The 136,484-nt window shown below is 46.2% G+C and overlaps 7 protein-coding genes across 8 annotated transcripts; 3 read left to right on the top strand and 4 right to left on the bottom strand.

The window, feature by feature from the left end:
• Nucleotides 1-10,953: 10,953 nt before the first annotated feature.
• LOC119650289 lies at nucleotides 10,954-20,915 on the top strand. Its single transcript, XM_038052919.1, has 4 exons — nucleotides 10,954-11,076; nucleotides 11,132-11,527; nucleotides 20,333-20,571; nucleotides 20,660-20,915. The coding sequence occupies exons 1-4, from the start codon at nucleotides 11,006-11,008 to the stop codon at nucleotides 20,857-20,859; spliced, it is 906 nt and encodes a 301-aa protein (XP_037908847.1). The 5' UTR covers nucleotides 10,954-11,005; the 3' UTR covers nucleotides 20,860-20,915.
• Nucleotides 20,916-30,887: 9,972 nt separating this feature from the next.
• Nucleotides 30,888-40,988, bottom strand: LOC119648825 (digestive cysteine proteinase 1-like). Its single transcript, XM_038050685.1, has 4 exons — nucleotides 40,622-40,988; nucleotides 32,140-32,718; nucleotides 31,666-32,076; nucleotides 30,888-31,585 (listed from the first exon to the last, which is right to left on the bottom strand). Exons 1-4 carry the CDS (start codon nucleotides 40,674-40,676, stop codon nucleotides 30,975-30,977), a joined length of 1,656 nt encoding a protein of 551 aa, XP_037906613.1. The 5' UTR covers nucleotides 40,677-40,988; the 3' UTR covers nucleotides 30,888-30,974.
• Nucleotides 40,989-50,939: 9,951 nt separating this feature from the next.
• On the bottom strand, nucleotides 50,940-59,755 carry LOC119647519 (digestive cysteine proteinase 1-like). The gene is made up of 5 exons (XM_038048487.1): nucleotides 59,655-59,755; nucleotides 59,452-59,535; nucleotides 58,827-59,387; nucleotides 58,334-58,735; nucleotides 50,940-51,547 (listed from the first exon to the last, which is right to left on the bottom strand). The coding sequence occupies exons 1-5, from the start codon at nucleotides 59,719-59,721 to the stop codon at nucleotides 50,940-50,942; spliced, it is 1,722 nt and encodes a 573-aa protein (XP_037904415.1). The 5' UTR covers nucleotides 59,722-59,755.
• A 469-nt stretch (nucleotides 59,756-60,224) lies between these two features.
• On the bottom strand, nucleotides 60,225-71,416 carry LOC119649172 (39S ribosomal protein L39, mitochondrial). The gene is made up of 5 exons (XM_038051200.1): nucleotides 71,238-71,416; nucleotides 70,834-71,155; nucleotides 60,950-61,050; nucleotides 60,444-60,886; nucleotides 60,225-60,375 (listed from the first exon to the last, which is right to left on the bottom strand). Exons 1-5 carry the CDS (start codon nucleotides 71,293-71,295, stop codon nucleotides 60,313-60,315), a joined length of 987 nt encoding a protein of 328 aa, XP_037907128.1. The 5' UTR covers nucleotides 71,296-71,416; the 3' UTR covers nucleotides 60,225-60,312.
• Nucleotides 71,417-71,511: 95 nt separating this feature from the next.
• On the top strand, nucleotides 71,512-72,876 carry LOC119649173 (proteasome subunit beta type-7). The gene is made up of 5 exons (XM_038051201.1): nucleotides 71,512-71,701; nucleotides 71,823-72,002; nucleotides 72,064-72,257; nucleotides 72,345-72,622; nucleotides 72,686-72,876. The coding sequence occupies exons 1-5, from the start codon at nucleotides 71,640-71,642 to the stop codon at nucleotides 72,797-72,799; spliced, it is 828 nt and encodes a 275-aa protein (XP_037907129.1). The 5' UTR covers nucleotides 71,512-71,639; the 3' UTR covers nucleotides 72,800-72,876.
• A 3,923-nt stretch (nucleotides 72,877-76,799) lies between these two features.
• On the bottom strand, nucleotides 76,800-112,884 carry LOC119649144 (protein O-mannosyltransferase 1). The gene is made up of 8 exons (XM_038051155.1): nucleotides 112,486-112,884; nucleotides 91,221-92,000; nucleotides 84,295-84,596; nucleotides 83,977-84,237; nucleotides 83,390-83,898; nucleotides 83,253-83,333; nucleotides 82,997-83,183; nucleotides 76,800-77,628 (listed from the first exon to the last, which is right to left on the bottom strand). The coding sequence occupies exons 2-8, from the start codon at nucleotides 91,688-91,690 to the stop codon at nucleotides 76,919-76,921; spliced, it is 2,520 nt and encodes an 839-aa protein (XP_037907083.1). The 5' UTR covers nucleotides 91,691-92,000; nucleotides 112,486-112,884; the 3' UTR covers nucleotides 76,800-76,918.
• Nucleotides 112,096-132,023, top strand: LOC119649145 (ras-interacting protein RIP3). Of its 2 annotated transcripts, none has more exons than XM_038051156.1 (4): nucleotides 112,096-112,446; nucleotides 128,949-129,073; nucleotides 129,143-129,482; nucleotides 129,557-132,023. In XM_038051156.1, exons 2-4 carry the CDS (start codon nucleotides 128,972-128,974, stop codon nucleotides 130,627-130,629), a joined length of 1,515 nt encoding a protein of 504 aa, XP_037907084.1. In that variant the 5' UTR covers nucleotides 112,096-112,446; nucleotides 128,949-128,971; the 3' UTR covers nucleotides 130,630-132,023. The 2 variants fall into 2 exon arrangements, with proteins under 2 accessions (XP_037907084.1, XP_037907085.1); XM_038051157.1 differs by lacking the exon at nucleotides 112,096-112,446 and adding an exon at nucleotides 121,981-122,255.
• Nucleotides 132,024-136,484: the final 4,461 nt, after the last annotated feature.

The following is a 136,484-nucleotide window of genomic DNA, read 5'->3' as shown; positions in this document are numbered from 1 at the left end:
TTTGAATAAAATAATTTATGAATTAGTGCTCACAATAACGTCATTATAAATTATGAAAAACTGGAAGCACTAGAAAACCTAGACTGTAAAATTCTGGTTGGTTAACCAAAAGCTAAAGTATTCCGACTTAGACCCAGTCACACTGCCAACAGGTTTCGGGGGGCATGAAAAATGACGTTCCATCTAAAATATCCACCACTTCGAAATGTACCCTGGTGAACTTCTAGTTCTTCCTCAAGGAAAAAACGCCAATGCAAGGGCCCTAGATTGGCAGCTTGACCAGAATAGTGTCCACTACAAATAATACAATTTGTTTTACAGCCCCAAAAATCCCTCCCCCCCCCCCCCACACAAATTTTTGGGTCCCGACTTTGGCTGAAGTGATTCAAGCATGTTGACCAGGAGCCGGTGTATATAGAATATTTTATGTCCCCTGCGAATACCAGAGGAGCTACAGCATTATTATTATTCTGTTAAGGGAAAGTCGCACCGCGTCCTTGAAGAACTATTGTGTCCCTTTTATGGGTATAGTGTACCTATTGATCATAGTATCTCAAGCAGGCCTGTAACCCTTAGGAACTTTAGTATGTTCCCTACTTCCAGATCTTTCAGCTTTGCATCTGGTATTTTTTTTTTTTTTTATGGATGGAGGTGGAAATCTTAGAAAGACGTTGCTGCGCCAGGTTGCAGCAGTGTGTGGGATTCACACCCACTAAAACCACCCCCACTCTTCCGCCCCTCCCCGCGGGACCACCGTGAAGTATTACTTCGCGGGGGAGGCTCTGGTTCGCTATACCAGCTCGTCCATGTCACGTCTCCGTCGCGCCGCCTTCCGAGCTCAATCCAACTCCAGGAGTTTTGTCTGCACCACGGCTACTGCCTCATTTACCGCCATCCAGTTTTCCTCCGACTTCAACATCTCTTCCACCAGGTTGGAGGGCTCGATGTCCGCCCCTAAGAAGCTGTTCAGCCTCCTTTTCTGCTGCAGAAATCTGGGACAATGGAACATAACGTGCTCCGGGTCCTCGGGTGTAGCACCGCATTCAGGACAGTTGGGAGACTCGTCCAACTCGAAGCGATGCAAGTACTTCCTATAACCACCGTGTCCCGTAAGGAACTGTGTCAGGTGGTAATTCAATTCTCCGTGCTTTCGGTTGACCCATTTCTCGATACACGGGATCAATGTATGGGTCCACCTGCCCTTGTCGGAGTTATCCCACCGTTGTTGCCACCTGCCACACAGCTCTCTCCTGATGGCTTTTCGGAAATCCGCATTCACCTCGGCTGGATTTGCCTCCCGTTTTTCGTAGAGCCAGTGTGCCTCGCTCGCTAGAAGATCTATAGGGATCATTCCTGCGATAACACACACTGCCTCCGTCGACGCCGTCCTAAATGCGCTACACACCCTTAGCGCAATTGGCCGGTATGCCGAACATATCTTCCTCCGGTTGACAGCTAGGTTCAACGCTCCCGCCCAGACAGGGGCCGCGTATAGCAGGATCGACCTCACCACTCCCGCGATGAGTAGCCTGCGACTATACTTCGGCCCTTCCACGTTAGGCATCATCCTTGCAAGGGATGAGCTGGCATTTGCTGCCTTCTCTCGCGCATAATCCAAGTTTCCCTTGAAGCTCAGCTTGGCATCGATCATCAAACGCAGGTATTTGACAACTGATTTTGAAACGACCTCACGATTACTAACCCGGATAGTAACCGTGTTGTTCTTCCTACGGTTGGTAATGAGGACCGCCTCCGTCTTTTCGTCCGCCAGGTCCAACTTGGCCATTCGTAACCATGACTTGATGGTATGAATGGCTTCATTTGCATAAAGCTCCACGTCCTCGGGATGCTTTGCAATTGCAACTACCGCCAGGTCGTCCGCAAAACCAATCAGCGTTGTCTCCTCCGGCACGCGAAGGCCAAGCACTCCGTCGTACATTATGTTCCACAGCAGTGGTCCCAATACAGAACCTTGAGGCACACCTGCTGTCACAATGTACTCCTCCGGCCCGTCGTCCGTCTCGTACCAGAGAAGTCTGTCCGAAAGGTAACTCTCGATGAGCCGAGCCAAGTAGCTAGGAACACCCAGTTTGGCCAAAGCGCCCTTAATCCAGCCCCAGTTGGCTGAGTTAAAAGCATTTTTGACGTCCAGCGTCACCAGAGCACAGCATTTGTCCATGGCCATTGCATTTCGAGCCAATTCCACGACCTTTGCTAGAGCATCGACCGTAGAACGGGCTCGCCGAAACCCATATTGCCGCTCTGAAAGACCACCCGCAAGCTCGATGAACGGGAGCAGCCGGTTGTATATCACCCTTCCAACATCTTCCCCATGGTGTATAAGAGACAAATAGGGCGATATGAAGAGGGCACGCCGGCTGGTTTTCGGGGCTTCGGTAGCAACACCAGCTTCTGCCTCTTCCACTGGGCGGGAAACACTCCTTCCGCCATACACGATTCGAATGTGCTTGCGAACCACCTTGGTCTGGCCTTGACCGCCACCTTCAGAGCCCTGTTCGGAATTCCGTCCAATCCCGGAGCCTTTCTGTCCCCAATACGTCTGCAGATTTCCCAAAGTTCCTCTTCGGTAACATCAGGGATCGAGAAGATGTCCTGCTGAGCTGCCAGTTGGGGTTCTCTTTCGTCCTGCTCCTGCTGCGGGAAAAGAGTTGTAATTATTTGCAACAAGAGCCGTAGGCATGTTACTTGACGTGATTTTTGCCCGCGGATCTTCTTCATTACAACTTGGTAGGCTGTACCCCACGGATTCGTATTAGCCTCCATGCAGAGCTTCTGGTAGCATTCCCGCGTGCTTCTCCGAATGACCTTCTTAAAGTTGCTTCGCAGATCCCTGTATTCCTCCTCACGCTCCTGGTGCTCCGGCCTTCCCCTTGTCCTGTGAGAAAGTCTCCTCGCTCGGAGACAAGAGGATCTCAAGGCAGCGATCTCCGTGTTCCACCAGTATTTTGGCCTCTTGCCATGGTGCAAACGTCGACGTGGCATCGTAGCGTCGCATGCTTCGGTTACACGCTGAGACAGCTGTGTGACCCTTTCCACCGCTGTTCCATCCGAATCATGGGCTCCCTCCAATGCGGCCAGGAATGTTTCCTCGTCGAAAGCTCCGATAGACCAGCCAACCGCCTTAGCCTTTCCACCTCCAGAGCGTCGTTGACTGCTTCCCCGGATCCCAATGCGGAGGAAGATGGCCTGGTGGTCACTGTGGGTGTAGTGTTCACTCACTTGCCAAGCCATCTCTCTCACCAGTGAAGTGCTAACAAATGTCAGGTCAACAATCGAACCCGACCCTCTTCCTCGAAAGGTGGGCACGCATCCAACGTTGGCCAGCACGATGTCCAGCTCCGCAAATGACTCCAACAGAATTTGACCTCTGGTGTTCGTTGATCGTCTTCCCCACTCCAGGGCCCACGCGTTGAAATCGCCCGCAATGATTTTAGGGCTGCGGTCTCCAGCGTCCAACACCAGACTGTCTAACATCTCCTCATATTGTGCTAAGGTTGCACTAGGAGGAGCGTAGCAGCTGTAAATATGGACACCGTTGACCTTCGTCCTTATAAAACCGGCTGCCGGGGGGGCCATGACTTCCTGAATGGCCTGTCTTCCGTACGCCCAGATTGCGGCGTTGCCAGACGCATCCACCGCCCAAGTCGCACCGCCGTAGTTTCTGTACGGCTCGCAAATAACCGCGACATCGACATTCGACTCTCGAATGGTTTGCGAGAGCAGGTCCTGAGCTGCCTCACAGTGATTGAGATTGATTTGTATCAATCTCATTTGCCTGTGCGGTTCAGCTCCCTCCTATATACCGGACATCTGCTGCTTCCCGCAACATGCCGGTCGTCCACGCCCTCTTTCCCACTACATAGCATACACCGTGGATCTCCGGTGCAATCTTTGATGAAGTGGCCCTCTTCCCCACACTTCCTCGACCTATCATGCTGGCTAGTGCATGCCGCCGCAAAATGGCCGAAGTCGAGGCATCTGAAGCATCTGTTTAGAGATATTTGCTCCCTAAGCCTGCACACGACTCAACCTACTCTTACCTTGCCCGCGGTAATTAACTTAATAGCTGATTCCGCCGGCAAACTAATAATAGCGGTCTGTGTGCCACCATATGTCATCTTCATCCTTTTTATGGCACTCTGGTCTATATCGCCAAGGTTGAACTGCTGCTTTAACGCAGCACAGATGTGCTCCCGTAAGGTGACTTCATCTAGGTCCTTGCATTCAACCACTATCTCATGTTTCCGAGCTCTTACCTCAGCTTGCTCTCCAAGTACGCTTTCCACCTTCCCGCGGAAGTTATCGGCCGACTTATCGGCGGATTTACTTAACTCCAGCATCAGATCCCCTCTCTGTGTTCGCCTGATACGGCTCACACTATCCCCCAAATCCTTCAATTCCGGGTCTGACTTCACCTTTCGGAGGGTGTCGGCAAAGGACATATTTCCCTTCTTGGAAATAATTATTATTTCCGGGCGGAGCTTCTTTTTGTCCTTTTTTCTCTTGTTACTCACCTTAGTCCATTGTTCGGGCCTCCGGGCGTTGGTTTCTTCCACTTTTGTAGGTGTTGTGGCTGCAATCGTGAGATTACCGACTTTCGCGGGTACCCTCGCCGGCTCCGCCTTCTTTGGTGAAGAGGCTTTTTTCTTCTTCGGGACTTTCTGTGGTCCAAGAGGCTCGCTGGTACCGTCTCTAGCCCGTTTTCCTGTCTTGCCGCCTGCTTTATCACGGGGAGGCGTCACCTGCGTTTCCCTTGTGACCTTGCCAACTGACACTTGGGAATTCTTTTCTTCGAGGGCCTTGATATAAGACAATTTAATGCCTCTTATCAAGGCTCGAATATTTTGGTGGATATTCCGCCTCTCCTTGATGAACTCGCACAGTTCATTTATTCGTTCCCCGAGTGTAGCGAACGCCATTCCGGTATGTTCCCGTTTGCTTTCTTGCCTTGCGCCACAAGGAATGATCTCGATTAAGGGACTATTCGTATTTCTTTCAGAGTCCCGCGACGAATCTCGACTACCAAAAAGAACCATTGTTCTCGGTGGTGATCTCCCAAGCTTCGAACTCCTCCTAAAAGGATCCGGTGTGGACCTAATTTCCATTCCACCATTATCTCTTGTAGCATTAGATGCCACAGTAGCCAAGTTTCCCACTACTGAGGCACTGCGGTCGTTGGATATCGACGGCCGGGAGCCCGCTTGCTCACTCCCAAAAACCGCCGGCACTGGGTTTTCGAAGCCCTGCACCGTAAAAAAACTACTTTTCCCGTAGCCGTAGCCAATTTTTATCCACGGGTGGGCGTTTACTTACCACCTACCCGGCCTGCGCATAAGCATGCCCATACACGCACACCTCCGGATGCGTGCATGTGCATGCCCATGACACATTCGCCGACCATTCCCTTATCCGCACGAAGGGACGCGCCTGATGGGAGATTTGGCAACTCCATACTGGCATCTGGTATTAAGTGTTCTCCCAGATGTATCGATCTACTTTGCACAAGTGCCGGACACTGTCCTAGGACGTGCATAGAGGTTTCGTCCTTCTCCTCACAGAACTTGCAGGCAGTGTCCGTAGATATCCCTAGCTTCCCTAGGTGGTAGTTCAGCCGACAATGACCAGTGAGAATTCCCACTATGATTCGGAGGTTCTTTTTGGTGAGGTTTAAGCAATCCTTTGTACGCATGGGTTCGTATCCCCCAATAAGCACCCTGGACTGCTCCATCCCTGGTAGGCCCTCCCAGTATAGTTCCCTCAACCGTTTCTCCTCGTTTCTTAGATTCATAGCCATGAAACCGTTTCCGGTTCTATAGAAGGGTTCTGGCCCGTGTAAAGGCGTCCCTGCTCCCTTGTTGGCTAGTTCGTTCGCTGCCTCGTTGCCTTCCAACCCAGCATGGCCTGGAACCCAAAGTATCCAAACCTTGTTGCACGAGCCGAGTGTATTCAATCTCTTAAAGCATTCCCATACCAGTTTACAGTTCACCTGGTTGGACCTAAGTGCCTTGATCGCTGCTTGGCTATCGGTGAGAATAGCTATGTTTTGCCCCCTGCAGTTCCTTTGCAGATTAAAGGAGGCACATTTGTCTATGGCGTATATTTGCGCCTGGAATATACTAGTGTACCTACCCATTGGCTCATGCGGGCTGATCTCTGCTGCTCCCCGCTTTCTCAGCACCGGTAGAGATGGCTTAGGTCTGTCCTGAGCCTCCTTAAGGGCCTCTTCTGGTTTCAGGCCTTCCTTCAGATAGCGCAGGTACCATTTAACACCGGCGCCACTGAGACCTGGATCCTTCCTGACGTCTGTTATATTTATCTAAGACGTGCTTTTGCTGGTCCTTGCTCTTTGAGCAGTGGTGTTCGTTGGCTGTTGTCCACGCAGTATACCAATGTTAACCTTGGATCCACTGCTTGACGTCCCAACTTCTCCCTTCTTGGGTGTAATCACCTGGCTTTCAGTAATTCGGAGACGTGCCTCCGCCTGATTAACTAGTATAGTGTCCGATATAAATAATACAATTTGTTTTACAGCCCCAAAAGTCCCCTCCCCCCCTCACAAATTTTTGGGTCCCGACTTTGGTTCGAGTGATTCAATCATGTTGACCAGGAGCCAGTGTATCTGGAATATTTTACGTCCCCTGGGAATACCAGAGGAGCCACAGCATTGAAGGCGTACACTTTGATTAGCTCGGAAAACAACACCCGGGGTAAGTTTCATTTTTGTCTTGTCATTATTACAAGGCTATCCGTTAGAAATAGAGGCAATGTGCCTACCATTTACATTCAAAATTTAGGAATTTTTGGTAACTAGAAGGAGGACCTTACTAATAATAATAAATTCTATTAATGGAAGTTGCATTGCGTCCTAGAATAACCTTTCCGGCCCTTTTATTGGCTATAGTGCTCCCACTAGCTATAGTATGTCAAGCAAGACTTTATTCCCCACTTCTCCCAGAGGATTCAATCTATTTTGTACAAGTGCTGGACATTGCCGCAGAACATGACCTGCAGACGGTGTATATAGGTATCCCTAACTTCCTTATGTCATATTTTAGCCAGCAGTGATCAACTATATTCCTACTATGATCCGGAAGCCCTTCTTGATGAAGTTTAACCAGTCTTTCGAACGCTTGAATTTGTACCCCCCACGACCAACCTGAACTCCTCTGTTCCTACTAAGTTCGCCAAGAATATAGAACTCTCAGTCGATCCTGTTAATTTTTCAATGTCGTAGCCACTAACAAGTTTCCGATTCCATGTATGGGCTCTGGTCCCTATAGAGAAGTCCCCGCTCTCTTTCTGACCAGTTTGTTCACTGCCTCATTACCCTCTGACCAAACATGGCCTAAAACACAGAGTATCGAGACCTTATTGTGCGAGCCGGATGTGTTCAGCCACTCAAGGCACCCCCATACCAGTTTGAACCTCATCTGGTTTGATCTAATTATCTTAGTAACCGGTTGACTATCGGTCAAAATAGTAATGTTGTGCCCCTATAGTTCCTTGGGAGGTTGAAGGAGTCACATCTATCTATGGCGTATGTTTCCGCCTGGAATATACTAGTGTGCCCTCCCATTAGTTCAAAGTACGGTTTCTTTGGACAAATGACCGCGGCGTCTGCACCTTCTGCCGTAAGAGATCCCTCAGTGCACTTGGTAATTAGTTGCTGATTGAAGTCGTAGGTCATTGTCACGCTCTCCAAGTTTGCCATGTTACTCCTACTTGTTCCAAACTTCTTATCAAAATGAATCCTTTGGTATCAGTAGTTTAGGATACCGCCCAGAAAAAATGTCAATTTTCCTTCGACTTAAGTAGCTCCCCGCCTCAATGATACTCCCGGTCGTTCTGAAGATCGCCCTCTTTGCCTGCATCTGTATGTGCAAATGGAGAGCAATTAGTACCAGAAGGACCTGTAGAAATGTCGTTGGGCATATCCTTATTATCCCACTGGCTATTGTGATCAGTTCAGGTCTCTCCGCTCAGATTACCGCCCCAAAAGTGATTACTGACCTTAGTTTTCGGACATTTGTTTCCAACACGCGTCTTAAGAGTAATTTTTGGTCTAGTGTAATTTCCAAATAGTTGACCTCTGTTTGTCGTTTCACCTTTATACCATGGAACCTAATGGCTCTCAGATGAGCAAGCTTACGCTTCCTAGTGAATAGTACTATCATGACGTTGGCTTTGTACGATGCGCCATCGAATACTCCTTCGATGTCCAAAAACCCAGACAGTGCTATTCCTTTTGTTTCTACAGAATCGACACAGCGTTGATGGCGCGATGATTGAGGGACTAGAACGTTAGCCTCCCAATCTCGCTGCTCTGGGTTCGTATCCCAGTCGTCATGGGTGTCTATTGTCGTCTTGTGTTTGTCTCGTTGCTGTGAGGTTATCACTTGTACATCGTTAAGTGTGGTGATACTGGCACTGAAGCACAATCTGACTCTGTGGATGACCTGTGCTCCACGAAGGAGTTATAAAGTAATTAAAATTATTACAATATATTTTATTATTTGATTAAAATATTTACAAAATTATGAAGTAATTATTAGGGAGAAGTACCTCTCTCTTTGGGCCCCTTTTAATTTTCGCTTTCAAAAATTGTTCTTCGATATCATGACCACCGCAAGTTGCCCGCTCCAGCACAACACTCCACCACCAGCTGAAACCAAAGGGAGTTTCAACGAGGAACCACACGCACGGTCCCTTCAACTCGGGTACCACAAGTTAAAACAGAGCGTCGCGCTCCCCTCCTTGTGGTTGCGCTTTTTTGCTGGACGAAGGACTTTAATTGAGCGAAGGGTACTTTCCAACACAGCCGGTTAACAAATCGATTTCTGGATTTGCCATAGTCTGCAGGGGACTCATCTGAAGTGGCTTTCTCTCCGAAACCTCATCAGAGGTGATCTGGTACCATGAGAACCGGGATAGTCATCATAATAATGAGTGCAAAAAGTAAAATAATTTGTCTCCTTTCCTGTAAATTTATTTGTTTGCCTTCAAAGTAATCCCCTTCCTCAAGTGGCCTTCCGGGATGGTTTTCGATCCACGTTATATCTCTTCGATCGTCTCAAAATGATTTCCCTGCAGTTGCCTTTAGAGTTTCAGGAAAAGCCCAAAGTCATACGATGCTAAATCAAACGAATATGATGATTCTGGATTATCTATTTGTCTTCAATACTTTCATGAGCTTCTTTGAACTGTTTATACCACTTGTAAAGATTTATTTTCAGCGAAGCCTGGTCCCTAATCTGCATCATCCTGAATATTTCTTCCCCTGAAATTTCATTTTCCAGATGAAAATTTAATGCGACTTCTTTACTGAATATAATTAGATGTTGCAAAAATTGCCGAATGCACTTTTAGTGACTTACAAAGCCAAGCGCAAAATGAAAAGTAACGAATGCTTTGACGGGTGTGTGTCAAAATGCTGCCAACTTAGAAAAAAAATTTAATTATCGGTTAACCCGCGCAATTTAAATTGCAAGTAAATCTTACTTTTTGGACACAGTTGTATGCCTCAAAACAATTCTTGGGGAATGGGTTCTCAGGCCTGATATTTGCGGTTGGCCCCCTGTAGGAGTTTTGTGACTCTCCTGGGCTGAAGCGTATAGTTCCGTCCTACAACTCGGGCAGCGTACTCCTTAGTTGCGGCAGAGACTCTAGTTAGGTCTTGCATTCATCAATATGAATGCTAAGCCTGCACTCAGTATAAACTGATACCATAGCGCCAGTCACAGTGAACCCATGTCCAAACAGGGATCATGGGATAAGGCCGACATACTAAGTTCGCAGATAAAACCACCGGGACTTAACTACCACGATCTCAGAAAAGTAGCTGATCGTTTTGTTCGCTGCCTCTGTCCTGGGAGCAGCGTGGCCGAAATGGCTACAGGTGGTATTTGTTCCTTTATGTATAATCGCAAGCATGACAATTCTCAAACAAAATAAAAAATGAGCAACAAAATCATCGGCAATCATTCTGATACTCATACGGTGCTCGTCACTCAAAAACATCTTTTCTTAATCATGTCGTGAGTGCCATTACTCGTTTTATCAAGTTTTACAAACAAAATTGATGGCCTATCGCTGCTCCAATAAACGCTCTATGATTCTCCAGGACGAGGCGTTTCGGCAGGTGTTCACAGTAGAAACGACCTGCCCTTTTAAACGGCCGACTACTGATTATTTTCAACCTTCCTGACATCCCCCTCCTCCGATAGTGCAGACGCAGATCGCTTCTGATCCGCCGAAGATGTGTTCCACTGTTCCATTTTTGTGATTCACACATTGATGACCCCGTTAAGGTAACGATATGCTTTTAATATGTGAAACAGTGACTGCTATGATACCGGCAAGGGCAAACTCCCGGCTACCTCAGAATAAGACGGGTCTGTAGTTTCCGCGTATCGAGAGTGAATCCCGGAACACCCGAATTACAATTGATGTGGCGCGGTTCGACAAAATTAGACAGCCAAACATGTCGATTCTAAACCATGTGGCAGACATATTAGAGGCCCCCTCACTGAAAGCGAAAATACCAGGCTCTTAAGTAGAGGCTTCTCTGGAGGACCAGACATGTCACAGTTCTTATGGCGCCTCCATTGTATCACCGACAACTTTCCTAATCAAATCATAGTGGCTACAGCATCTCCCACCGAATGTCTCGTTGTTGCTGTTGAAAGGGCAAGGGTGCTGTAATTTTACACCCGTCACTGACCATGTCACTGGTGATACCAGCACTGGTGTCAGCTGACTGTTGAAGAATTTAGACGGCTTCTTAATCGGCTAGTCCCCTCAGTTTCAAACGCCCCCACTGTTGCTAATCGATGGACAAGGTGGTGGCCTGACTTTCGATCGATGCCAGTTCATAAATATCAGTCAAACCATGCTGATAACTAGCAAGCTTTGAAATGTGTGTCTAATAAACCCATGTTTTCAACGTCATAAATGTCAATCAAAACTATCAACAAAAATAAAATAAATGCGGGATACAAAAGTTGCTTGTGGAATTACTCTAGAATGGTTATACGAATCGATTCGCGAGCTTCAGAGGTAATCCTTAATATAAAACAACACCACCTTAAACCACAATTTTTCCCCATTCCAGAATCGCCCATTCTCAAGCCCATAAAAAGTTTTTAGCAGCTCGTCTTATACAGAAGACCTTTCGTGGATATTTGGTTCGAAAATCAATCAAAATCTGTCATGAAACAGCCATTACAATTCAAAAGAATTATCGACGGTATCGGGCACGTCAACAGTTTTTCGAGCTCCTCGAGCAAACTATACGTGACCAATTTTGTCAGCACTTCAACCATGAAGCTACCAACATCCAAAAAATATATCGCGGATTTTATTCCCGAAAATATATCAATGATTTCATGAAATTACGTCAAACTCAGAGACAGGCGGCAAAGGATCTGATACTTTGTGTTGCCCATAAGTTGCATCATTTACTAAGGACAAAACAGATTCCTGGGATATATTCACTCCGGAATAGTAAGTAAGTGAAAGGTTCTCAAGCTTCAATAAGGAGCATGACCCAAATATGTCAGCTATAAATTAAAAAAAATCTTCTTATTCCTGCTCCTTTTGAATGGTCTATTACGAGCTAAATTTAATTTCGGCTCCAACGTCTATGAATTCTTTTCCGGGGATTTATTTTTTCTTAATTTCTTCCTCTGGTCCATGAACGTTAGATAATGGAACGTCAAGTGTCACGTGGCAGACCCTGCCTCAGATGGAGCGATGTCTTAGGCCAGGACGCCAGACAGCTTTTAGGGATATCAAATTGATGGACGTCAGCGCAAAACCGAGATGTCCGGACTTCCTTACTAAGGCAGCCACTATCACTTCCCTAGAAAACTTCGATTTGGGAGAATGGCCTTTTTCCACCCCCTCGTTAGGTCTACCCGTGGTACTTTGTCTGAAAACTGCATTAATATCGAACCTATTTTTTCATTATTGGTTTATTGACTCCAGATTAGGTTAGGGTTTTTGTTATTAATTCCTTGATTGAGGCAATGACAAACGAAAATCATCCCTTAGGGACCGTACAGAGTCTACTGCTTCCAGCTAAGCATCCAATTACTACGCTACCAAATCGACGTTCAAAATATACACAAATCGGGTAAACATGCCGCAGTCATTTACAACCCTCGGAAACTAATGTTTCGTGAAGAATTACAACTACTTCTCGACTGCTACGAGCGCTGCTAGAGAAAGATATATCGCTGGAAGAAGGAAGCTGCTGGAGTCGAGATGGCTATCGGATCAGATATCGACTGTTTCAGGCACCGTTGTCAATCAGCTTTAGGCAGCACAGAAACCACTGGAATAAGGAGAGGAAAAGTACGATGAACTCAACTTCTTCCTTCTCTGATGGATGAATCAGATTCTACCACAAAAATCTGAAGACTCCCTTGCAAACAACACATCACCTCTTCGAAGAATGACAAAACTCTCAGACAAGTTAGACTTTCAGTTTCGTCTAGGTCAAAAGGATCAGACGCTGCCTCACGTTCTGTGGACCACACCCGTAGAAGTATGTTGATTCTCAGTTGCCCTAGTCCACCGTAGTTTTCAGACTTAGGACTCCCTCAATTCTTAAACATTTATTTTCAGGCCACACTTGGTCCTTTGTCTACTGGCTGGCAATAGATGTAAATAATGAACATAGAACCAAGTCATATGTCCAATGTATGTCTAAACCCACTGCTTACCGACGAAGTCCAATGAACACTTATAAGAATACCCTCAATGAACTTGAAGCCATCTATGGACATGCAGGACCTGTGATCCCAAACGACCATCGACCAACCACCAACACTTCTCTTCGCACTCGTGAATATATCTCGTATGGTCGAATAACCTAAGAAGGAAAATTATGAAGAGACAAGAAGGCACTTTCGAAGCAAATTTCGCTCTTTTGAAAACGGGTATTTGCCGGTTATCTGCCTAAAAGCCCACCCATCAAGCGCCTCGCTGATCGCCATTACTTTAGAGATTACGCCGAGAACATCGTCAAAACGCATACCAATCAAATGGGAAATTCCCCGATTAGGTCAATGAAAAAGAACTTCACATTCAGGTTGCAAAAGGTCCATCGTTGCTGAAAGACACTTATCCTTAATACCCAATCAGAAACTACAAAACTTATCAAGCCCCTCCCACCAGCAATGAAAGGCAGAAAATTCTAATCAGGCCACCAGTAGTAGCAGGCCAAAGCAGAATATCGTTATTTATCAGAGGCACTACTGGGAGTCCTATGGACCAGTTGAAACGGACAGTGAGAGAGGAACGGAGGCCCCCAAAAATTCCGTCGTAGCCAAACAAAGCCATGACCTGTACCCTCAGTCCTCAATTATACTACGTCTGCCAGAACGCTTTTTACCGGGCCAATTCGAACACGGTAAGGTAGATGCAATAGAAAGCGGCAGCCGCAAAGAGATGAAAAGGTGCTTACTCCTTGCTGCTATTTGAATATTAGCAGGTCAATAAGTATGGGGTCCTAAAGGCTGCCATCATCTCTCGTTTCACCTACTCACCGGATGCACACCATCGAGTTCGGAGGCAGACATCCGTCTCAGCTTCTAGGCCACATTTGGTTAGTTACTAACTCTGCGAGTTAAATAGTTGGGTTTGCTACCGCAACACATAGTACCGATCAAGAACCACACGAGCTCGCCACTGTCGTCGAAGAGGCATACGAAGTGGGTCCGAGTGTCTGCACGACTTCACTCGCATTTTCACGGTCTACGACACCGTCCTTTGGCCGAGGGTCCACCAGCACCACACTAAATCCGTTAGCCTCCGAGTTCACCGCCCTGCGGTTGGCTATTGTTCAGCTTACGTCACTCACTAGGCATGCACTTCAAGAGCCTAGGGACACCACTGATCTCCTGCGAGGCCATTCTCGAGGACGTCATAAACGCGCGCACGCTCCGTTACCCCTGGGCCGGATCTGCTCACGGGTTACTGCTGGTACCACGAAAAGGTTCTCTTGCCGTGTGCCGCAGACAGCCTTACAGTTTTACTGTTCAATCTTCCTCCTCTATTTAATGACTACCGCCATAGAAAAGACGCCACCCATAGAAAAAACGGCTCTACGTTTCGGTTCGCAGCACTAAAACTAGCTTCTCGGTGGGCTCCGGTTCTGCCCTCTCCATCCTTCTGAGGTCTCGTCGCTAAGGCTCTTCGGAAAAAACCAGCATCCTGCAAGCAGCTAATGGCACACCTATTACCACTTATGACACTCAACAGCTATCCTTGGACCCCGGATTACGCCGACCTCTTCAATGGCCTTTCATCATCACTGAAATCCAGACCGCTATTTTAAAACTGCTTTTCCACCAGATGAAATGGCCTCTATTGACTTCCCGCTACACCACCAAACCATTACCACCGGCAACCAATCTTCTCACGCCCTTGCCGCTTCGTCGATGAACGACTCACCACGGCAAAGAAGGAATTCAACTCTTGTTAGAGTGCGGCGTTATCTGACCATCATTGAGTCAATGGCTCAGCCTTCTCAGCCATGGTTCCCACGGAGGAGGGTGGTTGGCGCGCCACTCAAGACGCCAATGACTCGGTGTTCTCCGTCATCGATCTTCAGTGGCCATTTTATTAAATACCTGTCGTCTCGGAAGACATATGCAAGACTGCAGTAACCACACCGTTCGACCTGTTCGAGCTTTTGGGCATGCCGCGTGGGCTTCGGAGTGCAGTCCAAATGATGCAACGCACCGTAAACTATCTGCTCCGGAAGCTGCCGTTTGTCCGGCATTCTAGTGTTTTAGATAATCATGACAACCAGTAGCTTCTTGACGAACCCCATATTTCGAAGTTACAGCCCAATTAGAGTGAATGCTAAGTTGGCCTACTAGAGGTTAACTTTCTCGGCTATCACGAGGTTTTCGCCCATCCGTGTCAAAAACAAAACCCATTTCGCAGTTCTCCAAGCTAGTGAACTCTTCACAACTTAGACACTTCACGAGCTTCTCAAGGGCTGTTCCACGAAGGAAGATGCATTAAATTGAGCCTTTATGCCGAGTCTGGATTTGAACGATGCAACCAGAGTATCCTTGCAGTCGCCATTTTGGCATTCTTGCCACCCACGGAATCCTTAGCACTTTTCTTAAGGAAACTATCGGAGTCCCAACGATGGTACTCTACCTACGACCGCGAGCTTCTAGCAGTCATAGCAGGTATAAGGTTTTTTCAACGCCAAAACTCCTATTGGTCTTGACGCAACGTTCAGACAAGACCCCATCGCGTCAGAGCAGGCAACTTGACTTCATCAGTCGCGTTGGCCCCAGGCAGTCCCACAACGGGACATCAAGCCCTTCACCGTCGTCAGAGCTCTATTCGACCACTGGATTTCAATCTTCTAGCTTCCGCTCGAGGTTACCTCCAACCAAGGGAAACAGCTTGAGCCAGGCCTCATTGCTGAACTTGCTCAACCCGTTGGAGCTCACCATAACCACACACCGTCGTCCCATCTGCATCCATGCATGCGCTGGACATTTAGAGGCGCGCTTAGAGGCAATCTGGAAACACCTTGGCGCCAGGCACCTCCTACAGTACTGCTCGGCATGAGTACAACCTTCAAGGAAAATATGCAGGCTTCACTGGCTGCGATGGAATTCGGCACATCGTTGCGTATCCCGGGTGAATTCTTTGGACCACAGGGTACTTCTGGTGCAGTCCACACGTTTTAATAGCCAACTTACGCCGACTATTCAAAGCGATTCGCCCTGTGCTGTCTGACAGGCAAGCAACTACGTCTTCCACCACATAAACGCCATTGAAAAGCTTCTGGAGCAGCCGTACACTGGTCCACACCGTATAATAAAGAGAGTCGACTGCCGCACCTTCGTCATAGAGAGGTCGTCAATCACGTTCCGAAAGACGCCATAAGATCTGGCTAACTACGGAATAATGGAAGGGGATGGGTGAACGGAAGGATTGAAGGCTATATTGAACGCTGCGAGGGATGGTGGGCTTGACGCGCTCGAGCTTTGATACCCTGCGAAAAACCCGGAAGTTCAGCATAGTGTCCACCATGACAATTATTATTGGGTAGGTCAGGGAAGCGGAAAATACGGCAGATCATAGTATTTTTGGAAGTACCGCATCACAATGAACCGAACGGTGAACCCCGAGTACCAGGCGACCCCCAGTTTTAACTTGCCTCATCTCGCCCAAAGAAGGCTCTGTCAACTTATTCTCCCCGGTAAAATAAAGGTCATGGCAGCCAACTATGATATTAAGAAGTTAAAAACCTAAAACATAAAAGAAAACAACAGCACTTCGATCATGAAGATTCAACCCTGAGCTCTTTGATGGAGAACCTGAGTCTAGACTCAGATATTCTACGGTACTCGGCAAGGACATCGTAAAATGAAGGTAACATCGGGGGCGGCGGTTCCTTGGTCTGAACCTTTAGAACGCCTTATACCATAAGTTGATAAACCGCATCTGGTCAGATACGATCGCAGTTATGCCAAAATATATAGTGAGATAGACTGCCAAAATGAGCCGGAGTAGAATCCAATTGACCAATTTTAATCTCAAAATTTCTTGAAAAAATTATTTGTTTTTCGAAAAAGGCAAGGCCTAAAATTCTATTTCCCAATTTGTCTGCATTATGCGTTAAAATAGTCGCAACATTAATTTCAACGTCTGTCAATAGATACCCTTGCATCGACTGATAACTCTGCAGAGTTTTTAGCCGCTGTATGTCATGCTGATCTCATAATACAAACCTGTGACAAAATTTCATTGACGAAGGAAATCAACGAACATCGCCGCCCATCTATACGATATATAAATACTGTAATGAGCGTACAAAAACTCCAAGCCGTTAGCACCAGTTCTCGACTCGATGACTATCGGAGTGACTTTGCGCTGCCATCTTCCATTTTTCCGGAAAACGAACTACAACCTGTGGTTCTTGAAGTTTTAGTCGGCTTCCAACATTCGCCTCATTTACTCGTCTCTTTTCCCAACTCTGATATCGTCCAAAAGGTAGCTGATTGTCTTAAACACGATAGTTGTCGACAGCTACAGACAGCCAGATAGCTGGCGACAATAAGCTCTTACAGCTCCTCAGATAAATGTACCCACTCACAAGATCGGCTATCACCGACGGTGCGCAACATTTAGAGTGGCTGGACCTGCTAACCCCTAACGTGAGCAGACTATTGAAGGTGCCCTTAGACTCTAGGCTATCTCGACAAACAGTCAATATTCGCAGACCAGCTTGTTTCCTCGGAGTCTTCCGTCTCCGCTATTGGTATCCTCAAACAGCACCCTTTATCGGTATCCCTTGTAGACGTCGAAACATTGGCAAAGGAACTAGTAGTGCTTTGTGTCTCTAAGTCCCAGTTGGTCGCTTTGGTCAGGTAGTGGATCGAAATTCAGGTCCATGCCTCAGCCAGAGCAGCAGCAGCGAGGATGGCTAAACCGAGAGGTCCTCCAAACTCTTCGGCAGCCAACCTATACTGGTGCTGGTATTATCGTCGTATGGCTCGCAGGCACAGAAATGGAGAGCCGTTGCTCCTTCAGCAGCAGCAACCAGTGAAATTGGTAACGCCGCCTCTGACTTAGTCGGTAGAGGTCGGCTTTACTATTCTCGCAGAAAACCGCCTGAATGTATTCAATAGTCCTATCAAGTTCCTGATCTATACAGATTCCGCTATTTCGCTGCTTCCTAAGTCTGTAGTAATCAAGAGGAAGCAAATCCAATGCAAGCTTCGTCGATCGGCACTTTAGGTGCACCCACGATGATTACGGGGGACTACAACGTCCACACACCTAGTAGTTCCAGTCGCAGGCGTGGTATCGGCCATCATCGGCGATGACTTTTTGTCCCCATTGACATCAAAGGTAAGAAGTTTCGGGATTCTTTGACTGGACTTGCTTTGTAGGGAACCATTGAAGCTATTTCCATTCACAGTTTGTTAGACCTTCGGGAGAACTCGGAACTCATTGCGCTGCTATCCTAGATAATTTCAAGTACGTCTGCTCTATACAGAATGCAACTATTCCGCTTTCGGTACCTACGAGTGCAACATAAGATTCACAAAACCGGCTCCCTGATGCTTGAGCGCACAAGCAGGCTCGTCGGACTCCGGTTTGAAGCCACCAAGAAGTAATTTAGTGATTTATAGGAACTAGGTATCGTTTGACCGTGACCAGTACGCTTCCACGACGCTGAGTAATTAACCGTTGCCCACCATAGAAGATTTGTTACAGGAGGTGGGAGGCAGGACCTTTTCTCTCATCGATTCTTCCAAGACCTTCTACCGGACCCCGATCGCAGAAAAGGACATGATAAAAACGGCGACCATAACTCCATTTAGCCTCCTCCAATCACCGAATCACCTAATAGCTCCAATGCACCATCTCCTATGAAACTGTATGTTCACATGGTGAAATTTGGAGGACATATCCATAGCTTCGAATGAGTAAGATCACCATCTTCGCCATTTACGGCAGCTTCTGTCCGAACAAATGCGTATTGGACAGGAACGAGGTGAAGTATCAAGTCAAGTATCAGACTTCGTTCGCGAAAGATCCAAATCATCGATGATTTTACAAGGCACAAGGCAACTGCCGAGCTTTCTCGATTTCCAGAACTGCTTAGTTTTTACCGCCGCTACATTCCGAAGGGTGCTAGCATATTAGGTCCTCTGAACGAGATTCTCGAAGAACTAACCACCAAGGGTAACAAGTCCACGCTAGTCGGAATGCAAGAATTAGAAGTTCCAATCCTAAGGAACAAGAAAACTCTCGCCGACACAACTTCAATCTCGTTCTTGTTATCAAATGCCACTCTAGTCTTGGGAATGGACACATGTAATACCGTCATCGACGCCTCACGGGATCAGGGATTTCCCAATGAAACCTGTCGCCCTCTTTTTTCCCCTTTTGAACAGCGAGGAACGTTCGTCCTACGACGAAGCTGGACGCTATTCCCGCTGCCATTAATCATTTTTAACACTTTATGGATGGCGGCTCTTTCATGGTTATCACCGAACATCGACTACTGGAATACGAAATACAACCATGCTTGGATAAGATTTCACCCGATAAGAACTTTAGTTAGACTTCATCCTACAGAGCAAGTAGTCTTCTACTTCATGAAAAGGATGGACATCGCGGTAGCAGAAGCCTTCTCGCACATGTGTACTGTCACTATGCCTTGAATATTGGATACAGGAACTGTCGTTAAAGCTCAAGCGAGCGACTAGAAAATCCATCATCTGGTTGTATACCCTCCCACCCCCCGCTGTCCCTTCGACGACTGGACATTTATGGCCACGGCATTCTGAGCTTTTGACATGCTTCATAACTGGATCCTAATGTGAGAGCCTCAGTTTGCCTGCATTCCCAGAAGTACGTTGCATAGGTACGTCTGGTCGGATATGCGAAAAGATGCCAATGCTCCAAAGTTAATCGTTAATACCGCAGCGCCTTGGGACCCCTTGTTGTGGCAATTCGACATAATTAAGCGACAAGCCCAGGGGATGCAATATTGCTTAACCGTTACGGACTGATTTTCCAGGTGGCTGCAACTGCCGCAAACGTCCTGTACACACAGTGGGTTCGCCACTCACGCTCGCGTTGGACCAAGGCGCGCAGTTCGAATCATCGATTTTCACTGAATTGGCCAACTGTATGGCTTATCGGCGCCAACTGGATCTGAACAACATCGTAGAACCACGATACAGTATGGTTGTTACTAACAGTCCTTCTTGGCCTCCAAACAGCCTTCAAGAAGTATCTTAAAACTTCATCAGTCGAGAGTCCCAAGTAAATTTTGATCCTTGACAGAATACAAAGAGTTGAATCTTTCGTCCTATGTGGAAAGCTTATGCCACTTTGTTCAGCTTATGAAGCCTACGCATCCAAGTATATCGGGTCCCAGAAATTATTCCTTTTTAAGGTTTTGCGGAGTTGTTCCTTTACGCTTTTTAATCAGGTCCACTCAATACGGAAACCACTGGAGCAGCCTTATACAGGCTGCATAGAATCATTTGGGGCATCAACGACCGCATGTTGATTATCAACATTAATAGCCAACTGTGTATCTACTCCACCCTTACTATCGCCAAAGCTAATAATTGGAGAATAAAAGAAGCGCATCCTTCGAAACCTACTTCTCTCAAACTTCGCTTGCCCAAAAATTGAACGCTTTCTCCGAGCTCTGAATTAGGATTTTGAATTTCATGTTCTAGGCCGCCACCTTAAAAATGTTTCGAATATGCAGGTCCCAAAAAACCTAACAAATTCCTATTTGCAGCTGCTTATCCAAAGTTGAAGAACTACTGGCCTCTCTTCGTTTCAAAGAATACAATGAGCAGGTTCGAAAAGAACGATCCGCTTATAAACAAAGCCTTGCCGTCCTCGCAACTGCTCGAAAAGATGGAAAAATCAAGCTGAATGTCCCGTTCGGCACACCTTGTAGGAAATTCTATCAAAAGAGTTCTCCCAAGGAAATGCATCAGATGCTGGACAAATTTGATGACAGACCTCCGAGAGGTGAGTACCAGGTTATTTGCTACAGTTTCTGTAGAGATAAAAGCGTCTTCCTCAAAGTGAGCTCAATGAATCCTGTCTTCATTTTCAGTTCGTCCAAAAATTGTTCCTATCTCCGCCATTACAGTACCTGATGATGGTTTGTATGCCAAAGTTGTATCCTCTATGGAACGCTGCAATATTGTAAAATTTGACGACATGTCTGTTTGTCCAAATGTGCGCCCTGATAAGATTGAACAGTTCTGCAGTGAAATGACCAATATTTGTGAAAGTCAACGACTCTACGCTTGAAGGATTCTTTTTTGTGTGTTCTCGTCCTTAGTTATCAAAGATTATGAAGTCACCCAAGCAAGCTATGATAATAAATTATTAGTGCAATGACCGTCGTTTTAATTTTTCAAAAGTAATTCTGTCATATTTTTTTTTCTGGATTCGTCCTTGCATATTTAATCGTAATCAGTCCAAGGCTCCTTTCCTGGTTTCGTGGCAGATATTTTATACTAGTAGGGTCATCAACTCTATAGTAGTCTTCAACTAGTGAATCAGTTGGCACAGTTCTTTCCAATTTTAGACGCGGTTCTTATTTTTATCCGTCAAGAGGTTCCTCGGACTACGACTGTTGATAATTGATGTACCTCTTTGATGAAGCAGAGTACATTGAGCATACCTTCGTACTTACCACTGACTATTCTTACCTTTGTGTTCCAACCCTCAGCAAAATGTTCCCCAGAATTTGTATTCCTTCTCAAAATCCCTTGCTCATGATACTCTAGAATCATGGCCATACTTAGGTGCTCTGCCTCCCTCGACGATTACCTACTTTGTCGAGATAAGGAATCTCAGTAAGAAGGGTCCTCTACGGAACCAGAAGTGAAACCAGAAGCTAAGCGGTAATCAAAATCCCAAACCAAGGTGCGACTACCGTGCCGAAAGCTGAGTGGTCACCGAGGTTAAGATGTGGCCATGAACGGTGAACTCTAGGTACCGGCCGTCTCCAGTTTCAACTAGCCTTGTCTGTAATTTGTCGAGATCGACTAATTTTCCCCAAATAAAGCGTAAAATAAACTTCAATCATAACAATCCAACCCTGAGCTCATCGAAAACCTGAATATAGACTCAGTTTCTGCAATTATTCAAGTCCGAGTCAATCCAATTGGGACCCAGTCTATAACAGGGGCGCCAAAGCAGTTCCCATCTAACAGCACCCCTGACCCCAGGCTGCAGTCGGCCTCACCTGCTGAGGTTAAAGTATTTCCTTCGAGTAAGCACCTGTTTTGGGACAGCAAACAGCTTCCGGGCAAATCACCTTCGAGCAAACTGCATTCAGGCAAAACAATGCCTCCGAGCAAACCACAACCCAAGGTTGTGCCAGATAGCTGGACTACAAAACTGATAACAACACCCACCGCGTTTGTTCAAAAGGTCGACTGCAGAAGGTGCTCAAGGACTCATTCGGCGAAGCGCTCGTCAACTCTGAGATCTCTACCGATGCCAAAGTCTGTAAAAGAAACAGTACCGGAAAAGTCTAGTCTCCAGGGCAAACCAAAGAGGGAACGGACTTCTGAAGATCCCAACTCTTCGACCCAAATGACTGCAAAGAAGGCTCGGCCAGCAATGGCCAAGCCTTCATTTGCAGCCAAGGCTACCGAAGTTGTCGATGAAACTCCTACTAGCTGTTAGCTATCCTCGCAAGAGATTAAACATCGTTTTGAGTCGGTAGGTGTGTACTGTAAAATGTTTCGGCTAAACTTTGCCGAAGAAAGCCTAAGGAAAAGCCGGACATCCCAGCCTCAACAGTGTCACAGGCGACCCAAATGACACCCAAACACAAAGTCGCCGACCTTCGCTCAAGTAAAAGAGTGAGAGACAAGGAGGGGGAAGCTTTGGCGAATCAACAGGCCCCAAAAAGGAAAAAAAGGGGTCTTGACCAGTCCAACAAAGGGAACTAAAAGTTCAGAAGGGCCCAAAGTACCAAAAGTAGGAAAGTCGGCTAGCGAACCGAAACTAAAAGAAAATAAGAACGATGGTTGGACTAAGGTCGTGAATAAAAAAAGAAATAAGAAACCAAAGGTGCGAATTCGCCCGGAGGCAATTGTAATCTCAAGCAGAGGACATCTAACATATGCGGAGATACTGAAGAAGGTGAAATCTGACCTCGACCTAAAAGACCTAGGCGGAAATGTTAGCAAAATCCGGAGGACCCAGAAAGGTGATCTCATGTTTGAGCTGAAAAAATCCAGCGTGGGTAAAACTGACGACTTTCGTAACCAAGTTTTAAACTCACTTGGGGAGAATATTGCGGTTCGTTCCCAAAAACATGAGATCTATATTCGGTGCAAGGATCTCGATGAGGTAACATCCAGAAAAGAAATCTGCACTGCCTTGAAGGAACAATTCAAGTTGGAGGATTTCTGGGAAGAATCCATCGTGAGCCTAAGAAAGGCTTATGGCGGTACTCAAACGGCCACAATGCGACTGCCAGTGGAGTCAGCGCAGAAGTTGTTGGCCGTGGGGAGGGTTCGGATTGGATGGGTTGTTTGCCGACTAAGGGAACAGAGCTCCTTAAAAAGGTGCTTCAATTGCCTAATGTTTGGACACTTCGCGAAGGCATGCACTAGCGGCATCGATCGGTCCGATCGGTGTCGAAGATGTGGGGAAAAAGGACATATTGCCAAGGAGTGCAATAGAGACCCCAAATGCATTTTGTGCGAAGAAAAGGAGGGAAGGGATAACCGGCATATTGCCGGAAGTGGGAAATGCCCAGAATTTAGGAAGGCGTTAACTGCAGTGAAAAAATGAGGTTAATACAAATAAACCTTAATCATTGCAGGGTCGCACAAGATTTGCTTGCGCAGACCACTTACGAATCCGCAATGGAGATTGCTATCATCAGTGAACCGAACAGAAATCTTGACGGTAGTGTATGAGTCACAAATTCGACTGGTGGAGCGGCGATATGGGCGTGCGGTCGTCAAGCCATACAATATAGCATGGGTCAGGCGGCTAGAGGCTTTGTGTGGGCAAAAATAAGCGGTATATTCATGTATAGCTGTTACGCCCCACCGAGCCTCACACTGCCCGAGTTTGAAGAACTGTTAGACGATCTTGTTCACGATGCAAAGGGACGGAGTCCAAAGGTGATAGCCGGTGACTTTAATGCGTGGGCTATCGAGTGGGGCAGCAAAGAGACTAACGCAAGGGGGCGGTGCTTATTAGAAGCATTCGCCCAGTTGGATGTGGTTCTGGCCAACGAAGGCGATATAAACACTTATCGGAAAGGGGGAACTGGGTCAATTGTAGATCTGACTTTTATCAGCCCTGCGTTAGTACGTGACATGTCCTGGCAAGTTAGTGAGGACTTCACGTACAGCGACCACTAGGCAATCACCTTTGAACTAAGGATGGAGCCACAAGGCAGGAGACCCGCACCCCGGAAGCCGAAATCCAGAGGAACACCAGGATGGTCTGCCAAAGCGATGGATGAGCAGACATTCATGGAGGTGTGGCTAGACTTGCCTAGCAAAGCAGGCACCTCCACGGATAGAGCCCTCCATGTCACACAGAGCATCTCTAAAGCATGTGACGCGTCGATGCCTAGGAGATGTTCATTCCCCACTAGAAGACCCAATTATTGGTGGAATAGTGAACTTGCCAATCTTCGATCGATTTGCCACAGAGCCAGACGAACGGCTCAGAGGGCAATAGGTAGGATCGATCAGGGGCAAAAAGAGCATGCCTATAGGGAAGCTCGCAAGAACCTGAAGCTCGCCATCCAGCGGAGTAAGAGGGAATGTTTTAAGGGGCTCTGTTCGGAAGCGGACATAAATCCGTGGGGTAGCGCCTATAAAATCGTGACAGGACGATTCAGAGGCCGATCGTCTCCGCAGATCACGTGCCCTATGCTCTTGTTGAAAATAATCCCAGCAAGTGGGGGGTGCTGACACCTTCCAGCGCCCCCTGAATGTGACGCCGATTCCACCAGTCAGCAGGGACGAGCTGCTAGACATCTGCAGTCGAATAGGCGACAGTAAAGCCCCGGGTCTTGACGGCATTCCGAATAAGGCTCTCAAACTTGCCGTCAAAAGTAGACCGGATATGTTCGCGGAGCTGTTTGAAACGTGCATGTCGGAGGGTATTTTTCCTGCACCATGGAAGCGGCAGAAGCTGGTACTGTTGCCTAAGGCTGGCAAACCTCCAGGTGAACCGTCCTCCTATAGACCCATATGTCTTCTAGACATTTTGGGGAAAATGTTGGAGCGGGTCATTTATAATAGATTACTTCCAGTCGTCGAGAGCCAAGGGGGCCTTTCAGATAGGCAGTATGGGTTCCGGAAAGCCAGATCAACCATCGATGCCATCAAAATGGTTACTGGCTTGGCCGAAAGTGCAATTCACGGAAGGGGTTGTACCAGCAAATATTGCGTGGTGGTGACCCTAGATGTGAGGAATGCACTTAACTCGGCCAATTGGAACCTTATACGAAAGTCTCTGGCGACGATTGGTGTTCCCACCTACCTCGCCGCTATTATCGATAGCTACTTGAAAGAGCGGACACTCTGGTACGATACCGATGACGGATCCAAAGAGTACGTTGTCTCCGCGGGTGTCCCCCAGGGCTCTGTACTGGGCCCACTACTGTGGAACATCATGTATAATGATGTGCTCAACCTTCCGATTCCGGAGGAGGCTACGGTGGTGGGTTACGCCGATGATATAGCACTGGTTGTGGTTGCAAAGCATCTCGAGGATGCTGAGTTGTACTCAAGCGAAGCAATCAGTGTTATTAAGGCTTGGTTAGAGAGTGCTGGACTGGCACTCGCGGAGGAAAAGACGGAAGCGGTCCTCATCACTAAGCGCCGCAAAAGAAATTACGCCTGCATTAGAATCGGGAATCGTATCATCACTTCCAAGCCGGCCATCAAATACTTGGGGGTGATGATAGACGGAGGACTTAATTTTAAGCAGCACATAGAGCATACTTGTAAACGAGCATCCACCACGAGTATTTCTCTGGCAAGGATGATGCCGAACGTAGGAGGCCCGCGGCATACTTGCAGGCTGCTCATAGCCAGGGTGGTGAGCTCTATCATGCTGTATGCAGTCCCAGTTTGGGGAAAAACACTGCAGGTTTTAGGCAATACACATAAACTGAGTGCGGTCTACAGAAGAACATCCCTAAGGGTGTGTTCTGCCTTCAGGACCGTCTCAGACGATGCAGTGTTCGCCATCTCGGGAATGATGCCGATTGAAATCCTGGCAACCGAAATGATGAACATTTATAACACCAGGTCCATCTCTCCCTTATCTCAGGTTAAACAAGCCGAAAGGGAGAGATCCATAAGCAGGTGGCAACAGCGATGGGACCAGTCAGAAAAGGGTCGTTGAACTTACAGGTTGATCCCTTCCATCGGGGAGTGGCTGGAGAGAAAGCATGGGGAGATCAATTATAATCTCACCCAGTTTCTCACCGGCCATGGAGGATACCGTCAATACCTGTACAGGTTTAAATTGGACACCTCGCCTAATTGTCCAAACTGCGGGGTCCCAGAGGACCCGCGCACGTTTTCTTCCAGTGTCCTAGGTTCGTGGAAGAAAGGAGGAACCTGGAGGAAACTCTAGGTGAAGTGCTATCACCGGAAAATTTTGTCCGAGGAATGGTAGCCTGTCAGGAAGACTGGGATGCGATCAATTCCATGATCGCAGTAATCCAGGAAAAACTGCGAAAAACAGAAGAAGTGAGGAAGACGCGATTACGAACTCCGCGGGTAGACGGAAGGAGACCTAGCTAAAGTAAGCTAACTCCGCCCCGTGATGTAATACCTAAAGGTGGTCCCACGGGATAGGGGGGGAGTCGGGGGTGGTTTTAGTGGGTAAAAATTCCACACTCTGGGGTGCCCAGGCCAGAGTCTTTTGAAGATTTCCACCTCCTCAAAAAAAAAAAAAAAACTTTGCCGATGAAAACATGAACAAGTGACTCAGATAGAACTGCTCCTACTTCAAGGATGTGTGAGCGAAGTGGGAAGTGGGTTTCCGAGCCGTCATCGTTTATTTTATCGTTTGTCTGGCTTTCAGACTTTTATCACCGTCGGCGTTCTTAAACCGGACATTAAGATGATTCAGGAGCAAACGGGCTCCCGGCTCTACTACGGGCTGGGGACTGTCATATTACAACTGTAGGCTCCAAAGGCCATCGGAGGGGACATGCAGCCCACGGAAAGGAAACTAAGGCTTTAGTTTGATTGGTTGGTTGGTTGGTTGGTTTGGTAAGGTTGTATGGCAATGGAAGTGATAGACCCGTTGCTGCATAGTGTTTTCAAAAGACCTTTAAGCTATCTTAGCTAACGACCTATGTGATAGCACACTACAACGCTTGGACTGACCATAAAAATTCAACAGGGATATAAGGAGATTCTGTAGTCCTCCATTTATTTCGCTTATGACGTAGACGAATTTCCATGATGATAATGACAGGATGTGATTTTAACGCACATCACATATGCTGGGAAGCTCAACGCGAGAGGATCGAGATTACTAAAATATCTGATAGAAAACGAACTGCAGATCCCCCAATTTAGGTAATGAATCTACTTTTTTCAACGTAGTCAGGCGAACAGTCATCGACATCTGGTTGGGATCCCCTAACATTGCGGCCCTTGGCGGAGAGTGAAGAGTATCAAAACACAGGCGCATTGATTTCGTAATAGGCATGGATCCACCTCTTTAGTGATAGGGGGAAAGGATGCCCCTTCGGGATATATATCATGTTTCGCCACCACGCGCTCAAATTAACTGGCATGATGGGAAAGTGATATTTATTTCCAAATCTGGGAAACCCATCTGCACGGACGCACTAAGCTTCCTGCCAATCTGTGTAACTTCCTTTCTACTAAAAGAACTGGAAAGACTAGTGGATCAGTTCATTAGGGATACATACATCCTTAGTTGGACACTTCACCGTTAGAAACATGCTTAACAGAAGGGCAAATTCACGGGGACACCACTCCAGGGATATGCCTTAGGCGCATTCATTATGCTTCATTCGTGCCGATTTGCCACGGAGTCAGACAGCATGAAATCCATCCGCTGCTAATCAGTCGGATTCTTCACATGCTCCAGTGGAAAAAGGCAGGATGCCTTAAGGGTTTCCCGCACTGAGGGGTTCCCTTTTCTCTGTTATGGCCCCTGGCTATGGACACCTTGCTATGGCTCCTGAAGAACACAAAGGTCGTCACACAAGCACTTGCGCATGATCTAGTCGTAATAATTATCGGAAAGTTTATAGGCATCAAGAAGACTATACACGAAAGATTCAACTCCTAGAACATTCTTAGAAATTTTGTGGAGACGGAAAAGCCTTGCACTTGTGGTGCAGCGGGGTTAAGAACATTCGAAATAATGTTCATAGAGGGCCAGAAGTGTAAAGTCACCAGGCATGTAAGGAAAAAGGTGGGCTCATTCCCCCTCACTACCAAGCGGTTCCACACCATACACCTCGACATAGTTGGACCTTTGCGAGACTCGTACGATTACAAGCATTGCCTTACAATCATCGACAGGTTTATGCGGTGGCGTGAGGCAATACCTCTGAAGGACATTACGGCGCAATCTTGTGCCGAATGGATCCCTCGCTTTGACGTTCCTGCGGTGGTCATCACTGGCCAGGGAATGCAATTTGAGTCCACCCTTTTCTCGGAATTAGGCAAACTCCTGGGTTTCAAACGCCAGCGGACTATGGCATACCACCCGCAATTCACTGGGATGCTAGAACGTTGGCACCGGACGCTGAAAGCTGCCATTATGGCACGCGACGATCCGTCCTGGACTCAAGTCTTGCCTCTCCTCCTACTCAGCCTACCAACAACCCGCCGAGAGGAATTTGCTGTCAGCCCCCGCGGAGCTTTTATACGGGGAGAACCCAAGGCTCCCAAGTTATCCGGTCTTCGACAAGAGATCGGGTTTCACAGATTCGGGATTGCTGGCCCTGCTGAGGGACAACCTTCGCCACATGAAGGCCACACCTCCCACACGACACTCGTCCGCGCCTGCCTGCTCGCCCAGGGAGCCGGACACGTGCACGCATGTCCTGGTCAGGACGGATACTGTCCGGAAGCCGCTGCAGCCTCCATACGAAGGCCCGTACCGTGTTCTCGAGCGTGGAGAACATTTCTTCCAGCTTGAGATCGGGGGACAGAAAAAGGCTGTCTCCTTATCCATGCTGAAGCTAGTTTGCGCCCCAAATCAACGTCACGTTTGCTTCGCCGTATGATGGGGAACGCAGTTCTAAAGTCGGTCGCCCCTAGGTTTCATCTGGTGACAGAGTGATGTGGCGCAGCGGGGTTACACTCATTCGACCGCGCCGGGAGTTGAGTGAGGCAAATTTCTCGCATAAGGGCTGCTGTTAGTACCGTGTATATGATGCAGTGCATTGGTGTGCGACCACGTCTTTGCGACAAAATGGCTGCGAATTACTGCGAGCACATGACAGTATCTGTCATAATTATAGATATTGCAGCTTTGTTTATGGCTTCCCACATCCCAGCGGAAACCAACGGCAAAGCTTCTTTAAAGATTCAATCCGGATTATTGGTAATGGATCTTAATTCAATCACTAAGCGAACGATGCTTCAAAATTGGAGGTAAATATGCGCAACATTCTCGGCAATAGATCCATGTTTGCTCTCCTAAGAAGTGACGAGGAAATAAGTAGATGCATCCAAGATCAATTTTTCAAATGCATCCGTTTCCTGTTGGTATAAGATGAAGAAACACTCACAAGAAAATCATCTAGGCAACATCGACACACCAATACCACTTACCTACCTCGTCCCTAGGTGCACAATGTGATTCCGTATTCCCTATGCGCCTGCAGTTGCTCCTCCTGTGTATAATCTTCTTGGTAGGCATACTATATAATGGTTTGTATGCAACTCTGCATGTAACCCAGAGTTGGTTCCTCCTGAATGCTAGGAAGACTGGACTAGTGATGTTTACTAGGAATGTCAGGTGGGGCAGCTATATGCTACCCACCTTAGCAGGGGGCGAAAATCCAGCTGGTACAAACGGTCAAATATTTAGGAGTACATTTCGATTCCAAGCTAACTTGGAAGCACCATATCCAGGAACAATTCAACAAATCCTGCAGATTGTTCTGGGGCTGCAGGACTACGATAGGTAAGACCTCGGGGCTGGGGAACGGATTCCTAAATCTACAGCCCATTCATTTAGAGGTGAAGCTAAAACATCTAAAAATGAATATACCATCGGCGGATGGAAAGCCAATCATATGGTCATGCGTCCATCTGGAAATCCTTTGACAGACATCAGGGGGCTCTGATGTCCAGCGATCATATGGTTTTCAGACTCGTCTTTGAAAAGACATTATCCGTCGTAATCACCAAAAGAGAAGAATGATCGATAAATGGCCACGGGTCTTTTGGGATTACAGACCTTCACAGACAGGTCAGTCGTGGAAGGCAGATCAGAAGAATGTTTGCGACAAAAATGGAGAAGTCACATTGTGAAACTGTTCCGAGAGTCAGGCAGCCTTCTTCTTCTTTTTCTTCAGCCTTTGTCCCGTTCACAAGCGGGGTCGGCTCGTCGTGATCGGCTTCGTCATTTGGCTCTATCAAATGCCTGATCTGGGTGCAATCTCGAGGCTTTCAAATCCCTTAACTCCACTAAAGAGCAACGAGATAGCAAACCAGCTGGTGTGGAGTTGTCATCAGGTGCTGCTGGAGTTTGGCCGACTAAATGAGACATTCTGATATTCTGGACCCACAACGGTAGGGCCAAAACCGAAACTTTTGACATCCGACCATCCACTGTCAAGTTCATTCTGAAGAGAGAAATCGCAAGGATTCACGCAGCCGAATGGAAAAATTTGAACTTCTGCCGGCAGCCGAAAATCTTTGTGAAGGTACCTGGGGCTGACATTGCTCCTAAACTAGCACATGGAAAAAATTGTATTCGTGGTCTCAGTTATATGCATCCAATTAAGGAAGAGGAAGAGGCGGTCCTGCACTTCATTTGTAGCTGCCGGACTTCCTCAGACCCCAGACGAAGATACCTCGGTAAGATTTTCCTGAGCGATTCTTTCTCTCTGGAGAATGTTCTCACAAAAGCCTATGAACGCCGTAGGTCAGAGGCCATTAAATATACGATCTCCGGGGATAGTGCAATGGGCCCCACTAATTTGGCTGCTCTACAGTGCATCTGCGATTCCAGCCAATTCATTCCTCGAGGCAGATAAGTGTGCTAACTTTTCAAGGACTTCAAGAATGTTAATTCTTTTCGAAAACTCTTCAAATGAAAACTAACAATTTCCTTCACTAACTTTTATTTATCCTAAAACTGCTCCTGAATAGTCTTTCAATTTTCTTCTCTAAAACTTATTATGACCTAGACGCCTACATAGTAACATAAGTTGGAGTTGTCATAACGCCGCAATTATTATTACGCGCCGACATCAAAATATATCCATCATTGCCCCAATAATTCGACCACGAGTTCTTAACCAACCAATACGATTCGCCATTAATAATTCCATACCCAACAGCGAGGACAGCGTGGTCTAATTCGTCTAGTCCATTTTTGCAATTTGGTTCATAGTAAATTCCATGCGAATAAAAACTGAACGTCTTCTGGGATGCATCGATTGCAACCGACAGAGGACCATGTTTGAGAAGTGCAATTTTAAAGGCGTTAGCGTCGTTGCTTGTAACGTTGACGAATCCTGTGATTGGAGCCACTAGGGTCACGTTGTTTGCATGGCAATATCCATCCTGTCCCAAGTATGGTCCGTAATCTTCCTCTGTTGGAATTCCGCCCATCTTCATCATCCAATTGTATGCACGGAAGTCTTCACCACCATCGCATCCGTTATTTCCATATCCCCATGAACAATCGATGAGAGCTTGTTGCGACAACCGAACTAGGTTTCCACCTGACTTCAAGAAATAGGCTCCCTCCACGGCTCCGATAGTTCCAAATGACCAGCATGAACCGCACACAGATTGATCTGTAAAGAGGAGTGCAAATGTTAACTTGAGATGTTTAGGCACCTGTTTTTGGAGCAAGGATACACCACCCCTTACTTACCTTTAACCTGGGTCACAGCTCCGAACAGCCTCCAATCATATTGATCCGGAAGATCAGCCTTGGATTTTGTATTGTATGGGAAAGGCTTTCCGCCATTGTAGATATTTGAGGATCGGAATCCTCGACGAGCCTTGATCTCATCGTCAGTCTTATCAGCCAAATGATTCACAGCCAGGGAGAATCCTAGCCTTGCTCGGTTTTTGGAGTGAATGAAACGGAGGTTCTGCCTAAAGATGTTCTTGCGGTGTTCCACTTCTGCCTCGTGCTCGTATTTCTTGTTGTGCTTATTTTTGAAGCGTTCAAACTCATGGTCAACATGATCAGTAGCCGTGGGATAGATGAATTCCTTCATTGGATTGAAGGTAGCATAGTGACCTTGCCCGGGTCCAGGGAAGGGAACGCATACCATAGCTAAATTGGTGAATAAATGAATTCTTATTATTAAGTCCTTGGAACTAGAAACACCTTACTCACATGGATCAATCTCGAACACCTCATTCGGAATATCAGCATGATTGTAGGAATCGTACTCCAAATAATAATGGTCATAGTGTGACCCTAGCAACGTATTGTATCCTCTCATCTCATAGCGAACAGGAATTGGCATTCGTGAGGCAGGATACTTCGGGGACTTCTTGTACCTCACCCACAAGGTGTAAACATTTTTCTTCTGACCAATCATCTCCTCCAAAACGAATCGATCGCATGACATTCCCATTATTATTTCAGTACCAGCGAGAATAAAACTCTTTGCATTCGGTAGAATTGCCTGGATTTCGACAGGTGACTCCCTAGTTCCGTTTACTTGAAGGCAAGTTTCCTTGTTCAGTTCGGAATCAGTGCTGATTGGAGCTAGCTTCAATGATGTGCCGAAATCATGTTCGTGGGTAAGTTGATAAGTTTTGACCATTCCTCCGTAGTAGTCGATGCGGGAGCGACGAGCGATGGAGTCATACCAGGCATAGAATGGTTCCTCAATTTCTGCGTATGGGATGTATAGAGTTCCTTTGACTGTATATGTTGGATCCCATTTTGGAGGTTTGGTTTCTAAGGCTGTTGGGAGAGACAAAATGAAAGTCGGTGATTAGTCGGGGCTATATTTTTCAGTTTCTTTAAGGACGAATTTTAATGGATAGGAACGTAACTAAAAATCCACAAAACAATATTGAGGGTAACAGATTTCCCTCAGGGTAATAGACAGAGAACACTATTTCAATTATTGCCGATTTACATCAGAAGAAAGCACTATAGAGTACAGATTCATCTCCCTGAATCTGATTAACACACATGCCTCAAGTCACAGTCTAGCTTATGATGCTTCTGGGCAAACTTATCACTTTCACAGAGAGAGAGGATGCGTAGAGAAAATCGGGATATCTGGGGTTGCTTACTGCAATAGGTCTAGACCGGCCACCGGTTGAAAAAAATGATAATGGGTCCTTCTGTAGAATTTTATCTCCCCATTATCCACCCTTAGTTTTCATTCATGAAGTAATGTATGAACAAAATTGAAACCTTTTGTTTGGTTCTCAGAGTATTTTTCAAGAAGGCGAAAGAGTCATCTATGGTTGCCATAGTCCTCTATGTGAGGCAGAGCACATCACCCACACCTATGCGCCATCATTATCGATTCCTGTCAATGTGCCTCAGCGGCGAATCCGAGAAACTTGCAATTCTCCCCTACTGTTTTAGGCAACATCGTTCTATGGCGACCCCCTAATCAGGCTGGGATGGTGGTTTCCATTGCATGACATAACCTGCAATGCACTTGTCGCCCTTTCTTAATGTGTGACCTATCCACTGCCATTTTGGTCTTCTCACCAACACGTCCACATTTTCTGCTCAATATGCCAAAAAATTCTGCATTAGCTATTTTCTTTGGCTAAAATATACACCCCGATGACATGACACAGACAAGTATTGATAAAAGTTTAGATCTTTTGAGGAACCGTCGCAGCCACTTTCACTGCTTCTATATAGTAGGACAGGGGATCAAGCAATGCACTGCAAGGTAGACTAACGAGGAATATAGTTCCCTGGGGTTCCCTGTCTCTCTTTGAGGGTGAGCTGTCTCTCTTTTAGAGTGGTGTGTGGTTTTCCAGAGACGAAGCCTCTCCTCTACCAAGACCGTTAGTGAGTGGTGATAGCCACACCCTGTACGAGGTGACCCTACTATTGACAATACGCTACGGATCTATACTGAGGAGTTGAAAAACACCTCCAGGATGTTATTCAAATCGTGCCCATTAGATAGTTTGCAGTCGGGGGTAACTAACTATATTTGATCGGAGCCTCACTAATACCTAGTGGCGTCAGTGAGTATGTTTGACCTTACGCACGGCTGACCCTCATACTCGTGCGAACAAAATGAGTTATATTATAAAATTAAAGAAAACTACAACAAGACAAGCGGGACTCCGTACCGCACATAAACTGGTTAACCAGGCGGAATTACATCTCCGAAATACTGAGAGCCAAGAGATTACACCCAAGGAGGGAGAATTTGGGACGCAAAGCAGTAGATCTAAGGTCAACATTGATATACTTTGAGGACAACAACCAACGAACATGACTGCTCAAAAAGCAGGGACAAGCAAACGCACGTCTGAGATCAATATATCAGACGTCAGAAAGGAGACAGGTCTCAGTGTCGCAGGTGCTAAATGGCTCAGCATAGACCTAAACCATCTTTATCGCAGCCAAGAAAGCGGGGAACAGCAGAGATTAGACCGCATGTAAGGAATGCTCCCAAAAAATCCAAACCTCAGCCCATGTTGAGAGAAAACCCGGGTAGGTCAGGGGTGATGGCAGGAATCAGGAAGCACGCCATTAGATATGCTAGTGCGGTTAAAGGCATTCGACTGGCCATACTGCCAGAAACGTTTCCCGAGCAAATATTCACTCCTCCTCCTCCTTGTCATCAGGCAGATATGCAAAGGATGAACTGTGAAACTTGTGTTCACCGGGATATACATTCGATCAGGTCATATAGTGGTGGACTGCGCGACGGAAGGCAAAACAAAGTATCTTGGGACCATAGTCCCTAAATTGCCAGGCTGGGAAGGGGCAGAACTGTCACCATGTGCTGAGGATGATATACCAGGAGCACACATGGCGACATTGTTTCTCCCGAAAGCCGTAACAATAGAGATGGAAGATCTCATTGACCTTCTAATTGCTCAGAATGAGGATCTCCATACGCGATTATGAAAGGTCTTCAGAAGCAAGGTGGGAGGCAAGGGTAGAATCCTCACGATCCCTGGAGACAATCAAACGACGGAGTTGCCATATCAACTATCGATCTGGCAGTAGACCTGTGCACGTGCACAGGGAAACGCCGAGGAAAGACACCTCGGAGGAGACACCGGGTGGGAAGCATACCGAAGAACTCTCGGAGGCCATAGAGACGGAAAGGACTGGATCAGCCAGGGAAGTAGTGCTGCCCAGCGAAGAGCAGAAGCTGGACGACGTAGAACTAAATCTTCTAAGAGTTACGGTGGACAGCGTAGCGCAGAAAAGCGCCATGTCGGAGGAGGAGGGTAGTACTCCAACAGTAGAGAGAAACAATAACGGAGCCAATGGCCAACACTAAAATACTCCAGATAAACCTCCACCATGCGAAAGCTGCATCTGCGGTAATTAAAAAGCAAGTTTCAAGGAGAACACTTGAATAGTGATGGCTCAGAAGCCCTGGGTGTATTGGTGACAAATTCGCGGTCTGCAAGGAGGAAGCATGCAAGTAATTTAGGACTGCTCTTGTAAAAAACAAGTTCTTAAACGTAATTTAAAATATATATGTTCTTCAGAGTTTTTGACCGGGGACCTTATGGCTATCCAATTCTCACTGGAAGCCGGGAGTAGCACTGACGAGGCTGTCGTGGCATCGACTACTTCCCAGGAAACGACATCCGGGTTCCACCGGAGCAAGTCACTAAACTGGTGAAGTACTGTGAGAAGAGGGCGTTACCACTTCTCCTCGACTGCGATGCCAATGACCATCACGAAGTTTGGGGAAGTAGTGACACCAAGTACCTTCTTGAATTTATTTTTAGCAATAAGTTTGAAATATACAAAATAGGGAACACTCTAACATTTGTGACCAGCACTAGACAGGAAGTACTAGACATAACTCTGGAAATAATGAATGGGCTAGTCAGGACTTGGAGAATATCGGATGAGCCCTCTATATCTGATAACAGAATAGTCAGATTCGACATTAAGGGCAATTCTGAAATAAAAAGAATAATAAGGAATCCCAGGAGAACGGGTTGGGATTCCTATGATACGCACCTGAGCAATAACATGGCTCATCTTCAAGGGGGCAGTGACACCAGGCGCGAATTGAAACTAGAAACAGTGGTGGAAAACCTCAAACAGTCATCATTGATGCATATGAGGCCAGCTGTCCGTCTCAGTCGGGAGTTAAGCCAGCAAGGGATGTATCCTGGTGGAACAGGAACCCAGAAGGAGCCAGAATGAAAACGGAGGTACGAAAACCTTTCAATCGGGCAAAACAAACCGGGGACTGGCCAAGGTACAAAAATGCTTGCAAAAATACATAGAAACAAAAGAAATAGCAATGTGTGCGTTTTTGGATATCGAAGGAGCTTTCGACAATACATCGCATACAGAGATACACGATGCCTTGAGCCGCAAGTGAGTGGGAAACACCCTGGCTTCCTGGATGGACAAAATGCTAGAGAGTAGGCAAATGGAGGTACCAATAGGTACAAATTCATGACAATAGAATACTACTCAAAGTTGTCCACAGGGTGGGGTACTATCGCCGCTTATGTGAATTATAGTGGTGGGCGAACTCCTGGATGTGCTAACAAATACTGGAATACAGATCCAGGATTACGCGGATGACATTGTTTTAATGTGTAGGGGTAAATATGGGGATACCCGATGTGATAAAATCCAAATTGGACTAAGGGGTACTAGTGCCTAGTGCAGAAAGGTGGGACTACATATCAATCCAGCCAAAAGCATTCATTAGGAAACTTGAGCTTAATCACCTGAGAGCCATAAGGTTACATGACATGGAGGTGAAATGAGAAAGTAAGGTCAAATATTTGGAAATTCTGCTAGATCAAAAATTGCTCTGGAAGACGCATGTCGGAAACGCTTGTCTGAAAGCTCCGCGGTCTCTGATCACTTGCAGGTCCATAGCAGTAAAAAAAATGGGATTGCAGCCCGAAGATACTACTTTGGATATACATGGCAATAGTAAGGCCAATGACAATGACAGAAAGAACTGAACTTAACTAACACTCTAAAGATGAGCTTGCGTGTGTATCAGTGGGGCAACAAGGACATACGCAACGGCATTCCTGGAGGTCCTTCTGGGATAAACCCCTCTCCACAGTAACACAGTAACAAGCCAAACTGGAAGAGAGTGACTGTGGCATACGGCTTAAACTAGCAACCGATTACTTTGTACACTGAAGGAGGGAGCGGGTGCTGGGGTCATTGGTCCAAGGAAACTGTACTTGGAGCCGAAAGGAAGTACACATGGCAAAACATTGCTATTCTGACTGACAGCAAAGCAGCGATCAAGACACTTAGTTCCAACCTGGTGAACCCTAAACTGGTATGGTGATACTTTGAGAAATTGAATAGGCTCGGCTCGTGCAATAAGGTCTGGATACTCTGGGTTGCAGGACATGTTGGGTTGGAAGTCAATGAGGGAGCAAACGAACTAGTTAAGAAGGGAGCAGGGACACCTTTGTAGGGGCCAGTACCCTCCTGTGGGTTTATGACTATGGCATTAAAAAATGAAGAGGAACGGTTCAGGGAACTATACTGGGTGGGCCTTCCAGGAATGGAGCAGTCCAGGGTGCTTATTGGGGGATACGAACCCAAGCGCACAAAGGATTGCTTAAACCTCACCAAAAAGAAGCTCCGAATTAAAGAGGGGCTTCTCACTGGTCATTGCCGGTCAAACTATCACCTAGGGAATCTATGGATATCTACGGACACTGCCTGCAAATTCTGTGCGAAGTGTGATGAACCCTCTATACACGTTCTGGGACAGTGTCCGACACTTGTGCAAAGTAGGTTGAGGCATCTGGGAAAATACTTAATACCAGACTGGAGGTGGAAAGGCTAAGGCGGTTGGCTGGTCTATCGGAGCTTTCGACGAGGAGACATTCCGTATTGGAGGGAGCCCATGATCCGGATGGAGCAGCGGTGGAAAGGGTCACACAGCTGTCTCAGCGTGTAACCGAAGCATGCGACGCTACGATGCCACGACGACGTTTGCACCATGGCAAGAGGCCAAACTACTGGTGGAACACGGAGATCGCTGCCTTGAGATCCTCTTGTCTCCGGGCGAGGAGACTTTCCCATAAGACAAGGGGAAGGTCGGAGCACCAGGAGCGTGAGGAGGAATACAGGGATCTGCGAAGCAACCTTAAGAAGGCCATTCGGAGAAGCAAGCGGGAATGCTACCAGAAGCTCTGCATGGAGGCTAATACGAATCCGTGGGGTACAGCCTACTAAGTTGTAATGAAGAAAATCCGCGGGCGAAAATCATCTCAAGTGACATGCCCACGGCTCTTGTTCCAAATAATTACAATTCTTTTCCCGCAGCAGGAGCAGGACGAAAGAGAACCCCAACTGGCAGCTCAGCAGGACGTCTTCTCGATCCCTGATGTTACCGAAGAGGAACTTTGGGAAATTTGCAGACGTACTGGGGACAGCAAGGCTCCGGGATTGGACGGAATTCCGAGCAAGGCTCTGAAGGTGGCGGTCAGGGCCAGACCAAGGTGGTTCGCAAGCACATTCGAATCGTGTATGGCGGAAGGAGTGTTTCCCGCCCAGTGGAAGAGGCAGAAGCTGGTGTTGCTACCGAAGCCCCAAAAACCACCAGGCGTGCCCTCTTCATATCGCCCTATTTGTCTCTTAGACACCATGAGGAAGATGTTGGAGAGGGTGATATACAACAGGCTGCTCCCGTTCATCGAGCTTGCGGGTGGTCTTTCAGAGCGGCATAACGGGTTTCGGCGAGCCCGTTCTACGGTCGATGCAGTAGCAAAGGTCGTGGAATTGGCTAGAAATGCAATGGCCATGGGCAAATGCTGTTTTCTGGTGACGCTGGACGTCAAAAATGCTTTTAACTCAGCCAACTGGGACTGGATTAAGGGCGCTTTGGCCAAACTGGGTGTTCCTAGCTACTTGGCTCGGATCATCGAGAGTTACCTTTCGGACAAACTTCTCTGGTACAAGACGGACGACGAGCCGAAGGAGTACATTGTGGCAGCAGGTGTGCCTCAAGGTTCTGTATTGGGGCCGCTGCTGTGGAACATAATGTACGACGGAGTGCTTGGCCTTCGCGTGCCGGAGGAGACAACGCTGATTGGTTTTGCGGACGACTTGGCGGTAGTTGCAATTGCAAAGCATCCCGAGGACGTGGAGCTTTATGTATGCAAATGAAGCCATTCATACCATCAAGTCATGGTTACGAATGGCCAAGTTGGACCTGGCGGACGAAAAGACGGAGGCGGTCCTCATTACCAACCGTAGGAAGAATAACACGGTTACCATCCGGGTTGGTAATCGTGAGGTCGTTTCAAAATCAGTTGTCAAATACCTGGGGGTGATGATCGATACCAAGCTGAGTTTCAAGGGACACTTGGATTATGCGCGAGAGAAGGCAGCAAATGCCAGCTCATCCCTTGCAAGGATGATGCCTAACGTGGAAGGGCCGAAGTATAGTCGCAGGCTACTCATCGCGGGAGTGGTGAGGTCGATCCTGCTATACGCGGCCCCTGTCTAGGCGGGAGCGTTGAACCACGCTGTCAACCGGAGGAAGTTAAGTTCAGCATACCGACCAATTGCGCTAAGGGTGTGCAGCGCATCGACAGAGGCAGTGTGTGTCATCGCAGGAATGATCCCTATAGATCTTCTAGCGAGCGAGGCACACTGGCTCTACGAAAAACGGAAGGCAAATCCAGCCGAGGTGAATGCGGATTTCCGAAAAGCCATCAGGAGAGAGTTGTGTGGCAAGTGGCAACAACGGTGGGATAACTCCGACAAGGGCCGGTGGACCCATACATTGATCCCGTGTACCGAGAAATGGGTCAACCGAAAGCACGGAGAATTGAATTACCACCTGACACAGTTCCTTACAGGACACGGTGGCTATAGGAAGCACTTGCATCGCTTCGAGTTGGACGAGTCTCCCAACGGTGGTCCCGCGGGGAGGGGCAGAAGAGGGGGGGTGGTTTTAGTGGGTGCGAATCCCACACACTGCTGCAACCTGGCGCAGCAGCGTCTTTCTAAGATTTCCACCTCCATCCATACAAAAAAAAAATATTTACAATGGTTTACCGCCGAGTGATGATAAAAGTCTGATGGTACAGCAACACATGATAGTGTATGAAATCGTATTATCATTTCTAGTCACCATAAATTTATTAATACTCACATATCTGTGGTGCTGTCGAGAAACGGACAATGGCCTCCTCAGACCCTGGCGCGAATCTTGGCGCTAATACTGTGTAATCACAATTGCTTTGATAACCTTTCACTATTTTTCAACCTATTGAAAATGTGTGATAATCCCATCTATGAAATGCGATGTAACATTCAAATTTGCGGTAATACAATCTGAATAACGATTTTTATAGAAGATTTTAATTGAGATGCTTTCGTTGGTTACGATATCCGCTGGAATGTATGATGAATCCCAAGCCAGCGTTTCTGTATATCAAAAACCCACTGCATTGTATATCTTAAGTGTCAATCTAAAGATACTTGTTCGACATCATATGAAGTATCTTTACGTAATGAGGTGATTTTTCCGAAGAAAGATATGAGTCAAATACAGATATTTGAAAATCTCACACTCAGTCTGAGGTAGTAAGACCTCTTCTTGAGGTGAGTAAACATCCCATACAGGATTTTTTTTGCTACTATCAAAACCAGTTTATGGTATACCACGAAATATTACCTGAAGCAATAGCAGCCAGAAACAAGATGCAGCAAACACTTGCACTACACTTCATTGTGTTCTCAGGACGAGTACTGAGTCTCTGCAGGAGCAAACTACCAGCACTTTCTCGAAAAAGGACTACTTTATTTCCGAATTCACCATAAAAGTCCCAAAAAAATTCAACACAGTCCGATTAGAACCAGAAAACTGGTTTCAAATCCGATTTGAAATAGAAACTGATGGTCCCAAAAAGGACTCTCTTGAAAGTCACAATCCCCTATAGTCTGGAGCAAGACCTCACTTCTATGGAATATAACGCAGAACTGAACGAGAACATCCAATTACCGCTTCTTCTGCCGTTCCTGAAACCGGCAGTACTAAATTAATGTTAGTCTAGAAAAAATACGCTTCAGTCAGATGATGAGATATGAGATGCTGCGCTCTGGACCCGAAGTCGATCCCGGACAAGATTCAATTTATTATCGCCATTGTTCATTTGGAATGGGATGTGAACATGGAGTATATTGTGCGATGGAGATAATCACGTTCTGGCATGGAATACATCGATCGGCCTGAACTTCTTACCACCTTGGATAGTAGGAACGAGAGTAGTAAGGGAGAAATTAGAAATGGATAGAGGCCTGACGTAGATGCTTCACTGCCATGGAATTATTCAGAACCACTCTGCCTATAAAGTCTCGACTTAATTTAACGCAATTTAATTTTTATTCCTCATATCATAGTATTACTAATGACAGAGGCACTCAACAAACTATTTAAGCGGTTTTTCAGAGTGCCCACTCATTCTTTTGATATGGACGCACGCAAGAGATATGTAAAAATCATTTTAGTGACCGAATATGATGGGAATTCCAACAAATCAACATTGAATGATTTGTAATAAAAATGTCGGGAAGGGTTGAATTTTCAAACCAACCCTTTCTGAGGATGGGGAGGAGATGGAGTGGAAGGGAAAGCTTCCCTTGCAAAGGTCAATGTTTAACCAAAATCGTACCACTTTAAGGAGCCATAACTTCTTAAGTGAGGGTTAGTTAGTTAGTTTAGTTAACTGGGGGGAGCCGCAGCTCCGAGCACTCAGGCCATTATTAGACCCATTGTACTATCCCCGTAAGTTGCCTATTCAATGGCTTCCCGCCTACGGTGTTCGCAAGCTTTAATGAATCTGAGAACATTCTCCAGAGGCAGAGAGTGTGCAGATTCTTCATTGAAGAAAACCTCGCCAAGGTGTCTTCGTCTGAGATCTGAGGATGCCGGGCAGCTGCATAAAAAGTGCAAGGCCGTCTCCTTCTCCTCCTCACATTGGCTGCACACATCCGTAACCACTACCTCAATCTTTTCCATATGGTAGTTTAAGGGGCAGTGTCCCGTCAAAAGCCCTACTAGGGTTTTCATGTCCGACTTCTTAAGGGACAACAAAAATGCCGCTCTAGTGGCCCTAGGCTCCTTCACAAGGATTTTCGCTTGCCGACAAAAGTCTAAATTTCTCCACTCAGTTGCGTGAATCCTTGCAATTTCACCTTTCAGAGTAGACTTGACAGTAGATGGTCGGATTCCAAGAGCTGGTTCTGGCCCCACCATTGTGGATCCAAACCCTCGGCGAGTCAGTCTGTCAGCCTCCTCATTACCGGCGATGTTAGAGTGCCCCGGCACCCATATCAGGAATGTTTCGTTCAGTCGGCCAAGTTTCAGCAGCACCTGATGACAACTCCACACCAACTGGCTTGATATGTTGTTGCCATTTAGTGCCGATAATGCCGCCCGACTGTCGGAACAGATTCGAATGGTGCGGCCCCTCCATTTTTGTCGCAGACATTCTTCTGCTGCCAATGAAATGGCATATATCTCCGCCTGGAATATGGTCGTCATTTTTCCGAGAGGTCGGGCCAGTTCTATTATCGGATTCTCCGAGAACACCCCTGCACCCGGTCCATCCTCCATTACTAACCCGTCGGTGAAGATTATTAGGTCTGTAATCTGAAAAGACTCATGGCCACTTGTCGACCATTCTTCTCTTTCGGTGATTACGACAGTGTATGTCTTTTCAAAGACGAATCTGGAAACCATATGATCGGTCGGCATCAGGGCTACCGGATGTTTTTCAAGGAATTTCCAGATAGACGCATGCCCGTTGGATTGGTCGCCTTTCCACGCCCCAATGGTATCGAGCCTATATGCGTCGTTGGCCGCTTTCCGTTTCACCTCCAAGTGGATGGGGGGTAAATTTAGGATAGCTTTAAGTGCCGCACTCGGCGTATTACTCATTGTTCCAGTAATACTTAGGCAACCAAGTCTCTGAATCTGCGTTAGCAGCTTCCTGCTGTTAGCAAAGTTCAGTCTTGGCCACCAGACGATGCATGCATACATCAAAATGGGTTTTATTATGGATGTATACATCCAATATATCCATTTAGGTGAAAGTCCCTAGGTCTTACCTATCGCATTCCTACAGCACCAGAGCAATCTGCAGGATTTCTGATATTGTTCCTGGATATGATGCTTCCACGTTAACTTGGGGTCGAAATGTACTCCTAAGTACTTGACTGTTTGTGCCAGCTGGATTTCTGCCCCTGCTAAGGTGGGTAGCGTATAGGTGCCCCACCTGACGTTCCTAGTGAACATAACTAGTCCAGTCTTCCTAGTGTTCACTGGAGGCACCAGCTATGGATTTCATGCAGAGTTGCATTGAACCGGTCACATACTGTGTCCGTAAATGCTTGCGCGAAGACTTTTTTGTCCTCCAGGAGCCACAGCAGGGTATCTATTACCAAGAGCCATAACAGTGGAGAGAGAACCCCTCCCTGTGGGCAGCCCCTGAGACATCCTGCTTCAATAGACTTCTGGCCGACCGATATGTGGATTTTTCTCCACTCTAGCATGTGAAGAATCCAACTGATTACCAGCGGTTCGATTCCATGCTGCCTTGCCGCATCACAAATTGCCGCAAATGAGACATAATTGAAGGCACCTTCGATGTCCTTGAATGCGCCCAAGGCGTATTCTTTTCGGACATCGCCTTTTCAATTTTTGCCGTCAGTTCATAGAGTGCTGTCTCCGTGGATTTGTCTTTCTGCTAGGCGTGTTGCCTATAGTGAAGTGGCCACTTAAGAATGTGTGTATTCCTTATGAACCGATCTACTAGTCTTTCTAGTCCTTTTAGCAGAAAGGACGTTAGGCTGATCGGTTGAAAGGTTTTTAAGTCTGTATAGGTGAGCTTTCCTGGTTTGGGAATGAACGACACCTTCACATCCCGCCATTTATTTGGAATATAAGCGTGTGCTAGGCATGCGCGATATATATTTCGAATATGTAGACCCATGGCATCCATTCCTTCTATTACTAGCGCAGGGATGATGCCATCCGGACCTGCAGACTTGTATCTATGGAACGAGTTAAATGCCCATTTCACTCGCTCCAGTGATACTACTTTGCATGCTAGATTCCAGTCTCTCGGTTGAGGGCTGTATGCACCTGTTGGCCCCGAGATTAGATTTTGGATGCTGCCTGGGAAGTGTACTTCAAGCAAATGATTTGCCGTTTCTTCATCGCTTTCTGTGTACTTCCCATTCTGTAAACGTAAATAACCCAGTTTCTGGCTACGTTCTTTGACCAGAATCCACTTCAGCTTTGAGGTTGTCTCAAGAGAGTTAGTCTCTTCGCAAAAGCGTCTCCAAGATGATCGTTTAGCCGATCTTATGCCCTTCATTAGAGGCTTCTGTGCCTCTTTATAGCGATTCCAGCTAGTGCTTGATTCACCCTTCAGAGCACGATTGAGGAGCATCCTTGTCGTTCTCCTCTGTTTTGCCGAATCCGAGTTCCACCATGGTGTTTTACCCTTCTTTGGCATCTTGAGTGGACAGCTTTCTTCGAAAGCTTCTCTCATGCTAGTTGTGATCATCTGGGTTGGCTTCTCAATTCCAGCAATGGATTTGATGCGCTTCCCAGGGATCGTGACTCGGGCGCTCAATTCTGTTTGATACATTACCCAATCTGTCTTCCTCAGATTCCGAAATGGAGTGGGTGGAGGTGGAACCATGCCCATAACGAAATCAATGCGTCTGTGATCCGAGAGTGTGATATCGTTTGATACTCTCCACTCTCCGATCAGAGCCGCGATGTCAGGAGATGCCACCATGATGTCGATGACCTCTCGCCTGACCACGTTGAAGAAAGTGGGTTCATTACCCACATTTAGGATCTGCAAATCGGTTCCTACTAGATACTCCAGTAGTCTCGAACCTCTTGCATTGATGTTCGAACTTCCCCAGCATATGTGGTGAACGTTGGCATCACATCCTGCTATTACCCCCATGCCTCTACTTTTGGCATATTGGATGGCTCTGATGAATGTTCCACTGGGAACGTCTTCTGCGTCGTAGGGGAAATATGCAGAGCACCATAGTATCTCTTTATCTCCCTGTTGACTTTTTATGGTTAGCTTAGCCGATGTGGTGTCGCCATCACATAGATCGTTAACCAGGTTAGCCTGGAAGTCTTTGGAGACTACCATGCAGGTGCGGGGTCGATCGCTTCCATTGGCATACAATAGGTCAGCATGTTGGAAGTTTAGGCCCCTGACTGCCCCATCAACAACCCACGGTTCTTGTATGAGGTATAATATATAAATGTCTTGCAGCTATTGATCCGACGACTGATAAGTGCAGTCCCCGCTTTACAATGCTGCAAATTTACTTGGGAAATGTGGCACCTCATCTACGTTTTAGATGTAGATGCCGGGGGCTGCGTGTCCCCTTCAATGGTTTTAGGAGCCGACACGTGTAACGTCCCCAGCCCATAGTAGAGCCGACAACCCCGATAGTGAGAAAAGTTCCCGGCCTATCGGTTCTCTCTCCTGTTTTGCTGCCTAGCAGCAACCAGGTGGAAGTGTTAAGGTTGTTCTGTACACCAAGTTATTCCAGAACCCCAACGCCATTTCGCTCTTCTTCTGGAAGCCAGAGAAAGCACTTTTTGATCGATGGAAGCTCAGAGACCCTTTTCAAGGTTAGTCGCGCACCCTCCCACACATCGTTAAGGGAGGAGCAGTACTGCCTGAGCCACTCGTTCGTGTCTTCGTCGGCAAAGTTCAGCCGTAACATTTTACGGTATACACCTACCGACTCAAAGCAAAGCTTAATGCCTTGCGCGGACGCAGTCCTTACAGCTAGGAGGAGCTTCCTCCTAAGCTGTTCGCAATCCTCAGTATCGTAGCCGGATGGATTAGAGTCGTCATACAGGACCCATCCATCGGCTTCGATAGCCTTGACTTTTAATGAAGGCCTAGCCCTTGCCGGCCGAGCCCTCTTTGCTGCCTTTTGTGTCGAAGAGTTAGGATCGTCCGAGGACCGCTGCCGCTTCGGTTTCCCCTTAGCCGCCGATGTCCCGAACGCTCCTTTCCCCTCAACCTTGGCACAGCTCTTTGGTTGTGCGTTGCCCGGAGGCGGTTTGCCCGAAGGCGGTTTGCTCGGAGGCGGTTTGCCCGAAGGCGGCTTGCCCGAAGGCGGTTTGACCGAAGGCGGTTTGCCCGAAGGCGGTTTGCCCGGAGGTTGTTTGCCCGAAGGCAGTTTGCCCGTGGACAAGTGCTTACCCATGGGCAAGACTTTAGCCTCAGCAGGTGGCGCCGATTGGAGCCTGGGGTCAGGAGTACTGACAGAAGGGGCCTGCTTCGGCTCCTCCGTTAAGGGCTGGGTCCCAATTGAATTGGTTCCCACTTGAATACGTGGGGAATCTGAGTCTAGACTCAGGTTCTCCATCGATGAGCTCAGGGTTGCCCCTTCACTCGGTGTTGGATCTTCGCGATCGAAGTTTAATTGTGTTTGCTTTATAGGTTTATGTTTTTGTTTTTTTGTTTTTTCATAGTTGGCTACCATGGCCTCAATTTTTTCGGGGAAAGTAAGTCGACCTCGGCAGAGCCCCTTTTTTCCGAGACAAGACTAGTTGAAACTGGAGGTCGCCTGGTACCCAGAGTTCACCGTTTACGGCCACATCTTAAACCCTGTGACCATTCAGCCCTCGGCACGGTAGTCACACCTTGGCTTGGGGTTTTGATTACCGCTTGGCTTCAGGTGTCACCTCCCGTTTCCTGGAGGATCTTCCTTACTGAGCTCCCTCACCACGACAAGGTAGGTAATCGTCGAGGGAGTTAAGTGAGAGTAGTAACCACCGCCAGGTTGCACCAGTGTATGGGATTCTCACCCGCTAAAATCACCCTCACTTTTCCACCCATATCCACTCGGGACCACTGTGAAGTATTATTTCACAAGAAGATCTCTGGTTTACACAAACACTATTAAGTCATAGAGCCGTCGGTGCTTTTAACGTACAATCTTAACGGACCCCATGATCTCGCGGAGGAGATACGAAGTTATGGGGTTCAATAACAACGTTGGGGACGCCGTTTAACCTGCCTCTTTCAAGCGTAAATCTCGGGAAATTGAACATAACAAGCTCAAGGCCCTCAAGTGGGGGCCGTATTCGAGACAGTCTGGGGACTCATCCGAGCAATGCAAGTACTTCCTGTATCCACTGTGTCCTGTAAGGAACTGTGTAAGGTGGTAAATCAATTCTCTGTGTTTTCGCTTGACCCATGAATACACGAAATCAGTGTATGGGTCCAGCGGCCTTTTTCAGAATTATTCCACCATTGTTGCCATCTCTTGTACAGGTCCTTCCAAATGGCTTTTCAGAAGTCCGCAGTCACTGCGGTCGGATTCGCCCTACTTCTTCGGTAGAGACAGTGCGCCTCAATCGCCAGCAGATCCAAGGAAATCATCCTCGCGGTGACATACACTGCCCCACCAGATACTGTCCTATATGCGCGATTGATCAGTATGCTGAAATCACTCTTCTCTGGTTCACCGTGTTGCTTATGCTCATGCCAAGAGAAGAGATGCGTATAGCAGAATGAATTTAATCACCCCCGCGATAAGCAACCGGCAACTCCATTTTGGCCATTCAACATTGGGCATAATCCTTGCTAAAGATGAACTAGCCTTTGGTACCTTTTCGCACGCATAGTCCAAGTGCCCCTTGAAGCTCAACTTGGCATCGATCGTTACCCCCAGTATTGGATTATGGATTTTGACAGTAATATTTTTCCTATGATTGCTACTAAGGACCGCCTCCGCCTTATCGCCCGCAGGTCCAGTTTAATCATTTGTAATCATGCTTTCATGGCATGAATGGTTTCTCTTTCACGCAGTTCCACGTCCTGGGAGTGCATCGCAACTACTACCGCCGCCAGGTCGTGTGCAACACTAATTAACATTGTCTCCTTTGGCACGCGAAGGCCGAGCACTCCGTTATACATTATGTTCCACAGAAAGGGCCCCAATGCGAAGCTTTATGTAACACCTACTGTCACAATGTATTCTTTCAGTTCGTTATCCGTCTCGGATCAAAGAAGTATCTCCGAAAGATAACTTGCAAATATCCGAGCTAAGTAACCAGAGACATTCACTTTAGGTAGGGTGCCTTTAATCCAACCCCAGTTGGCCGAGCTAAAGGCATTCCTGACATCCAGTTTCACCACGGCGCAACACTTTGCAGCGGCCGATGCCCTCGGGGTCAGGTCCGAGACCGTTGCTCTTACATCGACCGTAGAACGTGCTCTCCAAATTTCATGCTGCCTTTGCATTGTATAACACTCTCTCCAACATCTTCCCCATCGTATCTAAAAAACAGATATGGCGATAGGATGTGGAAATCTTCAAAAAATTTTGGCTTGGGCACGCCAGAATGTGGGATTTTTACCCACTAAAACCACCCCGAACTCCCCTACCCCGTGGAACTTCCTCTAGCCGAATTAGCTTACTTTAGCTAGGTCTCCTTCTGTCTACCCACTTCTTCTGCTGATCACAGTTTATCCTGGATTGCTGCGATCGCATCCAAATCTTCTTCGCAAGCTACCACATTCCGAGAGAGAGAAAGAGCTTCCTCTAGGCCCCACCTTTCTCCCATGAATCTAGGACATTAGAAAAATACGTGCGCTGGGTTCTCTGCGGCCCCGTCGCATTTTGGACAATGAGATGAGGTGTTCAATTTAAACTTGTACAGGTATTGATGACATCCTCCATGGCCGGTGAGTAACTGGGTGAGATTATAATTAATATCCCTATGCGTCCTCTCCAGGCACTCCCCAATGGAAGGGATCAATCGCTAAATTCAACGCTGACTGGTCCCATCGCTGTTGTCATTTGCTTATGGGTCCTTCCCTTTCGTGTTTGTTTTTTTACCTGCGATGAGGGGAGATTGACCTGATGTTATATATGTTCATCACCTCCTCTGCCATGATGTCAATTGGCATTATTCCCGAGATGACGAACGCTGCATCATCTGAGACATTCGACATCATCCCTGCCAAAACCATACATGTCAGGATTATAGCACCAGGTTCTGCCGCTTCCAAGGTGCAGAAAAGATACCCTCAGATATGCACACTTTGAAAAACTCCTCGAACATATCCGGTCTACATTTGACTGCAAACTTGAAGGCCTTATTCGGAATGCCGTTAGACCGGGGCTGGAAGCCTACTGGAAGGGGTCAGTATCACCCTCCTGCTGGGGAAATAACCCCTGGATTATTTCTAACACCCAATTATTTCTAATCTACGGGAATAAACGGCCTCTGAATCGTCCTGTCACGATTTTATAGGCGCTACGCTATTAATGTCCGTTTCCGAACAGTGCTCCTTAAAAGATTCTCTCTTTTCCCGCTGAATAGCGAGCTTGAGGCTCTTTCAAGTGCCCCTATAGACATGCTCCTTTTACCCTGGATTGACCCTACCTATTGCCCTTTTAGCCGTTCGTCTGCTCGGTGGCAAATCGATCCAAGACTGTCGAATTCACCAATAATTCGAGTTTCTAGTAGGGAATGGGCATCTGCTTTTGCTTTAGAGATGCTTTATGTGGCATAGAGAGCTTTATTCGTGGAGGTGCCTGCTTTGCTAGGCAGTTCTAGCCACACGTCCATGAATGTTTGTTCATCCACCGCTTTTGCAGACCATCCTGGTGTTCTTTTGGATTTCGGCTTCCGTGTCTCCTGTCTCCTGTCCTGTGGCACGGTCCTTAGCTCAAAAGTGATTACCTGGTGATCGCTGTACGTAAAGTCCTCGCTAACTTGCCAGGACATATCACGTATCAACGCAGGGCTGACAAAAGTCAGATCTACAATCCCCCTTTCCGATAAATGTTTACATCAGCTTCGTCGACCAAATCTATATCTAACTGGGCGAATGCTTCAAATAAGCACCGTCCCTTGCATTAGTTCCTTTGCTGCCTCACTGAATGGCCACGCATTAAAGTCACCGGCTATTAACTTTGGACTTCGTCCCCTTGCGTCCCGAACAAGATCGTCTAGCAGGTCTTCAAAATCATATCTGCACGATCAAGGATTGCTACACGAGTTACGTTCTCGATATTGGATTCTCTTGTATGCCGACAACTTCGAAGGAAGCTCATCGAATAGGAAATGGCACCACTTTCCGCAGTGCGCATTATTGGTTACTTCCCCTTTTTATTTCTCGGGGTCGACTATTCTGGCGCGCTTATGGTTGCGGGAGCAGAGCACATCGAGGTGGTCAACGATCTCACCTCTCAGGCATTCCATTCCATTCATAGGTCGTCGAGGTCAATGTACCGATCTCTACAAGGATAAACCGAAGAAAGGCTTCTTCGGATTCGACTGTCTTTGTCTCGGAACTGAATCAGCAGGCGTTGGCGGATCTTGGCACGAATTGGCATTTCATATCCACACGCGCTCTCCCACCAGGGAGGGTTATGAGAGGCAGTACTTGATCCGTTTGTTTGTTTGTTTGGTAGTCAGTCTCTCTAGCTGGGACAAATTTGCACACCGGCTGTTCGCATCGAGGCTTGCTTTAACTCCATCACACTTTTACGAGACAACTCTGACGACAAATCGACACTATCTCCGGCCGACTGTTTACTTGGACGAACGCTTCACGAAGCGCTAAAACCGTGCTACCCGGTTTGATCTTCCAGGTAATCGTCTCAGACACACAGACAGCGATGAACATCTGACGAAGTCGACTCCCCGACCTGCAGGTACAGACGACGTGTTAATCAAGGAGGCTAACTTACCTTCTTAGACTAAGAAGCAGAATCCTCCTTATCACACGCATGGAGCGAAGTGAAGTGGCTCAATAGTCCGTACTTACCTGGAATAAACTGGACTTACAATGAAGGTATGGAAGGGTCTTAAGCGGCCCTTATTCTTCGAATTCAAAAGGATAAATGATCAAAGTACAACCACCCCCCGGTTTTTCAATAATTACTTTTATTTGCACTTTAACTAATCAATTTGACTACATCTCAGGATATGTGGCAGTATTCAAAATACCACAGGTATTACCACTAGCATCCATTAACATATATCCCTTCATTCCCCAGTAATCAGACCATGAATTTTTGATCAACCAATACTTCTTCCCATCGAGTTCCCCATACCCCACAGCCAACGCAGCATGACTCTGCTCATCGTTTCCACTCCTACAACTCGGATCGTTGTAAATTCCACTTTCGTAGAATTGAAAGGACCTCGGGGATGTGTCAATAGTAACTGCTATTGGGCCACGTTTAAATATTGCCACTTTCAAAGCTCGCTTGTCGTTTGAAGGCAGCCTTACATATCCAGTGATTGGTATTAGTTTGCTTGCGCTAATTGGACGACAAATGTCTTCAATTCCTAGATATGGTCCATAGTCTTCCTCTGTTGGTATACCTCCGTAACGCGTTATCCATCGATATGAACCACGAGCAGTTCCTCCAAGACATCCACGATTTCGTTGCATCCAACTGCAATCCATCAGTGCTTGGACGGAGAGGTTGACTAGTTTTCCGGTTTTTAGGAAATAGGCACCTTCAACTGCACCAACAACGGCGAATGCATAACAGGAGCCACAGTCACCTTGATCTTAAACAAAAAACGCTCTTTGAAAAAAAAAACAAAATTTGGCATTTAGGAAAAATCGACATTGGCAAATTTGGGGTAAACGAGCCTCAACAGAAGAGCTGCAACTGAATCCTTAGTGAATCTAATAATGAGCAGTATCCCCCGTGTACTGATGGACGACTGAAAGGAAAACTCTACAAAGGAACTGCCTCAAACTTCCGCGGAAGAAGCCAAAATGAGGTAACCCTTATTTTTGCAGAATACCAGAGAGCCAAAGAGGAACTTCCTCAAGAAATCAACAGACAAAAAGCACACTGCTGAAGAAACTAGTCAGTGAGATTAACAGGAACCCATGGGGCCTTGGGTACAAGTCAGTTACCAGAAAACTTGGGGGTCATCGATCATAGTGCTCCATGGAAGCACTGAAAATGGAAGAAATCGGCGTTGATGATGAGTAGAGGAACTGGAAGAGGCGTCCTTGTTCATGAAAAAAAAAATTCGGGATCGGATGGTATTCCCGGCGAAGACCTAAAATAAGTGATCATGTATAAGCCGGACTTCCCACTCAACGCATGTATGGGAGCGGGTGTTTTTCCCTAGGGCTAATAAGGAAAGCCAAAGGCGACCCAGAACACAATAGGGAAACTGCCTCCAATTCTTCGAGATGACGCAACATGCTCAAGGGATTGACAAATTGTTTCCATATTCCAGGCCACCTTTTGCGGATATTGGGAGGCTAGTTAAAGATTCATGCTCTGCTCTATGAGACCCACGTAGGATAGCATAGAACGAGGTCCCCATGTGGGCAGGCTCACGGATCTCTCCTTGGTTCGAACCTTGGTACACCTCAGACGATATATGAGAATAATATCGCAACATTGGTCGCCGAAAGCACGGTCGAACAAGCTCAGAATATACTAGCAATAATGCGGCGAGTCACCAGATGGATAACTGAGCGAGGATTCTCCTAAGCTCTGGAGAAAACCGACCGGGATACGGTTCAGAAGTATCGGCTGGTGACCTCAGTAAGAAGCTGTACGGCAAGCATCTACCACAAGTGCATCGGCGAGAAACTTGGCGAAATACCTGTACTTATCGTACCGGCTCAGAAACAGTAGTAATGCTCAAACGTTGAAGAAGCGCCCTTCATGCTGAAAAGCGACGGTCTATATACCTCAAAAAAGGACAGGGAAATAATGAAGCCATAGTTTGTAAAATGAAAGCCCTACGTAATCTAGCTATCCAGCCGTTACGAGTACTTTCAGTCTTCTCAACATTTACTGGGGAAATCAAGATCGTCCGATTGAACTTATCGCAGCGATGTAGCGGATGATGGCTGCTAAAGTCTTTCCTCTGTAGAAGGTGGAAGCGCCATCGTCTGCCAGCTGAAGGCTGCCAAAGGTTTCTGGACCCCCATAATTCCGGTCATGCTGCAGAGCGAGGACACGTAGAGCAGAGTGGTGCGTTACACCGAAGGCATTCTTAAGGGACAGCAGGGTAGATGTTTTTTGAACCATGGGATATGTCCCTACACTGGATAGTCCTGACCTGAGCCATTCTGACCGACAGTTAAATGACAATTGGGTTTTCGGTCGTAGAAACATAGAGCGGAGTGAACGGATTAGCCAGGCGGGGCTCCGCTCTTGGCAGTTCTTCGGCAGATGCAATTTGTATTCCGCTAGCAACTGTTAAGGGTAGAATATTTTCCTTCAGGGGTCGTCAACGATCCTTAGGGAGGGTCCTAGCTGGCATAATACCTACGTAGGTAGTAGCATCAAGAAAGTTTCTCGGTGAAGAGCGAACTGCCAATGACCGATACTCCCCGGGAAACACTGGCAGCCCCCGGAGTCATCGACAACTCCTTGTCGACATGGATGGGGTGATGTGAGTCTAGCTCTGCCAAGGTGGTAGTTGTCACATGTATCACGAATCAGCGCCTTCGGTACCCTAGCCGGGTAGTGTGCATGTGCATTGAACCGGTATTAGTAGACCGCGCTGCCCCGAGCGAGCGCTGATCCGTCCATGAGCTCCGGGATCAGCCAATCGAAGGTCAGACCTTAGGGAACTGAGGTAGGGGCTTTGTTCCCGAGGGTATACCCATTCCTGACTATTGCAGTTCGCTCTCTTGCACACGATGCACTGGTAAAAAACTTAAACGGCGAACACAAACAAAACGAACGAGGAGATAGTGGGAATGAAGAGTGAGCTGGCTGCGTTTATACGCAACAAGAAAATGCGTCGCTCGCTCCAGCGCCTAGCGAAGGACGCAGTAAGGGCTGAAATACCCGACGAGACATTGGAATGTACAAACAGAGAAGAAGACTCGCAAAGTAATGCGGCACCTGCAACAGAGACGGGAACCCAGGCAGTACCACGCAGTGCTATAGTTGCGGAAAGAGACACAGTGAAAACGGCCGAAACTAACCAAATGGCTTCGAATATAAGCCGAGTGGGGGCGCTGTCGATCACTCTGGCGATAGCTGAAGAGGAAAGGCTTATTAAGAAATGCGTGGCAGTTGTGAATCGCATGCGATCTGTAATCTTCGATCCAAAAAAAAGTCAGCAAAAGATTGAAAAACGGGCTGATGGAGCTGGAGCTTCTCTAGCTCTTTCTGGACAGAATTTCATATTATAGGAGACCATGGAGAGTAGCAGAAAATCCACGGAAAGCAGAAACAATCGCGCCTCCCGATGAGAACGCTGCGAGCACCAAACGGATCGCAAACAGTCCATTGCAGAGAGAACTGGGGAAAAACGAAAGGAGGACGCGGCATCTGAAGGACAGTTTACTCGGGCTCAAAAGAGGAAGGCGAAAAGGCACAAGAGACAACAACAACGCCGCGTCAGAAAAACCTCTGCTTAAAATTAAGGTGGACACGAAGGACGGAGCACCAAAAGGAAAGGTGGGGAGACAAAGGAGAACTACACGGCCAGCTCTGCGTATTAAGTCGACGGAAGGCTAGACTTTTGCGGAAGTCCTCTGTGAAATCCGTTACAAGATCCAACCCGAAGATAGCGGAGCAGAAGTGCCTCCCATTCGTAAAATGAAGAGTGATGGAGTCCTAGTCGACCTAGGCCCGAGGACAACAAATAAAGTTACGTTCTGTGAAGCAGTCAAGTGGCTTCTGGGAAAGAAAGCTTTGGTTTTCGGCCTGGAAGCCACGTGCTCTCTGGAAATCCGAGAACTCGATTGCCTCACAGAAAAAAACTAGGTAGAAGAGACCATTAAACGCGGTAACCAATCTTGAGATTGGTATCACCTCTGCGAACTTCCGAGACCAAAAATTAGCTGTGGTGAAAGTTGCGAAGCAATACGCGAGAAGTTTCGAAACAGCTAGAATATCGGAATTGGTTGGGTAGTGTGAAGGATACGAATCCGAGCCGCCCCAACCAAATGTTATCTGTCGGGGACCTGACAGAAGGGCAGCATGCCGTAAATGGGGTCAGGCAGGCCTTTATGGCCTGCAACGAAAAGGCAGGCTGCGTCCAATGCAGGGACATTGGCGCGTCTGATGAGAACGTTGCACACACTGCGTGCTCGGGACGGTGTCCAGTCTTCAGAGTAGAACTGGAAAGAGCTAGGTTGCGGTCAACATGATTCTCATCCTACAAATCAATATGCACCGGAGAGCAACCGCTCATGAATTGCTAGCGCAGTTCGCTGCGGAGACCAAAGCCGATTTAGTACTCATCAGTGAGCAGTACCGAAATAAGGACCCAGTTTCATGGCACCCTGACATATCAGGTACCGCTGCTGTATGGGTTCGGAACGGCACTCTCCTTAAGGTTCTTGCCCAAGGCCGAGGGGATTCGGTGTTTAGAGATAACGTTTTTCAATGTCTGTCTTACGCCGAATGAGACAATGCCAGATTTTAGACGTAGGCTTGATGCTTTGGAGGACGCTATCTTTCACATAGAGGAGCCAGCCAATGCCAGGGCACTTGAATGGGGCATGCCTCACTCACACTCCAGAGGGGAACGAATTCTCGAAATGGCGGCGAGAACAGGACTTGTAAATTTAAACACTGGATCCACTCCAACGTCCTGGCGCCCAAACTGCGAGGGAAGCATTCCAGGCGTAACCTTCGCGTCGGAATCACTGGTATCACTGGTGGACTGGTGGCGAGTTCTGGAAGACTTCTTGGCAAGCGACCATCAATACATTGCTTTCGAAGTGGTTGACACAAACTTTCGGTATGCCCCGTGCTCTTTGTGTTCAAGGAACGTCGTAAAGGGGAACACCGGGAGGTTTGTCAAAACTCTTAGAACAGGTGGGGCCGTCTTAGAGGGTACTCCTGGGAGTGGTGTCACTGCAGCTGGCACAATCGTAAATTCAGCTATGAATCTAATAACGACGGCCTGCGGAGCTTCCATGCACAAGAGAGCATCGAGACGTGGCAAACCTTCCATGTATTGGAGAACGGTGAAAATTCCAGAGCTTACAGACTCCGCCTCTTAACAGAACGTTTAAACGATCAGGAGGAAACATATAGCATAATGACAGAGTACAGATTAGCCAAAAAGAGACTCTGCAATAAACAGGAGCAAAATTCGCTGCTGACAGGACCTGGTTAACGAGATGAATGGGGACCCGTGGAGACTCGATTACAAATTGGTAACCCGAAAAATCGGGGCTCTGAGGAAACTCTGATCACTAAAGGCTGAGCAGATGGACCACATTGTACGGGTACTATTCCATATGCACCCCGTGCAGGATGATGACCTCGGCGTGGAGAGCGCAGAGGACTGTCCACTTTTCTTTATAAAAGAGTTGGAACAGGCAGTGTTCTCTATGAAAAGGAAGAAGGCGCCAGGATGCCAGCAGAGGTATACAAACTGGTATTCCAACATCGGCCAAATTTACTGCTCGGCGCATTCAACATTTGCCTGGAAGAGGGCATTTTCCCTTGTCGTTGGAAGGTGGCCAGGCTTACGCTGATCAGCAAAGGGAAAATCCATCCTGAGTTGCCGCGTTCACACCGCCCACTTCATATGCTTGACACTGCTGGAAAAGTGCGGTTTTAGAGCAGACAGATCGACAGTTGATGGTGTCATGCAAGTCGTGGATGCCGTTCGTCGTGTGAAGACACATGGCCGCCGAGCTCGACGGGTGGTCCTCCTCGTAACGCTCGACGTCAGAAACGCCTTTAATTCCGTAAGATGGAAATATATTCTAGGCACACTAGACAATACTTTCCACATGCCGAACTACGGATATTGAGGGACTATCTGAGCAACCGCTCACTGCTCTATGAAACACTAGAGGGTCAGAGGAGGATGAAGGTCACGTCGGGCATAGCGAAGGGATCCATGCTAGGACCTCCGGTCTCTGGAACGTTTCCTACCTAGTTTACTTAAACTGGACATGCCAGAAGAGTCGCTCCTGGCCGGTTATGCAGATGATGTCGCGGCGCTTGCTGATGGACGTCTCCTGATGAATTCAACGCACCCTATCCTACTCTACGGTGCAGAAGTATGGGCTGACGTCCTTGGCAAGGAGGTATATCGTAAACGTCGCGGGTGCCGTCTGCGTACCGCACTGTCTCTCAACCGCACGCACGTGTGATGGTGATTGCGGGAGTGATCCCCGTTGTTCTTCTTGCTAAGGAGCGTCAAACCGTACACAAGCACAAAGGAGGTTGTTGACCGTGAAGAACGGCAACGCACTCTAGACAAGTGGCAGCTCTCTTGGAAAAATGAAACTAGAGGAAGATAGATTACGCGGCTCATCGGGAATTTAGGTGCGTGGCTGAATTGGAAGCGTAGTGAGACTGACTTTCCTTTTCCAGTTCTTAAGTGGGAATGGAGGTTTTCAGTCTTATGTGCACAATATTGGAAAGGTACGATTTCCGGATTGTGTGTTTTGCAATGGAGTTGTGAACGACGCTCAGCACACTTTTTTTGCTTGTAGAAAATTGGATGGGATTCGTCAGTAGCTCTATTTAAACACAGGGGATCTGTCTTTAGAAAACATTGTCGAGGAGATGCTGAGGAGCGCTGACAGGCGGAGCCATGGTGTCCATTACATTCGGGTTCTCTCGTTGCAAAGAGGATAGAGCTCGATCGGTAGAGGAGCCAGATGGCAGGGGCTTCCTCGAACTGACAGTTCCCTTACTCCTTTCCCCTCTCGTTGGTGAAAAGAATTCCCTGATTTGCAAGCTTCGCAAGGCGGGAAAATTTAGGGACTAGCCTGAAGTAATGTGACAAATGGTTTCATGCTAGCTCTCTAACGATGGGGAGCTGTTTAATAGTTAATAGTCCGACGATGTCCCGTTGGGGGAGTCCAACTCTCTGTGCGTAAATGCATTCACCTATCCCACTCCAAAAAAGGGTGAATTTTTTAGAACTACTTAGCAGACTTCAGATGGCGAAGGCTCACGACCTATGCCAAGTCAAGGAGGATTTGGTCCTTCTATAACAAAATCCAATTGTGGGAGGTTTTGTACCAGACGCGTGCAAATGCATACACGGGACACTGGCCTATAGTGACCATGCTGCCAGACTCGGCATATCTTACAGTTCGCATTACGGAGGAACCCCCAGGCCCAGCTTTAGCTAGAGCCAGGCATTGGGCACTAGACAAACCATTCTTTGGGAACCTCCGAGAGATTTCCAGTTGCAGGGTGGGGAAGCTGCTTTTCTTCGTAATTGCTACGGGCTGGCTATGAAGATCTGAGTCGGCTGGACTTTACCTCATTACTGTTATCATAGCAGTCATGGTTCTAGGAGTTTGTGGCAACAAAACAGCGCACCACAGCTATATTGGACTCCTCAGGGCAGTCACTAATCTACTAACATTTTACATACCTCTAACTGGTCCAACCGCATTATGTTCCCTCCAGTCAAAGCTTTCAGGGATGGCGTCGTTATCCAAATTTTCAAACTTTTCTGGAAACTTCCTAGCATCTAAGTAATCTCTCTGGAAGTTCGATTGGTTTAAAATACCAATTTCATCAGGCGTACGGTCAGCAAAGTGATTAACAGCTAATTTGTATCCTAAGTTCGCTTTGTTGATTGAATTAATATAGCGCAGATTATCCCGGAAGATATCCTTTCGAAGCATCTTCTCTCTTGAGTTTTTATATAGAACATTGTATTTCCTAGTGAACCTTTCGAATTCGAGGTCAATGTGGTGGGCGGCGCTTGGATCTGGTAATTCATCAAAAGGGCTTAACTTCTTGTGACGCGTATGTAGGGTTTCGTAGCAGTCTGCAATAGAAAAGATTTGTTATATTGGGATATTGGGATGGGTCTTGGTTTTCCAATGAAATCAGCTTTAAAATATAATTTTTTGATTCACCTTTGGGGTCGAAAATTTGAAAAACATCCTCGGGAATATCACTTGTTTTATAATCGCTATAGTCGATGAAGAAATGATCCCTTAATCCCCCGGACTCCTTATAATATAATGTTGTATCGAATTGAACAGGATATGGTATTTTCTCGCCACTTTTTCGATTATATCCAACCCACAGAGTCACTTTCTTTTCATAAAACTCGTTGACTTCCTTGGACCCAAAACCATCGCATTTAACTCCTTTAATACGTTTCGTTTGCTCGTATTGAAAGTCTCGAGCATTCGGCAGTAGTACTGAAGCTTTCCTCATTGGCTTCCTAGTACCAATGCAGATTTGGGTGATCCCGTCTCTATGATAGTCCGGAATTAGGCTATAATAGTAGCTCCCGGTGGCGTTTACGAATTCAAACTTTTTTACAGTGCCATCGTTGTAATCAACTCGGACACGTTTATTTTTGGAGTCGAACCATGCCTGAAACGGTTGGACGATGCTCGCTTTCGGGAAATGGATACTGCCACTGACCGAATAGTTTTTACTCCATTTCGGTGGTTTTGCAGAATACGCTGGGGGGTTGAAAAAGGGTCGAAATCACTCATGACACAAATAGAGATGTTGGGTTCGTCTTACTTGCAAAAACTAAGCAGCTCAAATATACTAGAATGCTTTTCCGCATCTTAGTCTGGAGAACTATCACAATCTTATCGTGTTGCACTGGGAATGATGAATGGGAGGAGTCATTCTGCAACTGCTATTTAAGCACTTTATTTTGTAATAACTATTGAATGGGCCAGAAAACCGACTATAAAAGTAATCGTAAATTGCAACCTTACCTAATCGATCTGGCACTTTGTGTGAAGCCTCAAATCCTAAAAAGTTAGGCATGTTAAGTAAGAGCATCTAAACGTCCCGTCTCCGGTTAATAGTGAATTATTATGAAATCAGTCATTAGATGTGCGTAATAATTTCCCGTGGAGCAGTTAGTAAGGTGCATAAACCGAGTCCCCTCTTTCCAGTTCGACCTAAATACAGACAATTATTTTGATCGTAAAAATACCAATGGAGTTAAAGTATCAAATAAATGCGTAATTTCTTCACACATTACTTCCCACCAATATTTTATTTGTCTTTATTTTGCATTTTTAATAATTTCTTTAACGCATTAACCTTTCTATGGACCGTAAATAAAATATTAAAGGAAAAAGTGTATGCAAATTGAATTATTATCAAGTGGGGTTATCAATGCGGCCAGGTCAGGATGACCGCGGAGAAATAATCCAACTGAAATGAATTTGAATATTTCTCGCTTGATGAGACGTAAAAGCCGAGGGAGGTATCGCGCAGAGAGCGAAAGATTAGAAATGTGATATGGATTGCAAAAGAAAAAGTAAAACCATTACCGCTTGTCTAAAAACAGTTTCATTTATTTATTCTAGTAGATAACAACATTGAGTCTTATAAATTACTCGCTCGGGATAGAACTAGTTTGCATTATGCAATTGCATGCTCCGTTGAGTGCTCCTCGAATGGCTCGGTGGGCAATCGTGCGGAATTCTGTAAAAACAAAACAATGGAACAAGATCAGCTTCCGTGCCACCTCCTATGATTCTAATATTTCTTACCAACTTGGATGATCTCTCCTCCAAAATTCCATAAGCAAAATGACCAATCCTAATTCCAATCGGTAAAGCGACACCTTGCACTCTGTAAATTCCATTCCCATCACCTTCATGACCGATCTCATGCACTGCAGATATGGTGCATCGTCCCAGTTGACCAGTTGATCCAATCATCGGTCCCCGTGAAATGTCCACATGTTGTCCCACCCGATAAACAGTCACCTGTCCATTATTTTGTGCTGATATACTTGGCAACTGTTCGGTTTTATAACGATTATCTTTGAACATTTCCATGGCGAGTGCATTCGAGACATCGAGTCGTTCAATTTTCAGATCTTTTGCTGCTAATTTGATAAGTTCTGCTGAGAATGTGCGCATTTCTTTGGGTGTCGGTTTCCAATTGCGTGCTGCAAGGACGATGTCATGGACGAAACTTCCGGATTTCACTGGAAGAGAATGGATTTCATATTATTTGTAGGCTGGAAGTGGAAGGGGTTTGCGTCACTTACCGTTTGGACCTGGGAAGCTGTGTAGTTGCAGACCGGCCTCTTCTTTGAAGCATTCGTGTAAAGCTGCACCAAGCATGAAGGAGCAGGTTCGCCAAAATGCTCTAAAAGGAATTCGAATAAGAATAAGAGTGAACACTGGGTAGTCTCGGAAAATGTAAAGTATGAGTGATCAGGAATCCACAAAACCTTAAGCGTCTGTTTTATGGCTTACATAGGGGAGATGCGGCAAAATCGGTTACTCGGTTTTTTAAGCACTTCTAGTCGGACAATCACGATCGTTCGACCGCTTCACGGTTTCGGGTTTCTGTGGCTATGGCGCGTAGGTCCCTCTCTTTTTTTGGTCAAGCCAGGATGTGGAATCTTCCGAAAACATCAGTAGAAACCCCTGACGTGCACGATTCGCGGATATAAATCCGCGCTTAGGATGTACGGATGTGGTTTGGTACGCACACCCGTATATCCTTTAACCGCTCACTCCTCGCTCACCCCACTCCAATTATGCAGTTCGCTCGCTTTTTCCTTATCTATATCTCCGCCATATGGGGTTTTTTTGCACATCTTCTGATTGAAGCATGTGCTCCACCAGAAGATGCGCCCTCGGAATGCTCGTCCTCCACATCGCAAGGCAACTGCAGCAGAATATTGCATGCTCTGCGTCTTTTTCCACCCCTGGGCAAGTCAGGCATGCTCAAGCCTGTGTAGATATTTGCGGTACCCAACGTGACCAGATAGAAGCTACGTAAACTGGTAACTACAGGCACCACGGCAACGATTGACTCACATACGAATGATATCGGAATCAGCTTAAGCGTTCATCGGCCTTTCGTTGGGCAATTCCATTGAGTCTACCATGTGACTATTGATGATAGCCTTTCCTCGCTCTTGATCAATTGCTTGCACAGCGTCTTGGGTTGTCTTTCTCCTGATGTAAATTCGAGACATCTCTTCAGGCAAGATGTCTACCGGCAACAGCCCGAATATAACTAACGCCGCGTCGTCTGATCTAGTTCAAAAGCCACAAATCACTCTCAGATCACATAATCTACACGAGCGCAGTAGGTTTCTCCTGATTTTCTCAGTCGTCAATGCTGCAGCCTGCAGACAACAACCTCTTTTTCATGGACATCAAAGTAATGAGCACGGATGGAAAGGCGGAGTTTGACGTCCACGAAAAATTACCCACATCGGACGAACCACCACAATACCATTCACCAAATATTCATGAAGTAGACGGTCAAAGGGTAGTATAGGTTTCAGGACGAAACGTGGATTGGTACCCAAGATGGAGCCTAAAACCTTGGGAAACACCTGCTGAACCAACACTAACAGCTCTACTACCAAATCCTATCTCCACCTCCACATGGTGATCGCTGGGAGTTCTTTCTACATGAAAAGCTGCAGACGGAAAAGGATACAGGCGAGTCTCCCGCGCCTAAAAACGAGACAAAATGTACCAACCAAGTTGGGGGTTGGGTAGGACTGAGAACGAAGTAACGAAAGTTACGAAACCACGGAAGGAGCCTCGGACAGGATGGACTTTAAAACGACGAACCCGGCAACGACAACGGATTAACGATTTGCGCATTTTCTCATGGAAGGTGCGCTCCCTGTACAAACCGAATGCTGCTGAGCAGCTAGCCGATACCCTGTCCCAATATAAGGCTGATGTAATAGCGTTGCAAGGGGTGTGCTGGACAGGGACCGATTTCCTGGAGAAGAGCCACTACACCATATATTATAGCGGTCATCCAGTAAACCATGTGCTCGGAGTAGGTTTCTTAGTCAGCCAAAAAATTAAACTTGCTGTTGTCTGCTTTGAAAATATAAGCGAAAGGTTATGTACACTGCGTTTCCGAGGTAGATTTAGGAATACAAGCCTCATAAAGGTTCACGCCCCTACAGAGCAGACTGCAGAGTCGGAGGAGAATACCTTCTACGAGGCAGTTAAGCGGAACCTAGAAGCCTGCCCCAAGTATGATATCAAAATCATACTTGGAGATTTTAACGGTCAAATAGAGACGAAGCCCTTATTCAGGCGATACCTTGGCTCCCCCAAGTCTTCGTCACGGCGGATTGGATCTTTTCTACGGACAAAAATGATGCTCCTTTCTGGCTGCCCTGAAAGGGGCAAGGGAGCAAAAAGAAGTCTGCTGGGGCGATGTAATAATTATACGAAGAAGGGGCAGCATTGCCACCTGGTGTTTAGTCAGGAACTCGCGGACTAGTAGCGCATTGTGGCAAGGCGCATTGTCGTGGTGGATTTTCCACATAGCGTCTCCTCCTGGTAACCCTTTTTTGGAGTCTTTCTAGCAAATTCACTCCTTTACTGTCGCAAAAGACAATGGGCATTATTTTCACTCTTGATTTCCTCATTTTTGTCCTTTTCAGCCTGGGAGACTGGTTGCTGTGTCACTCGTAGCTTTGTCGTTTTTTTTCTGAGCCATATTGAACCCCCAGTGATGATGTTGTCCAAAAAATTAGGTTCAATTTCAATACGCTGTAAATGCTCACTAGAAAATTTGCGCTCGTTTGAGCTTTTGGTCACTTGGGCACGATTTTCTGCATGATTTGCCTCCGAGTGTTTTTTTTAATTATAATGGAATTAATCGGAGCTAATTCTTTCTGATTTGAGAACATCCTCTTCGCTTCCTCCTCCCTAGACCGCAAAACTCACAGTAAAAGGAGAATCCTCAAATATGTACAGTGGCCTGAGCATACCAAGGCAGAGTGAGAACCCCAAAGCCCGCGCGTTTGTTCGTTTTTCCAGTTCGGTAAGGAACTACACATCAATGTAAGGACACGTGAGGGACTAAAGTGTTCAAAGGAAACCTCCCGCATTCCCAAGCACATCGTTGGAGTTCAGTATTGGTGGTCGAACTTTCTCCGTCAATTTCGAAAAATTTTCAGTTCAGACGGCTCTCCCTTCTTGGTCGTTTCCCGGCAATCAAGATTGTATTTTGGCCATAGACGAATCTCATTTTGTTATTACAAAGGGGAGGAATACTTTGCGGAACGTACCAGAAGTAGAACCAAGTCACCCTCAGGCTCATATTTTATTCTAGAGAACTCATTCTGGTGAAGTTGGTTTTAGATTCCAAACCTTATTGTTGACCTTAAATGGCCACAATATGCAGCCTAAAAATAGAAGCAGCGGATTTCTAGGGAGCCTTGGTACCGTTTGGGGAAATTTTTCCTTTAAATAAAAGAAAACGTGCGGGTTCAGCGGAGCAACCCAACAACGTGACAAATCGCAGGCGCTTTTTTGAAGCGTCCGACATCATCGAAAGGTTTCAACGTCGACAAAGAGACTCAGTTGCTTGAAAGAGTGCTCACATCGCTCCAGAACTCTAAAGGGGCCTCTCATGTGGTGGCTGCGGGGGGTCTCTGAGGAGCGTCCACTCGAATGAGGACCTGTGAGCACGTCTTGAGAGCGGGGAGGGGGATCTTGAGGGTTGTTGTGCATCGGGACGGTGGAGTGGGCTGGTTCGAAACTGCATCTCAAAGTAAACACAGCATGCTGGAGTCGCTTAACCCAGGTTTGATGTCCAGCACAGGGTCGACGAGAAGGCGCAGAATCTCTCCGTACACCATCTCCCCGGGGCTAGCCGTGAACTCCTCTCGGTGGCTCATGCGAAGGCCAAGGAAGACGAAAGGCAATGCCCGCGACCACAACGGATCGTCGCGAGCCATTAAGGTGGCCTTTTGCGTCCGAAGCCAACATTCCAGCATCCCATTGGACTGTGGATGGTATGCAGTAATCCTGTCGCGTTTGAAACCGAGGTCGACCTAGGGAGTACGCCTGCTTCCTTTCGTACGTGTTTGTTGGCGTTGCACTTCTGGCACGCGATGCACTGTCTGGCCCAAGAATTTACGTCCTTATTCATGGTCGACTAGAAGCATTTTTCCAGTGACTAACCAATTCGTGGTCCTGATGCCTGGGCGCGCAAGATCATGCCGTGAAAATCGGCCGGAATGAATGGCCTAGTTCCCTTATCTAAGATGTGGCAGGGTAAATAGGAGTTTGAGTCGAAGATAGGAAACTCCTTGAACTGAAGCTGAAGCTCTGCGTCGTCTTTCTGTGCCTTGGCGATTGCCGTATAATCCACTTCGGCGGGGACCGTGATCTTCGGGATTCGAAACAAAGCGTCTGCAACAACATAGTCTTTTCCAGACACGTGTTTGATATCAGAAGTGGCTCATAAAACTCAGGTGTTGAAGTTGGCGAGGAAACGCGTTTGGCGGGCTTTCATTTAAGCGTGAAAGTAAGGTGTTTGTGGTCCGAGAACACAGTGAACGGCATGTCTTCAAGGGAAAAATGAAGGTATTTTATGTAGAGGTGCGGGATGAGTAGCTCACAATCGTAGGCGCTGTAGTTACGTTGAGCTGTATTGGGTTATTTCGAAAAGAAGCTCAAGGGTTTTCAGATTTGAAGAGCGGCGCCTACCGCTGTATGAGAGGCATCGACGAACACATCTAGGGGTGCATCTGGCCGAGGAAATGCCAACAGTGTTCTATCAACTAGATGTTGTTTGGCCGTTTCAAACGCCTGAACGGCCTCAGTAGACCACGCAACTTCGCAGGAGTCTGTGGTTTTGGGCCCAGACAAGTAAGCGTTAGGAATCGCTTGGTGATGAACGACATTCGGTAAGAAACGACGATAGAAATTTAACATGTCCAAGAACCTTCGCAGATCCTTCCCCGTGGTTGACAGGGGATAGTTCTTTATCGCTTCAACCTTGTCTGGGTCAGGTTAGATTCCATCAGGAGTTATTATTTGGCCGAGAAATTTCGCCTGCTTCATTTTTCAACGTTTAAAACAAGTCCAGCCTCAAGGAGACGTTGAAAAATGCATTCGAGATGGTCCAAGTGCTCGGTAGAGGCGAATTCACCACGCCAATGCGCCCGAGGTTCATGTCTCCGATGTATCGACACAACCTCAAAAGAGGAAATATGCGCATCCTAAGAGCGACCCTTTTTTCGAGACTCCAAAATTGTTATAAAACAAATAAATTTGACTCCTGGCGATATTTACGTTTGGTTTGGTACAGGGAGTGGGTATAAGTTGCCGCTAAGAAGAGCTCAACCAACGCTGCTGTACGCCGTTTTTATGCCACTGATTTCTAAGACCATGACAAGGGGTACAGAATCTAGTCGCTTCCGATCTTCGGAACTAGCGCATAACGTTCACAAAGGAGGGCAGTTCCCCCAGTCTGGAAGCATAGTCCCCCCCCTTTCTATGTTCAGGAGCATAAAAGAGAGTGACTTTGAGCTTATCGCCCAATACACTGCTCTATCAGCCTGGAAGATGTCGACACAGAATACAAAACCTTGATTGGCGGTCGAACAGAACGTCTAGCATTCGGATCATTGCCCAGTCATCGACAAGCCCTTAGTATTGTCAGTATCTTCGTTTGAAATACACTGGCGTATCCTAGAAGACGGTACAACTCAGCTATACTATGCATATCGGAAAAACGAGCGTTCCAGTTTCGCGAACCTTCTTTGACTCGTCGATAAACAGTGATGCATCGTAACCACACAGCACACCGTCGTCTTTCACCCTGCCCTGCTTGGAAAGTCCACCACAAGATTGCTCCTCAAGCTCGGTTTGTATGCGGGTGAAGTTAGAAATATTGCAAGGTTCCGTCGTAACTCGTCTAGGATGTCACAATTTTTTTTTTTTTTTTGGGAGTAGGGTAGGTGAATGCGTTTACGCACAGAGTGTTGGACTCCCGCAACAGCACGCTGGCGGACTACCAACTAAACACCTCCCTGTCATCAGAGAACTAGCCTGGAACCGTTTGACACATTACTACGGGCTAGCCCTCCCGCTCTCCCGGCTTTGGGAGCCTTCAAGTCAGAGAATTCCTTTCACCAACGGGAGGGGAGGAAGGGAGTTGTTAGTTCAGGGAACCCCTTACCGTTCGATCCCTCTGCCGGTCGAGTTCAATCTTCTTCGTAGTAAGAAGAGCCCGAACATAATGCGCAATACGATTCCAGCTGCCAGCGCTCTTCAACATCTCTTTGACAATGTTGTCTGGAGAGAGCTCCCCTGTGTCTGCATAAAGCTGCTGGCAGAGGCCGTCCCACCTCTCGCAAGAGAAAAAGGTGTGTTCAGCGTCATCCGCCACTCTATTGCAGAACACACAATCAGGAGATCGCGCCTTCCCAACCCTGTGCAGGTAAGACTGAAAACCTCCATGCTCACTTAGAAGCCGGGTAAGGAAGTAATAAATCTCACCGTGCTTTCTGTTCAACCATGGGTCTAATTTGTCGATGAGCCGCGCAGTCCACTTGCCCCTTGGCTTATTTTGCCAAGAAAGTTGCCACTCGCTAAGGGTGCGTTGACGTTCTTCACGGGCAACCACTTTTCTTAAGTTTTCGCCCTTACGGCGATAGATAGCTTTGCGCTCCTTGGCAAGGAGGGCAACGGGGATCACTCCCGCAATCACCATCACAGCCGGTTCGGAGACGGTGCGATAAGCAGACGCCACTCGCAAAGTTCCCCGCCTCTGCACTTGAGCGAGACGTTTACGATGCACCTCCTTGTCAAGGGCATCAGCCCATACCTCCGCACCATAGAGAAGGACGGACTGCGTTGCTCCCATGAGGAGACGTCTCCTAGTTGATATAGGGCCGCCGACATTCGCCATTAGCCGACTCAAGGCCGCGACTCTTGCTGCAGCCCTGTCCGCTGCTGCTTTGATTTGCTCGAAGAAGCTCATCTTCGAGTCGAGCATTAAACCAAGGTATTTAATCGCTGGTTTTGACTCTATAGTCAACTCGCTGATCGATATGGGACGCAAGGTCGGGATTCTCCTTCTGGTCAGGATGACTACTTCCGTTTTATCCAGCGCAAAGTTGAAACCGTGAGCAGTCATCCATCCGCTTACCCGTCGCATCAATATGCCAGTCTGCTTTGCGCCTGTTCAACAGTGCGTCCGGCAACAAGTGCCGCAACGTCGTCTGCATAACCGACCAGGCGCGACTCTTCGAGCATATCGAGTCTTAGCAGACTATCGTAGGAAGGTTCCAGAGGTTCGGCCCTAGGATGGATCCCTGCGCTACTCCCGACGTGATTTCCATCCTCCTCTGACCCTCTAGCGTCTCATAGAACAGGGAGCGGTCTTTCAGATAATCCCTCAATATCCGCAAGAGATAGCTTGGCCCGTGAAAGGAGTTCTCTAGTGTGCCTAGCATATCTGTTCATCTTACGGAATTGAAGGCATTTCTGACATCAAGCGTTATGAGGAGCACTATCCGTCGAGATCGGTGGCTGTAGGCCCCGGCTCGATTAAACACATCTACGATCTCCATAACAGCATCCACTGTAGATTTCCCTGTTCTAAACCCGAACTGCCTTGCGGATAAGTCCTCAGCAGCACGGATCGCTTCAGCGAGTCTACCCCTGATGAGCTTCTCGAGCACTTTTCCGGCCGTATCAAGCATACACAGCGGTCGGTATGCAGACGGGAGCTCCGGGTCTCCTTTACCCTTACTGATCAACGCGAGTCTGGCCACTTTCCAGCGACAAAGAAAAATGGTGCATGTTAATTTGCAAAATGCGGATCATGGCGTTCGCACCCTAGCCCTCTCCAATTCCGCCCTGAAGATCGGACACCGTCCCGAGCTCGCAGTGTGTGCAACGCTTTCGCCAGACGCGCCACGATCCCTGCAGAGAACACAACTCTCGTTTTCCTTGCAAGTCTTCGCTTGATGACCCGCTTGTCCGCATCTCCGGCATGCTGTCCTCCTATCTGGACCCTTGCAAGCTGCTGACGTGTGTCCATAGTCCAGACACCTGTAGCACTTGGTGGGGACTATCCGCATTCGTACCCTGCATACTACCCATCCGATTTTGATTCTCCCGCTGTTAAGGAGTTTCCTCGCATATTGCTCGGGGACTTCCACCACGGCGAGCTTTTGGCCTCGAGCATTTACAGAGGTAATGCCTACCCGGGCTTTGGTCACCTCTGGACGTTCACGCTTTAGCGCCTCCTCTACTTCGGCCTTTTCTGTGAGGCAGTCAAGATCCCGTATTTCTAGAGAGCACATGGGTTCTAGGCTTGAAACAAGAGCCTTCTCCCCCAATAGCCCCTTGACCGCTTCGCAGAACGTGCTCTTGCTGGTCGTCTTTGGGCCCAGTTCGACGAGAACTCCACCACTCCTCGTTTTCCGTATCGAAGACACCTCTGCTCCGTCCTCGGGTTTCATCCTGTAGCGGATTTCACTAAGGACTTCCGCAAATGCCTTGCCTTCCGTCGGCTTAATGAGCAGAGCCGACGGTCTAGTCCTTCTTCGTTTCCTCGTTTTTTCCGCTACCGGCTTTGGGTTGGCAGCCTCCTTGTTTTTGGACAGACGTGTCTCTGGCGACGGAGTCCGTTGTTTCTTGTTATCCTTTTTCGCCTTCTTTTTTTGGGCCTTGGAGACTACTTCGATAAAGTCCCCTTCAGGCACGTCGTCCTCTTTCTGCTTTTTCCCCAGTTCACTTTGCAGAGGACTATCTGCGGTCCGTTTGACGCAAGCAGCATTCTCAGCGGGGAGTGCGACTGTTTCTGCTCTACAATCGTCTTCCGCTGCTCTCCATGTTCGTCTATGAAAGGAAATGCGGTCCAGTAGTTCCTCCAGTTCCATCAGCCCGTTTTTGACGCCTTTGCTGACGTTCCTCTGAAGGAACGTTGCCGACCGCATACGTTTCACCACTGCTGCGCACTTTCTGATGAGCCTTTCCTTTTCGGCTCTAGCGAGGACGGTCGAATGCACTTTCACTCGATTTGTGTCCAAATCCATCTGCTCAGGACTAGCGTTTCTCACTGAGCTTACTTCCAAAACTGCAAGGTAATGGAGTTGCCATCTCTGCACGGTCAGTCGCGCCACCTGATGAGGCTTCCTCTTTATTTGGGGGCAACGGTGTCTCATCGGATATATCAGCCCTCGTTGCCTCTTTCACTGATCGCTGCGGTGAACGACGCATTTTTGTGCTTCGCCCAAACGCACCCAGCTCTTCCTCCTTGTCTGTTGTTTCGCCGTTTTCTTTTATAATTTTCTGAATATTCTCCATTAAAAAGGTACCAGCGCATCGTGTGCAAGGGAGCGGGCCGCAATAGTCAAGAACGGGTATACCCTCGGGAACACAGCCCCTACCCCAGTTCCCTGAGGCCTGACCTACGCTTAGCTGATCCCGGAATTCACGGACGGATCAGCGCTCGCTCGATGTCACAATGGTCGCAGGGTTTTGCTGCCCTAAATCCTCCAGTAGAACCTACACACGCGGCTCCTTAGTTCCTATTAAGCTTGTTCTTACAGTATTTCCTGCCACTAGTGGACATTGAGAGGGATCCTTATCTCCTGCGTAGGAGATATTTTCATCATCAACGGTGCAACAACCTGTATCCGGTCTAGGCCTGCCTTAGTAAGGAAGTCCAGACACTGAGGTTTTACGTCGAGGCCCACCAATTCGATACACCTAAAAGCTGTCTGGCGTCCTACGCCATCGCTCCTTCTCAGGCAGGGTCTGCCTCTTCTAGATATTGCCCTTATAGACTTTCCGGGCTGGATCATCCCCATCCATACGCCCTCCGCAAACTGTTGAGCCGGATTTTATCCATAACAAGACGGTCATGGTATCGCTCATAGATTTCGTCGTTATGTAGGCTACGGAATCGTCCATTCTCATGAAGGGGACCAAAAATTCTTTGGAGGATTCTTCTCCCAAACGCGGCCAAGAGTTCGCAATTTTTCTTGTTAAGAACCCAAGTCTCCGAGGAATACATGAGGACTGGCGAGATCATAGTCTTGTATAGTAAGAGCTTTGACCTTATGGTGAGGCGTTTCGAGGGAAATAGTTCTTGTCAGTTGAGATAGGCTAGGGCTAGATTACTTACCGATTTACTATGTGAGGATCAGCCACTGTGAAATTCAATAACTGCAGAGTGCATGATTCCTTCAACGGTCTGTGCATATCCCAGGCTACGCTTCCATTAATCAATGCTAGCGCTGACCTTTTACAGTGTCCTTCACTCAAATGTTGCGCGCAGTTATAAGGGGTGGACAGATCCTTGTTCATCACGAGGGTAACATCTTCCGGCAGTCCTAAGTATCTAACCTCAATCTTCTCTACACGGCCGACATCTTCCCGCTGCCTTTTCTGTTCCAATGAGAATAGATCGCTGCGATATTTCGCTACCTCAGAGGAGGAGGAATATCCTGAAATTCATGAAAAGTTATCATAAAATGAAGGTTTTACGCCAAAGAGGTTAGTGGAGTAATTTAAATTGCCCAGACTTACTAATTTGATGATTGATAGGCGCTAAACCTCGCTTGATGAACTTTGTCACGACACTCATTTCTCAGTCTGATACTGACTCCTTCCTAGAATCCTTTTTTCATAGAAAATTCCAAATCCTACGGCAACCCACCGACATCAAAACAATGCAGTCAGTCGTGATTTTTGACAGAAAGATGGAATTGCCTAGCTCCAAGTTGAATTACCACCCTCTGGAGTTGAATTCAACACAGATCCCTATCCAAACAATTCACAATCAACTGTCACCGGTCCAAAAGCAAACTCATTCAAAAGTTGACATTCAACACGTCAAATTGTGTTTTCTGTGTTGACTTGCGGATTTCGACGGTCGTTCTCGTAAATTTCGTCTATTTCACTTCCCAGTTGTAAATTAAAAGAACCAAAATGCAGACAGACTTAGCTCGTGATATTCCTCAAGCGGGATTCAATTTTGAAAATTGCCTCCGGTGAGTATGAAAATGTTAAATTTGAGTCCAATCGGTTCCCGGTGAATATGCATTGTCACCGACATAACCTCATGTTGGAATACACAATTTAATGGTTTTGTCCTTTGTATTTGAAATATAGCAACGAGCAGCTCATGAGAAATGGGTTTAAACCCCCTAAGATGGTGAAGACCGGCACAACGATCGCTGGAATTATTTACAAGGATGGCGTCATCCTGGGAGCTGATACCCGAGCTACAGAAGGGCCGATTGTGTCGGACAAGAACTGCTCGAAAATTCATTATTTGGCAAAGAATATGTAGTAAGTATCAAACTCGACCTTACGAGTGAGTTCCAGAGTTGTTGACCGTCTTGTATTGCAGCTGCTGTGGTGCTGGAACTGCCGCGGACACAGAAATGACGACCGACTTGATTGCGTCCCAGTTGGAGCTGCATCGTCTCAACACTGGTCGCCAAGTTCCCGTGATTACGGCGAATACTTTGCTAAAACAGATGTTGTTCCGGTACCAGGGATATATCAGTGCTGCTCTCGTTCTGGGTGGTGTTGATAAGACAGGTATATGGACAGGGACAGAGCTCATTTCCAAGTTTCCATCCCTTGACCCATAGAGGAACAAACAATGACCAATTTTTTCCTTCCCAGGATCCTACATTTACTGCATCTACCCTCACGGTTCAACCGACAAGCTCCCGTACGCATCAATGGGCTCTGGAAGTCTGGCCGCTATGTCAGTGTTTGAAGCCCGTTGGCGCCCAGACATGTCGGAGGAGGAGGGAAAGAAGCTTGTGCGGGATGCCATCGCCGGTGGTGTGTTCAACGATCTTGGCTCAGGTTCAAACATCGACTTGTGTGTGATCCGCAAGGACTCCACAGAATACTTGAGGAATTATGAACTAGCCAATAAGAAGGGAGAACGCTCGGTAAGTCTTGATTTGCCTTGAATTGCTGGGAACTAGTATTTGATCATGTTTCTCTCATTTCAGCTCAACTATGAATTCAAACCGGGCACCACGGCCGTCCTCAAGTCGCAGATTCACAAATTCGAGATTACTGAACGCGTTCTGCCAGTTGGAGTGACACCGATGGAGACAGCTTAATGAAAATTTTGGTTTTTATAAGGAATGTATTCATATTTCTAATTGATAATCTAATAAAAGATTTTTTAATGGGAAAATGGTGGATTTACTTTACCCGAAAAGGTCTCATTCCAATCTTAACTGAACTATGTGTTTCTAGGGCCACCAGTTGGTGGTGGCCTGTTCAACAGTACGTCCGGCAACAAGTGCCGCAAAGTCGTCTGCATAACTGATCAAACGCGATTCTACGGGTATATCGAGTCTCAGCAGACTAGGAAGTGTTTCAGTTGTCCCGTGCTACTCCCGACGTGATTTCCATCCTCATCTCGCCTTCTAGCGTCTCATAGAGCAGGAAGCGGTCTTTTAAATAATCCCTGATCATCCGCAAGAGATAGCTTGGCAAGTAGAATGAGTTTTCTAATGTGCCTAGCATATCTGTCGATTTTACGGAATTAAAGGCATTTCTGACATCAAGCGTTATAAGGTGCACTATCCGTCGAGATCAGCGACTGTGTGCCTAGCCTCGATGAACCTCATCCACGATCTCCATAACGGAATCCACTGTGGATCTCCCTATTCTGAACCCGAACCGCCTTGGAGATAAGTCCCCAGCAGTGCGGATCGCTTTAGCGAGTCTACTCCTGATGAGCAGAGCTCGGGGTTTCTTTTTCTCTTGCTGATCAGTGCGAGTTTGGCCACCTTCCAGCGACAAGGAAAACTGTCCTCCCTCAAGTAAACATTGAACGCTTCAAGCAACAAGTCTAGCCGTTGGCGGAACACCAGTTTGTAAGTTTCCGCCGGGATGCCATTACGAGCTGGCGCTTACTTGTTTTTCATGGTGAGAACCGCTTCTTCGAGCTCTCTCATTATGAAAAGGAGGCAATTTTTGACGCTTTCCGCGCTATTGACATCGACCCTTAAGGATGTCAAGGGAATAATGCCCGTACAATGCAGTCTATCTGGTCGGTACTTGGTATGCCGGGCTTCCGTAGAGCTCCGATTTTCCGGGTGACTTAGAACTTAGAGCCAAGTCCCCACGGGTACTCGTTCACCTCGTTGATCAGGTTCTGCCAGCCGCTAGCTTTGCTTTTATTTATCGCGCTGCGGAGTCTCCTTTTTGCTGATCTATACTGTGTCTTTACGGCGTATGCCCCCTCGTTGGCGTGTAAACGTTGTGCCAAATGGTGGAGCTTATGACACTCCCTCCATAGGTCGGCAATTTCTGCCCTCCACTAGTCCATGGAAGGTTTGTCACGGTCTAGTCCTTCTTCATTTCGTCGTATTTTCAGCTACTGATTTTGGTTCGCAGCCTCTTCTTCTTTTGACAAACGGGTCTTCGGCGGCGTAGTCAGTTTCTTCCTTTTATCCCTCTTCGTCTTCTTTTTTTGGATTTTGGAAGCTACTTTGATAAAGTCTCCTTCAGACACGTCGTCCTCTTTCCGCTTTTTCTCCAGTTAGCTTTGCAGTGAGATATCTGCGGTCCGTTTGGCGCTAACAGTGTTCTCAGCGGGGACTGCAGCTGTTTCTGCTTTCCAATTGTCCTCCGCTGCTCTCCACGTTCGCCTGTAGAAGGAGATGCGGTTCAATAGCTCCTCCAGTTCCATGAGCCCGTTTTTGACGCCTTTGCTGACGTTCCTCTGGAGGAACGTTGCCAACCGTATACACTTCACCGCAGCCGCGCATTTCCTGATGAGCCTTTCCTCTTCGGCTCTAACTAGGAGGGTCGGTTGCACTTCTATTCGGTTCGTGTCTGAATCCACCTGCTCAAGACTAGCGATTCTGACTGGGTTTTTTTTTCAGATATTATGTTAATAGCAGACCAGTGCTCTTCAGTATTTCTCTCTAGGCTGCTACATATGGCTGTCGTGTGGCCATAAAGGTAGTTTTCTCGCTTGACCAAGCAAACATCAAATGATGATTTCGCTCGAGGTTGATGTTAGCGCCTCTCTTGCTGCATACATCGAAAAGTGAGTAGATATTCGTTACTGGTCTAATGAAAACCTGTCCTCGAACAATGCCGCCATAAATCTCTTACAATTGCCATTACGGTGGCGCTAAATGGATTTGGATAAACAGGGCAAAGTTGCTAATTGGGAACGATCCTTGCTTATTTCCGAACTAAGTCAACTCACACCCGTCAGTTTGGTGGTGAACTAGCCCAGTTATGATTTGGCAAATCATTTTGAATAGGTTGCATTTGAGCTAGCAGCTATGCCAACTATTAATGTTGCTCTGGTGTAGTAAGGTAACAGGACCTAGCTGTGACGTTACTACGCCAGAGTAACATCTCGTGGAAACAGCTCTCTGGCTAAAGCTGCAGCTGCCTTATTTTTCCTTATTCTTTGTCTCGTTCAGAAGCGGAGTTGGCTCGTCTTCATCAGTTGCGCCATTTTATTCTGTTGAAAACCTGATCTGGATGCAGTCGCGACGTTTTCAAATCCCTATCCAGCGCATCAGGTCACTGTTGTTTCGTCCGGCCTTTTGGTCGCTTACCCTCGATTTCGAAGGCAAGTGATTTCTCGTTAGCACGAGTCATTAAGTCTTGAGACTAACACACATATTGTGCCGCTATTAACACACTATCATGTTTTTTTGGTAGAACTAACTATTAGAGGATACGTATCAAAATTTCATGGTGTTCGGTTTAGTAGTTCTTGAGATATTGAAGGCTAAGTGACGATAGATTTGTGTTTGTTTAAACGATGGAAAAAACGAATTTCAGGTGTTAATCAAACACTGTTTTTTAATGGGAAAAAATAACGTTCAAGCTGCAAAAGGGTTAAAAAGTGTTATCCAGAAAAGTTCTCCTCTGAAAAGTGCCCGTCGAAATCCTTGCCCGTCGTCGTCGATGGTATCATCACCAACGGCGCAACAACCGGTATCCGGTCTAGGCCTGCCTTAATAGGGAACTCCAGACATCCCGGCTTTGCGGCGAGGTCCACCAATTCGATATCCCTAAAAACTGTCTGGCGTCCTGGCCTACGTCATCGATCCATCTCGGGCAGGGTCTGCCTCGTCTCTACCATAGGAATCCATACGAATTGTGTTGAGCCAGATTTTATCCACAACGTGACGATCATGGTATCGCTCATAGATTTTGTCGTTATGTAGGCTACAGAATCGTGCATCCTCATTTAAGAGGCAAAAAATTCTTCGGAGGATCCTTCTCTCAAACGCGGCCAAGAGTTCGCAATTTTTCTTGCTAAGAACCCAAGTCTCCGAAATTACCAATGGTCTGGTTGTAGTCTCCTATTTTTATTGTTCTCGCTTGATCAGTACGATTAGATCTTGCTCGTTCTTTGGTTTTTGGTGCTGACGCTACCACCATGTACTTCGTCTAGCCTTCATTAATGTGCAGCCCAAGATCTCGCGCCGCCTGCTCGATCGGGATGACGATAGTCTGCACGTCCCGGTTTGTTCTTCCCATAATGTCAATATCCTCAGCCTGGGTCAGTAGTTGGGGTGGACTTGAAGAGAATGATGCTTCTTACATTAACATCCGCATCGTGGATCACTTTTTCCAGGGCCAGGTTAAAGAGAACGCATGATTGGGCATCCTCTTGTCTTAGGCCGTTGTGGATGTTTTAGGCTCCACACGTTGGTCAGGGTCAGCCTAGTCCGCCTTTTCAATTTCGATACCGAATTCTCTCATGGCCATGTACAGTTTTACCCTGGCTATGCTATCGTAGGCGGCCTTAAAGTCGATGAAAAGATAGTGCAACTGATGGCCATATTCCAAAAGTTTTTCCATCGCTTGTCGCAGAAAGAAAATCTGATCTGTTGCTGATTTGCCTGGAGTGAAGCCTAAGCTGCAAAAATCTTTCCTGTTTTGGCAAATCGTTTGTGAAAAGATGTCCTAGCTTGTCTGGTATACGATCTGATTTGACAATGCTTTCAGTTTAGTTCATAGCTTACCTCTCCTGTTTTCTAATATATCCTGCAATCCAAGTGCCTAAATGACAACTTAGAAGGTCTTTGTATTTGTAGACCACGCCCATAGCTGACTTCTTTAATACATGAATACTTTTATTCTAATATAAAATATATTACAAACATTACATTAGGCACAACATAAATATTAATCTTTTCGTGGACTTTAATATTATGGAAACATATAAATAAGCTTACACTCAATGCCTATCACGACAAGTCTTTACGCAGGATGAAGTCCCATGTGTCCTTCCACCTCAAATCGAGAATCTCTTCCGCTGTTAACTTAGTCATTCCATAGCTCAAAGCTAAGAACGTTTTATAAACGAACAGTACAGCCAACAACCAAACGCAGACTAAGGACCTGTACAACAAAGTCACCATTCGATTGCCGAAAACCTTGCTTAGAACTAAGTCAATATGCTCAATAACGAAGCACAGCAGAAGCACTTTGAATAGAAAAGCTGGCAAGTAATTGTGCAAAAACATGGTCCTTTCCACAAAAAAGTATGGAAGATAGTGAATAAGGTACCCGGCAAGGAATAGCTCTCCTGCGAGTAAGAACCTACTCCATTCGCTTGGACTAAGATCGTAGCAAAGTCGTCTCCGACGCATCAGATAAAAGGCATATAAAGCGGCATAAGTGACTATCGACAGGCTTCCAGTGTACCAGATAAGGATGTTTCCCAGAAGATGAATTTGTGCGTTGGAATTTTTGTCGATCCAATATGCAATGGATTTGTCCATCAGGGGCCATTCCATTGGTTCCGAACTGTACATGTGGCTCTGAAGTTGTTCCGTGTGCCATAACATCTTACTCTGGAGCTCGAGGAATTTCTCCCAAAATGTTAGCGTTGTCCGACTTGTGGGTATCATCTCAGCATTCAACATTTGACGTTCACGTTCCTTTTGATCCTCGGCTGAAAAAAGATAGTAAGGATATTCGTAGTTAGAACAGAGAGATTTGCAACAAATAGAAGAAAAGTGGAAGGTAAATTGCCGGGTAAAGTAAGTAAGGGTAATTTGCCAAGCTTTGGTTTTACCGAGTTTGGAGTTAAAATACTTTTTGACCTACAAGCCCCAGATATCGGGAATCAGGACTCATTATAACTACATAATATGAGTTCTTTTGAACATCATCATCATCATCATCAACGGTATCCGGTCTAGGCCTGCCTTAATAAGGAACTCCAGACATCCCGGTTTTGCGCCGAGGTCCACCAATTCGATATCCCCAAAAGCTCTCTAGCGTTCTGGACTACGCCATCGCTCCATCATAGGCAGGGTCTGCCTTGTCTTCTTTTTCTACCATAGATATTGCCCTTATAGACTTTCCGGGCTGGATCATCCTCATCAATACGGATTAAGTGACCCGCCCATCGTAACCTATTGAGCCGGACTTTATCAACAACCAGACGGTCATGGTATCGCTCATAGATTTCGTCATTGTGTAGGCTATGGAATCGTCCATCCTCATGTAGGGGGCCTAAAATTCTTCCGAGGATTCTTCTCTCGAACGCGGCCACTGGTTCGAAATACAAATCTCGTGCCAAGTGATACAACTTTTTCTAAGAAAAGTGCTAGTGACAGACAGGCAGGCATGTCATTGGCATACCATAAAGATTCATTCAAAAAAAAAAAAACCTCAATGCCAAAAATGTGCAACGATATCATCCCCAAGGATGTGCAACATCGGCGTAGAATCCAATCAAAAAAAGGGTTCTCCTTTCAGCGAACTAACGACCCGGGGAAAAGAAAACAACCCGTCTCATGAGTGACGACATAACTAATACCAGCGCGAATCTAACCAAAATAGAGGAGCTTACCAGGTTGGGTTCGCAGATCCAAGAAATAATGTGAACCACGACATCAAAAATCAGGTGCAGACCATTAGGGCTTGCTATAATAGTTCCCGCGAGGAACTTGTCAATGGTTGGCCAAAATCGTCAAAAGAGACGATAGCGCAGAGAGCACCTCAAACAACCTTACCTTTGTTGCCCCACAGGAGGGATCTGGTTGAGACCCGTTGGAGGATTTACTCACAGCTAAAACAAGGATCAAAAATGCATGTCAGGAAAGCTATTGACTGATTCAACGGCACATCAACAGGTTCGGAGAAAAAAGAGGAAAGGTGTCGTACCAAAACAAAAACCAACGTTGGGATAGGAAGAGTCGACAGTCAAAAGAATCCAAGCTCGTCAAATTTTGGTCAAATCAAGCAAGCAAAGCAAGGAGGATGATTCTGAGACGAAACCGCACAAGATGCACTGATAATAATAGCAAACGAGAGCGCGTCCTACAGTGGCATTCTAGGCAAGATTAAGGCCGATCCCGTCCTAAAGGAAAATTTGGCGAGCACAAAAGGAGGACTGCTGTTCGAGCTATTAAAGAAAAACAATGAAATTGGAGGACTCCAACAAACATCAAAGGTTCGCTCAGCGGGTATAAGTCGAACATCGATTGTAATAGAATGTAAGGATCTTGGGGTACTCAGTACTTTAAACTGGAGGACATGCAAGAAATGGATGTGAAGGGTCTAAGGAGAGCAAATGGTGGGAGGCAGAAAGCGGCGTTAACTATGTCTGTGACATCGACTAAGAAAATATCTATTCGTTGACAAAACTCACATCAGATGGGGCATGTGTAAGCTGTGCGAGAAACTATCACTGAAAAAATCATCATCAACGGAGCAAGAACCGGTATCCGGTCTAGGCCTGCCTTAATAAAGAACTCCAGATATCCCAGTTTTGCGCCGAGGTCCACCAATTCGATATTCCTAAAAACTGTCTGTCGTCCTGGCCTACGCCATCGTTCCATCTTAGGCAGGGTCTGCCTCGTCTTCTTTTTCTACCACAGATATTGCCCTTATAGACTTTCCGGGTGGGATCATTCTCATCCAAACGGATTAAGTGACCCGCCCACCATAACCTATTGAGCTGGATTTTATCCACAATCCAAGCTGTCCAAGACCTGTTATAACAGAAAGCCTTTGAAAAGGAAGTCAATGTTGCTACTGGCTGTGAAAAAATATAAGAATCTCCATCAAGGCGTCCGTAAATAGAAAGGCTGCGGTGTACAGCTTTTATTCCCCTACTAAGTACGCCAATACCAGGGTATTGCCAGATGCTGGGCAGACTAGCGAGAGACGTCAAAGGGCGTAACTCCAAGAATACTGCAGGCGCTGGGCATTGGAGAGGGTAAGTCGGGAAATAAATGAAAGGGGAAAAATTTACTCCAGGGCTTCTCTAGTCTGAACAACACTCTGGCCGGTCTCGGTAAACACGTTTAGCTGTGGAGAACCAGATTCTGTCGTGGATTTTAGTTTTTTAAGATATTCGTTGGTAAGGTATGGACACTGGTAATTCAGCGAAGAGTATATGCATAGTGACTACCAGGCGATGTATATCGAGATTGATCAGTGACTTTGAGCTGTAAGTCCTAACCTGAAGAGATCTAAAGACATTTTGATCATCAGAATCACTTGATAAGGATATATTTCTGGAAGTATTGGGATGGAATACCGAAGTTGCTGGAACCTCTTAAGATAAAGGATGGAGTTGTCCCAACAAATATATCGAGCAAGTGATGTTTTCATGCAAAGCCGCGCATATCCTCAGAAGCACAATCACAACTCCTGGGAGAACACTGAAGTACAGAAATACCAAAGGCGTCCCTTTAGTAACTAAGGTCCTGGATACAGTGAAAAGAGTCTAAGGTGACGCAGCCCTTGGTGTTGATGACTCAGAATTAGAACGGAACTAAGCATGTGCGCATAGGTGTTCACGAACTATCTAAAATAAGGGTCTTTCCCTCGAGAGTGGAAATACCAAAAGCTTATTAAATGGGCTGTTTGGTTCTCAGAAGGCTACTACAAAAATGGTTATTAAGCTAGACAGGAAAGCCTTTGACGAAAGGAAGTACTGAAGGTGGTGGGGGCCAAAATGAGTACTCGCCATTTAGGTCTAATCCCACGATCTTCTTAAGACATGGGTTGATTTTTTGACCACAATCAGAGCCCCGCTATGATAAGGAATGACGGTACCAGTCTATACCCTGAATGAATGGCTCAGCATTGATACTGGTGGATGCAAGACTTATCTAAATCTTTACCACACTAAGGAGTATGGCGCAACTCCACGCTTGAGGACCGAAGGTTTCTGTCCGGTTAGACATAAAACTCCCAGCCAGCCAGCTCAGATAACCTGTGGTGAGGTTTGGCGTTGTGGATGACTTTCTAGGCTAGCCGTGGTCGTCAAATGGAAGCGAATGCCCAACGGAACGCTTCTTCGATTACTTCCGATGACAATAAATACTCTACCATTTGGACGAAAGGTTGAAGACGTTCAGTATAACGGTAGGTGTTCCTCAAAGGTCTGTTCTCGGTCCGTTCTTATGAACAGAGCCGTAAAGAAAAAATCCGCCCTCGGGGTGAAAATTATACCAGACCCCACAGCGCTCGTTTTCCATTGACACTTCTATTCCCGGATTTCGAGCCCGGGCCCGGTGGGAATCCTCAAATCTATTCCCCTCTTGAGAGACCTGGCTATGGCACATAATATATGATGGTGGTGTATGGCTTGGGTTCACAGAAGACGATGAAGTGGTCATAACGTTCCGTCACCTCGTAGAAATATGCATGGGAGACTATTTGGACAATCAAGTCTTCGCTTCAGGACTTCGGGCTGAAACTCGCCTAACATAACACTGAGTAGGTACTTTCACAAAGCGGCAGAAACAGAGAAGAGTTAAAATTTGCACCGGTGGTTGTTTGCTCTGTGCCATCACTGGCATTTCTAGGAGCAGCTTTCAGCTTGAAACTGAGCTTATTGGACAGAAAACGGCAGCCATTTAATCAGCGTCAGCAAGGATGTGTCCTCATATATGTGGGCCCGAAACACAACCTTGATTAGTTTTGTCGTGAGTCGTCAGCTCTGTTCTTTTCTACGTGGTACCAATATTGGCATCAGCACTGATTTTAAAAATCCAAGAAGCGAGCGTAAGCAAATAAACTGAGCAAATAAGGTCATTGGTTCCGTGGCAAATATCATGGGATCAGACGAAGAGTGTTGGATGTACAGGCTTACCTGGTAGGGACACTGGTTTACCCCGAACATAAGTGTATGGACTACTCGAAATCACGGCCATATGAACTACGATTTTTCCCGTTTTTAAGTGGATACGGCGAGTCCATTAAGCCCTCTATAGATTCAGTTTGGGTGAATCGCCTAATTGCCCTATTTATGAAGGGGAGACCTCGAGGGTTAGCTAGGGTCCCATTTTACTGTGGAAAATATATTAAATAAGGGGTAAAATAAAGTAGTTACAACGGTGAAACAGACACATAGAAGCTATTGCAGGTAACATCGCACAAGGCAGCAGCAGCTAGTTCATCGAGGGTGAACTGTTGACAACTTAGCAGCCCCGCGAAGCGATACCAGAATGGTGGTCGCGTTTTTGAGGAGTTAAGTCCTTGAGGGTTTAACGTGAGCACCTGTCTGGACGACTTAATCCCACGGTCTTCTTAAGATACGGATTGATTTTGTGACCACAATCAGAGCCCCGCTGAGACAAGCAACAACGGTACCAGTCTATACCAAGTGCATGGCTTGGCATTCATACTGGTGGATGCAATACTTACCTAAATCTCTACCGAACTAAGGAGTACGGCACCCGTGTTGAAACGCAACACCACGCCGATGCCCGAAGGTCTCTTCTCGCTTGAGCATAACCACAACCCCCATGAAGCTCCCACTAAGAGGCCAACCGCAACAACCAACCTGTACTCACATACAACGGGAGTTCACCTGAAGTATGAGAGTCCAGGGGCTATCCCGGTTCCCATGATATCAGTATACCCCCGGTAAGGTTTCGTGACCAATTTTCCACTTCAGATGAGTCCCCGTGCAGACTCGGGTTTGATCGCCCTAATTAGGCCTTTGGAGCATTCGCCTACTGCATCACGGCCGGCAAGCTAAGGTGAGTACAGCGTCTCCCGGTGCCACCACTATGGAGCTTCTCCTCGGTCACTTGGTTTTGGGATGGCCGACAGGGTTGCCCGTCTTTCCCACCGCCACCTCTGAGCACCCGTTTGGGAGGAGTCGAAAAAAAAGTTTGATTTGAGTCGGTGTGAGTCTCGTCTGCGCGTCCTCGATTATAGATGCGTATCCATGATGGATTTCTGTCAGCCAAGAAACAAAAGGCGGACATACCAGCAGACAGACAGACAGTCAGACCATGAACCGATTCTACACAAAACCTTAAGAATAGTGTTTTTCAGGATTGACTTACTTTTCGTATAACGATGTTCCTCCACATTCCAAATAGTATCTTGTTGCTCCAAAACACGATCTCCAACAACTTCATGCTGATTGAATCCCCAGTCCGGAAGCTGCTTCCCAGAGAACCTCAACGCGAATCCTGTGGACTTGTGAATCAGACGAACCTGCGACTTAATTGCATGCCAGATAGGTCCTTCCTGCAAAATACCAAATTTTCCTTTCCTTTATAAACAGTTCATCTATAGAGAAGGAAATCGTTGCTTTACCGCGTCCTTGTTTATGATATTCACATTCCAAAGAAGTTGTCCTGGCATGGACACATTATAGTCGATGTAGCATGATATTTCCTGGAACGATGGTTCAATTAAAAAAATCGATGTCAGTTGGGTCAATAAGCAATTACTTGGCTATGTGGAGTCATGGGAGCTGCAACGTCGTGGGAGTTAAGTGCTCTGCTCGTAATGCCATGCACTAATTGAATCGTGTCACCGTCCTTAATTGGATCCACATCATCACCTACGACCAAATCATCCCTTTCCGGTCGTTTCACAATCCACCAATTATTAACATCCTTGAAGCTGTAGCAAGTGACCTGTTGTTGATGGCTAGAGCCTCGTTTGTCTGGATACTTGACTGGGTAGACATGATTATGAGAATGGAGCCAACATGTCCTTCCGTGAGTGTGACGTAGAGTAATTTGTGACCCATGCACTACATTCAATGGTTGTCCTTTGGTTATGGATGCCAGTCCTCCATCGAGAGAGGCTTGAAAGGCACTTGTCATGACACTGTCATGGGGACCGGCTTTGTGGAGAATGTTGAGATGAATGTAGAATATTGTTAAATAGATGACGACTGGGATCACAGTGAAAATGAGCCAACGAGCTATTGTTTGCAGGATTATTTGTACATCTGAAACACATTTTTGAGATACAGCAATGTCTAATATAACTTGTCTGATGAAGCTTGACTGTTGCCTCCTGTACTCACCTGAAATTGATTTATTCGGTAGAAGCTGCCACAAATATCGACAGGTTATGATGAAAGCCAAACAAAACGAATAGAATCCAACGTATTTAACGCTGACTGCAAATGTGAAAAATGCCGCTGAGAGTAATCCGTACAATATCCAGGAGACACTGATGAACTTTGACTTTTGGAACCTCAGCAGAAAAAGTAGTCCCACCGTGCAGAACAATAGGAGCATCGACTCCATCAAAATGAAGCGTGATTGCGTCAGAAGTGAGTTATCTAAAATGGAAAATTTTGAGTAAAGCAAAGGAAAATGGTCCTAAAAATATGATGTACCAAAGATGATCAAAACTCCTCCTAACAGAGCTGTCCAACGATTCAATTGTGCTTCCAGGAGAAGCTTGTAGACCGCCGGTGAGAGAAGACTTCCACATAACGCTGGGACGAATCGGAGCCAGAATATGGGGACAGCAGGCCCATATTCTGTTCCTATTCTTGAAAATGTGAAATTTCCATCGTAGCCTGTAAAATGAGCCACCGCTGCTATGAGCTGTTTTCCAAGTGGGGGATGTTGGTCGAAGAAAAATGTCTTTCGCATGTAAAGGGATACATATTTGCCATAATGGAGTTCGTCGAAGCTGGGAAAGGATATATCATAAATATTTGAAATTAAGGTTTAGAATCGACTTAATCCATCTTAAATATATACAAAGGCTCTGAAGGAGCTGAAAGCCGGGTGTTACAGTATCAAGCACATCAAGTGGAAAAGAGGCGAGAGAGGCGTCTTCGATGGTATGGTCACGCAATTCTTGCAAACGAGAATTCACTTGCCAAGATTGGTCTGAACATCGAAGTCGATGGTAGACGACCAAAAAGCAGACCTAGGCTTGATACGCTGGATGGGGATTTGAAAGTCTCGAGATTGCACCCAGATCAGGCATTCGATAGAGCCAAATGGCGAAGCCGATCACGACGAGTCGACCCCGCTTGTGAACGGGACAAACCCTGAAGAAAAAGAAGAAGAAGAAGTGGGGCCGGAACGAGAAAATCCGGGCCCAGGATGAAAATTGTGAGGAAAGTAGGGCCCGGTGTAAAAGTTATGCAAGTCTACAGAGAAAATTATGCAGGTCCACCTACTATCCCTCTTTTTTATACAAATTTCTTTTTTGGGCCTCCGAAAAAATTCCGGGCGCCGGGGAATCCCCTTTTTTCCAACCTTCAGTCCGTTACCTTAATAAGGGCTTGCTTAAATAGAGCCACTGAAAATGGCCACTAGCTGCACTAGTAGGAGTATAGACCGTTGTTATTAACAGGGAAACATGTTGAAAACCCGCTCCACATCGGCTTTCTCGATCAAGATAAGCTGTTTGACTGTATATCAGACAAACTCGTCTGAAATGCATCACCAGTGGAACTCACCCTCTTTGGATAAAACTAGAATACTGCCATTTAAAAAGCTGAGTTAAAAGTGCGCCAGGTATAACAAAACCGCTCCGGGTATTGGTCGGTATTTACCAAGGAAGCTCTCCTCCATCGCACCTCTTCGTTCTTGTTATGAACTTTGCCATGGGGGATAATCAAAATTTCCAAGAACGTTGGTGACCCTGGTACATTCTATGGTTCCCAGCGCTGGGGAGCCCCTAAAGACAACGAACGCGTCTTCATGGTGATCGAGATTAAAGGGGTCGTTCTGCATCATTGGCATAGCCCACTAGGATCACGTCTGAAGTGACGAAATTCGTGACCGATATGGCATTACTTTCTTTGTCAAGAAATTGTGAAAGGCACGCTCTCGATCGCTTTATGATCATGACACCCGCGCTAATGATAAGCTGTTAACCAAGATTGTCCTGAACATTGGATGGAAAGCGACCTAAAGGTCGACTACAACACTGTTGGCTTGACAAGTTGTGGATTCACTCTGGACTAAGCTTATGATTGGAAGAAGTGGCATTGTTATGTCATCCCCATATTAACAGCTATTTAAGGAGTGCCTGAGAAAGTGTAATTTGGCCATCAATGCTGGCAGAAAGTAGTCCTGATTGGACAATTGTGAGAACATAGAAAGCACACGATGTCAGCATAATTTTGGCCATGGAACATAAGAGCCCATACTTTCTTAAAATTCTAAAGTCGGAAGGCTCCTGGTAGGAGCTGCTAGTCTGTCAGCACTGCTCTGCCAGCTAGGAGAACTATGGATCAGAACATTGGTAGGGGGCTATGCAGTTCCAGTCGTGTGAGATTATTAAATCAGTACAATAACAGCCGTATAGCAAAAAAGGGTCTAATACGTACCGAGCTCCTGGAGACGCGCATGGTTTTCATATCGAAAGCGGGCAATGTGACCATGAGTTCGAAGTGGACTTTCGGTCAATCAGTCTCATCGCTTTTGTGCTGAAGACCCTATTGAACGTTCTGGATATCCAGTTCAGAATGATCATGAAGAGGACGCCCTTCTCTAAATCTCAGCCTGCTTAACTCAAAGCGCAATCCAGAGAAACCCATTCTTCATGAGGTAATTACCACGGTTGAGCGTTCGCTACCCTACAGGCAATATACCCTGGCTGCTTTCTTGGATATAGAAGGAGCATTCCATAACCTTAGTACCAAAGTCATCGAGGAGACTCTAACCAGAATAGGATTGGACGGCTGCTTTACGCATTGGGTATTATCTATGCTAAGAACCAGGATAATCCAATCTGATCTGGGAGATAGCTACTAGACCAGAGTTGTACGCTAGTTGACAAGGATGGATGGAATTCTCCGCACATCGGGCAGAAGCGGAATGAAAGTGGCGGCGCATATCGACAACTTGGTGATATTTGTGTCAGATGTGTTTCCCATCGTCATGTGGGGCGCGTGAGCTGCGAGATATGGACCCGAAATAAACCCAACAAAAACGGAGCTGATGCTATTTACCATCGAGATACGGGTGCCCGAATTTCAACTCTTCCAATGTAAAGTATCTCAATACGATTCTGGGTCCTTAGTTAAAATGGAGGCTGAACAGTCGGGGCAAGGGTTTTCTCGAAAACACACAGTGTCGCTGAGTTGTACGGTCTGACAAGATTCGCCAATATATTCCAAGCAGAAGTACTGGTGTTACTGGAATCCAGTGCATGGATGGAGCATGACCCGAGCCCCAAGCCTACCATGGCCATTCAGGCCGACAACCAAACGACCATTAGGGCTTTGTGCTCAATGCAACACCCTCCAATTGAGGCAGTCCAGGTATGCGTTAAACCGACCGTCCCAAAGGTCAAAAGCGCATTGTTGGCAACTGTGAAGGGTGGAGTCTACTTGCACTATTTAACAGAGGATGACATCTGAGAGCGAAAGCTCACTACCTGTGTCAAATCTAGGAGGATTTGACAGCTAGATTTAGAATACCTTAAAATCCGCATTGTTGAAATTAGCGAGATGGGGAAGACACCCTCAGGGACTTTGTTTGCGATTGCCCAGCATTTGAAGACATTGGGTAGAATTTTGTTTGGGGACCTCAAAGAGATACATAGTTGCAGGGCCTGGAAGCTGGTATTCTTCGTAAATAGTACAGGCTGGCTCTGAAGGTCTGAGCCAACTGGATTACGCTCCCTTTGCTCTTCCCACAGAGTTCATGGTCTTAGGAGTTAGGGCGCATCAGAATAGCGCACTACAGCTTTAATTGGGCTCCTCTGGGTGTCTACTGAAAATAGCGATCGCAGTGCCTTCAGAGGGGGATAAAAAAATCGACAAAAAGGTGGCAAGAGGAAAACAGTGGGGATCTGCCGACGAGGACCCAACAAGAAGAATTCCGCGAGGTGGTCACCAAGCACACCAAGTAGCGTCGAAAACAGGAGAAAATTCAGCAAAAACAACCTAAGTTGAATAGCGAGAGCAGTGGCTCTACTGTAGCAAAGTCGAAGTCGCCTACGACATCATCGTAGAAAAAAAGTGGAGGAGCAAATCACGGTCAGAGGCCATTCTCATTGAGTCAAACAAAGGAAGATCTTTCGCGGAAGTTCTTCGAGATGTCCGCAACAACACCAAACCAAAAGACGCTGGGGTAGACATTAAATCTATCGCGCGGACTAAAACTGGCGATATAATTGTAGAGCTTTGGTCGAAGACCGAGATGAAGAGTACGTGCTGCGAGACAGTCCAGAGCATTTTAGGCACGAAGGCAATGGTTTTCTGCCTAAAACCTATGCGAACCTTTGAAATAAGAGATCTGGATTGTCCCACTTATACAGAAGAGGTGGAGGAGGTGATAAAAAGGGTTTATCCAGATGTGAGCAGGTGGGAGTTACGTCTGTCAACTCTAGAGGACCAAAATTGTCTATTGTCACTGTTCCTGAGGAGACAGCGAACCAACTTCTTCATTGCGGAAAAATAAAGTTCGAGTGGATTATGCTGCTTTAAGTGCTGGACATACGGTCATATAGCAGGCGATTGCAAGAGGCAGAACAGAGGCACTTTGTGTTACAAGTATGGCGAACCTGAGCGCAAAGCAGAGACTTGTGATTCAGCAAAACGCTTTGTCCTTCGAGGGGACCGCGGTCTGCAAAAAGAAGATGTGGTTCATGTTCCTAGTTCTGAGCATTGCCAGGTTTTCAAAGAAGAGTTACAGAAAGTGAAAAGTCCAGCACTATGATTCACATCTTGCAAGCAAACATGCATAGGAGTGCAGCTGCTCACGACCTGCTTCGTTTGGGTTCTTTGGGCGGAAGCGACGCTCTTCAGCGTTTACCTCTCACCTAATGATTCTATACAAGCTTTTCGGAATAGGCTCGCCGCCTTAGAGATCGAGATTAGAAACTCGGAAGGGAGAATTTTAGTCGGAGGAGATTTTAACTCCAGAACACTCGAATGGGACATGCCTCAACCAGATTCTCGAGGCACACAGATTTTGGAAATGACCGCTAGGACAGGACTTGGTCGCGGGGGCAATATCCCTGCCCTAACTTTTGCTACGGAGTTCTTAGTGTCAGCAGCCCAACGTTGGAAGGTACTGGGACATTTCACGGCTAGTGATCCTCAGTACATTTCCTTCGAAGTGACCAAAGGCTCTTCCCAGTGTTCTGCAGTCCAGTAAACGCCTATCGGTTGGAACATCGGGAAAATCAAAACTTGTCAAAGCTCTGTCAAGAGGGATAAATTAGCGACAAGACCCGGACGCAGAGAGAAGAACTGCAACTGAATGGTTAGTTGATTTAACAATGAGCCTTATTACCGCAGCTTGTAATTCATCGGCTACCCTGTTCAATAGAAGCAGCGAAGATGGAAGAAATCGTACAGGCCCTTTTTCCTGTCCACTTTACCCGAATTGGCGTTGTCGATGAAGGAGTGAGTGCTGAGGAATGCCTACTCCTCACTGCAAAGGAACTAGAGGAGGCGGTCCAGGGCCAGATGGTGTTGAAACTCGTATGTAAATACAAGCCGGACTTGTTACTCGGGGCATTCAACGCATGTCTCCTGTTCGAAGGTTGTGAAACTTGTCCTGATAAGCAAGGGCAAAGGCGACCCGACACAGCGGGCAAACTGCTTGATGAGCTCCTCAAGCCACGATTGACTGACGTAATGTGTGCTGCAGGAGGCTACTCACCAACACAATATGGTTTAAGGTACAGGCGATCCACAATTTATTCCATTGAGGAAGTGGTCCAAGCGGTAAAACTGTGTGAGGTACACTGTCAGCGAGATGTGCCCCTTGTAATCCTCGACGTAAGAAATGCCTTCAATTCTGTAAGGTGGTGCGACATGCTTGGGGCACTGGAAAATATTTTCAATACTCCAGGCTACCTATTGCGGATATTGAGGGACTATTTAAAGGACCGTGCCTTACCCTACATGAACCGAGAAGGGCCGAAAACAATGAAGGTAACATCGGAGGCGGCTCAAGGATCTATCCTAGGTCCGGACCTTTGGAGCACCTTATACTGTAGTCTTCTACTATTCGGGATACCTGATGGCAGCATCTGGTCGGATATGCGGACAATACTGCGGCACTGGCTACTGTACATACTGTTGAACAGGCTCAGTGCACACAGGGAATGGTGATGCGGCGAGTAAGCAGATGGATCGCTGAGCACGGATTCTCCCTGGCTCTGGAGAAAATTGAAGTTATTGTGCTGATCAAGAAGAGGGTTCTCAGAGTCTTTCTTATTCAATGTTTGTGATCATCATCAACCGGCAAGATGTCCAACGCCAGAGGTCCCTTATCCAGCAGGCATCGCTTACTGATGAGCGCGATTCATTTCATCCTCTTTTACGGTTTCGAAATATGGGCTGACTCCCTCAGTAAGGAAATGTTCCGTGAGTGCCTAGCGCAAGTACAAAGACGAGGGGCTCTGCGAGTTGAGTCCAGCTATCGTACCGTCAGCTGTAATGGTGATCGCTGGAGTTATTTCGATTGCTCTCCATAGTTTATACCTCAGGAAAGGCGGATGAAAAAAGAAAGCTGGCGCTTGTGAAGACAGAGTCCGTACCATCTGCTCATGGCAGCAATCTTGAGAAACAGAGTCGAGAGGTAGATAAACCCCCGACGTGCGGTCATGGTTCATTCGAAAGCACGGTGAGGCTCACTATTACCTAACCCAGCAGCTAGGCGGAGACGGATATTTTCAATCTTACCTGCACACAATCGGGAAATCACGGTCGCCCGACTGCATTTATTGCAAGGACGTGATGCAAAATGCCTGCCACACCTTCTTCTGAAAGAGGTGTCTTGCTTCCCCGGATACCATCATTGAGACCATGCTGCAGAGCGAAGACACGTGGAGCCGAGTGGCACGTTACACTTAAGGCATTGTTAATATGGAAAAGAGGAAGATGGAGAGGATAGATGCAGGGTAGTTGAGGCTTCCTGAATCGACGGCCTTTGCTTCTGTGCTGAATAGGCCTGGCCTGAGGTAATGTGTCAACGGTTCCGAGTCAGAGTCCTGGGCGCTCCAGGGGGTGTTTTAGCCGATAGCCTGTCTGAGACAAGAGTCCGGCACTTTGTGCTTAAATGCATTTCAGGCCTGTCCCCAGAAAAAAAAACTATCATGTGACCTCCAGTAAGCTACAAAGTTAAAGAATGGTGTCCAGAAATGGAAAGGTTATCTGATTCCTTTTAGTCACTGAATTCTGGTGTACCGGAGGTTTTCAGGAATATTCTGGGCTTGAAAATATATCCAAAAAGAATAGCTGTTAGCTGCTTTTTAGACCGGTTGACCTCAAATTATACACGAATGACCTGAAAATTCTAGGCAACTAAACAAAAAACTCTTTAACACACTTACACAATATTATTCGGTGTCGCCAACTTATAGACTCTCGTGAAAAACGCAACAACAAACAAAAGCACCGTGACTAAATCCACACGGAATTCTACCGTGAAATTCTTAATATCTACGTCTCGTGCGGCCACTTCTCCCGATTTCTTCGTCTCAGCACCAACTCTTCTCGTCACCTTTGACTCAACACCAGCATCGTCGTCAGCACCGTTAAGATTTCCACTACCACTTAGTGATTTTCCCACAAGATTACCATTAGCACTTATCTTTCCTGAGGAATTTTCACTTTTTTCGCTAACCCGCGGTGAATTCCGTGAAGTCTTCACAATATCCTCAAGTAGCCCATCATCTTTATCGGGTTCCTTGCTTACGGAGCGTCGAAGTCTTTCGTTTTGTCTCTCCTGCTTGGAGGCGTTTTCGCGATGTTTGTTCGATTTTCCGGCATGTTTGCGATTTTTTAAGTCACTCGATTCCATCTTTTGTTAAATTTCTGATTTATATTAGGCACTAATTCATTTTATCTATTTCAATTAAACTAAAACTGAGTAGAAACCGATGTTCAGATTCTTGTGCAACCCGGACCACGCGAGCGGTTTTCACTTTAAGAATTTCTTTTCACGCCACGTACCATTGCAAAGTCAGTCCGCCGTCGGATCTTTGGCGTCAGACAGGTTTTCTTTGACGTTATTTGGTGTCCACTCCTCGATGAGATTTTACCTGTCTGTTTACCCACAGGTTAATTGCGCTCTTCTGCGAGTTCCCAGTACGTTACCAGTAAGGTGGGCGCTGAATGGGAATAACGGTTTGTTATTATTTGTTAAGAAGTGCATGGAGAGTGTTTGGTTCTTTTAAGAGAACGGAAAGACCTTGATTTTGAGGGGGGTTGGGTATGGTTCTTTGTGGAAGAGAGTGTGGTAAACAATCAGATCGCATCTGTATTTTAAAGTATCTGGAATTGTTTACTTTTTGAGTCCATCTAAGCAATTGCGATCATCTGTTTTTATAATCAGAAATTGATCAATTTTTTTTTTGTTGCACTGGGGGAGGAGCATAAATAAAGTTGGCCTTTTTAGTCGAAGTGTTAGCAAGCTTTGATGTAGATGTAGCAGACTTACGGGATCAGTTGACACTTCCAAATCTAAAGTGCGGACATGATATATCATAGATTAAAGATAGAGTCGTGGTGAGAATCCTCCCTGGGATGGAAGTTATACTCAAAAATTGGGAACGGGTGAAAATTATGGGGGCTTACCTATTACCTCTTTATTTTATGCAAATTTCTGTTCCGGACCCGGGGAGAAGCCTTTTCCACCCTCCCCCCCCCCCCCTTTTGCCACGGCTGTCTAAGCAATTTCCGTAGCCTTCATAACGAAGAAACCTATGACTGTCAGGTTGTGGATAAAATCCGGCTCAATAGGTTATGGTGGGTGGATCGCTTAATCCGTATGGATGAGGATGATCCAGCCCGGAAAGCATATAAGGGCAATATCTATGGTAGAAAAAGAAGACGAGGCAGACCCTGTCTGAGATGAAGCGATGGCGTAGGTCAGGACGCCAGACAGCTTCTAGGGATATCGAATTGGTGGACCTCGGCGCAAAACCGCGTGTCTGGAGCTTCTTATTAAGGCTCGTCTAGACCAGATACCGGTTGTTGCGCCGTTGATGATAATAATGTCTAAGTAATTGAGGGAACAGGCATGTAGCTAGTTAATTTTAACAGATTTTAAGGTGAAATGGTGCCCACAATACTAGATTTTGCCCAGTCGTTGGATCATTGAAATCTCAAGGAATTCATCGATAGTAACTTTACAATTCTCCATGTACACGTATAATATTGTAGAGAGCCGTGAGGGAATAGCTTGCCAAATACATGGATATCATCGCGAAACTCCTCTATCAGAATTCATAATTAAATAAATAACGATCCTGCTATGACTATATAATCAGCCATAAGACGTGGACAAAGGGAGCACTCCACATCACCAGATCGTCATAAACCTTTGCCCGCAGGTTCGCGGAGAAGGACGGTATGTTCAATTAGAAAGGTGGTTTTGTAGATTTAATTAATAAATAATATAAGTGTCCTTTTTCCAGAGACTGTAACGGCGATAGTAGCCTTCCGAACGGACCCTATATAAAATTCAATGGAAAAGAGGATTAATAAGAGGATCAGAACATTTTCGCCCCATGTCTATATAATTTTCGGATCAGGTCCAGATTTTCTCTCTACGCCCTGACTTGCACGCAGCATTTTTCGTTTTTACTAATATTTTATATCCTTTACCCTCCTTTCAAATCATATCATACCAAAAACGTTAAATGTTAATCAATAAATATTCATTTTAATTTTCTTTTCAATCACAAAACCCTTTCACCTTTTAAATTTTCCGAAACCTTAAGCCCATTTAAATATTTTCCATAGTAATGAAGAAATTTGCGAAGATTCAAAAATGATCATTAGCTCTTCCTTTTTGTTGTTGGTTTCTTCAATCATTGCATGGCCCGGCTATATACGAGTAGTTGCCACATTGTGTATTAAGAAATGCTTTTTTAGCGTTTGTCTCGGACTAATGTGAAACCAGTTAATATATGTATATAGCACTGATAAAGTAACTGATATTGCGGCGATTTTCGGTTGGGGAAGCCGGTTGAGGCTGCTAAAGTATAATACCTAGGTTTTTGTTCGAGGAGTTTTGAGAGGTTTGTTCTGGTTAAGGGGATGAGTTGGAGACCTGGAGGTGCAGTTTCTGGAGGCTTCCGTGATGGTCTGGTTGGAACTTATAAATCAAATGTAATTAAATTTATCTAAGTGATTTCGACGCAGCTTTATTATCGGAATCGCTGGAAATTCAAAATGACGAAGTTGTTGTTAAGTAATTGTCGTTTTGGTCATCACTCAGCTGATGATTTGGTGGAGTTAAGCTCAACTTATTAACAAAGGGAACAATTGAAATTAGGTGAAAACCTTCCAGACAATGATGTAAGAAATAAAGTGTGTTAGATAATCGTGAGCGCAGACAGTGTGTACAAACACTCAATTTATTACTTGAATTTGAAAATATGTTAATATTTGCATTTGAGAGGTTGAGTCAGTGGTAATCCGCAAATTCAGACATCAACTCCACGGTTCGTTGGCCGGGTTGTTATTAATGTACAATTCCAGGAGATTAAACTATTGGGCGGTGAAGAGGATAAATGGTTTAGTTTTTCTTTGCATTTGTTTATCTGATCGAAATTGTTACATTCTCGGGACAAACGTATGATTTCCGTGAGATGGGTTCTGAGATGATTGCGTGCTCTGCCAACAGGACAGAGGACAGAGGATAGAGGGCAGAAGACAGAGGACAGAGTACAGAGGACAGAGGATGGAGGACAGAGAACAGAGAACAGAGAACAGAGGACAAAGGGCACAAGACACAGGACAGCGGACAGAGGAGACAGGACAGAGGACAGAGGGCAGAAGACACAGGACAAAAGGCAGAGGACAGAGGTGAGAGGAGAGAGGGCAGGGGACAAAGGGCAAAGGACAGATGACAGAATATAGAGGATAGACGACATTGGACAGAGGACTCCTGTTAGTAGTTACTGGATCTCCTTTTAGGCCGTAAGGGAATGCACGGTGGATGCTTATGAATATGAACTGGTACGCATTCGGAGATGTGCGTGCATGGGCATGTTTATGCCCAGTTCGGGTGGGTGGGAGGAAAACATTTACCAGTCGAGTAGCTATGAGAAGGTCAGCAGAATAACAAACCAATATGGACGAAGAGAGAAGATATAAAGGTATGGTGCAGGAGTTAGAAACTCCAGAACTGTAGCTTTTAGGAGTGGGCTAGTAAGCTCCCCGTCGTTGATACCCCTCGATTGCAGTGACAACGTGGCAGCTAATGCTACACGCAGCTCAGGCAAATAGGTGTTTTAACATGCACATCGCTCCCTAGAACGCCCATAACAAAAACGCAGGAGCTTGTGCCCAAGGGAGAACGATGGGCGTTAAAAGTCGTAGTGACATCATCCGAGCCTAAGGCGTTATGGGCGACTCCTCAGGATCGAGAGCCGGATTCGTTTAGGAGAAGCTCAACGATTATGAGATCTCTGCCAATATCCAGGTGGAAAAATACCTGGACCAAAGAAAAACCGATAATGTCTTAAAATGTGGGAAAAGAAAAATGGACCCTGAGGAATAGAAATCCGAATTGGAAGGGTCATCCTTCATTTTGCTTGGAGCGCAAATTTTTGAGTTATCGAAATTAACCATCGATAGATACAATGTGCACCAAGTAATCAAGCATATGGTGAAAGCCACTAGGGTTCTATTTAACAAATCGCAAAGGTAACACAGTCAACGCAGGTGACACCTCATGGATCGACAGAGAAAAAGAAGAAGGAACATCCTGGAAATCAGTAGGTTCCCAAAAAATAAAAAGGCGTATCGCCCACTTTGAGGAAGGGTCCTAAAACTTCAATAAGCGGGAAAATAGTGCCTAAAACACTAGTGCCGCCAGGGGAGCCGATATTCGACCAAAAGATACACTACGATTGGGCGGGATTAGTCTCCAAGTGATCATCATTTCAAGTACGGGTAGTATGCCTTACGCAGATAAGAAGACTAAGAAGGGTGACATCGATGTCAAAGCCTTGTGCGCAAATATAAGCAGGATTCCGAGGAATCAAAAAAGGGGTCTCTCAGCCAAAAATTTAAGTGGGGAAAGTGCTGTGTGTTTCCTCAAAAGCATGAAATCGTTGTACAGTGTAAGGACCTAAATGAGGTCACTTGTAAGGCGGAAATCTGCTTTAGCGGAGCAGTTGAAACTGCACGACTTACAGGAGGTATCAATTGCAATCATCAGAAAGGCGTATGGAGACACACAGACGGCGACAATCCGGCTACCAGCAGAAGCAGCGCGCAATCTGTGGGATGTCGGAAAGGTCCCTGCTGGGTGGGTAATCTGTTGCTTTACAGAGCAAATCTCTTTGAATGGATACTTCAAGTCTCTCTTGTACGGATATCTGACGAGAATATGCACAAGTGCGGTTGATCGGTCTGGTCAATGCAGACACTCTGGGGAAACGAGTCACTTTGTCCGGGAATGTAATAGAGATCCCAAATGCATGTTGTGTGATGAAAAGGTGGGCCTGGACAGCGGTATATTGCCGAAAGCGACAAGTGTTCTGAGCTCAAAAAAGCGCTGAATGCAGTGGGAAAATGAGGTTGATTCAAATCAACCTTAGTCACTGTGCGGTGGCTCAAGAACTGCTCTCGCAGACCATCCACGAGTTAAAGGTACAGGTTGCTATAAAACGCGAACCCTATAGCAAACCCTAACAGTATTCGATTCTACAGGTGGGGCGGCTTTGTGGGCATGTCAAGCCATACAGAAATGAATGGGGCATCCCACAAGAGGGTTCGTATGGGCACAATAAATGGCATATATGTACGTCTATAGTTGCTATACTGCTGAATTCGAGGACAAGTTGGACAGATTGGTCTTGAAAGCGAAAAGACGGAGACCAAAAGTCATCGTCGGTGACTTCAATGAATGTGTCACAGAATGGGGAAGCTCATTGGCGAATGCAAGAGGGCATTATCTCTTGAAAGCTTTCGCGCAGTTAGACACCATATTGCATAATGCTGGTCTGGTTAGTACTTACCGAAAAGGATGTGTCTGATGCGGTTGTGGATCTAAATTTTGTTAGTTCTTCACTACCTCACGATATCTACTGGGACGTCAGTGAACACCAAACCCAGATTGATCAGCAGGGAATCGTCTTTAACCTGAAGAGTAAGTCAGTGGTTGGAGATCTGCTCGACCATTAATGAGGAGAATGTCAGGTTGATCTGCGAAAGAGGTTGATGAGCCAACATTCATAGATGTGTTGTTGGATCAGAACACTACAAAAAGCTCATCCTCGGAGGAAGTCTTCTATACACGGAGTGTATCGCGACGGGGTACAACTCATTGATGCTGAGGCGTTATATTTACCCCAGTAGAAAGCCCAACTACTGGTGGAATAGTGAATTGTCTGATGTTTGGTTGGCATTTCATCGGGCTAGACGTGCTGGCCAAGGAGCAATGGGTAGGATTCACCAGGCGATGAAGCAGCGTGTTTACAAGGAACCCCAAAGGAAGCTCGAAAAAACCTGAAGCTAGCTATACAGTGAGCACGAGGGCCTATTTCAAACCACTCTGCGCAAAGGCGGATATAGACCCGTTGGAAAGTGCCTACATGGTTGGGGAGATTCAAAGTCCAGGCAGCTCCGCAAATCACATGTCCTGATCTCCTACTGAAAATTGTTCAACGTTTGTTTTCTTAGAAGAGAACAAGCGGTTACAGTCTGTAGACACTTTAAGATGTGGCTGCAATATCCTCAGTAACGCCGAAAGAAGTACTGGGGATTTACGGGAGGCTGGGAGACAACAAAGCAACGGGCCCTTAAAGTCTAGTGAACTTGGTAAGCCTCCTGGTGAACCATCTTCACACAAACCTATATGCCTATGGGATACAATGAGGGGAATGCTGGAACAAATAAACTATAACAGATTGCTCCGGGTGGAAAGAAGCTGAGAGATTTATCAGACCGATAATTCGGCTTTCATATGGCCAGATCAACCGTCAACGCACTGGCTTAGCTGAAAATGCGATGCACGGAAAGGGTGGCACTAGCAAGGGTTGCGCGGTGATTACCCTTGATGTGTAGGAGGTCTTTGGTGGCGATTGGTGTACCCAATTACTTAATTGCGCTTTTCGACAGCTATATAACAGGTAGGAAGCTCTGGTATGACACAGACAATGGGCCCGGGGAATACATTGTCGCATTTTGTTGCACAGGGCTATGTTCAGAGACCGCTATTGTGGAACATCATAGTTGGTTAGTCAGATGGGATAGTGATAAATTGAAAATATTGGAAGCCTTTGTGAAGGAAAAAAATTATTTAAGTACAGCTGACTGGACCACATAAGCGGGAAGGAGGACATTTAGTCCTAATAAGCACGCTGCTCTGGGGGTAAATGGTGAAGACTCATCATATTGCAATTGTTCTATAGGTTTTAGATATTTCAGGAGACTATTTGTTTTTTAAGCTTTAAAGACATAAATAGCTGTTCCAGCCTGAAGGCCTATCAGACCATGCTCTTATAATATACACACTTTCAGATATTCCTATATTCCTTCCCACTATTAATTCTTCAGTATACTGCGCAAAATAGTCCTCATTCAAATCCTTTTAAATCAACACTCTTTTGTCCCAAATTCCGGAGCATCATTTCTTAACACCTAAAGAGCAATAATATGCATACAACCACGATCCTACAAAAAAGGACTGTGGGAAAACAATTTTGCCCCAAATTTCCAAACATTTCAAATCATGGTATGAGAAGTAGGTCCCGAACAAGGATACGCTGTATACCGCGTAAGTTCAATGTCAAGGACGCCTGCAAGAACATTTCATGATGAGGAAGGACAATAACAAAGGTGACGGCAATGGGATGAGAACATCACAGTCTATACAGCATACATACGTACTATATACGTATTTTGTACAGGAAAACCTCATCCTTTTTTATTTTTCTATATATTGAACAAACCGAGGAAAGACCATATCATCACCCAGAGAAAATCCTGTCTAAGTCAACCGCAAAAAGGAGCGATGGGTGGATGAGGGACGAAAACTCATTTCTCATTCCCCATTTCGGGCAATGAAGGCTTTACGCTTCCTTTTCCCATTCAAATCAATAGAGCAGTGAAGAAGAGTATGGGGGAGAGTGTGATGATGTGCATGAAAAATCGAAACTAGGATGGGTAATTTTCGTCCTTCTTACTTTCTACCCATTCTACCGCGTTCAAATCAAGCGATGAAGACTTGGGTTGTTCTGGGTGGAACTAACACATAGACAGAATTTAAGTTGCAAAATTTTGTGATGAGAATGAGATAGGGTGGCAAGGATCCTGTGGAATGCGACGACGCAGTAGCAGGTCAAAGGACTTTAGCAGTTTAGTTTGTTTTATTTATTTTCTAGGTTTTGCCGGCTATGCGGCATTCAGGTGATGGAAAGGTTGTGAAAATATTTTGCTTAATCCGTTTAAGTTCCAATTAAAAAAGGATAATTAGTGCAGGATTGGGAATTAGGGGATTGGTTCCACATGAAAAATGTATGCGGATGATTTATGAAACGGTTTTCATTTTAGTCGTTACTAAGCCGAATATGGAGTATTTTTGATGAATACCGATGAGGATGGAAAGCAGGATAGTATTAATCCTGTGTTATATTTTTATCCCTGTGTTTCGAAAGCCCATAGTTTTTACTAAATATAATCCCCCTTTTCGGACTGGAATAGGTACATCAATTGACTACAATGACATTCCCGATAGAGCAGTATAACATGTGGTTACGAGTTCAGAGAGAATTCCCTAATCAAGAGTGAGGCATACTATACTTTGGGATTGTAGGTAGGTAGGTATCAGTGGCCGCTCCGAGGAACCCAATTAGCGCTTTGGTGCGCCGTTTTGATGCCACAAACTCCTAAGACCGTGACTGTTGTTATAGGAACAGGGAAGCAGAGTCCAGCTGGCTCGGATCTTCAGAGCCAGCCCGTAGCATTCACGAAGGAAAGCAGCTCTCCAACCCTGCACTTTATTGATTGTACCCATCACTTTATTGTTTCAAATACTGAGATCAATGTATTCGAACAGAAACCTAAATAAATCCCAAGACAGTTGGTAACCACGTGATCTAATTAAAGTCTAGAGTTTCGCCGAGATCATCATCATCAACGGCGCAACAATCGGTATCCGGTCTAGGCCTGCCAATATAAGGAACTCCAGACACCCCGGTTTTGTGCCGAGGTCCACCAATTCGATATCCCTAAAAGTTGTCTGGCGTCCTGGCCTACGCCATCGCTCCATCTTAGGCAGGGTCTGCCTCGTCTTCTTTTTCTACCATAGATATTGCCCTTATAGACTTTCCGGGTGGGATCATCTTCATCCATACGGATTAAGTGACCCGCCCACCGTAACCTATTGAGCCGGATTTTATCCACAACCGGACGGTCATGGTATCGCTCATAGATTTCGTCATTGTGTAGGCTACGGAATCGTCCATCCTCATGTAGGATGCCTAATGATATTCATCCTCGTCGAACATGTAATTTATATCTGCAATTTTTCGTCGCAGGGAGTACCACCTCCGCTCCCAGTTGAGATTTAGTGGTAGAACTTGTAGAATGTAAAGAAGGCCCAACAATCAAGTAGGTTTGCCTTAATTTCTCCTAAGTGGGCCAAAGTCATACCGACAGTTGGTTGTGAGGATCAGGTCTTTTGAACCTTTTTCTGAAAAAGTGCTCTATTTTTATGTTAGTTGAGGAGATACTTAGGAGACTTAAAGACATATTTATGGAGATATTGACAGACGTACTTTGAACTGGTCCAATAAGGGCCAGCACAAAATTTCAAATCTTTTGACGTAACAAAGCATATCGTCACATTTCGAAATGACGGTTACAAGAAATCCTCTAGTGATCAAAAAGGCCGAATCTAAGAAAATAGAATCAATTATTAGCGTGCTGCCAGTAGTACCAATGGCCAAGAACCTTGATTTGACATTAAATCTATCTCATAGAAGGCTAACCACAAGGGACTGAATTAAATTTTCTTAATAGCACGAAAATCATATGAACCCTTGAACCTCTAATCTGGATCCAATTGAGTCTCCCTCACGACGGCGTTGGTTATCATCGAAAAATTACAGAAACAGAAGGGAATATCGGTGAGTTTCTTCACGCTCAAATCAGTGGATGCAAGCCTGTCTGTCTCTGGTTAAACCGCACCGGCTAGAAGAAAGCCTAACTCCACTCCAAGCTCAAGAAACTCTCTGACGTAACTTAGAGCACCAACCTCAGTCAGCGTGAAAATCCTACAAGCAGGGCCATAGAGAGGAAACCTGGGCCCGGGGTGAAAATTATATAGAACAAGTCGGGAAACCGGAAGCTGGACGCTCCAGGTACGAAAGGTTTTGTGTATTTCTTAGTGCGTAGCACGTAATATGTCCATATATTATGTGAGAGTATCCACTTTCGGGTGATATTGACGTTCATAGTCTTCAATTTTCAAAGAAGCAACAAATTTGAGGTATTATAACTTTGTTAGTAATAGTGCAATTTCCACCAAACTTGGTAAGATCATGCTCTATATTATAGCCTATTATCACTGAAAAATTTCATGGTACTAGGATGAATTTAAGGAGGGTTTCTAACCAATTACAAAAAAATGTAGTAATATACTATTATTAACTTTATTTAAACAGATATCGACATGGAAGGTATTTCGGAGTCCAGGCACCATAAAGTGGCAGCATCTTGATTTTTTTCAGATTTTTCGGTTAGGTAGTTTCTGAGAATGGCCCCCTTAAAGAAGTGATCAATTTCGGCACCCCACGCTCCCCACCCTCCAAACGAATGTCAAAAATAAGATCGGTTTTGGAAAGTACTAATCAAGACCTTTAATTTGATACCACACATGACTATATTTTGCACCCCCCTTTTGCATGTATGGGGACCACCCCCTTAAATTCGACGTAAAATGATGTAATTCATTGTATGCGTGAGCGTTCACAGTTCCCACCTTTCTACCAAATTTGGTGTCAATCGCTATAACCGTCTCCGAGGAAAATGCGTGTGACAGACAGACAGACAGACAGACAGGCAGCAAATTTAGCAACCAAGGCTTCCGGAGTGGCTACATTGTTGGCAAAAATGTTGCCAAATATAGGTGGTCCTAGACAAAGCCGTCGGCTCCTAATCTCGAGAGTTGTTAGCTCTATCTTGCTTTATGCGGCTCCAATCTGGGCATCGTCTTTGAAGGTGGAAGCAAACAGAAGAAAAATCGCAGCCCCATACCGATTGAGCGCATTACGTACGTCATGCGCTTACCGTACAACTTGAGATGATGCAGCTTGTGTGATAGCCGGCATGATCCCCATCGACATCTTGGCGAATGAGGGTCGACGCCTCTATGATTCTATTTTGGAATGGCCGAAAAGGTGGGATGATTCACCTAAAGGACGCTGGACACACAGGATTATTCCAGATGTCTCTAAATGGATCAAGCGAAGACACGGTGAGGTTAGTTACCACCTAACTCAATTCCTAAGCGGACACGGAGGGTACCGTACATACCTTTATCGCTTCAGGCGTGACGACTGCCCGTATTGCCCAACATGCGTGATGATTCCGCAAGATGCGGAGCATGTTGTTTTTAACTGCCCGCGGTTCGCTGCACACAGAGCGGAGGCGGAAATTAACACCGAGGCATGGTTGACACCCGAGAATATCGTGGACCACATGCTAGCCTCTGAAAGATCTTGGAGGACGGTTGAAAAATTAATAAAGGCGAACCACAATCTGCTGAGGACGGAGGAGCTTCGGAGGAAAGTGACAAATAACGACAGAAGCCGCAGTTGATAACTGATCCTGCCCCGCGATGTAATACCGAAATGGCAGTCCCGCGGGGTAAGCGAAGGAGAAGGAGGTGGTTTTAGTGAGTAAAAGTCTCACATAACCGTATGGCAGGAGCCAGCGGTAGGTTTTGAACCTTTCCACCTTCCAACGTATAACAAAAAAAAAAAAGACAGACAGACAGACAGACAGTAAACCAATTTTAATAAGGTTTTGTGTTTACACAAAACAAAAGGTGGCCCAGTCGAAAATTGTAACGATCTGGGAGAAAATATTGCGGGTAGCCACATTCCTTTTTTTTCATTGGAATTTCTTTACTGAGCCCCGAGAAATCCCGCTTTCCACCTCCTCTTGTCAGGACTGCTTACAAGAGACTACAAACTTTGTTTTATCATATCTTTGTGGTAATTTAGATTATTCACTGTTATCATGCAAAGACTCGCGATTTATGGAGGATCGTGACAAAAAAAGGAAACTTTCTCTCAAGATCTCTGAAATAATATTTCAATCACGTCAAGATTTTGCCTTGAAGTTTGCCGGACTGTAGTCCTGCAGGATCCAATTTCAAATCTTGAGCTTATAATGGCATCGACATGAAGCTATAAGCCTCGATCTTTACCAGGATCTCCACTAAAAGGATGCTTCTGCGTATCACGCCTCAAGTGAACAACTTTGTTAAATTTTGGAAGTCTTTTTTTTGTTGAGTTTTTGTTGAGGATGCTGGGAGTCCTGAGTCCGCATCCACTTGATGTCGGATGGGACCACTTGGGAAGCAACTTACTTCCTCTCTTGCGGGCCACGGACTCCTCTTTTTGGGTTAAACACCCAAGTTTTTCAAAAATCTTGACTGACGGCTTCATTCAGGGCAGAGGCAACTCGTCAGACGCTGCCTCACCTCTGCCTTCGACCGAAAGTGGCGACAGATGGTAATCGCTCCATTTATATTTAAATGCAAACACGATATAAGTGCAAATTATATTGAAGTGAAATCCGTCCTAAGTTCAAACCTAAACCAGGCCGAAATGGAGTTTTTTTTTGTTGAGAATGCTGGGAGACTTGAGACCGCATCCACTTAGACCGCTTACCATCTGTCGCCACTTTCGGTTACGTTGCTTCCAGGGTAGAGGTGAGGCAGCGTCTGATGAGTTGCCTTTGCCCTGGATGAACCTGTCAGTCAAGATTTTTGGAAAGTCTTCTCAAACTCGATTATAGTTGGTGATGAACTTCAACTTGAGAAGGAAATCTTCCCATGTCCTTTAGAGTAATGTCTAGAGTAAATCTGCCAAATTGGGAGTAAATAAGTGAAGTCTTAATTTCACGGGGGGATACGATTCTGTATTAATATCTGTCTGCATGCTGTAGCGTTTGTTGCTGGGATGGGAGGTGATGCCGTCACGTGGTCCTTTTTGGCTATTTTTGGGCACTAACAATGCAGTTGGATTTGTCCATTATAATTTAAGAGCGTGGGTTGCTTCAAAACTGAAGCAAAAATGCGCAGTCGTTACGAACATCACTTATGCGATTTTCCAAAGCACGACATGTTGAGCCCCAAACCTTGCACGCTTGAATCCATTTGACTGGGTTCGTGAGCCTGCTGCGGCATCTATTTAAACCAAGTACCGTCAGGGCAAATCGATAATCCTAGGTTGGGGAGCAGCCAGGTCGGAAGCAAACCTCACTGCAGCCAAGTCATACTCTCGCTCTTTCACAAAGTTTTCGAATATTTCCGAGGGCCGTCGAGACCACTGAAAGACCACGGTCCACAAGTCAGATTCTAACAGTTGATCTCTAAATTCGTCCTTCAATGTAGGTAACGCGTCCATAGTGGAAAAGTGTTCTAGTTTTCTTCCTCTGGTTTGGCCATTCTCACTATCGATGGGATTGAGTTATAACTGTTGGGGTTCCATTTTTGAAACCCTTTTGGTTGTAAAAGAGCAAATGAAAATCGGGAAAGAAATGTTCCCAAACCGACGTTATGAAACCCCGACGGGAGTCTTGGACTGGACTGACAACACAACGATGAACCCGGCAACGAAAACGGCATAACCATTTGCGGAACGTACGCTTCCTGCAGAGAGAAGGAGTTGCCAAGCAGCTAGCCGATACCCTGTCGCAATATAGAGCTGACGTAAGAGTGTTGCAGTAGATGCGTTGGAGAGGGACCGGTCTCCTCAGAGAAGAGCCACTACATCAGGTATTATAGTTGTCATCCAGTAAGCCATGTGCTTGGAGTATGTCTTTTAGCCAGCGGATGGATACTCTTATCGGTTTCGAAAACGTAAGCGAATGCTATACATTCCGTACTTGCGAGGCAAACTGAGAAATATAAGCTTCTTTAACGTTCACGTCCCTACAGAGGAGACTGCAGAGTCGGAAAGGTTACCTTTTACTAGGCAGTTGAACGAACCCTCAAAGTCTGCCCCAGGTATGATAGCAAAATAATACTTGGCGATTTTAACAGTCAAGTAGGGCGGTACGTTAGTTCCCACAACTTACGTAAGTATAGTAACTTTGTTGAAAGTACCTGGTTTACGCAGAAAATGGTCTACCAACAAACGTGGGCTTCTTCAGGCGGGACTACTTTCAACCAAATTGACCACGTGTTGATTGAACCTCCCACCTTTCAGTCTTGATGAATTTCAGAACATATAGGGGGCCAATATGGACTCGGATCACTACCTACCAACATCACCTAGAATCCCCTCTGACAACAAGGTGAGAGTTAACAATGAAGCCATCCTCAAGGCAGCCCTCCGTAACACCTGTAAGGGGAAATGGATGCCGCAATAACCGCGGCCAACACAGGTCCTGGAGATGAAGCATCTACAAATGATCTTCACAACCACCTGAAGAGCTTTATCATTGATACGAAAAGTGCAGGGAGTAACCGCATCAGGCGCGGAGGTTTTACCAACAAGTCAACAGGATGAAGTCTTATACACCTCGATGATTTTGGACCGTATGGCCACATTGGAGCGATGTGTCGAATATTTTGATGAACTACGGAACAACCAGAGCATGGGCGAGACCTTTTCATCGACTTCAAGGTCGCATAGCCCAGGTAAAATTCTACGTGGCCGTTAGAGAATTCGGTATCTTGACTAAATTGACAAGACTGACTTAGCTGGGTCAGCTGTCGACTGCGAGAACAGAGATCGCCAAAGAGGTGATCCAAACGCCTGAAATTTGGACACATTTCGAGAATGTGTTCAAACAAGTACGACAGATCTAAGTTGCGCCGAAGATGGGGAGAAGAAGGGGATATTTCCAAAGAGTACAATCCTAAACCTAAATGCCTGCTATGCAGAGAAACACAAGAGGGTAACGTCGATCATATCACAGGCAGTTACAGATGTCCGGCGTTTAAGAAGGCGATTTCAGCTTTTGGTAGATGAAGTTCCTACAGCTGAATTTGAACCATTGCCAGGCAGTTCAGGAGCTGCTCTCTCAAAGCGTGATGGAAAATGAAATTGACGTTGACATTATATGCGAATATTACAAAGACTTCCACAGTGGTATCTTTATATCAGACAGAAGCGGCAAAGCGGCAATCTGGGCTTGCGGAAACTAAGCGATCGAAAATACGAGCAATAGGCCAAACGACGGATTCACACAAGCTAAGGTAGGCGAAAATAAAGCCCCACGTTTAGACGGCATTCCGAATAAAGTACTGACAGTGGCCGTCGAAACAGTTCCAATGTGAAACATTTATGGCATGTCTCATAGATGGGATTTTCCCGGAAGAGTGGAGGAAACAGAAGCTTGTGCTAATCCCGAAGCCAAATAAACCTCTGAGTGATCCTTCGTCTTATAGACCTATATGCCTGCTAAACGGCATCGGTAAACTTTTCGAACGAGCCATCTTCAATAGACTTGTACCAATCAAAGAAAAGGAGGGTGGTCTCTCAGACAGGCAGTTCGCATTCCGAAAGGCAAGATCTACTGTCAGTGCGAGGTGCGATGAGGTGCGGGTATTACTCTCGACGTGAAGAATACCGTCAATACGGCAAAATGGAGCAAAATATTATAATTGCGGCTTTAGCCAAATTGGGCGCTCCTAAATGCCTGGTGCACATAGTCATGGGATTTCTCCGGGAGACGATACTGTGTTACGATTCGAACGATGGACCTAAGACGTATACAAAAACCTGCGGGGTTCCACAAGGATCAGTCCTCGGTCCTCTCCTGTGGATAATAATGTATGACCCACCCAAAAGGGTGACAATCATTGGCTTCGCAGACGACATCGGAGTGACTATCGTGGCACAAGATATTAATGAGATTGAGATACTCACAAACGAGGCAATTTTTGAAATCAGGTCTTGGCTAGAAGAAGCTGGTCTGACACTCGCAGAGCATAAAACCGAGGTAGTTTTGATTACCAAGCAAAGGAAGCAAACATCGATAAAGATCAGGATCATACATCATACAGTCGCAACCAACGCTTAAATGCCCAAGAGTCATCGTTGGCCAACGATTGAAATTCAAGTTCCATTTTGAAAATTTCGCAACCAAAGTTTCCGGAATGGCTCCATTATTGGCAAGAATGTTACCAAATATAGGTGCTTCTAGGCAAAGCTGTCGGCTCCTGATCTCGAGGGTTGTCAGCTCCATCTTACTTTATACAGCTCCAGTCTGGGCACCGTCTTTGAAGTTGGAAGCAAATAGAAGAAAAATTACAGCCCCATACCGATTGAGTACTTTTGAGCACCGCCCGGTTACCGTACAACATCAGATGAAGCAGCTTGTGTGATAGTAGGCATGTTCCCCATCGACATTTGGGAGAATGAGGGTCGAAACCTCTATGATCCATCATATGCAATCGGCGAGTCCTATACCTATCGAGTTGGCACGAAGTGAATGTATTTTGGAATGGCAGAAAAGATGGGATGATTCACTTAAAGGACGGTGGACACACAGGCCTATTCCAGATATCTCTAAATGGATCATACGAAGGCACGGTGAGATTAGATACCACCTAACTCAATTTCTAAGCGAAGGGTACCGTGCATACCTTTATCATTTCCGGCGTGACGACTCCCCGTATTGCCCGACTTGCTTGATGATTCCGAAAAATGCGGAGCATGTTCTTTTTAACTGCCCACGGTTCGTCGCACACAGAGCGGAGGCGGCAAATGATGTCGGGGCACGGTAGACAGCCGAAAATATCGTGCACCACATGCTTGCTTCTGCAACATCTTGGGGAGCGGTGGAGAAATCACCGCACTCTACTGAGGAGGGAGGAGCTTAGGAGGAAAGTAACAAATAACGACAGGAGCCGCAGTTCATAACTGGTCCTGCTCAGCAACGTAATACCGAAATGGCCATCCCGCGGGGTGGAGAAGAAGAAGGAGGTGGTTTTAGTGAGTAAAAGACTCATATAGGAGCCAGCAGTAGATTTTGAATCTTTGCATCTGTCAACGTATAAAAAAAAACAGACAGACAGACAGACGGACAGAGAGACGGACAGTAAACCGATTTTAATAAGGTTTTGTTTTACACAAAACCTTAAAAAATGGGGATGCAGCCCAAAGATACTATTTTGGATATACACTGCTACTATTGCAGTCCAATGATTACCTGTCTGGGTAGAAAGAACTGAAATCAGCACACAAGCCAGGGAGTTGCACAAACTCCAAAGACTGCTTGCCTATGTATCAATGGGGCAATGAGAACATGCCCAACTGCATCCCTGGAGGGCCGTCTGAGATTAACCCCTCTCCATCTGTGCATACAAATGCAGGCAAGGAGGGTAATCTTCAGGATGGCCGGGAGTATCAGTGAGGCGGGCAGTGCCTAAATCGAAGGAAGATTGATATTCTTTCTAGGCGGTGCCCCGAATAATTAATATCAAAGGATAATATGGCAATGAGGTTTCAATTCGATAAGAAGTTCGAAACATGTTCGAGTAACAAAGAAAACAGGGAGAGCGTGGCTGTGACATACGGCTTAAACTAGCAACTGACCGCTTTTTACACTGACCGACCCCTCACAGCAGAGGGAGCGGGTGCCGGGGTCATTCGTCCAAGGAAAATGTACTTCGAGCTAATGGGCAAGCACATTAGCTTATTCCAGGCGAAAATATACGCCATAGACAGATATGCCGCCTTCAATTTCCAAAGGAACTATAAGGGGTAGAACACTGCTATTCTGAGTGACAGCCAAGCAGCGATCAAGGCACTTAGGTCCAACCAGGCGAACTATAAACTGGTATGGTGATGCCTTGAGAAACTGTATAGGCTCGGCTCGTTCAATAAGGTCTGAATAGTCTGGGTTCCAGGCCATGTTGGGTTCGAAGGCAATGAGGCAGCGGATGAACTAGCCAAGAAGGGAGCAGGGATGCCTTTACACGGGTCAGAACCCTTCTGTGCAATCGGAAACAGGTTCATAGCTGTGACATTCAAAAATGAAGAGGAACAATTGAGGGAACTATATTGGGCGAACCTACCAAGAATGGAGCAGTCCACGGTGGTTAATTGGGGGATACGAACCTAAGTGCACAAAGGATTGCCTAAGCCTCATCAAAAAGAACCTCCGAATCATAGTGGAAATTCTCACTGGGAACTGTCGGCTAAACTATCATTTAGGGATATCTACGGACGCTGCCTGCAGAGTCTGTGCGGAGTGTCATGAAGCCCCGATAAACGTTCTCCATTAACAGAATAATAATAAAGGTATCCTCACCCTTGCCGATATATTGTACAAATTATTTATTTATTTAATTAACGGACAACAAACAGAGAGAATTCCAATTAATTATTGTCCTCAGGAGGAGGAGGAGAAAGCAAAAAACTTATCCTACGCTTAAAACTACTTAAAGTAGGGAAGTTAAAAGGACCAAGCTGTTTTGCATTATAATTTCGACAAAGCCTGGGAATCGGGGAATGAAAATAGACTTCGAGCTCCGCGAAAATATCTGCGTTTCGTGTGTTATAAGACACAGGACGGCAGGTGGTCTCGTCAGCGGGGGAGCAGTCCATCAGGCTCGAGGAAAGTTTAAATAATGTGCATAGATCCAGATAGGATCTACGCTGTTGTAGGAAGGGAAGGTTTAGAAAGCGGAGGCGGGAGGGATAATCCACACGGGGGAAGCTTTTCTTAAAGAAGAGGGAACGGGTGAATTTACGTTGCACATTTTCAAGGGCAAGATAATCACAGTTACGGGAGGGTGACCAGATCACGGAGCAATATTCGAGGGTATTCCTTACGAGGGAACTGAAGGGAGCTAAGGAGGGTTGGATGGAGTCAAAATCAGAGGAGGAGCGAAGAATAAAGCCTGACAATTTTGCTGCTTGATTGATGACATCGAGGCAATGGGTGTCAAAGCGAAGCTTATTGTCAAAAGTGACTCCGAGGTCTTGAGTGGAATTTAAGCAGGATAAGGAATGTCCGTCAAGCGAGCAGGAGAAAGAAGTGGGTGAGGATTTTAGGGAGTAGCACATAGAGTGACACTTTCTGACGTTTAACGCTAAACCATTAGTCCAGCACCTACGAACCAGAGTGTCCAGGTTATTCTGAGAGAAAACACAGTCCATAGGCGACGATATAGCGGAAAACAGCTTAAGGTCGTCTGCATAGAGCAAACAGGGACAAGTAAGGAGGGGAGGAAGGTCGTTAATAAAGAATAAAAGTAGCAAAGGACCCAGAATAGACCCCTGTGGGACGCCAGAAGAGGGGTAAAAGGAGCGGGAAGTACAGCCGTCAAAAGAGACGCGGTAGGATCGGTCGGAAAGGTAAGAGGCAAGTCATAAAACAAGTGGTATGGGAACGTTTAAGGACGGGAGTTTGGATAGAAGTATCTTGTGATTTACAGTGTCGAAGGCTTTCGCGAAGTCAGTGTAAATGGTATGCACTTCTTGCCGTGAATTTAGACATTTGGCGACAAAGTTGGTAAAGTCAAGCAGGTTGGAGGCAGTGGACCTACGTTTAACGAAGCCATGTTGTTCTTTCACTATGTGTTGGCCAAAGTGGGCGGACAACCAGTCGCTGACATATCTTTCCAGGATTTTGGAACAGGAGGAGAGGAGGGAAATGGGACGGTAATGCTCGGCAAGCGAACGATCGCCACTTTTGTGAATGGAGATAATGAGAGCCTCTTTCCACAAGCTGGGAAAATGATTCTCTTCAAGGCTTCTGTTGAAAATAAGATATAGGGGAAGGGAGATGGACTTACCAGTTTTAAGCAAAAAGAGGTTTGGAAGACCATCGTAGCCAGGTCCGACCTTGGCATCAAGTTCGCCAATGAGGTATTCGACAAGGATAGGAGTAAGAAGGGGAATGGTAGGCGATGCGGGGCAGGTTACATCTACTATCGGGAGGGATTCGGAGGAAGGTGGAGGAACATAGACTGACAATAAGTAGCGGCAGAGTAAATCACACAAGATAGTTGGGGGGAGTTAGCTGAGAAGCCAGAGAATTTAATGGACGGAGGGGATAACTGGGCAGGGCAGCGGGAGTTACGAATGTGGGACCAGAAAGGTTTCAGACTTCCGCGCTTTAGTGAGTCTTCCACGCTGGACGTATTAAGGATTTGACCGAGGAACGAAGGGATTTGAAAAAAACTAAGTCAGCAACGTTTCTAGAAGACAGGAACTTCTTTCTCGCAGTCTGTTTTTGACGTAGTTTTTTGTGAATTTCAGTGGTGAACCAGACGGGGTAAGAGCGTAAGCACTTAGGAGAGGAGGGAACGTAACAAGGAAGAAGATCAGATAAAATGGTATAGAAAGTGTTGAGTGCTTGGTCGCATGTAAATGGAGAGAGCAAGAGGACCCAGTTGATTGACGCCAGGGCTGAGTTCAGACCTTCGAAGTTCGCTTTACGAAGGTTGAACTTGGTAGGCTTGCGAGCGACAGGAGAGTGGAGTCGGGATCGTACAGTTCTGAAAGTTAGGGACTATATGCCAATTGGTTCTGACAACTCAATGACGTTGAAGTCGTCTCTGAGGGCATTTGAAAAAATAAAGCAGTATTTCCGACGGAACTCATATTCCAACTCCTCGAAGGTCATGTCACAGTTACTTGAGCTGGGTATCTGCCACTCTTGTGCAGCAATAAAAGTAGAATTCCTATTTTAATTCCTTATGTCACCAAATAAAGAAACTTTGTGCCATCCCTCACTGAAAAGGACGCTGTTCGGCTGCATTGACGTCATTCTCCGTTTCCTCCCTTCCCATCAAAAACCATTACACCCAACAAGGCGCAATGGCAGAATGCGCAGAGAGTACGGGTAGGTAGCAACCATCCTGCCACCCATCCACCCTCCTTAAGGATACATCCAGTGCGCTGGTATTTGCCGGTTGTAGCAAATGCAAGAAGCCTGCACGAAAAGCGGACATAGTCCTGATTATGCCATTCTCATACCGAATTCATCCCTTCCACCACTTAACTTAATCGTTTAACCATTCCACCTTACGCCCGATTCCATTGCATCAGCGTCCCACAGTTCCTTTCGGGAATTTCGACAGTGGAGTGGAGTCGTGTGCTTGGTTTGAGGTCACCACATTATTCACTACCACACAGGCAAGGATAATTTCGTTGGGACACTATACGGACGAGAGGGTGGAATAAAATCCTTACACAAGGAGTTGCACGGCCGTAATTTTTTATTATAATTTTTTTTCACTTGTGTCCTTGTAGTCAGCAGCATAGAGAAAAAATCCGGAGTGTGGTATTACGGGAAGAAAGGTTAAGTGTTTTGTGTGAAATCGCGCGCGACATTAACCCATTCCTCACTTCAACTTGAGGCGAGGAAGAAATCTTAACTTCTTTGTGATTAAATTGCGTAAGTAGAAATTCACTGTAACAGATACGCTTTACATACTGAAAATTCAATCGATATGAACACACGATGCACGAAGAGTTCACTACGGGACAATTAGATTCGGGGGAATTCCCTATTTTGAATTGAACCACGTGAAAAGGACACACTTTGCTAATCACGAGGATATCCTAGAGATATGGTTGCAACGTCTATTTATTTTCCCGAGAACGCGACTATCTCGAGCTGATGTTATCTCGCCGTGAACTAACTTTCGAACGATATCCATGAACTTCAGAAACCTGCCAGGACTCTGCAGAAGGCGTAGGCGACAGCAATGGCGAAAGCGTTGTCGACAACGAGAATGGCCCGTAAAATGGAGGATTTCACTCAGGAATATGCCGGGTGTTTTCACCAGACCGGGCGGTGAATACACCCGATATATTCCTCTGGTCGCATCGGGAATCCCGTGCTTCTCTGTACGCTTCCTGTTTCGGAGAAGTGTGCCTTTCTTTTCATACTTCACGAATGCCGGGTGAGGTGTTCTCGGTCCTGGTTGATACTTTCAAATGAAGTGGGTGTCAATGTTTTCGAAAGAAAAATCCACCATCGCTGGTTGCAATCGTATCCGGTGTATTATGATCCTTTGGAAAATCTCATTCTTACGAAGGGATATTGTGGCATCACCCAACGCCACTTGTCATTGTTCAATCGTTGACGGTGATGGCGACCACTTCAGACATCTATGGGATACGTGGTGTGGTTTGGTGAAGACTTGAAATGTGAGGGAATGTGGCATTTTGGGGTGGTGGTGAGCAAGGAACTGTATTCAGGCAAAGTGCACCCGGTTTCGGTTGTGTTCGTTTGATTGTGAGAAGTTTCAAAGAAAGGATGAGCTGGGAGTACATTGAACTCAGGAAGTTTTCGGATGTTGAGTTGAGTTGAGCAGGAATTTACAGGAATTTGATTAAGGATTGATAATAATCCAGGTGCTCCACGATATGAAGGGTCTGAAATTTGTGAATGGAATCTCTAATTGTTCTCGTTATTATTACAGAGCGCTAACGTGAATCAACATCTGTATCTCCGAAACCTGGCTAGACGATGCCATATTATACTCCGAGCTCCTCGAAGGGTACTCCACTTTCCGTTGTGACAGGGACCGGGATGCTTCTCGTAAGTCCACTGGCGGTGGAGTCCTAATTGCTATAAAAGATTCACTCCCCGCTAAACTCGTCTTCTCCTCCTCTGGCTTTCCTTTTGATTGTGTTGCTCTTCGTGTCTCCCTGCCCAACTTCCTCCGGTTCATTGTTTCTCGTGTATATGTCCCCTGTGCTAGCCCTTCTCACCTGTATGAAGAATTGTTTGACAGTTTGTCTGAACTCCTTTCCGTCAGATTCCCTTCCCTCCCTTTCTTCCTTTGTGGAGATTTCAACCTCCCCATGCTCAACTGGTCTAATCATCCTAGTCTTCCAATTCCTTCCAACAACCTCTCCCATTCTTCTCTCCCACTTTCTTCCTTTATGTATACTTGCACTGCCCTGAATTTCAATACCACCAAAAACTCCTTGGGCCGCACTCTCGATCTCTTCCTTTCCAACTTCCCCGTGCGCCACCTCTCCTTATTTCCTGGCACATCCCTGTATGTAAAAACCGGCGCTCACCATCCCGCGGTTGAATTTGAAGCGGAGCTCCCTCGTTCAAAACCCAAAACCAAGCGTAAACCCACTAAGTTCAACTTCCGCAAAGCCAATTTTGACGGTCTGAACTCAGCTTTAGCGTCTTTCAACTGGGTACATATATTAAGTAATTCATCATGTGATCAAGCTCTTAACAACTTCTACAATATCCTCTCTGATCTCCTCTCCTGTTATGTCTCTTCTTCTCCTCCCTGCCTACGTTCGTACTCAACTTGGTTCACAACGGAACTTCATATTAACATTCGCTTGAAACATACACTGAGGAAGAAGTTTCGGGCTTCTAAAAATGACGCCGACCTTGCTCACTTTAAAGCTATACGATCTACTATGAAGTCAATACACGCTGGGACACACTGGGAGTCCCCGGAGCCGTTGACAACTCCCTGTCGACGTCGATGGGGTGATGTGGGCCTAGCTCTGCCAAGGTGGTAGTTGTGGCGTGTATCAGGAGCCAGCCCCTTCGGGACCCAGGTCGGGTAGTGTGCATTGAACCGGTGTTAGTAGACCGCGTTGCCCCGAGTGAGCGCTGATCCGTCCGTGAATTCCGGGATCAGCTAAGCGTAGGTCAGGCCTCAGGGAACTGGGGTAGGGGCTGTGTCCCCGAGGGTATACCCGTTCCTGACTATTGCGGCCCGCTCCCTTGCACACGATGCGCTGGTAAACAACTCAAATGGAGAAAAAAAACGAACAAAACGAGGAGATAGTGGAAATGGAGAGTGAGCTGACTGCGTTTATTCGCAGCACGAAAATGCGCCGTTCGCCCCAGCGCCCAGCGAAGGACGCAACAAGGGCTGAAATACCCGACGAGACATCGGGACGCGCAGACGGAGAGAAAGGCTCGGAAAGTGATGCAGCACCTGCAACACAGATAGGGGGAACCCAGACCATACAGCACAGTGCTGTAATTGGGGAAAGAGGCACAGTGGAAACTGCCGAAACTAATAAAATGGTTTCGAATATAAGCCGAGTGGGAGGACTGTCGATTACTCTGGCACAAGCGGAAGAGGAAAGACTTATTAAAAAATGCACGGCAGTTGTGAAGCACATGCGATTCTCGACGTTCCTTCAGAAAAACGTCGGTAAGGGGGTGAAAAACGGGCTAATGGAACTGGAAGAGCTCCTGGACAGGATTTCATACTATAGGCGAACATGGAAAGTAAGACAAAATCCGCAGGAAGCAGAAACAACCGCGCTTCCCGAGGACAACACCACGAGCACCAAACGGATCGCTGACAGCCCATTGCAGAGCGAACTTGGTAAAAAACGAAAGGAGGAAGGGACATCTGAAGGAGACTTCACTCAGGTACTCTCCAGGGCTGAAAAGAAGAAGGCGAAGAGGATCAAAAGACAACAACACGTCGCGCCATCAGAAAAACCTCTGCCTAAAACTAAGGCGGACACGAAGGACGGTACCAAAAGAAAAGGTGGGGAGACGAAGGAGGGCTAGACCGCCAGCTTTGCTTATTAAGCCGACGGAAGGCAAGACTTTTGCGGAAGTCCTCAGCGAAATCCGTTACAAAATCAAACCCGAAGACAACGGAGCGGAGGTGTCTTCCATACGTACAATGAAGGGTGGTGGAGTCCTAGTCGAACTAGGCCCGAAGACTATAAATAAAGTCACGTTCTGTGAAGCAGTCAAGGGGCTTCTAGGAGAAAAAGCTTTGGTTTCTAGCCTGGAACCCACGCGTGCTTTAGAAATCCGAGACCTTGACTGTCTCACGGAAAAGAACGAGGTAGAAGACGCCATCAAATGCGAATGGCCGGAGGTAACCAATGTCCGGATTGGTATCACCCCCGCAAACTCCCGAGGCCAAAAACTCGCTGTGGTGGAAGTTGCCGAGCAATACGCGAGGAAGCTTCTAAACAGCGGGAAAATAAGAATTGGTTGGGTAGTGTGTAGGATACGAATTCGGGCCGCCCCAACCAAATGTTACAGATGTTTGGACTATGGGCACACATCTGCAAACTGTCGGGGACCTGACAGAAGGGCAACATGCCGTAAATGCGGTCAGGATGGCCATAAAGCGAACAGCTGCAATGAAAAGGAAAGCTGCGTCCTATGCAGGGACCGTGGCGCGACTGATGAGAGCATTGCGCACACTGCGGGATCGGGGCGGTGTCCAGCTTTCAGAGCAGAACTGGAAAGAGCTAGGATACGGTCAACATGATTCGCATCCTACAAATCAATATGCACCGGAGTGCAACCGCTCACGAGTTGCTAGCGCAGTTCGCTGAGGAGACCAAAGCTGATTTAGTACTCATCAGTGAGCAGTACCGAAACAAGGGCCCAGTTTCATGGCACCCAGACATATCAGGTACCGCTGCCATCTGGGTTCGGGACGGCACCCTCCTGGGGGTTCTTGCCCAAGGCCGAGGGGACGGCTTTGTCTGGATTCGGTGTTCAGGGATAACGTTTTTTAGTGTCTATCTTACGCCGAATGAGACGATGCCGGACTTCCGTCGGAGGCTTGAGGCTTTGAAGGACGCTATCTTAAGCACGGATGGGCGGATCCTGGTCGGGGGTGACTTCAATGCTAGGGCACTTGAATGGGGCATGCCTCACACAGATTCCAGAGGGAAACGAATTTTGGAAATGGTGGCGAGAACAGGACTGGTAGTTCTAAACACCGGATCCACCCCAACGTTCCGGCGCCCGGGCTGCGAAGGAAGCATTCCAGTCGTAACCTTCGCATCGGAATCACTGGTGTCGCTGGTGGACGGGTGGCGAGTTCTGGAAGATTTTTCGGCAAGTGACCACCAATACATTGCTTTCGAAGTGGTGGACACAAACTCTCGGTGTACGCCACCCCAGCGATCTTTCTGTGTATGGAACGTCGCGAAAGTGAACACCGGGAAGTTTGTCGAAACTCTGGGAACAGGTGGGGCCACGCTGAAGAGTACTCCTGGGGGCGGTGGCGCCGCTGCTGACACTGTCGTAAATTCAGTTATGAACCTGATAACGACGGTCTGCGGAGCCTCCATGCCCAGGAAGACATCGAGGCGCGGCAAACCTTCCATGTATTGGTGGACAGTGGAAATCGCAGAGCTCCGGAAGGAATGTCACAGGCTCCGCCGCTTAACACAACGTCTAGGCGACCGGGAGGAGGCATGTACCACAATGATGGAGTACAAATCAGTCAAAAGGAGACTCCGCAGCGCAATAAACAAGAGCAAAGCTCGCTGCTGGCAAGACCTGATCGACGAGGTGAATGGGGATCCGTGGGGACTCGGTTACAAACTTGTAACCCGAAAAATCGGGGCTCTGCGGAAACCCTGTTCACTTAAGGCCGAGCAGATGGACTGCATTGTGAGGGCACTCTTCCCTGCACACCCCGTATGGGATGGTGACGTCGGCGCGGAAAGCGCAGAGGACTGTCCACTTTTCTCTGTAAAAGAGTTGGAACAGGCAGTCCTCTCTATGAAAAACAAGAAGGCGCCAGGACCCGATGGTATTCCAGCAGAGGTGTACAAACTGATATTCCAACACCGGCCAGACCTACTGCTCGGCGCATTCAACGCTTGCCTGAAAGAGGGCATTTTCCCTGCTCGTTGGAAAATTGCGAGGCTTGCGCTGATCCCTAAAGGGAAAGGCGATCCCGAACTGCCGTCTTCATACCGCCCACTATGTATGCTTGATACTGGTGGGAAAGTGCTCGAAAAGCTCATCAGAAGTAGACTCGCTGAAGCGATATGCGCTGCCGGAGATTTATCTCCCCGGCAGTTTGGTTTTAGGGCAGGGAGATCGACAATTGATGCTGTCATGCAGGTCGTGGACGCCGTTCGACGAGCAGAGGCACATAGCCGCCGAACTCGACGGGTGGTGCTCCTCGTAACGCTTGACGTCAGAAACGCCTTCAATTCCGTAAGATGGAAAGACATTCTAGGCACACTAGAGAATACCTTCAACGTGCCGAACTATCTCTTACGGATTTTGAGGGACTATCTGAGGAACCGCTCCCTGCTCTATGAAACATTAGAGGGTCAAAGGTGGATGGGGGTCACATCGGGGGTAGCACAGGGATCCATCCTAGGGCCGGACCTCTGGAACGCTACCTATGACAGTCTGCTTAAACTCGACATGCCAGAAGAGTCGCGCCTGGTCGGCTACGCAGATGATGTCGCAGCGCTTGTTGCTGGACGCACTGTCGAACAGGCGCAAAGCAGACTCGGCATATTGATGCGACGGGTAAGCGGATGGATGACTACTCATGGTTTTAACCTTGCACTGGAAAAAACCGAAGTAGTCATCCTGACTAAGAAGAGAATTCCGACCCTGCGTCCCATATCGTCCGCGAGTGGATCATCGAGTCAAAATCAGCGGTAAAGTACCTCGTGTTGACTCTTGACTCAAAGATGAGCTTTTCTGAGCAAATCCAAGCAGCAGCGAACAAGGCTGCGGCTGGAATTTCGGCGTTAAGTAGGCTAATGGCAAACATTGGGGGTCCTACGTCTAGTAGGCCACGTCTCCTGATGTGCTCAACGCAGTCTGCCCTGCTCTACGGCGCAGAAGTATGGGCTGGCGCTGTTAACAAGGAGGTATATCGTAGACGCCTCGCGCAAGTATAGAGACGGGGAGCTTTACGGGTGGCGTCTGCGTACCGCACAGTCTCTGAACCGGCCGTGATGGTGATCGCGGGAGTTATCCCCGTTGCTCTTCTTGCTGGGGAGCGTCAGGCCATATACAAGCGCAAGGGAAATGAGCCAAGGGAGATGGTTGCTCGCGAAGAACGGCAACACACTCTAGACGAGTGGCAGCTCTCTTGGCAAAATGAAACTAGAGGCAGATGGACTGCGCGGCTCATCGGCAACTTAGGTGCGTGGCTGAATCGGAAGCATGGTGAGACTGACTATTTCCTTACCCAATTTTTAAGTGGGCATGGAAATTTTCAGTCTTATCTGCACAAGATTGGAAAGGCGCGTTCTCCGGATTGTGTGTTTTGCAATGGAGTTTTTTTTCTTGTGGAAGGTGGGATGGGGTTCGTCAGCAGCTCTATTTAAACACAGGGGATCTCTCTCCAGACAACATTGTGGAAGAGATGCTGAGGACTGCTGACAGCTGGAACCGTGTTGCTCATTACGTTCGGGCCCTTCTCGTTGCTAAGAAGATAGAACTCGACCGGTGGAGGAGCCGGATGGCAGGGGGTTCCTTGAACTGACAGTTCCCTTCCTCCTCTCCCCTCCCGTTGGTGAAAGGAATTCCCTGATTTGAAGGCTCCGCAAGGCGGGAGAGTTCGGGGGCTGGCCCGAAGTAATGTGACAAACGGTTCCAGGCTAGCTCTCTGACAATGGGGAGGTGTTTAGTTGGTAGTCCGACAACGTACCGAATCGGGAGTCCAACACTGTGTGCGTAAATGCATTCACCTACCCTACCCCAAAAAAAAAAAAAAAAAAAAAAAATTTTGACGGTCTGAACTTAGCTTTAGCTGGGTACATAAGTAATTCATCGTGTGATCAAGCTCTTAACAACTTCTACAATATCCTCTCTGATCTCCTCTCCTGTTATGTCCCTTCTTCCCCTCCCTGCCTACGTTTGTACCCAACTTGGTTCACAACGGAACTTCATATTAACATTCGCTTGAAACATACACTGAGGAAGAAGTTTCGGGCTTCTAAAAATGACGCCGACCTTGCTCACTTTAAGGCTATACGCTCTACTGTGAAGTCAATGGTCAGAAAAGCGCGTAAAAGGTACCTATTGAGCGTCGAAGCCGCCCTTGCCCGCGGTAACTTAAAACCCTTTTGGTATCACGCTCGCAACTCTTGTAACCCAACTCAATCTGTCCCTACTTCTATCAGTTTCGCTGACTCCACTGCCAACTCCCCACAACAATCCTGCGACCTTCTCTGCACCTACTTCTCTTCAGTATTTTCTCCCTCGAGCCCTTCACCCTCTACACCTTTCATAACCACAGACTCCTCCGAATCACTAGCCATTCCTCTCCTTACGCCTTCCTTGGTTGAGTTCCTCATTGGTAACCTTGACCCCAATGTCGGACCTGGCCCCGATGGGCTTCCTAATCTCTTCCTCCTTAACTGTAGAAAACACATTTCCCCGCCCCCTGTGTATAATCTACAACAAAAGTCTAGACGAATGCTACTTTCCCCGTCTCTGGAAAGAGGCCCTTATCATTCCTATCCTCAAGAGCGGAGACCCTTCCCTTGCTGTGAACTACCGCCCCATTTCCCTTCTCTCCTCTTGCTCGAAAATCCTAGAAAGATACATCAACGACTGGTTGACCGCGCACTTCGGTCACCTCATTGTCAAATAGCAGCATGGTTTCGTGAAACATAGATCAACGGCTTTAAATCTTCTGGTCTTTACCAACTTTGTTGCTAAACGCTTGAATTCACGACAGGAGGTACATGCTGTTTATACTGATTTCTCCAAAGCCTTTGACACCGTTGACCATAACATTCTCCTCTCTAAACTTTCTTCATTAGACTTCTCTCCCTCAGTCATCTCTTGGCTTTCCTCCTATCTCTCATACCGTTCCTGCAAAGTTTCTTTTCATGGTCACTCATCTGGTTCCTTCTCTCCTTCCTCTGGTGTTCCCAAAGGCTCTACACTTGGCCCCCTACTCTTCCTGTTTTTTATCAATGATCTCGCCTCCATCTTCACCTGTCCGTATTTGCTTTACGCAGACGACCTTAAATTGTTTGCCTCTGTTTCGTCTCCATTGGACTGTGCTCTCTTATAATCCAACCTTGATAATTTAGCCCGTTGGTGTTCGGTCAACAAGCTAACACTGAATGTCAACAAATGCCACTGGATGCGCTATTCCCTGAAACCCTCCCCATCATCCTTTTCCTATTCTCTCAGTGGTCAACCCCTTTCACTACTGATCTCCTTCAAAGACCTGGGTGTAATATTCGACGATAGACTTCGTTTCAACTCCCACTTCGTTGACATTATTAATAGAGCTTCCAAAATGTCTGGTTTTATCTTACGTTCCTCCTCCGACTTTACCTCAATCCAGCCCTCCTTAACACTCTTCAATTCCCTTGTCAAAAACATCCTTGAATATTGCTGTGTAGTCTGGTCCCCCTACCGCATCTGTGACGGCCGCGCTCTTGAAGCTGTACAACGCAAATTCACCCGGACCCTCTTTTACAAAAAGAACCTTCCACGGGTTGATTATCCGTCACGACTCCGCACCCTCAATTTCCCCTCCCTACAGCAACGCCGTATCTTCCTTGATATGTGTACTCTTTTCAAACTCTGCAATGGTCTGATGGACTGCTCCGCCAACTCGGATATTACTCTCCGTATCGCCTCGTCTCATAACACACGTAATGCGGACATTTTGAATGTACCCTTCGCCGAGCTCAAGATTTACTTTCACTCTCCGATCCCGAGGTTTTGCTGGTTCTACAATGCCCTACAGCTTGGGTCCTTTGACTCTATGTCCCTCTCTAGCTTTAAGCGCAAAATATGCCATTTACTTGCTCCTCCTTCTGAGGACAATATGTAATAAATAAACATTCATTATGCTGCGATACTTTTTGATTTTACTGTTCCTTGCAAAGGACAATTGTACTCACCAGATCCCTCCGAACCAAACTCACACAGGTTCATAAATTTCCGCAAAGAACTTTCCTCCAAACCCTTCTCAAGTCTAGAGTTCCCCAAACTAAACTTTCAAATGCAAAAACCCTTAGACATTTTCTCAGGACTCCGGTTCAACGGATCCGAACCCCAGATCCTAGAAGAGTCCTTTTGGAATCTTTTCGCCTGTCTCTCACATCGTACTCTAACCGACCTCTTCCTTCAATCCGATATTGTTGTAGGGCAAGACGAAGCTGCAGGTTCTTCTTTTGCACCCCTCAAACTTAGTACCACCGAAGGATTCGTGTTGTGAGGATGTATTCTGGGAGGTAACTCCAGTCAACGATATTCTACCGGGGCCATTCCAATTCAGTCGCCAACAATTCTCTGTAGTTTTGTATAGTCCTTCTCTTCTGCATACTTGTGTCGCACCACCGCGTCCTAAGAAAGGAAAAGTGAAAATAGTTGTTCAGTTCGATAGCTGGGTGGCGTAAATTTAGTGGAATACGCTACTATCGTTGTTTATTGTGTTATTTGATTCCGTGAGAAGAAAAGGATCAAGTTCAAGCGGCAACAATAAATTAAAGGTGATGTGTTGTTTTGAATGTTAATGGTTTCTGGAATCGTAGAGCATTGCTGAACTATATACAACATAATAGCCCCCCCCCCCCCAACTACATTCAGGATACTTCCGCCTTTATCACGTCTTACTGATACTTTCCAACATTTTTGAATCCTTGTGCCTGTCAGCTGTGTTTTATTTAATTGTAATCCTGCATTCCAACATTACTCCTTTTATGAATATGTCTAAGGATTTTTTTCCGGAGAAAGCACGTGCGCATGTTCGGTGAGAACCTCGTGGAAGAGCCGAAAGGATAATGACATTGACGGAGGAGCACAACAACTTTTGAATTTCTTTCTAGGATACCTAAAAGAAGGAAAACTGTGCTTCCATTTCCTAAAGGTGAATGGCTTGCATAAATTCATTTAAAATAGGGCCAAGGATTAATCCTGGACCTATTAATTGTTTAAGTATTCTCGTAAACCCGATCCTGTATACAAGATGAGGTATTAAGTTCTATGTTCATTGTTTTATGCTTGAATGGAACACATCAAGTGAAAAGCGTATATCAGGAGGAGAACTTTATCTGGTTCATTGCATTGCAATTTCCAGCTGGTGCTGGCTCTTGGGAGGAGATTGACTCAGTCAAGGTAACTTGTTTTCCAGAATCCTGGAGCATATAGTGCAAATTTTTGTCTGCACATTGATGTTAACAGCTATTGCTGGGGGTGTCCAGGTGATGGGAACGCATGGACTATTTCCAATTTTGGATTGAAATTGGTTCATGGATTATGGAGTATATACGACCCGAACTTTGGTGAATCCTGAAGTAGCCTCCAAAACAGAATTCCCTATTGATGAGGCTGAGAATTGATTCAACCGCCCTAATTCATTCATAGTACATCATCATTGTCATCGGTGTCCGGTCTAGGCCTGCCTTAATAAGGAACTCCAGACATCCCGGTTTTGGGCCGAGGTCCACCAATTCGATATCTCTAAAAGCTGTCTGGCGTCCTGGCCCACGCCATCGCTCCATCTTAGGCAGGGTCTGCCTCGTCTTCTTTTTCTACCATAGATATTGCCCTTATAGACTTTCCGGGTGGGATCATCCTCATCCATACGGATTAAGTGACCCGCCCACCGTAACCTATTGAGCCGGATTTTATCCACAACCGGACGGTCATGGTATCGCTCGTTCATAGTACATATGTGGAAAACATTATATACTCCACCATTTGTCTTCTATTAAGGTTGATTCTCATGATACAATTATCCTGTATCCTTATCCAAAATTGTCTGCTTAAGAGGGCCCGTGAAGAAGTTAAGATGAACCTGCAGTGTCTGAGAGTTAAAAAAAAATCTGGACCGAAGGCTTAGCGCGTCACTAGCTTCGTACGAGAGTATCATTTCGCAACCTTGAAAGGACTATTCCATTACTGAAACCTGAAAAGGTCCTCGGCTTCATCAATGAACCAAATCATCCTTTTGTATCACTGGAGATGGCACAAATGATGAATTCTACTTAATTTTTTTAAGGCGTCGTATGTCAGCATTCATTACCAACAGCTCTCTTATCCAAGAAGCTCCTTTTCCGGTTCTTCGGATATTGTGATGCATTCAGGATAGCTGGAAGACTCGCCAAACGGTGAAGTATCTATGTATAGTCAACATGCCCTACAAGGGATTGTATCAGCTGGCAGGTTTCTCTATGTAAGGGATCGGTATATCCTGTCGGTTTCTTAGAGTTGTTCCATATGCCATGCAACTCCAGAAAGAATAGCCAACATGCAAGGGATTATATCAGTTGGTAGGGTTCTCCATGTAAGAGATCGGTGTAACCTGCGGGTTTGTTAGAGCTGCTCCACCGTTCCTGTCATATACTATGCAGCTCCAGGCAGAATCATAACACTCCAAGCACGAATGGTTTGCGACTGCGTTTTGGTCCCCCAATATTAGATCATCGTTGCCAAATATGAGGTAGTTCTTGCCGCTGGGCACAATCTAAATGCTCCTAGAAACTCAGAAGTACTCAGTCGCCGAATTTGAGAAAACATTGTGATCTCCAGCTGTCCAGTGTACATTCAACACTATAGAAAAAAGGCCAAAATCACCTTGAGGAACTCCTGTCATAGCCATGGATTCCTTCGACTCTTGATCCGAATATACAATAGACATCCTGTTGAGAGCTGATTCTCCGCTAACTGAGATCGGCGAGCCCGAGCATCTCCAATGTTGACGAGGATAGCTTAGAGGCCACTGTAAGTATAGTGTCAATTCACTCGCTGGTCCACTAAGACAGTTGAAGTTAACCCATTCTCGTTCTAACCCTTGCATTCAAATCCAAGGTAATTATTTTAAGTGCTGTGATCTCCAGCATCCATTCTTGTATTGGATTTTTTGTTTGTTGCACTAGAAGGAGCATAGTAGCTGTGTACATGGTTTCCGCCTTCAAAAATCCAAACGGCCACCATTATCCTTCCTATCCTATCCTCCTTCCTCCTATCCTCAAATCCTTCAGCTTCGGTTTGGCGCTTATTTCTCGAAGGTTATCAGTGTTGGACATAGCCTTTCCTACTGATCAGCGTGCTGCTTCTCCTCCTCAACTGGTCCTCCAGGTTGGGGGTTGGGTAGGGCTGACAACCCTACACGGAAAACAACTAGTTACGAAGCCACAACAGGAGCCTCGGATAGGACGGATTTTAAAACGACGGACCCGACAACGGCAAAGGAACAACGATTTGCGCAATTTCTCATGGAACGTGCGCTCCCTGTACAGAGATGAAGCTGATAAGCAGCTAGCCGATACCCTGTCCCAATATAGGGCTGATATAACAGCGTTGCAAGAGACGCAATGGACAGGGACCGGTTTCCTGGAGAAGAGCCACTACACCATATATTATAGCGGTCATCCAGTAAACCATGTGCTCGGAGTAGGTTTCTTAGTCAGCCAAAAAATGAAACCTGCTGTTATCGGCTTTGAAAACATAAGCGAACGGCTATGCACTCTGCGCTTGCGAGGCAAGTTTAGAAATATAAGCCTCATAAACGTTCACGCCCCTACAGAGGAGACTGCAGAATCGGAGAAGGATACCATCTACGATGCAGTAGAACGAACCCTCGAAGCCTGTCCCAGATATGATATCAAAATCATACTTGGGGATTTTAGCAGCCAAGTAGAGAAGAAGCCCGTATTCAGGCGATACGTTGGCTCCAACAGCTTACACGAAAAAACAAATGATAACGGACTGCGGACTATTCAATTAGCAGGGTCACACGAAATGGTTGTTGGAAATACCTGGTTTCCGCGGAAAGCGGTCCACAAACATACGTGGGCCTCTCCAGACGGGACCACTTTCAACCAAATTGACCACGTGTTGACCGAACGGAAGAATGCCGCATACCGAGTAATGTTGCATTCTCAAAGAACGCGGGCACAAGCAGAGACTTATCACGAACTCCGTCGAGCGGAGAAGCGACTTCACAGACGGAAAAAGGAAGCCTGGGAGAACCAACAAGTCTGTGAACTAGAAAAGTACAGGGAGCAACCGCACCAGGTGCGGAAGTTTTACCAACAAGTCAGCAGGATGAAGCCTTATACACCTCGATGCTCATCCTGCCGAGACAAAGAGGGAAATCTGATTTCCGACAGAATGGGCATATTAGAGCGATGGGTTGAGTACTTTGATGGGCTACTGAACAACCAGAACATCGGCGAGTTGGAGGTCCCGCCAACTGAAGACGACGGACAAATACTGCCACCACCAAGTTTAGTAGAAACAGTCCGTGCAATTCATCGGCTAAAAAATCATAAGTCGCCAGGAGCCGATGGAATTACAGCCGAATTGGTTAAATATGGAGGCGACCAGTTACACCAAGTGGTTCATCAACTTGTGCTCAAGGTATGGGACAGCGAATCAATGCCTGACGATTGGCAACGAAGCGTTATCTGTCTCATACATAAAAGGGAGATATCACACAGTGCAGCAATTATAGAGGTATCAGGTTGCTGAGTACCATCTATAAGATATTCTCCACTATCTTGCTAGGCCGGATAGCCCCATACGCCCAGAACATCATTGGCCCATACCAAAGAGGCTTCACTCCAGGCAAATCAGCAACAGATCAGATTTTCTCTCTGCGGCAGGCGATGGAAAAACTGTTGGAATATGGACAACAGTTGCACCATCTGTTCATCGACTTTAAAGCCGCCTATGATAGCATGGCCAGGGTAAAACTGTACACGGCCATGAGGGAATTCGGTATCCCGACGAAATTAATAAGACTGACTAGGCTGACCCTGACCAATGTGCGAGGCCAGATAAAAGCAGCAGGATCACTCTCAAGACCATTCGACATCAACAACGGTCTACGACAAGGGGATGCGCTATCATGCGTCCTCTTTAACCTGGCCCTCGAGAAAGAGATCCGTGATGCTGAGGTGAATGCAAGAGGTACGATCCTCTTCAAGTCCACCCAACTACTGGCCTATGCTGACGATATCGACATCATGGGGAGAACCGCCCGAGACGTACAAACTGCCTTCATCCAGATCGAGCAGGCAGCCATTGAGGCGAGATCTTGGGCTGCACATCAATGAAGGCAAGACAAAATATATGGTGGCAACGTCAGCACCGAAGACGAATCAACCAACAACATCAAACCGCACTGGTCAAACATAAACACGAAGAAGAATAATGATAGGAGAATACAACTTTGAGACCGTTGACAATTTCTCCTATCTAGGGTCGAAAATCACAACCGATGATGAAATCCGCGCACGGTTGTTGTCAGCCAACAGAGCCTACTTCAGCTTACACTGTTCCGCTTAGACTGTTCCGCTCGAAACGTCTCACCATAGGGTCAAAGCTCTTACTGTACAAGACTATGATCTTGCCAGTCCTCATGTATTCCTCGGAAACTTGGGTTCTTAGCAAGAAAAATTGCGAACTCTTGGCCGCGTTCGAGAGAAGAATCCTCTGAAGAATTTTTGGCCCCCTACATGAGGATGGACGATTCCGTAGCCTAGAAGATGATCCCACCCGGAAAGTCTATAAGGGCAATATCTATGGTAGAAAAAGAAGACGAGGCAGACCCTGCCTAAGATGGAGCGATGACGTAGGCCAGGACGCCAGACAGCTGTTAGGGATATCGAATTGGTGGACCTCGGCGCAAAACCGGGATGTCTGGAGTTCCTTATTAAGGCAGGCCTAGACCGGATACCGGTTGTTGCGCCGTTGATGATGATGATGATATCCGTCGCTTGACCTCGTCAGTCTCACTGGCGTCCTTTGGTAGGGTGCTACCCGAGTATATCAAGCTGTCTACGAATTTGATATTGAGATCCTCTCTCCAATGAGCTGGCATCGTACTTCTTGATTGCATCATTTTTTCGTTTTGACCTCATTGATGCGTAGTCCAACTTCTTTTGCAGTAGTGTCAAGATTATGCAGAAGTTCTTTTGCGTTGGTTAGTTTTCGAGACATGATGTTGATGTCGTACGCTAACAATTATATTGACTTAATGAATAGCGCCCCCCTGTTGTTGGTATCCATTGCGCGTTGGTACCCATTGCAGGTTCAAATTCCTTGTGACCCGAGGGTTTGCCACTTTTAAAAATTTTTGTACCAATTCGTGTCGTTTATTTCGCTACTAGCCCAATTTGTTTCCTGGACTGCAATCATGCTCAATTTGTAAATCGCGACCTGTTGAAGAAGGGCTTGACTGGTTTGTTTCGGGAGCGTACATTCAAGGATTCGAAAGAATAGTCCGTGTTTGCTTGGTCATCGTTGTTTATCAGTCTAATACAAGGTAAATCTTCCAGGCTTCTTATATGGACGGATTGTGGGCCCATTGCAAAACCCTATCCAGGGGTGACCTCGGACCTTCAGGTGGTTCGAAACTCGTCAGAGTTCACAGGACTATGTTGCAGGTCTGGCCACGTAGTTCTTGAAACCCTACTCATCTATCCGCATTATCCTCAGTATAATTTGCTTCCATAAGATCGTCAGGTCCCGTCGATCTTCATATACCCCAAAAGCTTGTTGACGCTACCGACTGGAAACGGGTTGTAGTCTGTGTTCGCGGGGCGGAACACTTTTACTTTTGCGTTCATGACTCTTAATAGCACTTCTCAATGCGGCGCCACCCCTCCGGTGCTAGTTTGCAACTAATAGAATTAACATGTGTTTGCGTCACCTATAATTGAATTTTGGCCACGTTGCTGAAAGGTTTCGCTTCGCATTCTTCGTCAACCAGCCTTTCCTGTCCCACTCTTTGCAGAGGTTACTTGGCGCCCGAGCCCATGAACACTGTGATCCTCTTGTTTTGTTATTCGACCTCATCCTCAGACTGACTACAATTAAAGGCGATAGGTTTCACCTTCTGCTTGTTTCCCTAGCTTTCGCTGGTATATTCTTCGTCAATCCCCCAGTATTTAGCAAGGTCATTTTCATTCTTCGCTATTTTGTTCAAAATATGAATGACCTTCTGGTACTGGCTTTTGAGGCGGAAAAACTCCGGGTAATTTTCGCCTTTTCACTAGCTTCCGTTAGCCGATATTCTTATTGGCCCTTGTTCCCTAGGAAACCCCCGATGTCGGCGGTTATCTCTCTACCAAATCTTTCACTATGTGAATTTTGAAGGACCCATTTTAGAAGTAGATTCTAGTCGATATCCAGTTCATTAATTTCCATTTATTTGTCCTTTTCGATCATTCCAGATGTTGCCAAATATATTTTCATTATGAACTTCACACCTTTCGGTGGACCATTCCCAGCTACGATACCTGGTATACACCAATTTACCACTACCGGAACTTTAGTTTCCGCTGCAACTACAGTTCAAGTGAGTATCCAATCGACCCATAACCGACAATTAACTATCAATTGACCCTTATCGCCTTATCCATTGTAGCAAGATACCAATCGCTATCAAAATTCAACTGTAAACATGACACACTTTAATCAACCCTTAACGACAACTACCACGATACCGGCAAAATTTCGTCCGGATGATAATACAGTTGAAACTAAATACAACGGACACATTGTAACAGGCCAACAGCAATATACGACGATTCCTTATAGTCAACCGTCCGATGATAAACGCTTGATTGCAACAGCTATTTCCTATCCACAAAGTACAATAGCAACAACAACCTCAACAGCACCGATACAAACTCAACAACAGGAAATTTCCCAGCAGGATTTGTGCAATGCGATACTACAGCAGCAGACTGTTGACACTAAGAGAGGTGAGTGATCTGGATCCTATGGGTGGGGCTTAGAGTCATTGATGTATTACTTTGAATATCCTTTTGTTTTTCAGTCCTACAGAATTCAAGTTGGCAGACCTTAACACCAGGATCCGCAGTTGCTGATTATTTGTCGCACCTTCCCGCCAGCACACTACCGCTCTCATTACACCATTTCTTGAAGTATTCAGCGGAAAACATAAAGAAGGAAGCCACACAACAAACTATTGATATATCTCAGGCGCAAATAGGAATTAACACATTAGGTGGCACTATCACCCTGGCACAACACCAACCGAATACCTTACAACACCAACAACAACAGCAGCAACATCAACAACAGCAACCACAGCAGAACGGCCAGGCTCAGCAGCAGCAACAACAAACAAATTGTGTTCCTACAACAGTTTCCTCAGGTGTAACTCAGACAACAACAACTACCACAACAAAAAAGAAGAAGCGGAAAAAGCCTCCGAAGGAGAGGAAACCAAAGCCTCGACCCGGTGAAATCCGGTTGACCACGGCTCTAGATGGTAGTCCCTTGTATTGCTGCCCTGAATGTCAAGTTGCCTACCCGGAACAAGGACTTCTGGAGCTACATTTGGTCGGGCACAATTTGGAACGCCGCTTTATCTGCGATATTTGCAATGCAGCTCTGAAAAGAAAGGACCACTTGACTCGTCATAAACAGTCTCACAATCCTGAACGACCGTTCATTTGCTCAGTTTGTCTGAAGGCTTTCAAGCGGAAGGAGCAGCTTAGCTTGCATTTTGTCATCCATTCAGGTGAAAAACGACACATTTGCAATGAGTGCGGTAAAGGATTCTATCGTAAGGATCATCTGAGAAAACACACCAGATCGCATATAGCGAGGCGGGTGAAAGCTGAGCTGAGTCTGCAGAACCAAACTACGGTCACAATATTGCCTCAGCAAACGCAACAGCAGAACCAACAGCAACAGCAGCAACAACAACAACAGGCTCAGCAACAACAGCAACAACAACAAATGCAACAACAGCAGCAGGTTCAACAACAACAACAAGTTCAACAGCAGCAACATCAACTGCATCAACTGCAGCAGCACCACGGCCAACAAAATGGCCAGCAACAGCACCAACAACAACAACAAGGTCAAATGCTGACCTGAGTGTTAATTCTGAGATAACCAGATCCTTGCACGTAAGAAAGGCTTTTCGAGGGTAGGTAATATGGAGGGGAGGGGTGGCTTGTTGCGAGAAACTGGTGGAATTCGCGGCATATTAAGTGACATAGGTATGTGGAGTGGCGGTAGAGATTTGGTCCTGGCGTTTTTGTATCTTTTATACTTTCTCTTTGTATTGCCAAAACTTTCATCAGTAGAGTAGTGAATTTTGAATGTGATACAGGTCTGAAGTCTACATTCAGGACCATTTGATTATTTGATGAAGGTTCTACAGCTGATGGGAGGTCCTGTTTTAGTTTAATATCTTTTTCGCTGTTTGAAGTGCAATAAGAATGCAATATTTGTGCAAAAAATGTATCTAAACTGATAAACTTGGATTTTTTTGAACAAACTAGAATTGAAGTTTTGGATTTAGAGCTTTACGACTCAGAATTAAGGCCTGCAAAGTTTTATAAATTTTTTTAAGGAAGATAAGGCTTTTGGTGCAATATTTTTGTATATCCCATATTTTGGAATTGAGGACTGGATAATTATGTGATTGTAACAGAAGAAGGGGGGGGGGGGGGAGAAAGGAACCATGATTTGAATGAAGGAATGCCACTTTCGGTAATCGATGATTACGTGTAATACTTGTTCCATGTCGAAGGAGGAGCTATTGTAAATTTTTGTGTAAGTTCCGGCGGCAATTGTACTTTTGCAAATTTGTAAAAACAAATGAATAATCATAAAAATAGCAACAGAAACCGAGTAGCAATCAATAAAAATTTCTTATATTATGTAAGCATAAATCAAAGCTTTCTCTGCTTATTTTTGTACAGAAAAATTGATATATTTAAAATTAGTAACTCAAAAAAAAACAAAAAAATGCAACATCACGTAGTTCTAAAAACAAAAAAAATATTCTTTTCAAAGAAATAATAATAATAATTTGTGATAAATAATTTTCTACCGAAAAGATAAAATTTGAATGAAACGAAGATATGCAATTTTTTTATTGGAACGAGAGAAGCAAATAAAAGCACAAAGTCTGAATAATGGAATCTGTTCATAACAAAACAAAAAAAACCCAAGCAGAAAGAGTGACGACTCTATAAATACAAATTTTGATAATAATAATTCAAAAGGAACTTAGTGAGTAGAAAAAAAGATAAAAAAAGTATAAAATGTAGAGTTGTAAATTGATTTGAATATTTAAGATAAAATTGAAAATAAATTTATAACTTTTATGATGATATTCTGTAAAATATTTAGGATAAAATATAATATTATAAAAAATAATGTACATTCTTTTGGCTATGGAAAAATAATAGTCCAAATGGAATGGATTTTATGTAGAAAGGATAAATATTTTTCAAAATAATTTAGAATAAAAATACTGTACAGAATTTTTGATTTTTTTTCTATTTACTCAATTAAGTACTAGGGCGCGTACAGTACTGGGTGTTAAACACGGCGTATACCTGAATGGAGCCTAGAATAATAACGGAGGCAAAGAATGATGGCCTGCAAATGGGTGTGTGTTTAACAGGAACAAATCAGGGGGTACTCCAGAACGAACAAATTAACCTTTCAGTAGAGCTTTCCAATTTTTAGATTGCCACCAAAGATGGTCTCCCTCGTTGATTACGTACCTTGTCGTGATGTGGGAACTCAGTAAGGAGGATCATCCAGGTACCACGTGAAGCTAAGTGTTAATCAAACTGCCAAGTCCAGATGTGACTACCGTGCCGAGGGCCGAATGGTCACAGGGTTTAAGATGTGGTCGTGAACGGTGAACTCTGGGTGCCAGGCCACCCCTTGTTTCAACTAGGCTTGTCTTAGCAAAAAGAAGCTCTGCCGAGTTCGGCTTATTTTCCCCGGTAAAACAAATATGAAATACAAAGGAAAACAACAGCAATTCGATTATGACGATTCAACCCTGAGCGAAGAGGCAACCCTGAACTCTTCGATGGCGAATCTGAGTCTAGACTTAGATCCTCCACTTATTCAAGTGGGAACCAACCCTATTGGAACTTAGTCCTTAACGGACGAGCCGAGCAAGCTTCAATCGGTGCCACCTGCTGAAGCTAAAGCCTTTCCTATGGGTAAGCATTTGTCTTCGGCCAACAAACAGCCCCCGAGCAAAAAAATGCCTTCGGGCAAAAAGCCTTCGTCAAACCGCCTCCGGTCAAATCATCTTCGGGCAAACTGTCTCCGGGCAAATCGCTTGCGGGCAAAACACAACCCCCGGGTTCTGCCAATGTTTTTGTTAAGGTCAAACCAAAGTGGCAGCGATCTTCTGACGATCCTAACTTTTCCACTTAAATGGCTGCAAAGAAGGGTTGGCCAGCATTGACCAAGTCTTCATTTGCAACCAAGACAATAGAAGCAGTCTTATATGATAACACCTTACTTTCAGTTACGATACAGAGTAGTGTGAGCAGTTTTGGACCAAACTCCTCCTAGCTGTAAGGACTGCATCCTCCTAAGGGATTACACTACGCTTTGAGTCGGTAGGTGTATACCGTAAAATGTTACGTATAAACTTTGCCGACGAAAGCACAAACGAGTGGCTCAGACAGTGCTGCTCCTCCTTCAATGGTGTGTGGGAGGGTGCATCACTGACCCTGAAGAGGGTTTCCGGGCTACGATCGTTTAAAAACTGCTCTGGCTTCCAGAAGAGGAGTGTATTGGTGCTGAGGGTCTGGAATAATTTGCATCCAGATTAATCTCAACACCTGCACCTGGATGCTATTAGGCAACAAAGCAGGGGGAGGAGCCGAAAGACCGGAAGCTTTACTTACTATCGGTGTTCCTGAACGGGATATTAAGAACATTTGGGAACAAACGGGCTACCCGCTCTACGGACTTGGGATCCTCACATTACAAGTGTCGGCTCCTGAAGCCATCGAAGGAAACGTCCAGCCCACGGCATCTTCAACTGAACCGTAGATGGGGAGCCATCTTTCAGATAAATTTGCAGCGAAAAGCGGCAACTGTACTTATCAATCGTCGGATAAATATCTGCAAGTCATGTATACACCTTATGACTTGTTGGGTGTCGATAGAATTGATAGACCCAGCTTTTGAATGGTGATTTCAATAGACCTCCAAGCTATTTTGGTTCAGGACCTATATGATGGCGACATCACACCGATCAAATTGACCATAAACAAGTTGGGAAACCGGAAGCTGGACGCTTCAGGTATGAAAGGTTTTGTGTATTTCTTATATAAAGACATTTGAGTGTGCATTTGCCCCATTGGTACCTAGGAGGTGATACCAGGTGATATTGATACTCACAGTCTTGAATTTCAATTTCTAAAGAAGCGTGGTGACCCCCCGTTAAAGTCGACGTAGAATAGTGTAATTCACTATATGGGTGAGCGTTCATAGTTCCCACCTTTCCGCCAAATTTGGCGTTAATCGCTATAACCGGCTCCCAGAAAAATGCGTTTGACGGACTGACAGACAGACAGACATTCTGTAGTGTTGTGCTTATTTCCCTTATGACGTGGGGGAAGCTTCCAGTTGAATATTCATCAGAGCTAACCAATATGCCAAAAGTGAATGCAACACTACATGTAATCCACAGTTGGTGCTTCCGTAATGGAGTCAATTCGAACGCTAGGAAGACTGGACTAGTTACGCTCACTAGGGTCGTTAGGTATAAACAGTCAAATATTTAGGAGTGCATTTCACCCCATTCCCATTTCCCCCAGCACCACATCCAGGAACAATACCAGAAATTCTGCAGAGCGCTCTGGTGCTATAGAACTGCGAGAGGTAAGACCTGGGGACTTTCGCCAATACGGATTCATCCATAATAAAACCCACTTTGATGTTTGCACGCATCGTTTGGCGACCAAGACTGTACTTTGCTAACCGCAGGAAGTTGTTGATTTATAGGCTCGGTTGCCTAAGTATTACTAGAGCATGAGTACTACGCCGACCGTGGCACTCGAAACGATCCAAAATTGGAACGCTGATAACGACGCTTATATGCTTGATACCATTGGCGCATGAAAGGCGGCTAATCATATGGTCATGGGTCCATCTGTAAATTCCTTGGAAAACACCAGGTTGCTCTGATGCTCGCAGATCACATGGATTCCAGAATTGACTTTGAAGAGACATACTCCATCGTAATCACCAAAAGAGAAGAATGACCGCTAATCGGCCCCCAGTCTTTTGGGATTACAGACCTAATAATCTTCACCGACGGGTCAGTCATGGATAACGGATCGGACGCAGGGCCGTTCTCCGGAAATCAATTTATGGAGCTGGCCCAAACTCTCCGAAAAATTACGACTATATTTCAGACGAAGATATATGCTTTTTCGTTGGCAGCAGAAGAATGTTTGCGACAAAAAATGGAGGGATCGCACCATTCGAATCTTTTCCGACTGTCGGGCGGCATTATCAGCGCTAAACAGCGACGACATATTAAGCCAGTTAGTGTGGAGTTGTCATCAGGTGCTGCTGAAACTGGATCAACTGAATGAAACATTCCTGATCTGGGTGCCAGGGCACTCAAACATGGATGATAAAACCGACAGACTGTCTCTACAAGATTCTGGACCCACGATGTTGGGGCCAGAACCAGCTTTTGGCATCCGGCCATCCACTGTCAATTCTACCCTGAAGGGTGAAATGTAAGGATTCACGCCGCCAGATGGAGATATTTGAACTTTTGCCGGCAAACGAAAATCTTTGCGGAGGAACCCGAGCCTAATAACGTGATATTTGTGTTGTCCCTTGAAAAGTAGGACATGAAAAATTGAACGGGTAGTCTTGGCTATATGCAGCCAATGTGAGAGGAAGAGACGGCCGTGCACTTCGTATGCAGGTGCTTATCCTCCTCAGACCACAAACCTTGGTAAGATTTCCTTCAACGAAAAGTCTGCGCATTCTTTGTCTCTGGAGAATGTTATCAGATTCGTGAAAGCCTGTGAACACCATAGGCGAGAAGCCATCGAATAGGATGATCGCCAAGGATAGCACAATGGGCCTAACAAAGCACTGAGTGCTCAGTTCCTAAGGGAAACCGAAACTTGAAGTCCCAGGTTTCAGAGCCGACCCAAATGACACCAAATTGTATGGCCATCAACCTTCCAGCAAACTAAAGGATGCGAGAAAAGATTCAGGTTTCTAGGAAATCAGCAGACGCCTAAGAGGAAAAAGCCAAACCGAAGGACCCAGAAAAGGGATCTCGTGTTTGAGCTGAAAAAATCCAATAGAGACTTTATTAAAGAAGAAGGCATGCACCAGCGGAAGAGATTGTATATATTGCCAAGGAGTGCATTAGGGATCCCAAATGCCTAGTTACATATAGTATTGGGTAACGAAGACGCTGTACATATCTATTGGAAGGGGGGGGGATCTAGTTCAATTATATAAAATTTCTGTCAGTTGTCGTCCATGCGCCGGGGTGTAATGTGCTAAGTAAATCGAGAACTTTATGTAAACCGATCACCAAGCAATCACCTTTGAACTAAACAGGGAGCCGCAGGGTAGGAGACTCCAACGTCAAAACCGAAAATTGCGTGAAAATGGTCCGCGATAACGGTGGATGACCTAACATCCCTGGAGGTGTGGCTAGACCAGCCTAATAAGGCTGCGTGATCTCTGCATATAACGCAAACACATCTTTAACGTATGTCACGGATCCATGCCGAATTGATGCACATTCTTCAGTAGGAGATCCAGGTGGAATTGAAACGGAGTAGCCCTCGACTGACTCGGATAGGTAGGATATCCACCTAATTGTCCACACTGCGATGGAGTCCCGGAAGAGTATTCTTCCTTCCAGAAGTAAATATGAATTTTCTGCTGCTGTCTTCGGCATTATGCAGAAAAAT

Source organism: Hermetia illucens, chromosome 2 (genome assembly GCF_905115235.1).
Source record: "Hermetia illucens chromosome 2, iHerIll2.2.curated.20191125, whole genome shotgun sequence".
In the NCBI taxonomy this organism is placed as follows: domain Eukaryota; kingdom Metazoa; phylum Arthropoda; class Insecta; order Diptera; family Stratiomyidae; genus Hermetia; species Hermetia illucens.
Note: the sequence above shows the minus strand (reverse complement) of the source record. Positions and strands in the feature narration are given on the sequence as shown.

Excerpts from the sequence above, each read along its gene's own strand:
- LOC119650289 (XM_038052919.1), top strand. The coding sequence starts at position 11,006 with ATGCGGGATACAAAAGTTGCTTGTGGAATTACTCTAGAATGGTTATAC. Across the intron at positions 11,077-11,131 it reads TCGATTCGCGAGCTTCAGAG|AATCGCCCATTCTCAAGCCC; the intron begins GTAATCCTTAAT and ends TCCCCATTCCAG. Across the intron at positions 11,528-20,332 it reads TATTCACTCCGGAATAGTAA|CTGCTTATCCAAAGTTGAAG; the intron begins GTAAGTGAAAGG and ends TCCTATTTGCAG.
- LOC119648825 (XM_038050685.1), bottom strand. The coding sequence starts at position 40,676 with ATGAAGTGTAGTGCAAGTGTTTGCTGCATCTTGTTTCTGGCTGCTATT. Across the intron at positions 32,077-32,139 it reads GGTGTTCGAGATTGATCCAT|CTATGGTATGCGTTCCCTTC; the intron begins GTGAGTAAGGTG and ends TCACCAATTTAG. Across the intron at positions 31,586-31,665 it reads AGCTGTGACCCAGGTTAAAG|ATCAATCTGTGTGCGGTTCA; the intron begins GTAAGTAAGGGG and ends TCCTCTTTACAG.
- LOC119647519 (XM_038048487.1), bottom strand. The coding sequence starts at position 59,721 with ATGCTCTTACTTAACATGCCTAACTTTTTAGGATTTGAGGCTTCACAC. Across the intron at positions 59,536-59,654 it reads CAAAGTGCCAGATCGATTAG|TGCAACACGATAAGATTGTG; the intron begins GTAAGGTTGCAA and ends CATCATTCCCAG. Across the intron at positions 51,548-58,333 it reads TGCGGTTGGACCAGTTAGAG|ATCAAGGTGACTGTGGCTCC; the intron begins GTATGTAAAATG and ends TTTTTGTTTAAG.
- LOC119649172 (XM_038051200.1), bottom strand. The coding sequence starts at position 71,295 with ATGAGTGTCGTGACAAAGTTCATCAAGCGAGGTTTAGCGCCTATCAAT. Across the intron at positions 71,156-71,237 it reads GCCTATCAATCATCAAATTA|GATATTCCTCCTCCTCTGAG; the intron begins GTAAGTCTGGGC and ends CATGAATTTCAG. Across the intron at positions 60,376-60,443 it reads AGGAGAGATCATCCAAGTTG|AATTCCGCACGATTGCCCAC; the intron begins GTAAGAAATATT and ends TTGTTTTTACAG.
- LOC119649173 (XM_038051201.1), top strand. The coding sequence starts at position 71,640 with ATGCAGACAGACTTAGCTCGTGATATTCCTCAAGCGGGATTCAATTTT. Across the intron at positions 72,003-72,063 it reads TATTTGGCAAAGAATATGTA|CTGCTGTGGTGCTGGAACTG; the intron begins GTAAGTATCAAA and ends CTTGTATTGCAG. Across the intron at positions 72,623-72,685 it reads ATAAGAAGGGAGAACGCTCG|CTCAACTATGAATTCAAACC; the intron begins GTAAGTCTTGAT and ends CTCTCATTTCAG.
- LOC119649144 (XM_038051155.1), bottom strand. The coding sequence starts at position 91,690 with ATGGAATCGAGTGACTTAAAAAATCGCAAACATGCCGGAAAATCGAAC. Across the intron at positions 83,899-83,976 it reads ACCGAATAAATCAATTTCAG|ATGTACAAATAATCCTGCAA; the intron begins GTGAGTACAGGA and ends AATGTGTTTCAG. Across the intron at positions 83,184-83,252 it reads ATATCATAAACAAGGACGCG|GAAGGACCTATCTGGCATGC; the intron begins GTAAAGCAACGA and ends GGTATTTTGCAG.
- LOC119649145 (XM_038051156.1), top strand. The coding sequence starts at position 128,972 with ATGAACTTCACACCTTTCGGTGGACCATTCCCAGCTACGATACCTGGT. Across the intron at positions 129,074-129,142 it reads CCGCTGCAACTACAGTTCAA|CAAGATACCAATCGCTATCA; the intron begins GTGAGTATCCAA and ends TATCCATTGTAG. Across the intron at positions 129,483-129,556 it reads GACTGTTGACACTAAGAGAG|TCCTACAGAATTCAAGTTGG; the intron begins GTGAGTGATCTG and ends TTTGTTTTTCAG.